The sequence below is a fragment of the Peromyscus leucopus genome, chromosome 2, assembly GCF_004664715.2.
Source record: "Peromyscus leucopus breed LL Stock chromosome 2, UCI_PerLeu_2.1, whole genome shotgun sequence".
NCBI lineage: Eukaryota > Metazoa > Chordata > Mammalia > Rodentia > Cricetidae > Peromyscus > Peromyscus leucopus.
Window position 1 is genome coordinate 10499326 of NC_051064.1, and position 108223 is coordinate 10607548.

Below are 108223 nucleotides of genomic sequence, written 5' to 3' on the forward strand. Positions count from 1 at the left end.
AACAAGTCACAGAGCTGGTCTTGCCCCATGGCTGCTGCACAGTCTCCATGCAGCAGCCAGCCTGACTCTTACCCATCAGGTCAGGATCATCACACTATGCTGTGACTTCCTACCCCAGGAAGTCTTGATCATGGCTTAGGGAATTCTTCCCAACTTGAGCGACTTGAGCAGAGCTGCCCTTGTATGCATCCCTGCCCCCAGTCCCACCCACTGTGTTTCCTCATCAACACTTCTTGCTTTTAGAACATTCCTTTTCATATTCCCTTGGAGCATTTTCCTCCAGATAATTCATCTAGATCATTTTCTCATTCTTTCTAATCCTACTTCCTCAAATGGGCTTTCCTCAAACCAGGACCCTGCTCCTGAAGACATATTCCTACCTGTTTCTTGAATGAAAATGAAAACATTTTCCTTACCCCCTTTCTTATTTTTCACAGTACAATAAAATTAACATCATAACTCAAGTATCTCTCCCTCCCTCCTCCCTTCTCTCCCAGTCTCCATGCTACGTCCTCCTTCTCTCTCTCACTCCCTTTTCTTCCTCTCTCTAAAAAAAAAGCCTGTTATTGATTCTTTGTGGATTTCATAGCATGCAACTTGACCCCATTCATCTCCCTGTCTCTTTATATCCACTCTCTACCCTTGCAACCTCCCCCCTAATAAAGTAAAATTTAAAAGAGAGCAAAAACAGTCAAGCAAACAAACAGTCTGGGTGTGGAAGCTGTAGTGTGACACAGTGAGTGACACGTACACTCTTTAGTTCATACATCTTGTAAGTGTTCATATCAGTCCATCATTGGTCTGGGAGGCCTCTGGCTCTTGTCACACCATCAATACTGGGCCCTCATTGGGACTTCTCTTGGATATCCTATTGTTGCCTTGTGTCATGAAGATCCTGCAGCTTTGGATCTGCAGGTCCAGCTCCTTCACATGCTCCAGCAGCTCACAGGGCAGGTGGATGTTGGGGTGGGCCAACTCATAGCCCTTGTTCTGGGCTTGGGTAGTAGCTGGGTCGGTCAGCCTATCAGGTTTCCCTCATTGTCACTACCAGGGCAAGCTCTCCTACACTGCCCTGGCTAGTTCACCAGCAGGCAGTAAGGGGTGGGGCCAGTTCTCCCTCTCGCTCTCATGCCCTCTGGGGTTGGCTCGCCTGCACCCACATCACCAAGGATAGCTCTACTGTTTTGCCCAGGTGAGATGCAGGGCCCTCTCTCCTGAGAGCTGCAGTTGGTGAGGGGTGGGACCAGCTCTCCCACTCTCATGCTCCTAAGGCCAGCTCTCCCACCTGCCACAGAAGGCAAGGGGGTGGGCATCTTTCCCTCACCCACGCCTCCACATGGCAGATGGGGGGGCAGCTCTCCTGCTCTCATACCTTCAGCACTGACTCACCTCTGCCCCGGCTAACATGGTCAGCTCCAGTCTGCTGCCCAGGTGAGATACAGGGCCTGCTCTCCTGTGTGGTACAGCAGGTGAGGGGCAGGGCCATCTCTTACGAACCTGAGGCCAGCTCTCCTGTTCTTTCTCTCTTTTAAGGACAGTGGTTTTTCTTTCTTTCTTTCTTTTTCTTTTTCTGTTTTGTTTTTTTGTTTGTTTGTTTGTTTTTGAGACAGGGTTTCTCTGTGTAATTTTGGTGCCTGGCCTTGAACTCACAGTGACCTGCCTGCCTCTGCCTCCTGCGTGCTGGGATTAAAGGCGTGAGCCACCACCACCGCCCCGCATGGTTTTATTTTCTTAGCTAGTGTTCTATCACCAAAGCACATGATAAATGCCAACAGATTCTTATTTCATGAACAAAGTTTTTCATAGTTATTTGAAATAGCATATAGATTGCAATATAATTAAATTTCTGTTAGTTCTGTGCTTCTATAGATGACTGGATATAGAAATATATATATATATATATATATATATATATATATATATATATATATATATATATATATATATATATATATCAGTTCCTTTTGTTTGTATGAAACTTGTTATGTAGACCAGGTTGGCCTTGAACTCTCCGGTATTGTTTCAATACTTTGAACTGCTGTCGATGGTTTTTGCAACATAACAAACTGCTACAAGCCGCAAAAATATACAAAGTAGGATTTCAGCTGATTATGACAAAGCTAATACCTGGAAGAAGCCAAGGGCCTTCCAGAGGTCAAGCTGAGGTTCAAGGAGCCTTGGTGATATTTGGCTTCTGATTATCAGCCATTTCCTGCTATGAGTTTCTTGTGTGCTATTGTAGCTTTTCTATCATTTATTGGGCATCATTTCCCCTCTACTAAAGGAATATTTAGATAACTTTCTGTGCTGACAGCTATGCACAGCCAGAACTCCACCAGCTCAAGTCTCCCTGTAATTATCGTCATTGGCAGCATCCGGCCAGGTCCATCCCCAGACAGAGGAAAGTACCTTATCAGAGACACCTCTGCACTCTCTTAAGCGTCCAGACTACCTGTTTGAGAAGGCCTGGTGGATGTACCAATTAAGCTTAACTTCCTCCTTTCCCAAATCTCACCTCTCATTCCAGATCTCCCTTTAACTATCACCAGAGGCATCTAGCTGTATTCAGGTTGCCTAGCTACTGAGCACACTTTCCCCAACCCTGCAGAAAAACAGCAGACAGCTTGGACAGATAGGCACCACAGGAAAAAAAGAAGGCAGTTTTATTTTCTCCCATTGACCTAGCTAGCAACTTACAGATTTTTTTTTTTTTCCCCGAGACAGGGTTTCTCTGTGTAGCTTTGCGCCTGTCCTGGAACTCACTTGGTAGCCCAGGCTGGCCTCAAACTCACAGAGATCTGCCTGGCTCTGCCTCCCAAGTACTATGATTAAAGGCGTGCACCACCACCACCTGGCTAGATTTCTATCATTTTCTACCAATCACGTTTAAGATTCAGTTGAGCACATAAGATGCCTCTTCTTAAATATTACCTGAATTTAGCCTTTAGTTAATTCATTAGTCACTTCCCTTTTGGGTTGCAAATGATAATTAACAATTACTGCTCCTCTGTGTGATCCTTATCACCCTCTGTTTGACCCTGGAAGCCTGGCTTTGCACTGCCGAGGGATTACTGTTTGTAAGTGTATGTATACCAGGACTCCCAGGGCACAGGAGGACAAAGAAGAAGATTTGGAAGAATAAATGACTAGACTGAGATTCTATTTCCCGAAAATAGTCCTTGCCATTTGTAGTTCTCTCTCCTGAGCCTCTGGGATATATAATATTAAGGCTGGTTCCTCTAATATTATACAAGAACAAACACATTATTTCCTGACACCATATCTATCAAAACAGCATCATAGTGAGAGACATATTTCGAGAAGGGATCACAGGAGAGGATGAGAAAGCAACTTGCAGAAAATGAGAATATGGAGTAAAAGAAAATGTAGCCTAGCGGCAATTAGGGTAACATTAATGGGAAAAGTACCAGCCAATTTCTTTAAAAAGGAAAAAGGATGGTCCGTGGACCTCCATGGTCCATCGTCATTGTGACCAGAAGGTGGCACTGCACGCTTATAAAGCTGATCCGCTCTGCCTCTGCCAACTCCGGACAGGAGGGGGGAGAAGGGAGAAAGGCTACTTCACCACCTGACTCAAGCTGGTCAGTGCAGATTCTAGCCCCTTCCAGACATCAGTTCCTCTCTATTGCTAATAAAATGAGACCCAGGGAGTGTCTCATTTTGTTCATTAGTAACTCAATCAGCTCACACTTAGTGTCACATAATTTCTTTGTCCTCATTTCTCTCCCTCCTCCTCCTGCCCCCAGGTGCATCTCCTCGCCACCGTCCTCCCTAGAGAGCAGCCTGCCACCTGTTCTGGTACTGCTCACTCCTCTGGGTGCCATGCGGATCCCTCTGGACCCTGCTTCTGCAGCTGCCAGGGAGGAGAATGTTGAGGAAGAATTCATCAACAGTAAACAGCCTTTGCAGCCTCCGTGGGGGTGGGGAGGCTTACTAGAGGAGTAGCCTCGGGTGATGTCAATGTTGGGCAACCCTTCACCTGTACCCCTGTAACTGCATAATCATTTTCCAAGTTTTCTGCAAATGGGAGAGAGACTTATCTGTGAGCCCTGGGTTGAGGGCCTGTAGCAGTTCTATTGGTGGATGCCAAAGGCTGACTTACCAAAGGTTTTTTTCTTACTGTCTCTCAGGGTTACTCTCACCACCCGGTCTACTGTCTGCCATACTATGCTCCTGCCCACGCAAGGTGGCAGCCCAGCTCGTGCTCTTCACTTCTCTCAGCTCCTGCCTTTCTGTTGTTCATGACAACAGCCTGGGTGTCAGAGTTCAGAGATTGTATTCTAAGCAGTTTGCTACCTTGCTCAGTCTCACTGTTCTCCCAGGGTCCCATTCACTCACCCATCTATCCATCCACACAGTTCCACTCCTTAAAAGACAGTTTTAGAATTAGAGAAAGCGAACATACACACTTTCTGGGAACCTGATTATGATTTTGTAGGAGCCTCAGGAACTCAGGTTTTTCAAATAAATGTTTTTCTCATGATTTGAGAGGCCTTTGGGTTTGCCTAACTCATCCTCAAATGAGACATTGGAGGCCAACTATGAGCACCACTGATGGAATTTTTGAAATTTTATTTATTTATTTACTTACTTAATAAGTAAATACTTTTTTTTTTATTCTGTAAGCCCATTTTACCTTCATGTATGTCTGTGCATCACTGTGTACCTGGTGCTCGTGGAAAGCAGAAGAAGGTGTTGTATTCCCTGTGGAAGGAGTTACAGATGATTGTGAGCCATCATATGGGTGCTGGGAATTGAACCAAAGTCCTCTGCAAGAGCAGTCAATGCTCTTAACCACAAAGCTCCACCTCAAGTTCCCTGATTGAATATTTTAAAAGGAGGTTAATAGTAGTGGCCATGACAGACATACTGATTCTAACCAGAAGGATGATGGGTAAAACACCATAGTTGGCAAACACCACCCCATTTCTTATCATCTCCAGGGCTTGCTTTCTAATCATAAAAGGAGGATGATAGTGACATCAGTGTGATTCATGCACTTCATCTTATAGAAGGGAAAGTTCTTAAAGGAACTACCACAGTGCTTGAGATGCTTAGTAAACATGCACTTGTGCATGCTGTCAATCAAGGAGTCCCAAGAACAGTCTGCTGCCAGATTCCTGTTAGGTGCTGGTACTGGATGACAGTGCTGACATTCAGTACATCTCAACAGATGGTAGAATTCTGAGAAGGTTGTGAGGGGGAGATTTATCTCTTAAGAATATAAGCATGGAGCATGCCTTGAATACTAAATTAAAGGCAAGTTAGTGCTATCAAATCTACGAGGCTTTGATCAAGATATGTAGACCTCAGTTGAGCATGCATGATTTGCTGATTTGACCCATTGAAGTTGATATTAAAGGAGTTACTGATACTGTAAACCTCTGCTTCTAAAGAAAAGAAACAAGGAACTCTACCTCAGATATTGGAGAAGGAAGGGGAGGTGGTAAGAGGTTATCAGCAAAATTAGGTGCTGAAGAAGCAAAAGACAGGTCAAAATGAAATGTCTTACTGTCCATACTATCTGCATGTCAGGTAACGTAGAAAATATGGATTTTCCCCTTCTTATTAAATTTTAAGTCAATTTATATATCTCTCAAATTTTCTTTTAAATTTCAAATCCAGTGTGACTAGAGTGTCCGGCTAGAGGAGAATAGATACCTTACAATAGAAATGCAGTGTGCATTCAGGAAAAGTGGTGCTTTTGTGAATCACATTAGGGGTGTGAGAGGGGAATGCTGCCTTTAGCAAGTATTAAAAGAGGATGGGGTATAGCTGAAGTTTTCCTGTGTCCCGGCCTGCCTGCTGTCCGGGCAAATCTCTCCCACTAGTGCCCCCCAAGTAAATACACAGAGACTTATATTACTTATAAACTGTATGGCCATGGCAGGCTTCTAGTTATCTGCTCTTATATCTTAAATAAACCCATTTCCATAAATCTATACCTTGCCACATGGCTCATGGCTTACCAGTGTCTTTTTTTTCTTTATTAAGAAATTTTCTACTCACTCTGCATACCACCCACAGATCCCACCTCCCATCTCCCAGCCCTCCCTCCCAAGCCACCCCACATCCCCACATCCCCCAAATCAAGGTCTCCCATGGGGAGTCAACAGAGCCCAGCACACTGAGCCTAGGCAGGTCCAAGCCCCTTCCCACTGTACCAAGGCTGCATAAAGTGTCACACCACAGGCACTGGGCTCCCAAAAGCCTGCCCATGCACCAGGGATGGATCCCAATCCCCCTGCCTGGGTGTTCTCTAAACGCTTTGAGCCAAACAACCATCTTCCATATCCAGAGGGTCTAGTCCAGTCCTCTGGGGTCTTCACAGTCACTAGTCTACAGTTCATGGGCTTCCACTAGTGTGGCCGGTCATCTTTGCACATCCTCCCATCATGATCTCGACATCCCTCGCCTGCAGTATCTCTCCTCTCTCTCATCAGTTGGATTCCCGGAGCTCAGCCTGGCACCTGACGGTGGATCTCTGATCTGCCTCCATCAGTCACTGGACAAAGGTTCTATGATGAAAGTTAGGGTATTTGCTAGACCAGTCACCAGAGTAGACCAGTCCAGGCACCCTCTGGACCACTACCAGCAGTCCAAGGTGGTGTAATCCTTGTGGGTTCCTGAGAGCCTCCCCAGCACCCTGCCTCTTCCTTTTCCCATGATGTCCTCATCTATCATGGCTTACTGGTGTCTTACATCATGCTTCTCCTCATGGTGGATGGCCGAGTCTCCTACTTCACCTTCCTGTTCCCCCAATTCTCCTCTCTGCTAGTCCTGCCTATACTTCCTGCCTGGCTACTGGCCAACCAGTGTTTTATTTATCAATCAGTCAAAGCAATACATTTATACAATGCTGAATTGTGGCCGCTGTATCTGACCTGGAGGGCTGTTCTTGGAAATAGCACCGTTTGTGTATTTTTTGCTTTTAGCAGTGTTGGGGCCAAATTGTGTTGAGAAAAAAAACAAGGAGATGGGCAGTTAGCTATATCTCATCCTGTCCCTTTGGTTTCCTACAATATCTCAAGAGTTTTTACAACTAAGCATGGATGACAGAATTATAAATGGAAGCTCAAATCCCTGAGGCACTGTTCAAAGCACAGTAACCAGAAACATGGGTACCACAAGGAACTCATTTTACAGATGGTAATGTCAAGGAAGGCCAGGCTAACTGCACAAAGCAGCCATCCTGTTTAAAACTCATTTCTGTTAAGTAGAAGTACATATTTATAAAATGGTATTGTAAGACTGGTGATGTTCTTTTTATCTACCATCTTTCTGATCTTCTGAATTAGACATTCTTTATCAGGTTGTGTTTATTCATAGTATGGGTGTACTCTTAACTAACATGGAGGACAGGATGGCAGAGCAGTTCTCGAACTCTGTTCTTCTGTGTCCTGAGTACCTCAGAAGTATTCAGGACTTCCTTGCAGAGCAGAGATGTGTAAAGAGCACAGCCAGACTCGGCTTCCTCACTACCTTACTCTTCGTCTACAGCATTTTCTCTGTAAAACTTGAATATTTAAAACCTATTTCTGTGTTTAGTGTATGCATACCATTTTGTTGATGAGAGGAGCTCATGGCAAAATCTTTCAGATCTCACTAACTATATTGTTAGGTCTTATCCTGGGATAAATGGCTGAGGTGTCTATTTAGCATATTAAAGCAGAACCAATGGCTGAGGGGCCCCCAACTGGATCAGGCCCTCTGAATGGGTGAGACAGTTGATTGGCTTGATCTGTTTGGGAGGCACCCAGGCAGTGGGACCAGGTCCTGTGCCCATTGCATGAGTTGGCTGTTTGAAACCTGGGGCTTATGCAGGGTCTCTAGGCTCGGCCTGGGAGGAGGGGACTGGACCTGCCTGGACTGAGTCTACCAGGTTGATCTCAGTCCTTTGGGGAGGCTTTGCCCTGGAGGAGGTGAGAATGGGGGGTTGGTTGGGAGGAAGGGGAGGGGGGAGAACAAGGGAACCCATGGCTGATATGTAGAACTGAATTGTATTGTAAAATAAAATAAAATAAATAAAAAACAAAAACAAAAATAATTAAAAAAAAGAAAAATTAAAAAAGGAAAAAAAAATGAACTGTAATATATGCATAAACCCCCCAAAGCATTAAAAAAAACTAACAACATATTAGTATGTTTTGATCAACCTAATTTTAAAGGAAGATTAAACCAGGAATGATAGTGCACATCTATAATCTTCGTACTTGAGAGCAGAGAAAAGAAAATTAGAAGTCCAAGGCTATCCTCAGCTACATAGCTATTTAAGGCTAGTTTGAGATACTTGAATTCCTGTCTCAAAAAGCCTAAATCAATACATTAATTAAAGTAAAATAAGTAATTAAAGTAAATGGTTAAATAAAATAAGATAAAATATAAGGAAGGTTGAATATCTTATTTCAAAGGGGAGCTTGACTGTGGCTAATTTTTTTTTTCTTGTTGTTGTTTGTTTTTTGAGACAGGGTTTCTCTGTGTAGTTTTGGTGCCTATCCTGGATCTCACTCTGTAGACCAGGCTGGCCTCGACTCACAGAGATCTGCCTGGCTCTGCCTCCCGAATGCGCCACCACTGCCCGCCTGACTGTGGCTAAATTTAACGACACTGAATTTCCATTCACTCAAGGTCTTCAGTGGGTGAGAAAAACCTATCTCTCAATAGGAAGTCTACTGAAGTAGAACAAGTGCCGCTTATGAAGGGTGTTTAGGGACCACATAGAAGATAAGAGACCCCTAGGCTGGAATTTCAGGAGCTGCCACAAACCTCAGAACTAGTCTTCCTATTGGCAGCTTGACTCTGAAATATAAATAGGAAAGAATTCAACTGGTCTTGCTCATTCATTGGAGAAATGTTAATGTATTTAACTCTTACAGGTAACAGTTTCAAAGTTATTAAATACAAGGAAAAAATGAAATAAGGAACACTCTTTTGTATGTCCACTTTTATACCAACAATTCTTACTATTTTGAAGTGATGAAACTCTGTTATGTCTTGCTCTAACAAAGTTTGAATAATTTATTTCAGTTTTTGTCAGTTGGACAAGACAAAGGGAGATCCAGGAAAGGACAAGCTAGGTGTACTTGTGTGCTTACATAGCCTAGCTGGAGTAACTTACACATACTTTGTACTGTGAAGGGTAAAGTTGGCCTTCCTCAGCTGTCATTTCTACCTTGAAGCTCAGCAGAGAGGACAAGCAATTGTTTATTTCCTCGCCTTTAAGTGACATCACCCAGGCAGGGTGGTGGCAAATGGTTGAGGAATGTCACACAGTGTCTGAAGGTGCTAATCTGTCTTCTCACAGAGCAGAGACATTCAGTCTGTGGTGACACATAGATGTCAACCTTCAGGTTGGAGCAAGCAAGGACAGATTAAATAGCAGTTCTAGAAGACACTGGGATTCTAATGAAAGCATCCCATTTGCCTTTTTTTTTTTTTTTCAGAGAAACATTGCCTTAACCATGAGTCTGTCTGGGATGCAGAAGGGATTGCATTACTGAGCTACCCATCCTCAACCAGAATCTTTGGAAATGACTCTAGAAACCGTGTCTGCAGTCAGCCCTCACCATTGTAGGAATCTCCAGAACACAGTGGTGGTGGCTACCTCCTCTGCCACACACATTTGCTCAGGATTATTCTAAGAGAACAGCCTGAACACCTTCCTCCATCACTGGAGGGTCTGGGCTTGTAGGCTGGAAGCCCTCCTGGTCACAATTCTCCACTCTCCTTGGACAGCTAGCCCTGGTGTGCGCCTCTGCCATCAGCCAGGCAACCTTCCCGTCTCTAATCCTTGCTTCTGCCACATTTACTGACTCGCTCTTCTCTGTTCTTCCCTTCTATCCGCTTCCTTCACTTGCCTCTCCTTGTTTTGCAGTACTGAGGATTGACCCAGGGCCTTGCACATGCGGAGTTGCATACCAAGTCCTTTTTGTCTGTATTCTGAGAGGTCTTGCTAAGTTGTCTAGGCTGCAGCCCAGGATGGCCTTCACCTTACTGTATACTCCAGGTAGGCTTTGAACTTTAAACTCATCTTTCTCAGCCCCCTGAGTAGTTGGAGTTCAGGCATGTGTAACTATAACCAGCTTTATTCTCTCATTATTTCCTTTTAAGAACCACCACCAGTGTAGCCTGTTTTAGAACCCAAATTTGACGCTTTGCCTCCACTGAGCATTCTTTGTCTCTGCTTTGATGGGCTTGGCTTATAATCATGCCTGCTGTTCTTGTTTTTACAGCTTCCACTCCTGGTGGGCTCAGGTCTTTGAAGACAGAGGTCTGTGAATTTCATGCCTATAGCTTCACAAGTACCGTGGCACCCAGATGTATCATCACTGGATAAATACTTGAGGATGAATGCATTCGCCTAAATAGATTGTTGGTTAACGAAAAGCAAACAATGGCTGTTTCACAATATTTGTTATCTATTTACTCATCTGCCCCTTCCTCAGTCCTGGCTGTGTGCCTGGTGCTGTGATGGGCACTGGGTTAAAAACAGTAGCACAGTGTTTCTGACCTGACAGGGCTCAGAAACTCCTTTGAGGAAGAATTACAAATAGTGAAAATCATATTTATTCTTAAATTTAGTCTTTTGCATGCAACTACAGTGTATAAGTACATTTTAAAAGTTTAAGAAGTAAAAATGAAGAAAGTAGATCTAATTTATTCTTTGTGATGTTCCAAGGTGTATTTAAACAACAAAATCTTTACTTTACCAGCAGGAACACAAAACCTGGGTGCTCTTGCTGGGTGTGGGGCCTTCAGCTTCTCCCTGTTGTGCCATGGGCAGCTGTCCCATAGTGCACTACACTGCTATGGGAAGAAGCACACATACACATGCATATGCACACACAAATACATACACACATACACAGCAGCACACATGAACACATACACAGATACAAATTTACAGAGATTTGTGGACAAGCACAGATGCACACATACAAACTCATATTTGCATACACATATGCAGAGATACATACACATGCATCATTAGAGCATACACCTGTGTATACATGCACATGTACACATTTACACATGTGTAAGCATTTATGTTTACACACACATACTATCACACACAAACACATACACATGTACATACTTAAACATGTACACACATACCTACACATACATATGGAGTAGTGTACTTCGTTACTGTCAGCCCTCCTCTCAAGAATTCCAGAGTAGCAGTCAAGCAATGGTGTCTCTGCAGCCACCACAGTCATCTTCTCATAAAATGAGAAGATCCAGCAAAGCTCAACAGGAGAAGCAGAAGAATGGTGAATGGAGAGCTTTGATTTCAGTATTTGCCTATCTCTTGGTCTTGGGGTCAATGTTTGCTAGAATTTCCTCAGGTTTCTCCATGTGATGCAGAGTCCCAGCTATTAATGACCTGAAATAGTCATCTGGCATTTTGTAAAGAACTCAGCATTTTGTAAAGGTCAGATGTCACCACAAAAGGATTTGTGCAGAGACAACGGTTATTCTACTCCATAAGGAGAAACTCAGAGGCACATGGCCAGAAGACCAGAGAGATGTTCAGAGGGCCATTGCTCAGTGTATGCCTATAACCTAGAGGACACTAGTTATCCAGAAACACAGAGTAAGTGGAGTTAGCACAATAAACTCAACACTCTTAAGAAAGCTGGATACTTACCCTGCATTGAGTAGCAGTTAATACTCTAGAATGGCATGGGACCCGTAAGGTATTTTAGAATTTTCTTACTTGAAGACTTCTTTCACATCTTCAGAATGATAATTTTTAAGATGATGAAAGACTGTCCAGGGGGTCTGTGTTTCCATGATGCTCCTGGCAAGGATGCTGGCCTTGAAGATTCCACAGAAACAAGTCGGCCCTCTTGTAGATGGTGTGCTGTTTCTTCCCTTTGGGGACATGGGAGCAGTTGTTGGCTCCACTTAAAAGGTGCATAACTAGCAGATACAGGATGCAAAGGAGAGAGTCAGAAGAGGGTGGTGAGAAAACTCTGCATGAGCTTAAACAGTGCATGCAATAGCACAAGCCAATCCCCAGTCCTTCTAAGATGTTACCTTCACTTATTCCAATGTGTCAGCTTTCTTCCTTTAGTACAACCCGAAATCATCTGATGCTTCTGGATACCATTTTCCAAAGATGTGGAGTAAACACATTGGAAACTTGGTCTACTCATCTGAGATATAGGAGTCTACAAAAACTGACTTGTGAAATGATAGAAAAGGTCAGTTTGGCCTTGATAATTAAAGACCATGGATTGTCCAGTGGTTCTGCAGACCAGGTATTATATTTGAGAGCAGAAGAAATCTTTTTGGAAGAAACGTCCAGAGAAGGCCTCAGAATGTACACGGCATAGGCTGTACCCTCATTTTTATGAAAGCTTTTAAAACTGCCTGGTGTTCTTCTGTGAAGAATAACTGGTCCTAAAAGATGCCTCTATTCTAATCCTCAGAATATGGGAACACTTTATCCATCAGGTTTTGACAGGCTTTACAGAAGATACAGTGGTTATTACTGATGAACAATTTGATGGGGTATAGAATCAGTATGGAAGCAAACCTCTGGGAATTTCTGTGAAAGAGTTTCTAGATTAGGTTAACTTAGGCAGAAGACCTACCTACTCTAAATGTGGGCAGCACCATTCCATGGACTGGGGAAGTGATCTGAACACAAAAGAAAAAGTGAGCCGAACAACAGCACTCATTGCTATCTGCTTCCTGACTGTGGATGCAGTGTGACCAGCTGCCTCATGCTCTTGGTACCATGCTTTTCCCACCATGATGAGTTGTACCCCTTCAAACCATGAGCCAAAATTAACTTTCCCTTCCTTGATTGCTTTTACAGATGTAAATAAAGATGTATACTTTGAGATTCTAGAATACCTCAGAATATACAGATAGGCTAGTCAATACAACCACAGGAATCTTAAAAGCCAAGAGACATTCCTGGCTATGGTTAGAGAAAGGAAGGTGAAGTCAGAAACAGGTTCAGCAAGATGCTGTATCATGTGCCTTGAAGATGAAAAAAGCTAGCCATGAGCCAAGGAATGCCAGTGGCTTCTGGATCTGGAGAAGCCAAAGAGAGAAATGCAATGCCAGAGCCAGCCAAGAAAACTGCACTGCTGATGACTGATTTCAGCACAGGGAGAGCCCTGTGTGACTTCTGACCTACAGAGCTGTAAGACAATGAGTGTGGATTGTTTTATGGCACCAAGCTTGTTGCAAGTTGTTATGAAAGCAATAGGAAATTTATAGAGGAATGCATTATAAGCCTCTAACTGACTTGAGTCTGGCTTATAGCACCAGGGTGGTTCTCATTCAAAGGTATAGCTCACTTGACAGGAAGTAACCCTTGACAAGTTTAACCTACTGCCCACCTCTGGTTTTGATATTTTATACAACTGTAGTCAGAGAAAAATATTTTTCCTTTTGTGTTTGGTTTGCTTATCTGGCACGGTGTTTTTTGCGTTTGTTTATGTTGTAACATACATGAGAACTCTATTCCTTTTATAGCTGAATAATATTCTGCCAGGTGTGTATTTAGCATTTTGTGTGTCTATTTCTCTGTTGACAGAAATTTAGGTTGCTTATACCTTTCAACTATTGTGGATAATGCTGCTGTCAGTATGTATCTAGAAGAAGAACTTTTATGTCATATGGTAGTTTCCTGTTCAGCCTTTTGAGGGTCCATCAAACCGTGATCTCTAGTTGACTGAACCATTTTGCACTCCCACCAGCAATGTATGAGGGCTTTGAGATTTTTTTCCATGTCTTTGTCAATGCCACCTTATTAGTCGCTGATACTTAAGTCATTTCTTGTTATGTTTCACATAAGTGAACTTGGAGCTTATAACAGTTTGGAAACTTTGACTGCAGTGAGTGGGAACCATTCACCTTGTCTTTCTCTTATACTGAATCTGGGTTCCTGCTATCCTTCAATTTCCCCAAGTCCTGTGCATATTAAACTACTGTTAGAGTCTTAATACTGCTTGCAATTACTCCTGATCACTAGTGTTCCAACTCTTGGCAGCTTTTTGGAAGAGCCATGTCATCTAGGAGCAACTTGACAGGGAAGACAGTATAGACAGAGGAAAGGTATGGTTTATAACAGAGAACAAGGAAGGAATGTGTGCAAGGAGTTATAGGCTTATAAAGAGTGTCAAAGGTCATTGCAGAGAAGACAACACAGGAACATTCATAGAAAGGAGCAGAGGAAGTGAGTTCTATATGAAAATAAGCTGGCCCAGAAGAGCCAAGCTACCATGCCTATGACTTGTGGCTGCAGGATAGTACAGAGGACATAGGTTTGGAGTCTATCCATGCTACTGGAAGAGAAATGACCTTAGGGTGCTAGTTCCCAAAAGCCTGCTGCATCATGAAGCCCACCTCCCACCAACCTCACCTGCACAGTTAGTCAGACAGAAGTACTCAGTACATGGGCCCATGGATATGCTTGTTTGTGAGGGTTAGGAAAGCTAAAGAAAGCCATTCTATCAGTGTTATTTTTTTCCTAAGCAGATGCTCTTCATTAAAATGTTATATCCCATGTTTGGTTGACTGTTCCTGAGCAGAAAAGATTATTACATTATAACAGGAAAGATGATTATTATGCAAGAGCATTCCTTATCATCCTCAGGCTTGGCTTTCAAAGGAAAGTATATGGCAATAGCTTAAAAATATGCATATTCTCTCTCTCTCTCTCTCTCTCTCTCTCTCTCTTTCTGTGTGTGTGTGTGTGTGTGTGTGTGTGTGTGTGTGTGTGTGTACATACAGGTGAGAGCACAACCTTGAGTTAGTCTACAGGAGCCATCCACATTACTTTTTGTGACAGTGTCTCTCATCCATTTAGGACTTGCTATTATGCTAGCTTAGCTGGCCATCAAACCCCAAGGACCCACAGTGCTGTGATTATATGCATGAGCCACAGCTGGCTTTTTACTTTTTTAAAATCATACATTCTGGGGAATTTAACTTGAGTCCTCATCCTTGTAAGGCATGTACTTTATCTGCTCAACTATCTCCCCAGCCCTCAAATGTGCATATCCTCAGATCACTCCATATCATCAAGAAAACAAAGTCAATCATGTCTCTTTTTTTAAGCGCTTTTTGTACAAGATGATCACCATGAAGCTGCCCATCAAATATATATATATATATGTATATATATATACATATTTATATATATACACATAACAATGAGAGTATCTAAATGTCCTAAAACACATCTCACCTACAGATAGAATATTAGTGTGTGTATGTATGTGTTCCTGTGTGTATGTGTCTGTGTGTGCGTGTGTCTTCCTTAATCATTCTCTGTCTTGTTTTTTTGAGACAGGGTCTCTCATTGACCCTGAAGCTCAGCAACTGGGCCAGGCTGGCTGGCCAGTTAGCTCCAGGAACCTACCTTTTTCTGCTTCTGCAGAACTGGAGTTAGAGATGACGCTAAGCACAGGTACTGGGTATTTTGTCTCAGGTCCCCGTGGTTGCATCGGAAACACTTCACCTACTGAACCATCTTCCCAGCCCCCAGAAAATAGATTTGGCATTAAATATTAACTTGTAGAAGTGCATTAACTGATGTGGGAGATTGTTCATAAATCACTGACAAATAAAACAAGTGAATTACAGAAGAATAAGGTATCAATTATAATATATATCTATATAGTCTTATCGACCTATATGATATAGCTGCACATTTAGCTCTCTGTATCTCTCTTCACTCATATATTTGTCTATATCTTTTTTGTTGTGGGTTTTTGATGTTGTTCTATTTTATGCATATGTGTGAATGTCTGTGTACCACATGTGTGCAGTACCCAGAGAAGAATGTTGGATCTCATGGGACTAAAGTTACAGATGGTGTGAGCTACCATATGGGTTCTGAGAATAGAACATGGGTCCTCTGGAAGAGCAGCCCATGCTCTTCCATTACCTCTGAGCCATCTATCTGGCTTCCCCTGTCTATATCATTAACCCCCTATCCATATGTATGTGTGTATTCTTTTGCAATACAGTAAAGGGGAAACCTTAATACTGATTTTTGGTCAGTATTATTTGGGCAAATTTTATGATATTATTATATTTTAAAGTTAAAATTGCATATTTTAACTGATAAACATTTTTTTATTTATGGGGTACAGTGAGGTGTTTTGATGTATTCATGCATTGTAAGATAGGATTTGGTTGTTTAAAAAATCATCTTTTAGGCTTGTGTTTTATAATTTTTACATAGTGAACCTGTGTTACAACCTTCATTCTCCACCACACATTCTGTAAACTTCCTTACACATGGCAGCAACTTCACAAGTCTGATCACAAAGAAGAATGAGTTTCTTGCACGTACGTAGCATAGAACTCACATTGCCACACACCTAGAATGTTATCTGTAAAATCTATTCTAAATTCTTTGATACTGGAAATGTATAACTCCACAGTGGCTCAACAATGACAAATATTACTATTAGGCCAGAGACATGGAGTGTTGTTGATTCTCAAACAAGATGCTTTTTGTTTCCAATCTCCTTTTTAGCCCAGAGGATTATCCGGGTATGATTCCCATGTTGCGGTGTTCAAGGAGGTACCACCACCCATAATCAGAGACTAGAGCAATTACCATGAGCTTTTAAAATCATCTCTAAGAGCATAGCTCTTGCCAAAAAGAATCTGTTCTTACAGATGTCAGTCACTCAGAGAGCATTCAAAAAAGCTATGGCTGGTGACATTAGTGAGCTGAGGCATTATTAGCTCAGGGGCAATTTCTGAAGGCACTAATCTTTTGGTTCCTTTGTCTTTCCCACATTGGCATTTTACATGCTTGGGGATGGTCTATGCCATAGCATCATGGTGCTCACAGATGACATGATTTAATGAGTGCTCTTATGCCACAAGTCATGAACTTGTGTATGGTTTAAGATCACCATTCCCAAGGTCACATGTACGTGCATTTTTAAGATCTAAATAGAAACACAAAGATCACATTTTCATAATGCCATGGCACAGAGTCAAATGTGAACATTTGTAAAGTTAACATTTTGTTTGACTCAGGGTCTCACTGTGCAGTCCAGGTGGAATTCTCATTTATGATCCTCCTGCCTCAGCAATTGTCGTCACTCCTAGCTTTAAAAGTAATGTTTGAAGTCAGTTTTGTCACATCCTCCAAGGAAGCTGTATGGTGGTATTTTATTTGTACTGAAATGTGATTTTCATTGTATGTTAATAAATAAAGTTGCCCGGGGGTCAGAGCTATTAGTGCCATAGCAAGAGCGTGGTGGTGGTGGTGGCGGCGGCGGCGGTGGCAGCTCACGTCTTTAATCCCAGCACTTGGTAAAAGAGCTAGGTAGATCTCTGTGTGTTCAGGGATACAGCCAGCATTGGAAACATATGCCTTTAAGACCTGGATGGCAGTACTTACAGGCAGTGATGAGGCAGTCATGTGTTTGGGTTTACAACCAATGAGAAGGCAGAACAGAAAGACTATTTAAAGACAGACACAGGAAGTAGCTCTCTCTTTCGGGGAAGCTAGGAGCACTGCAGGAGGTAAGATTTTAGCTAGGAGCTCTGACCTCTCGGCTTTCTCTTTTACATTGGTTCTGTGTTTCTTATTTTAATAAGACGGTTGGTTACATCTACAAGGCTGAGTTGAATGGGTATTCTGTCTCCATCTGTTTCCCTGCATGTTCCCACTGAAGGGGCTAAAAGGGAACCAGAACAGATCTGATACCAGGCTGTAGATTGAAAAAGGTGTTGAAATTGGAAGTTCACACAAGTGAGTTTGGACCCTTACCACATCAGATTAGAAGGATGTAAGAAATGAATATTTTTTAAAAAGATCCCAGAAGTTTTATGGTTGGGGAAAGACTTAGCAAGCTCTCCTGAGGGGGGTTGTCGAAGTGTCCCACACCCCAAGTCTCATCTAAACTTAGAGCAAGTTTTCTCAGTGTCTTCAGTTAATAAACTCACCAAACAATCATGGATGTCAACCCTAATATGGTTCTTTTAAGTTTGTCACCTCAGCATAACCCCCCTGACCCCAGAAACAGAGTCTTACCATGTAGTCTATGTTAACCCTGAACTCATGATCCTCCTACCTCGGCATCTTGAGTGCTGGGAAAACAAAGTGTCCCACCATGCCCAACCAATGCAGTACTCCTCTTTAAAAAAATTATTGTCTCAAAATAATTTTTAAAAACTCTCTTACTGATTTATACGTAAGACAGTAAAGGCAGTGGTCTGCACTAGTCTGAAAGCTGTTTTTCTCTCCTCTCATTTTCTCAAGTATAATCTGATGTCTTATTTCAGGACTGTATTACTTTAGTAGGACTTGTTCCATCCATGAAGATCATGAAATGAAACAGTTTGGAAAATAATAAAGAACACCAGTGCCTAGTCTATACAAGCTTTGCCTCCTCCTGTAACTCTGCTGAACTCTGTGTATACTTCCACAAATCACCTCTTTTCTCTCCCTAAGAACAATAAAATAGCCAACAATGAAAACAAAGATGAATTTTCTTATTGCCAAATGTACCGTCTGCACCAGTAAACAAATATTTATTGACAACCTACCTGAATAAAGCATCAAGAACATGATAATGACATGAAGAACAAGTTCATTAGTTTCATGGGAATCTCAAACATGGGAGCTGGATGAATGCCAAGGAGGACATAGCATGGGGGCATTGGCTGTTTTCTTTCTCTTCCTGGAGTGGTGCTCCTTAAAAGCTGAAGATTTCACTTGAGCCTGTGTGGTTTAGGGTCTATAACTGTTATGTGCAGCAAATGTATTCTTAAAGTACATACAGTGAATATATAGGGAGAGGATAAATGTGGATGGAGTACACAGACAACTTAGTGCAGGAAGCATGCATTGTACTTTGGGTTTTAGGACAGTGCTCTTGATTTTCTCTTATCTTTCTTTCAGTCCTAGCAGCTCATCTCAATTTTCTGTTGGTAAATGATTATCCCACATATTTGGTACAGATCTGTGACATTTCTAATGTACCATTGCCATCCTAGCCAAACCCCTACACAAATCACATGCTGTTCTTGCTTCCATGGCAAGATCTCATTGACCTGTCTCTTGTGAGGATTCTGCTTTCACATATCTGTTTCCTCATGTGTTTTTCTAACTACACCATGTAGTTGAGCCTGGTTGAGTAGAACATTCAAGATCTCATGACTTAAAGCTTAGGATCCTCATATTTCAATGTGAATAAACATTTGTGTTGACCACCTTTTTTTTCTTATTTGAGTGTAAAGCCCATAGGGTAAAGGATACTTCAAAAGTGTATAAATTTGACAACATAAAAACACAATGTCAACATCCTCAAGGTCCATGAGGTTACTTAATAATATTTTGCTATGGGAGTAGGATATTTTTAATTTGTTCTTAGAACAAAGGAGCATTAACTTGATTTTTTTTCTGTTCTAAAAATGACTCACAGAAGTACTTCATTTTCCCTTACACCAATGTCTGTAATTCTCATGTAATTTTTTTTTGTGTCACCAAGTAAGCATGATAGTCCCTATAATATACTTCAGTATTCATGGTCACTCAGGAGCTTATTACATTCTGAATGCCAAGGGCATACATAGTCATGCTCACCAGTTTTTATTTGTGTTAAGCAATAAATATTGCCTTTTGGGATATGCTGCATTCTAAATGTCTATTGCTTTACTGTTTAGCTTTCAAATACATTTTTTTCTTGAAATTTTTAGAACATTGTGTTAATTTAAGATAAATTAAATAAACTATAATAAAAAGCGCAACTGTATTTTCATTATATATAGTGAATGTATTGAAAACAGTGACTGCATCTCAAAGAAAGTTGGAAGTTAAGGATTCAGATGTAACTGTTAAAAACTGGAACTCTCATTTTGTTTTTAGGACCTGTCTATCTGTCCTGACACAAGCTCAAGAGCTCTCTAGACCACAACTTCCTCATGGTGAAATCAAGATAATAATTATGTATAATTCATAGGACATCTGTGATGATCGAAGGGGTCATGGTTGGTGTAAAACTCAACAGAGTGTTAACTAACTTTACTTGGGTTTTTACTTATCAAGCACTTGAAGTGCAGCCACAGTTCTGTTTATGAATATTAAGCTATCTATTCCTTTATTGAATGCCTTAATGCAAACATCTTTGTAGGGTAGGTGATTTTATAAGCTCTAATTTAAAGATGTACAGATCAAGGTGCTAAAATGTAAACTGTTCAAAGTTAATAGACACCATTATAGAAGGAAATGGTGCTCACGTAATCACAGTACTCTGGAGGCTGAGGCAGGATTGCTACTTCAAGGCTATTTTGGCCCATGAGTAATGAGATCCATTTTTAGAAACAAATAAAAATGAAGTCAAGAGACACTATCAGAGCCTAGGTTTCAACGAGGGACTAGTAGTACTAGTAGAATTCATGTTCTCAAACAAGATTTGTCTATGTATCTATTAGTTAAAGTAATTTATTTCACTCTTACCATATGCCAGGGATTGTCATAGGCATTTGGGTGACAGAGATGATGAAATCTCTACTCTTCAGAAGATGTTGATTTTTTGTGGTGAAAATATTTGCAAACAAAAAAATCCTAATGCCATGCATCAGTGGTTAACTTATACTGGCATCTCAGAGGCAGTTCATAGCAAGCTGAAAGTCTTCCTCCCATCTCTGAACAACCCAATGGCTGTGGAGCAGGTACAAAAGGAGATCTAGGTCCCATATTTCCAAAGCCTTAAAAATTATAAATCAATTTTCACAAAGCTATTCTTGTAGTGATTAAGTGTAAACTATGAATTTTATATCACTAAAAATTAGGCCATATAAAAACAGCTGATTTAAAAATTAGTAGGCATTTCTGTGTGTTGTTTTGAAGATCTGGAAATATTTGGGTAAAAGATAAAAGAAAAATTAAACATTATTCATAAGTAAAATTAATTTACTCCATAAATATTTTTATGCTTAATTTTAATAAAATGATTAATTGTGATATTTTTCACATAATTTGTTAACTATTGACAAGAATATCTCAGCTACCCAAAAGTACACTTGTGTCTAAAGTATTGTAAAATTTTGTTGAACTTAATGGCTCACACAATCTCAGGAAGGGGCATCTAGAAGTCCAGAAATTCAAATCTTCCTTGGGTACATAGCTCAAGGCCAGCCTGCACATGAGGCCCTGTCTCAAAACAGACAAACACCAAAGTGTATAGAATTTTAAGAAATTTTGATAAATTACCAGTGAAACCAGTATACAAAATTTAAAATTCTAATTTAAAAAAATTTTTTTTTTTGTGGCAAGTTCTCATGTATCCCAGACTGGCTTTGAACTTTGTGTAGCCAAGGATAACCTTGAACTGCTGATACTCTTGCTCCTACTTTCCCAGGGCTTTGGCATATTTGGTGCTGGAGATTAAACCCTGGGCTTCATGCATGCTGGATAAGCAATCTACCCATGGGGCTACTCTTCAACACCCAAATTTACTTTTCATATACAGTAGTGTATTTTGAAAGGTAGAATATAAGATGAACAATTAAAAAGTTAAAAGTATTATCTAATATTGAAATTTTTGACTCAATTACAAAATTGAATCATTACATTAAATATTTTTGTAAAAGAAAACTATTCCCAAATCTAGCTGAGCCATGTTCATTTAGGGGCAGTTGCATCAGTAAGCCACTTGTTGCTTCTAACCCACCTAATATTCAAGTGTAAGGGTTAGGGTGGGTTGTTTAAAATTGTACAATATTCCTCAGCTGCCATGTGTAGTTGCTGTGAATATTCACAGATTTGTGAGAAGCCATGGAACCATAAGTTGGAGCACACAAGCAAACGAGAAAGCACATACTTGGCTCTCTACTGGGAATAGCAGTTTGTTTTGCAAGAATCTGTTTGCAAATTTCAGCTTGCATATATGCCAGCAAGCAAGAGTGATGACTGTGGGCTTGCTTTTGCTCAAGCACTCTTACTACAGATCGTCCCCCTTTCCCCAGTTAGTCTCCAGCATCCGTGTTGGTGTAACCCGGTAGCCTTTGTGTCACTTAGTCACAGTTGCCTTTGTTCCTAGAACACAGGTGTAGAGAAGTGGAGGGGCATTTTATTAGGATCTGGTCATGTTAGTCACGACAACTGATATTCAGGTCTGTTGTGCTGGTCTGAGAGTCAGATGCTGAGAGACAGAGGAAGCATCACAGGTGATTCAGTGACCTTGGTTTTGTTTTCTTGTGCTTTTTTAAGGACTCAAAATGTAGGACATAGCCTGGAACTCTCATTGCTTAGGCGTGAGGATCTATGTAGATACTACCTGCAGGAAAATGGGCTTTTCTTAATTGAAGTAGGTTGTAGATGTAACCAACCATCTTATTAAATAAGAAACACAGAACCAATGCTAAGAAGAAAGCCAAGAGGTCAGAGCTAAGAGCTAAAACCTTACCCTTCCTCCTGCGGTGGTCCTACCTCTCTGAACCAGAGCTGGAGGTCTATACAGACAGGCCATGACGAGGCGGTCATGTGGTTGGGTTTACAACCAATGAGAAGGCAGAACAGAAACACTATAAAAAGATAGACATACAGGAATTAGCTCTGGTTTGGAGAGGCAAGATCCAATCAGCTCTCTTTATAAGATCAATTCTATCGCTTTTGGGATATTTGCTGTTAATTTCTTCTGTCTGAATTTGAATTTCTCTATAATTCATTTTTACAGGTTTAACAAGTTTTTCTAAGACTGTTATCCTGGCACTTAAATTGACTATCTTTTTAAATAGTAAAATGAGGATAAGAAAAGTAATAAACTGAATAATTTGATCAATATTAATCTTCTCATATAGTTGTTCCATTGTCAGAGTGCCTAAAATTTCAAACAGCAGGTATTTGTTTAGTCTTGAAGGAAATAGGCACCATGAAGCCTGTTGCTGGGAGTGTGAAAGGCACCACAGTATGTGATAGTATAGCTTATTCAGGGACTCCAGGACACGGCTCAGTGGCTGGAGTACAATTCACTTGAGGAAAGTGGTAAGAGACGAGTCTGGAGTGTTAGGTTGAAACACATGACAGATCTTCAGGGCAAATTTTAAGGAACTTTTAATTTGCTTCACTGCAAGAAGGAAATGAGAGGTTTTATACAAAGTGGTTATTTAAAATGGACTTTGAATGCAGGGCATAGTTAAAAGTCTGGTGACATTAGAAGCAGTTGAATTGAGTTGGTATGGATAATGGCCTCGGGGGAAGCAGTGACTTCTTTCTCCAATGATGAGGTAGATGCCAGAAAATTAGAGAGAGATGTTGAGCAGTATATGAGGTGATGGAGAAGTCTGAGTACATAGGTGAACAGGGGTTTTGTAATTGTTTAAATGTGTGGTATAGTGAGATGTGATTATGATTTTTTTTGTCTGTTTAAAGCCTAAGGCATTTTAACCTCACCATAGCTATCTTTGTTTAACTGAGTTCATTTGTATATATTGTTTTTTAAAACATGGAGTTACAGAATAGTTATATTCTTACAATGGAAAGATTGATTCCTCCAAAGAGTGCCTGTAAAATCAAGTTCTCAGTGACAATAGTTTGATGGGATAGTGTTCTTTGCAGTATGAACTGCTCCTTGGCTGCTCTCTCCTTGAGTCAAAGTTCATCTCACATGAGTTATGTCATAAGCATCTGGTTTATCATGCATACTACCCATTTGCTTTTTTGTGCATAAAGTCAGATATTGGCCTTCAGTTACTTCTACTAAAATTCTTGTCTATTTTGCTCAAGGGGAACATTGGAATTCTTTTCAAATGCTTTAGATGGATTGTGATATTACAGAATGATGCCTTTGTCCTTCAGAGTGCTGAATTTGATTTAACTTAAAATCACTACCGTACTGTTTTTCTTTGCTTCATTTGACCCTGTGTAACCTTTAAAAACTGATTGAGAACAGGTTTACAGAAAACATAGCTTGTACTTGACTTAGGAATTTTGCAGGGGATTGTGTTTTCTTGCCTCTTTGAAAGCAGTTCTTATTCATGCTTATTATATCTGTGTTCTCTTCACAGCTGGTCCAAATGGACTGCATCATGCAAATTCAATTATGATGGTTTCTAAAAATGGTGCCTTAAATGAAGGGTATGAGAAGACACACTGTGACTCCATGTCTGGTCAACCCAGCCAGATATTATGCTCTGGCTCCAGTATCTACTTCTCTGAATAGAGATGTACTGATTTTCTTTTTTCCTTTTGCCTGTTTATGTGTGTAGTGTGTGTGCATTCATGCATGTGTATATGAATGTTTGGATTGTGTAGGAGCATATAAGTGTATACACACATGTATAGGTGGAGGCTGAAAGCTGAGGTCAGTTGTATTCATGATTGTCTTCCACTATATTTATTGAGGAGAACATTTGACTCTCTCATTTGACTAAGTTTGGTAGCCAGCTAGCTTGCTCAAGGGATACCTGATGGTCACCACACCTGCTATGCTTTTAATGTGGTTTCTGGGGATCCAGACTCTGATCCTCAGACTTACACAGCAAGTGCTCTGTGCACTGAGCCATTCCCTCAGCCCTGGAAATATTTCATTTTATATTGAAAGATGGTTTTTCTTCACCTCACTCTATTAGATCTATTCTCCTAGTACACTGGCTCATCTCAGAAAAAAAAAAAAAGATATCAGTAGATCATCTAGATTAGCCATTCCCAACCTGTGTGTCAGGACCCTTTTGGGGATCAAATGATTCTTTCACAGGGGTCACCTAAGAGCATTTGAAAACACAGATATTTCTGTTATGGTTCATAACTGTAGCAAAATTACATTCATGAAGTAGCAACGAAAATAAGTTTATGATTGGGGGTCACCACAACATGAGGAACTGTATTAAAGTGTTGAAGCATAGGAAGGTTGAGAACCACTGATCTAGATTCTTCCATTGTGGTGAAGGCACACTTGTTGAGCAGCTGACTTTATCCCAAAAGGCAGAGTGATCTGAAGTTCATACCCTGGTTGGATACACAGCAGAGGAAATTGAAATTGAATAAAACCATTCTCCTAGGCCTTTCCGAAAGTCCCAGGGAATTTGGCATAAAAGTCAGCTGCCAAACTTCTTAAAAATAACATAGAATTCTTGCAGGCTGTTCAATATTCCACCCAAAGTCAGCAAGCAGAGAGGGCACAGAATAGAAGGGAAGTGAGTGAAATCCTCAGATGGTCCAAAAGCTCCTCCATGTCTGGGCATGACCTCTTTATCTGTAGCTTTAAAAAAGCATGGAAATCCCATGAAGGAGCAAGAAGGAAGCCAACTTCCTGAGGGTATTCGGCATAGGGGGACCAGATTGGTGACCTTCATGTGTCTCCTGTCACACTTTTATCCTTCCCATTATGAGACTCACATAACATAAATATATCCTGGAATCCATTTTAGCCTTAAACAAAAAACAAAACTCAGGTCATAGAATAAAGTAATTTCTAGGTCCTTCCTCTGAGACTTATTTTGAAATTACTTGTTTTCCAGAAAATGTTTAAAATATAGATCCTGAGCATCCTTTCATCATGAATGTCTCAAATTAAGTTAATTTTCCTTTCTCTGTAGCTCTCAGGATGGCTTTAGAATCAAAGTGTAATTATTGGGATTGGAGAGATATCTGCTTGTGAAATGCTTACAACACAAGATGAGGGCTAAATTCAGATCCCCATCACTCACACAAGAACTGGATATGGGAGCTTTTGTTTGTAACACCAGCACTGGGGAGACAGACAGGAGGACCCTGGAGCTCACTGGTCAGCCAATCTAGCCAAATCAGTGAACACCAGAGTCAGAAAAAGACCTTGTCTCAAAAAAAAAAATAGAGGTAAACTGAAGAACACATCTGATATTAGTCTCTGACCTCCACATACACCTAAACATACATGTACACAACCACACCCCCCCACACACACAGTGTACACATAAAAGCAATCAATATGATTCACTGTCTGCAGCTAGCCAGAAAGCCCCCGAGATATGCCTGCCTCCACCTCCTCAGTACTGGCATTACAATTATGCCGCCATAACTATATTTTTCATATGGGTTCTTGGGATTGAACTCAGGTCCTTGTGCTTGAGTGGCAAGCACTTTACTGCCTGCCCTATCTTCTCAGCCCCTTTCAGTTTTAAAATACAGAATGCCCTTACAAACTCGTCAGTTATAATGATGGCAGAAAAGCACTGGCCTTGCCAATGGAGAAAGAATGGAAACAATACCAGACGTACCATCTTCCTGTACAGAAGGCACTTTTTTTTCTTCTAATCCTAGAGCATACAGATGAAGACAGTGTTGTACTAACAAAAAAGCACTAAATCCAGAGGCCATCTTAAGTCAAATAGATGAGTCAGTGTTTCATTCCTGGATACTCTTAGCTTACATTTGAGATGAAAGACTGGAGTAAGTTATTTAAGATTTATGACTGTAAATGGAGGAGAAAACTCATGGTTTTTAAAAAAAAATTTATTTTATTTTATTAGCATTTTTCTATTTATTTTACATACTGACCAGTTTCCCCTCTGTCCTCTCTTCCCATTTCTTCCTCAACTCCCATCTTTCCACCTTCCCACCCACTCTTCCATCTCCACTCAGAAAGGGACAGGACTCCCAAATACACAATAGACAAGAAGAGGAGATAAAGCCATTTTATTGGTTCAATTAAAATGGAGAGATTGGCAAGGGAACGAATCTCTTAATGTAATTATACTATGAAGCATTCCACAAAAAGAAGGTGGATTTAAGCACAGGTACATACTCAAAGATTGCAAATGGCAAGCTTATGAATTAATTTGCATTAAGCATAAAGAATCAAAGCAAATGGATTTTAGTTCTATGGATTAAACTTGCAGGTATGCTGTGTTGCTAGCACTGAAATAATCTTGTTTCTTGAAAGCGATTACTTTACTGGGTCATAGCTGAAGAGGGGCCCGATCTTGATCTTGAACTCACTCCTTGCTGGGTCTCAAAATGAAGCTGTCACTGTTCTGCCCTTCAGGGGCTGGGTTGGACGGTGGTTGCTCAGAATAGGAACATCCGCCTCTCCATCTGCACTTGACAGGATACTGCGGAGTTGTTGCAGCTGTGGGGTGAGATGTTTGAAGGATGAAAAGCTGTTAAAGTCTCAGAAAGCACTTTGTTTTCAGAGAAGTTAGCACACCGCTGTTTAGAAAGCAGTTGAGGACAGCGGTGGTTGTCTTAGTGGACAGGAAGTGGCTGGACTCATTTTCCTGCCTCTCTACCAGGTATTTTGCCTAAATGAGGCATTGTTGGCTTTGTCAGAACACCAGCTTTCTCTTTGCTAGCTGGGGAGCTTGTGCAAGTAGTATGTCAGCTCAGCATCCCTTAATTTCATATAACTTCTTCTATTGGGGATCTGTTGTTAAGATTAAATGGGTTAATCCATGCACAGCGCTTGGTGGGCAATGACTCTTCTCAACAAACATCACTTAAAGACAGGGCACAAAGGTGTGAGAAACACAAGACAGCTCAGGAAAGTAGCTGTTCCATCAATAAGCAGCAGCATCTTTACAAATAATAAATAAAAAGGTACTTTGTTGGATATTTTAAAACTTTAGCTGGAAAAACGAAAACTGTTTAGTTAGGCCATCTGAGAGCCACAGTAGAAGTTCCGAGGAGAGTTCACTGTTTGTTCCTGACATTTGAGGAAGCCATCTAACAAGTTTGGTTTTTCTTTATGAAGAATAACAGCAACTTTGAACCTCATGCATCTATTTTCTGCATACAATTAAAACAGTTATTGCATGGGCTGTTGTTTTTATTTTATTTTTTGAAAACTCAGGGATTCTTCACTAGAAGCAAATTCATTTTAACTGATACCTGCTCAGGGCTGACAGTGATGCTCTCCTTAAGGATGAACCAGGTCACACTTTCATGAAGAGGAGGGTGAGTCAGAGAGCCAAAATAAGTCCAGTAATCCAGGGATGAAGGAAGGAGAGTGGATGGGTCAAAATTTGTGAATGGAGCTCGTTTTCCCTGGGAATAAAAGCAGTATATATCATGCTATAGAATGTATCAGTATATACCCCCCTTACATATTACCTAGAGATTTTAGGTGCAATAAATTGGCTTTTCTAAAACAATTATCATGACTGATAAAAATATCACGACTGTTCTTTTTCTTGACTGCAGTAGAACAATTTCAGTTGGAGAAGCTGGTATATGAATTTTCATATTTAATCTAATAATATAATGCATCTACTCAAAGATGTCCTAACACTAAGCCATCTACATCAAGAGTGAACTCTACTTGTTCAAAAATAAGACTTTATCAATATGCTGTTGTCACTGATTTGCTATAATTTCAGGGTTATTTCAGCCATACTACTAGGAAAGGTTGTGCTACAAATTTCTTTTTGTAATCTTCTTGACTCATTAGACTGATAGGAATTTTCTGTCTCTTCACCTGGGCAAATGTTTAGTTGACACTACATGATTTATCCTTTCTCCTTTTTTGTACTTCATTGGTATTTTGTATGTTTGTGTGTGTGTGTGTGTGTGTGTGTGTGTGTGTGTGTGTGTATGTGGTATGTGTGCACATGTGTATGTGGTATGTGTGCACATGTGTATGTGTGCTCACTCATGTTCACATGAAGGCATATGTGCAGGTGTGAGTATGGATGTGAAGGCCTGAGGTTGGTGGCTGGAGTCTTCTTTGACGGTTCTTTACATTATTTTATATCCAGGTCTCTCAGTAGAATCCAGAGTTCTCAGCTAAGTCTGGTCTAGCTAGGCAGCTGGCTCAAGCGATTCTGCCTCTCTCTTCCAAGCTCTAGAATTACAGTGGACACACCATGCACTCCTGGAATTTGAGTAGGTTCTGGAGATATAAATGTTGACACTCATGTCTGCATGGCAAGTTTTTTTTTTTTTTTTTTTTGCATGGAAAAATCTATTGAGCCATCTACCTACTTGATTGTTTCTTAAAGGTTAAGTAAATTTTTTATAAATTGGACTGGACATGGAATTTTTGTTTAACAGATACATTTTCACTACCTTTTCAACTTATTCTTAGAATTTTTGTCTATTTGGTTTTTCTTTTGTTTCATTTTTATAATTTTGTGTTGTCATAAATATCACTCATTTTATAACTTTTCAAATTTACTGGTATACTGTTATAAGCAGTTTTTGCTTCAAATTTTTTCTTCCACATCTATACTATTCTTTCTAAGCTTTGAATAGAATTTCTTACACTTATTAGTTAATTAATTCATGCATGTGTCTGTAGGCATATGCATGAGGATGCACATGTGGAGGTCAGAGGACAACCTGTGGGAGGTAGTTCTTCCCTTCCACTCTGGAGGTTCTCAGAACTCAAGCAACCAATTCACCTGCTGAGCCGTCCTGCCAGTCCCTCTAGAATAGCATTTGGTATTTGTGCCAGCTTTCCTTTGCCAAAGCTGCCCAAATCATTTTTTTGTTGCTGTGTTTATTCCATGGAATAAAGTTTTATTTATTTATAAGACAGTGTTTTGCACTTATCTGTCATTTTATTTCTTATTTTACTATTTTCTGCTTTTTTCTTCACTATTCCCTTCTGTTTTCATTTTCCATCTCTCACTTTACAATACACCCACTCAAAGTTTTTTCTGACCTCAGCATAAAACAAACTTATTTTACATAAAAACATAATGGTTCTCCTCATTATGAAAGAAAATGACGAATCACTTTGACCTACAGAATGAGGAGTTAAGGTTAAAACAGTGGAGCTAAGGATGGACATTTCAGACACTACATTAAGGGTTTTAAGTTTAGTTCAGAATCATGGTTCTCAAATAGGGCTTCAGGGCCATTTTTTTTTTTTTACATTACTAGAAATCAAGATATTCCTTTTCATGAAACATGATCTGCCAAAAACTAATCAAACTTGAGTATGATTGGTTTTTAGCAGATCAAAAAGTGACTGAGCAACATGCTTTACTAAGAACAAGCTCCATAAAAACAAGCAAGGTCTCCATGGCACCTTGTGGCTGCTTGGCTTCTACACCAGTTTTCCTGTTTCCCATTTCAAACAGGCAACTGGATGATTTCTGTACTTCTGTGTGCTCTTGTTTCCAGGATTGAATTAGCTTACTTAGCTTATTTACCTTAGTTTTAACTGAGTTTAGGGCATCGAGTACTTTCTGCAGGTTTGGGTTGGCTGGACCAACCTAGAGAATTAAAAGAAAAAGAAAATATAGGATGAAGATTGTAATTTATAAAACACTCTTTAGTCAAAATTTAATTTTTCGATTAACATCAATGACTGTTGAGAGAGAAATGGAATTTCTTTCTCTCCAAGAGAGGAAATTTTCTGAGGTATATACTTTTATGGATCTTGTACTCTGTCAGTTTCTCATGACAGACAAAGTAGTAAACAGCAAGTATGGCTTAAATTTGATAATGAATTAAATGGTCAGAAGTATGTAAGACAAACTAGATGTTTATCAAAGCAGTGACACAAAAATTACACCTTCATTTTTATCTGTTATGTTAGTTATACTCAGTGCATTTTTGTCATATTTTGAATAGTGTTTGATAAAAACCACCTCCAAATACTGTAATCTCAAAAGTCATTTAGTCATTCAGTCTTAGCCAACTTAATGATGGCTTTCTTCAGAGCATCTCTTCGATGATAATATAAATTTAAATGATAATAAGTTTCACTTCTACCATTTTAAAAATCAAGTGACAGCTATGCAACTACCTATGACTCACCTTCAGAAAAGCACCAATGATTGCCATCCCATCAGCCTTTGAGACTGCTTCGGCAACACTGGAGTACTTTGCAGCATTCCAGTGAACTATGTGAAGCTGGAAGTGGTGACATGTAATTCATTATTAATATGCAAATAAAAAGACAGAAGATGAATTACATGTTAATTTTTTTATATTTAAGATATATCACGGTACAGGTAGATAAAAGACATGTGAGCCCTCATCTTGTGGGCAACAAACTTTAGAATAAAAGGCGAAATCATTTTCTCTCACATGAGATAACTTTGTAAGAAGCTCCTTGACTGCTCAGAAGCTTGGGTATATCAGTGTCCTTCCCAGGATCCCCTCAGTCAAATTCTGCAGCCTAAACTCTTGGTGGAATTTTAGGCTTGTGCATCCACATGCACCTGGATGTGTTCCTGACACTGTCTTGATATCTTCATATAAGTGTCTACCAGATGTCTGAGGAATCACGTGGCCAAAGCAAAGATTGATTCCTCATACCACATTTGTCATTTTCTCCTCTTAGGAAAAGTAACACTATACACCTAATTGCTCAGTCAAAAAGTGCCACTGTTATTACAAATCTTAGACTTTACACATTTATCACCGTCTATGCCTAGCAGAGAACACCTCCTCACTTGGTCATAATTTGGGGATTTTTGTATTAGCTGCTGACTTCCTGGAATCTCCTTCCTTTTTCTCTACAATTAGGACTGAATTCAAATGCCACACTTCAATGAGTTGATTACCCAATATAGAGTTACCATCTTCAAGTCTATTATTTTCACACATTTATCTGATCTTTCTCTCTACTCCTCTCTTTCCTTCTTATCTTACTTCACTTCTTTTTTTTATTTTTTTATTTTTTATTTTTTATTTTTTGGTTTTTTCAAGACAGGGTTTCTCTGTGTAGCTTTGCGCCTTTCCTGGAGCTCACTTGGTAGCCCAGGCTGGCCTCGAACTCACAGAGATCCGCCTGGCTCTGCCTCCCGAGTGCTGGGATTAAAGGCGTGCGCCACCACCGCCCGGCACTTCACTTCTTTTAAAAGGTTTTCATTCCCCTACAAAATATAGGTTCTGACTCAGTTACTTTAAAAACAAAAATACAGTATATTACAAAGACTCAATAGTTGATATATAAGTAATTAGAACACTCTCTTTGAGGAAGATCAGTCCCCAGTCCTAATTCAAGCATTGTCTTATTGTCATTTATTCTTCCCACTCACTGACAATTCTTTGTAAGCACTTATACTGCCATTTACTTAATCTCCAACATTGATTCACATGTTATCTCCTCTGTAGAACTACAGGTAATGTTATTGAGTACTTATAATATGGAAGCTGGCTTAAGTGTATGAGAAGATTAATGCTGTATACCCGACTCTGTAGGCGAGAAGAGTCACACAGCCAATAAGAGGCTCAGCTTTGACTCCAAGAAGGTCAAGGGAGGAGCTTGCACTGGTCATCCATCACCTGTACTGCCTCTTGAAACTGATGCATACCCCATACAAGTTTTTGAGCTGAATATTAAATAACACATTGGACTTTGTGACTAAGTGTTTCTCATCATTGGATTAGATTTTTTTTTCTCAATTTAGCTGAGTGAATATAATCCCTGATTTAGATTCCATGAATATTTACAAGTATCCTTCCTAAACCATAATGCTTTAGGCTTCCTTTCCACTTTAGTCTACCTTTAGTTTTGCAGAGGGAAACTAGGAATGAGTTTTTATTGCCTTCTGCAACACTGATAGGTATTATCTAAACTTTACAAATTTAAGCAAAACAAGTTATAGCTGTATTCAATCACTTAGCATCTAATTCTATTGCAATAAACTGTATATATTTTATAACCTGTGAGAAACCTCTCTAGTTCAGAGACTTAAATAATGGTAGAACAATCATTGAAGGTGGTAAAATGTCAAAGTTTTTCATGAACTCTCACTTAAACTTCAGGTATCTCTTTCCATAGAAAAACATCCCTCTATTGCAACATATGGTGTGCCAGTGTTTGATTTTAATAGATTTACACATCTGTCATACAAAGACCAGCAAGCTGTCCTCATTGAGGCATTCTGATAATAGCTTCTCTAGTACCACAGCTGTTTCTGGAGCACTTTCATGAACTGTCTCTCATTAACACATCACATTACCTCTCCAGAATATTTGACTCCATCCACGGTGTGCTCGGACCCATGGTCGTTTGAGTTGCCCCAGTGAAAATGGAACTGGGTGAGCCGATAGTCACTAGAGAGAGGGCCGCCTTTCAGAACTTGAAGGAAAGAGAAGTACTGTCAGCCAGGCGATCTCTAGTCCACATTCAATAAAAATCAAGGCTGCACTGTGTTGTGTGAAATACAAACAAACACCAGTGGGTGTCAACTGTTTGTTTTCCTTGTGTTCCCCACTCCACAGCTCTGATAATGACTCATATATACAGTGCCTTCCTGATTATGGCAGCAATAATATAGCTCATGAAATGCACAAAAATTACAGCAAAGGAACCAAAAGTTTACCTGTTCATGTTACCAAAATTACATATTTCAAAGTGAATAAGTTATATCATCACAGTTTTCCTTGGATCTCCATTAATTTGCAAGTTTATTCCTTCATTTAACCTTATTGTGTGAATATTATGCACAATTTCTATTAGTGAAAAAAATTTCCCATCACCTGTTTTTAAAAATCATTGAAGATACAAGAATGTAGTTTGACAAATTTGTTGAGACCCTCTGAACAGGGACCAAGAGATACTGCCCATGGGGCAAAGCCACTTTAAAAACTTCTGCTCTGAATGACAGTCCAGCCTGGCAAGTATATCCAATCATACGGTTACTTAAGCAATAAAAATACTAGATCTAACCTAGGGCTAGCAATGGGCACACCCTTAAGGAACCTAACATTTACAATTAGAACTTTGTGGGAAAGTAGAGCAAGCATAGTGTTTCACATCACTGGAACTCTTACAGAACAGTGACTTACTAGCTTACTCAAATACTGATGAAAATCTGACCATGTGGTAAGCAACATGCCAGATTCTCAGTATGAGGGGAACTCGTGCTTCTCCTGTCTTCTCCTTAATCACCCACTTTCATCCTGTTTAGAATATTTCCTTTTTGTTTTCATGCCCATAATGATTTAATCACTAGACTCTTATGGAGAAAAGTTGCTTTTTCAGAGAAATAAGCATATAGAGCCTGGAATGGCTAGAATAGGTAAGATGGCTCATTAAGAAGAAGGATTGAGAGAAAGCAGAGCTGGGAGCTTGGCAAATCATCTTCCAAGAGGCCACAATGCCTCCAAGCCATTGCAATTTTAAAATACACAAATACATGTGCAGAATACATAGGATGTTGTGGTATTTCTGAAGCTACTCTGACTCTTTTGCCTGCTCTTGGGACTCATCCTCATATTGGGTTGCCTTGTCTGGCCTCAATATGAGTACCTTTGCCTTGTCTTTTGTATCCTGTTTTGTTATGTTTGGTTGTTGTCTCTTTGAGGCCTTCTCTTTTTGAAAGGGAAGTGGAGGAGTACCTCTGGATGAGAGAGGAGGTGGGGAGGATCTGGGAGCAGTGAAGGGAAGGGAAACTGTAGTCGGGATGTATTATAAGAGAGAAGAATCTATTTTCAACAAAAAATTCACTTAGTAGATTCCAAGGAAACAAACATCATAATTTTCTTTGGGCTCACCAGATTGGTTACCACTGTCATCAAAAACTACATGGAAGGAATGTCCCACATTAACAATTTCTTTGGCAGTTGCAGGATTATAGGAGACACTGATAGGTTTCAGAGAGTTGTCATGTTTAGCCTCACTGGTTTTAATATCAATAGGAGACTGGTTGTTTCCATTGGCAATGGGATACAGCTTGCTCCATTGGTCAGGACCTATGAGAACAAACATATCCATGTAACCACAATTTTACAGAATGCTTCATTCCAAATATAAGGACTTTAACCATTTGCTTATTAGATTATGGTTTATTCAGGCCTCTTAAATGACATTCAGTGCTTGAAAATGTATATTTTGTTGCTATACTAGTAAACAGTATATTTGGCAACATCAACAATACAGGCCTAATTATGCTGTCTATACAATTATAGTGTAGAAACAGTATGTACATATCAAATATATTTTGTAGATCTTCATGCCCCAAAACAAACTACTAAAAATACATACAAGAATATTGTAATTATTCAAAAGTGACTCAAACCATTAACCTGTGACTATACAGTTAAGTTAGATGGTTAATAAATTCAATATTAGAAACAGGAATAAGCTGCTATTTTGATATATGTAAAAGAAGTACTCTTACCATTTTTGCCATCATATCCCCAGTCTGCACTTGCCATGATCTCCTATTTAGTTTTGGTTCCTGAAAAAAGGAATGATATGTGGAATAACCAATCGCACCTGTGCCTGCAGCAGAGATCTTAAGTGACACCATGGGTTTTTATAGAAACTTGTCTCCCTGTAATAGTCCACTGTTTCATCATCTCTGCTTACCAGGAAGTATACATATAAAAATAAGTGGTATTGTAAAAAATGTCTATCAGGGTAATGTCAGCTCTAATTGTTTTATTTTATTGTAATATAAAAATAAAATATCAAAATCATAGATGTTGTTAAACTAGTCTTGTTCTTCTATGCTTGTGGAAGACATGACTGAATGTTGACTGAAGCTTATCACATTTCCTAGAATAAAAAGTACTTCATGCACTTAGGATTTCTAGTGAGGCCATAATTGGATACTAAACAATGTTAGCAATGGTAATTTAATAAGGAAATGAATTAGCATGGTTATGGGCTGAACTGAATGAATATCATAATGATAATTTACAATTAGGTTAATAGATCCAGTAATTAATTCTCAGTAACGTAACAGTATTCATAATGATACATTTTATAGAAACACAAATATATTTTATAGATGAATTCCAAAAAACTTGTGAATGTGAGATATTCTTCCAATATAAACTTTTAGGACAATACAGTCCTAAACAACCAGTCAGGTTAGAAAAAGGCCCTTTATTCTGGAGAAATGCTGGAATTCATAAATGAGGAAGACTGTATTAATATTAAAGCTGAATGTGGTTTGACATCTCCCACCTAGAATAAAATATGTCTTCTTTATAGTTCTCTGCAATTTATGCATAATTTTCATACTGTTTTATTATGCTATCACACATACAAATCTTTTAAAGTGAGAATTATCCTTTTGTAACTGAAGGATGATGAAGGAATTCATCACAACTAGCAAGGTGTCAGGACACCAGCCTCTAGTGCAGTTGCTTCCTTCACCCTACCACTGTGTATGTCACCCGGGTTGAAGCATGGGTTCATGCCCCCTAATTCTGCTTCTGGGTCCACAGTGCTCAGAAGCTCAGTCTGAGTATGCATCAGTGTGAGAACTCACCTTGCTCACTCACTCACGCACTGTTGAGCAGTGAGAAGCTGCACAACACTCTCCAGAGAGGCAACCGAAGCTGACTGGGATGTATCAGAATTGGCTAAGACCTTCTTTCAAAGCCTCCAAATCATGTTCTTTGGAAATAAAAGCAGAACCATAAGCTTCTGAAATAATGAGTGCCTTTCTTCCTTTCACTGCAGACTGTCTGAGCTGCCATGACCCATGAAGAAAAATGGGCAGACAGACATGTTTAGGCAGGCCCACCTATCATGCTGTTGTTGTTTAGTGCTGATGACTGTGTCCTGCCTCAGGAGTAAAGTGACCCGTGGCTCATGAGTATCCAGAACATGAGGAGGCCACAGTTCCTACCTTATGATCTTAGTAAGTATCAGGAGACACAGCTTGAAAGGGAACTTATGTTTCTTTAAATTTTAATTTTTTTTAATCTGATGGATAGCACCATGAATTTTTTTTATATACATCATGTTTTAGAGCACATGTGCATTATAAAACAATTAAACCCAGTTAATGGTCATATTACCTAGAGTTAATTTTGTGACAATAGTGCTTAATGTCCACTCTCTTCATTATTAAGAATACAACTCATCACCATCAACTATAGTCACCTTGCTCTACAATATATGTCTAACTGTAAGTATCTTTTAGTCATCTCTTTAAACCTAAATTGAACTACTATATCAATCAATGCATTTGGAAGGAACAACACTCTTGCATTATTACATGATGATTCAGTATAGGAATGACTTAACATTTATACTGTATGGTAATTCATTTAAAGATTTAGGGACAAAACTGCCTTGACTCCTGCCTTCATGACCCTTTATTTTATTATGTACTCAGGGCATGTGCAAGTATTCCCACAAGGAAAGAATTAGAGAAAAAAAGAGAGAGAGTTGTAAAATTTAATGAGGGTTCAACCCTAACACTACTTTCACTTACTTTTATTCATTATTTTCTTCTCATAAACTGACTCTTTCATTTTTATGTCTAAGCTAAAGGAAGGTGTTTAATTCTTCATCCATTGAACTTCGATTCATAGGCCTCTTCCATTATACTTCCCAAGGATTATAACCTTGACGCTGCTTTTGCATTCTAAGAAGATGCTCAATCTATATAGCTTTTGCTTTTCAAAACAGCTTATTTCTTGAAACCATCAAATGTACATATGGAAAAAAGCTTTTTGGCTTTTTCTAATAGACTGTTCTGAAGGAAGCCATATGCTCTTGAAACTTAATCATAAATCACCTAGATTGATGTAACAAAACTTTCACTTTTTAGAAAAGCAAAGCAGAATTACATAAGTAATTTTTCCAAGAGATTGTCTAATTGAGAATATTAAGAATATTCAAGAGTGCTAAAAGTTTTCCATTAATAAGAACTAGTTCCCAGTATATTCATGCTGCAGGTGAGCAGTAGAGGCTAGAAAAGAATACTTTATTGAATGGTATCAATCTTTTGGGGACTTTAAAATAATGATCTCATTCAATTTTCATAGCAGACCTTAGAAGTTAGTATCAACTCTTGTTTTTATTTATTCTGTAAGTGCTGGTGATTGAACCTACGACCTTATGTGCACTAAGTAAGCTCATGTGCCAACTTGCAACCTTCAGCCTTCTTTTCCTTCTCTTGTTTTTAGTTTTCAGATAAGGTCTCACTAAATTGCCCAGGATGCTTTGAACTCATTGTGTAACCAACTCAGGCCTTGAACTTGCTGCTTTCTCCTCAGCCACCTGAGTAGCTGTGCCATCAGGTCTGGCTATCAATTGAGAATTGAAGAAGAACGTTCAGAAAGGAGGACCAGCATTTGAATTAGTTTTTGGTTATGCCTACAGCCCAGGTATGTTCTGTCTTTTTGATTATGTTACAGCACCATCCTTATCAGATGCATCTAAGACATTTGCTTTAAGGTAAGTTCATAGGTCATCACATTATTTACTAAGTGAGTTCACTTTGTTGAGTCCTTTAAAATAATCATTAAATTCAGCCTTCACAGCTGACTCTGGGGAGTTAGGTTACACAAACTAACTTAAGGAAAACACTTTTTTTTTAAATATCTGAAAACATATTTTTCAAAAAAAGTAGCATCACTTAATGTTTTACCAGATATTAGACTTGTGTATTACCTACTTTAAAATGATATTAAAGTGCTTTTTAGAATTTTTTATTCTAATTCTTTTCTAGCTCCTTAGATGAATATTTTCCTCTGGTTTTTACTTTGATGTTTTAAAAGTAAACCACAGACTGTATAGTAAAATAAACTGTAATGAGAATTAAATTAAATTTGTAATTAAAAATAGTTTATTGGTATTTAAGGAATAAAAAGACTATAAAAAGAATCAAGCCAAGCTATGGCAGTGACCCGTCAAATGCCACTGGAAAGAAAATTGCATGTATCAATAGGCCCTAAGTCCAGAAGCGACCACCTTTCTAAAGTGTGTAGAATTCCACAAGACTGGGTGACTTTCTTGGGATACAAATTATGCTGGCCCATTATTTGCAACTATGTCAAAAGAATTAGAAAAGTTAAGTTACAAAACAAAGTTTATTTGGGTTCACGGTTCTGGAGGTTCCAGTCCAAGGTAGACTGTCCCATTGTATTTGATCTGATGAAACGTGTCGTAGGTAAAGCATGTGGTAAACAGATATCTCACTTTCACAGTGCTCCCCAAATACTATATCCTTGCAGAAATTATATTTTTGGTGCTGTTGTGATAAGATCAGCCTTAACTTGAGTGAATAATTGAGCCACATAACATGGCAATACTAGCCAGGACATTTTTGTATTAAGAGAGACAAAATTATGATAAATCAATAAATGGTTGATCTGAATTTTACACATACCAGTTACATTGAAGACATGCTGCTAACTTTATTCTTCTAGTGTCCATCTCTTTGATGGACTTTGCTCTTCTGGGCCTGCCTCCTGGAGTCAGGGCTTTCTAAAAGCTCAGTGTTACCCTCTCACAAATCCAAATCCTCCACTGTGTCTCTGCCCCACCAGCCACTCTGCTATACCATTCTATGTTATTTAGTTTGTAGCCTTTGTTGTATTAGAAATTTTTTTCAGTCACATTCTGAAATTATCAGATTCATTACAGTTTCAGATTAATGATATTCAGCTCATATCTGAGCAAATGCTCCAAAGTTTTGAAAAACTCCAAAACTGTAAATCCTTCTGCTCTGTCCTTCAATTACTTGCTTAGTGTCCGCAACAGTCTCCAAAAGATCACCTCTGTAAGGACAGGACTTTGGCCAGGTAGCTTTCCACCACCACATTCTCTTCTTTTAACTTCTGGAAAATAATGCTGTTCAGTATTGGCAGACAGAACAGCTGAATGATCCCTGTAAAGCTCAGTTATTTTATTTTCATGAAGAATGCAATGGGCAAGCTGCTCAGCAGGGCTGTTTGATCTAAACTCTGGGTGTGTGGAGAGCGGATGTGTGAGCATGTGAATGAGCTTTGCTGAAGGTGAACTCATGTCCACATTTGGACTAAGCAGAAAGAACCTTCCCCTCACACTTCTATTAATGGGAGGGTGAAGTGACCAACTGCTTCTGTCATTCATTTCTGAGAGTGTGAGAACTTTGGTTCTTAGAAGTGTCAAATACTTTGACACTTTATGTGTCAAAATTTAACTCTTCAATTATAATTTGAATTTTAACATGTTAAATTGAAGAAAAATCCACGATTCTTAAGGCTCCCATTGCTATGATTAAAGACAATTTTTAACACTCACAACACAGACACACACACACACACACACACACACACACACACACACACACACAGATTATGTCTTACAGCATAGTACTTTTGAAGGCAATTTTTAGATCTGGCAATAAATTTTTAAAAATTTTTAAAACCAACTCAGCTCTACACAAATAACTATTTTAATCAACAGCTTTAAGGAATTTATAGTATCTTATAATCTGGTATGCATAAAAACTTTAAAATTTAAATATATTTAGTTACTGGCATGTTCACTAAAATAGCCCAGCTGGAAAGCCCCTCTGAGAACAAGATTTATAAACATTTTAGATAATAACCAGCAATCCCTTCTTTGCTGACTGGAACATCCTCATATTTATGTTTAAAGCTGAGAAAAATCCTTTGTATATTACCTTCTATAACTGATTAAGAAATTAATGTGCCCCCCCAACCAAATGACACAAGCAAGCAACATTTTCACAGCAAAACAAGGTATGTGCAATGCTTTATAAGCCATAAAACATATTTAAACCACCAAATGAAGCCCTGAGAAGAGAGTTTGATTTTTAACTCTCAGGCAAACAGACAATTACATAAAGCAAGAGAGTTGAAGTGATTGCATGTGGCCTCAAATCCAAACAATTGCATAACAGATCTGCTTACCACAGCTTAAACTAAATACCACAAGTTAATTTAAAACTTAATATCATAAGTTTTCAAGTGTAAATATCAAGGAAGGTGAAGGACATTTTTATCAGTGATTTTGTCACTGTACTTCATGTACCTCTTTGGAGTGTCTATCTGAAATCATCTTGAGATTGAAAGAAAAAGTTCTACCATCCCCCATTACCTTTTTTAGCTCCTAAACTCTTTTATCCTATCATTGTAGATTTCTAAAATAGTTTTGCAATTAAATGTGTCCTTTCTTAAATCTCATGTTTCTTAATGTGTAGTTTACAGAAGACATACCTAGGATTCACCAGGTGGTGATAAAAAAGTGCTCATGTGTGAATCGTATTCTTCCATTACTTTTATGAGATGATGGTAGCTAGATTGGATGGTCAACAAATATCAAGTGTGCTTCATAAGCATTGGTAGTCTCATTAGCTATACCTGGGAGCCATGTGAATGCTCCTCCCATCTATTTTCCAAGAGGTATATTTAAGTGAAAACAAGTTTCTGATCAAATGCCTGACTGTACATATATTATTAACAAGAATACACAAGAATGGATTATTATGAATATATGTAGTATATATTTATTTATTAAGAATATATTATTAACATGGAATACACACCAGTCTTTGTACTCATATACATATGTGGTTTAAATGAAGTTTTCCCACATGGCAAGAGCCACAGACTATCTAACAGAAAACCCCGACACCAGGCATTAGAAGACTTCCTTTGAGTTGTTGGTCATAGTTGTCCAAGAGACTCTGAAAACATTCTAGGCAATTGATATTGCCCTTATTTGATATTGTCCTTGTTTGCCTCCCAGAGGTGAAAGGCTAAGTCCCTATTGCTGAAGACACTAAATGCGTTGGACATAGGACCCAGAGGACCCTGCACTGGATCTGACCTGAAAGCTCCTCACTGAGGACTAACTTTAATGGTACCAGAAAGCTCCATGCAAGCTTCCAAATTCTGCCTGGCTATGATGCTTATTAACCACAGCCACAATCAGCATGGTACAAAAACCCTGAGGGTGCAGTCGTGGCACATGTACCTTGATGTTAACAGCAGCTCTCTAATTGAATGTAAGGTCAGCTCAAAGAAAGGGAGGTTGGGCCTGATATTGGAAACCTGGCGAACTCCCTAGGGTTAGTGAAGTCATGGATCTTGGAAGAGAACCTATAACCTCCACTTTAATAAAGCAGCAAAATCCCTAACTAGATTCTAAATATTTATCCTTATACCCACAGAAATGTACGGCTATCATCCTCCACCAAGAAAACTTCTATTTGCAACAGATGGAGGCCATTATAAAAGACTCCAGTGGATAGGATCACAGAGTTGTGAAGCCCAGGCTGTTCTATCTACAACACAACTGCACCTAAGGCTCATGGGTCATTTCAGAAGAGGGAGCAGAAAGACTGTAAGAGCCAGACGATCAGAAAGTTTGCTGTGAGATTGTGTCTCCTAGAGAAGTCAGAGAAGCTGCACCTATGAAGTCTCACTAAAGTGGCTGCCTAAGCCAGACCTGAACAAGAACAACACCAGTAGACATACTAATTGTAGAAGGGGGAAAGCTAAAGAGGCCTCCACCATAGACAAAACTCCAGGTGACTAAGGGATGTTGAGAGCTGGGGAAATAGTCTTCCTCGGAGAAAAGCCCAGCAATCAGTAATCCAATACAAAATGGTCAGCCCTGAGAACATACATAAAACAACATAATTCAGACCAAGCAAGGTATATTTATATATTGAGGAATACACACACACACACACACACACGCACGCACGCACGCACGCACGCACGCACGCGCGCGCGCACGCGCGCACGCACGCGCGCACGCACACAAGTAACAAAACCTAAAGAAAAAATGCCGTGAGTTTGAAAGAGAGTAAGGGAGGATGCATGGAAGGGCTTGGTTGGAGGAAAGGAAAGGGGAGGGATAACACAATTATAATCCTTAAAAACATCTTAAGCCGGGTGGTGGTGGCGCACGCCTTTAATCCCAGCACTCGGGAGGCAGAGCCAGACGGATCTCTGTGAGTTCGAGGCCAGCCTGGTCTCCAAAGCGAGTTCCAGGAAAGGCGCAAAGCTACACAGAGAAACCCTGTCTCGAAAAAAACAAAAAAAACAAACAAACAAAAAAAAATCTTAAAGTGAGTGCAACGTGACAAATTGCTTAAAGCTACTGCTGCCTCAATGACCTTGCTGTGATAGAATTTATCCTTGAGATGTGATCCAGAAAAAAACATTCCTCCCTTTAAAAAGAAAATGAGTGGAATGATTACAGGTGCTTTTCAGGAAAGAAATATTTTCTTTTATGCAATCCCATGAAAGGAAGCTTTGAGTCACTGTAGCTTCACTTTTAAGACCTTATGTGCAATTTTTAAGTATTCTGTGTGGTGAAAGAAAGAATATTAGTATTTTCACTTCAAAATGAACATAGAACCTTTTATAGTTGAGGGGGTTGTCCTATTTGTTCAAAGTGGGCTATACACATCAAACTTAGAATCTCATCTTCAAACTGTGTCAAGAATTCTTTTCACTATAGTGAGTTACTGAAAAAATCACCCAACCACAGTCTTTCTCCCATTACACTGATTTCGTTATCAACAAAGAGTTCATTTAAACAAGGAGCTGCTACCTCCGAATGGTCGTTGTACTTCCCTGGAGCATAGGTCACAGAGTTGACACAGACTCTTTTCTCCTCTTTGGAGCCTGGTGTCCTTCCTGATGTTGTCTGTGAGTGTGAGTCACGCTCTCCCCCAAAAGAACATAGACTGTATGTTTGCACACGTCCGCAGCCAGTGTACCCAGACCCAGAGCTGAGCTTTTGTGTAGAAACGAGGTTATACGTGACTTACACCACCAGATCCCAGTGTAGCTGGTGATGTTTTTCTACAGCTCCACAAACATTTTCTTTATTTCTTCTAAGTCTAGAGGTGAAGGACAGATATTTTCCCTTCTGTTTCTTGGGCAGGTAGGTAAAAAAAATTACATTTATATTTGAGTCACTACAGAAGACCAGGAAAGATTTCTGTTCTCTTAGCTGAGGGCAAAGTAAACAAGTTTGAATGAACACCCTTTCTGAGCTTGTCTTCCTTAGGTAAAAGTTTACTTGAAGGAATTAATTTAGTTGATAATGCATATCTCTTGTTTTGAACTTGCTGTTTTTCTAATTTTTTGCTAGCTGTTGCAGACAAAGTAACATGTATAAACACACACACACACACACACACACACACACAACTTCAAAACAGATTTAAACACTGGTTTAAGTAAGGAATGCCATAACCCTTGGAGCTTTCTTATATGTGTGAATCCTCTGTGCAGACAACAAACTGCTTCCTTCTTATTTTTTTTTAATTTGGAGTCACGTGTTCTGATTAGCTCATGTAGGCAAGAGTTCTCAAACATGACTTGGAGTCACTGGCTTTCTGAACTCCAGGGTTCTGGGAAAGGTATCAAAGGACAAGATCCCTGCTGCATCCCATGGGAACGGTGTTTGGCCTGTCCCAAGAGTTCCTTAATGTGCAGTTACTTTGAAATTGCAGTAATATCTTTAAGACCGTTCCCAACTTTGCCTCTAATGAGTTGGTAAAGTTCCACAGAACCTTTGTGCAACCTCCCAAAGGTTGCAAAAGCAGGGACTGATGCTGGCCAGTGCCTGCATTTTCCATCATCACCCAGGAGGCAGCCGGAACAAGTTTGGTGAGAAAGAACTCAAGGAAAAACAGCTCTCAGGTTCATGTCAATGTTTTTAAATGGACACCCATGGAACCCAAAGAATCCCAAAGGCCCAAATCGCTAAGAGCCATGTTCCTGTTAAGGTGAACCTTATAACTATGGATCTCCTGGGACACAAATGGCTGGTTTTATATAGTGGAGTGACTTGATCTGGGAAGATAAATTCCTGGCTATGTTCTCGATGCCTCCAGTTGGTAATCCCCAGGGAAGCTAGCTAGCCAGGGCTCACATGAACATTCTTACAATGAGGTCTTTTGTTACTCCTGTGCAGGGCTCTGAGAATTCTTATAAATTCCTCTGCAGAGCAGGGTAAGATTTGACTCTGTGGTTGCTCACAGATGGCATCAGCTCTGTAGCTGCTCTTTTCTGTCTTAGTTTTGTTTCCAGAATTTTCTTTGTAGTCCTCATTCACCTTCTGACTGCTGATACACATGGTATTATTAGCAGGGGCCAGTGGTTTCTTCCAAGGCAGCACCAACTGGTTATATGAAGCCACCCCTAAGTATAGGCTGGCTGAATCATTTATTTTAGTTAATAAAATGTTTTTGAAAGAATCTCTGTAACTTTAAAGACAGAGCCAAACAACACAATTTTGATGAATTAATCCAGGGCTTAAAATGTAAGGGTAAAATAGCAAGGGAAAAAAGTGATCATTATTTAATAGATGTGATTGAATTTGAATGAAAGGGGGATAGTGTGTCTTTTATTAGATCAAATACTGACAGCAACATTCTGGCATGATGGACGTGCCTTCTGCATGAGATGACTATGACATCCTCTCAAAGTACAGCCCTGGGGGCTACATGCCAACCATAATAGATGTGACCTTTCAGTACTGTGGCTGCTGGCATGGCCCTGGTGTAATCCTAGATCACCCATTTTTCCATTGGGATGTAGCTGAGACTGACAGGGCAGGTGTGCAGCCCAAAGTAACTGATTTATAGTCAGCTTTCAGTCTCTTTCCTGCTTGTCTCTTCCAAAATAAGCTTGAAAATCTACTTCTTTTCACCGCTTCTGTGGATAACCTGGAGGCAAGAGTCATGATATTCCTGATGCCTCTGCTAAACTGGTGCAACTTGGATCATTTACAGCACTGCTGTCAAATGCTCCAAGACTACACTGCTGCTTCTTCCTACAGAGGATGTGGACTGCAGTGTATAGACAAGCAAAGTCCGGGTGCTACAAACGGTCTCAGGGCTGTGGGGCACTGCCTCCAGCACTGCAGCTCTTAGGGGTTGATTTTGTAATTCAGTGACATATTGTCATTGATGCTATCAGGATACCTATCTGCAGAGATGTGCCCAAATCACTCAACACAGTGCCTAGCACTGGATGGAGAAAGCTTGTTTGGAACTCAATGGCTCATGGCTTACTTGGGTAAAACTTGGGCCAGATACTAGTGAAAATGGAGAGGGAGATATTCATACTTGAACCACATGTTGTAAGCAGGAAAAATGCTTAAATGCCAGTGCAGAGACACACTTCAGGTGTAGGCCTGTCTTTTCTTGAAGCTGGCTTCAAGTTACCTTGATCACTGAACCCACACACTTATGCTTGGTCCCAGTTTTGTCTTGGCCCACCAGAGCTTTCTGGACCTCAGCTCTGGTCCTTCAGCCATGACTCTGACCTTTCCTCTGGTTGGCTATGTCACAACTCCTACTGCTGTATGTCTCAGGATTCAGGCTCCTGCCCTGCCTGTCTCCTGCCTGCCAGGTCAACCCAGCTCTGAGGCCAGGACCCCTTATTCTTTGTGTCCCAGGACCTATTGCAGGCTGTAGTTGAATTCAGGCAGGCGAGGCAACTGTTTGGACTAGAGGCTGAGTTTATGCCAAGGAAGAAATCTGTGCACAGGGATCTAAGCCACAGGGGGGAAAGAGAGCAAGCCAACTTGTGCTAGGAACAGAGGGCATATTGAGCTCTCCAGTGGTTAAAAAAAAAAAAAAAAAAAAAAAAAAAAAAAAAAAAAAACCCACAAAAAAACCCTCAAGGGCTCTCTGGCTCTTAAAAGGCATGCTCCAGAGAAGAGGAAAGAGTCTGGTGATACAAATGGCTTACAGGGGCAGCTTTGCTTTGTGCTCGATCACCTACACTTGCTCAAAATACACTAATAGCAGAGAGCTAACAGCAACATGGTTTTTGTACTTGGGAAAACCATATCCAAGAGGAAGTGATACAGACAGCTTTTTCTAGCGACAAGGCTGGACAGAAACCATTCTTCTGTAGTCACCCCAAATATCACGTTTTAGTGGATAAATCCATTCTATTTTCCAGAAAAGGTGCTAACATGGAAACATTGTTGAGACAATGTTTCCATTCTTTAAAAATGCCTGCTTCCTTCCTCATGCAAAGTATAAAAGAAAGCAAATTGCAACAGAAGCAGAGAGAGGCAGTTTCATTTCATTGAGGATAGATTCAAGCTACCTTTTACAGAGACGACAGAGAGAACTGACTGGAGAAACAGAGATTTTGTTTGTTTCCAGTCTCTGACTCGGTGACGGAGGGAAGCCGGAAGAAGCAGGAGACAGGAGCACGGCTGGTGCATTGCTGAGGAGCACCCTACAACTGCTTCTCTGATCAGCATGAAGGGAGAGGATGAGTGTTCCGAGTAGAAGGCAAGCAGTGCATCACGGCACACTGAGCTTCAGATCTGGAGCCATGAACAACAGGTTGGGATACACATGGACACTGAGGACCACTCCAGAGAGGCTTCCTGTCTGACTTAAGGACCAGATAAGTCATCAGAAAAAAAAAAAAAAACCTTCAAAGGTCAGTTTGCAGACGACCAAACACATTTTGTGTGCCTACTTCTTTATAGAGGTTTACATTTCTGTACTTTAAAAAATACACGTGAGGCTGGAGAGATGGCTCAGCAGTTAAGAGCTCTTACTGCTCTAGCAGCAGACCCAAATTCACTTTCCTGCCCCATGTCTAGTGGTCTGTAATCTCCTGTAACTCTTCTTCCATGGAATCTGATGGTTTCTTCTAGCCGCTAAGGGCAGGCGCATTCATGTCCGCATACCCACGCACCCCAAACATACATACACATAATTAAAAATAAAACAAATATTTAAAAATAACAAAAAAATACATAATCTGGGCTGGTCAGGCGTAGTGACACTGGCTGCTAAACCTGGTGATCCTAGTTCAATCCCCAAGGCTCCACATGGTGGAAGAAGATAAAGTTGTCCTCTGACCTTCACTTTTGTGCCATGGTGAGCATGCATGCACATGAGAACACACACACACACATGCACACGTGCATACATACCCACATAAATTCAATTTTAAAAGGAAAATTAAAAGTACACATTTTCAATTTTAAGCAATAATAGAACACACCTTATTTTCTTATTGTAGCTTGAAACTAAACATATAGTTCGAATCTAGGCATTTTTATTGATGGTACATTACGATAAATTTCCTCTTCTGGTAGAAAGATCAGAGTGTCTGCATGCAGTGGCTTCTTGGCTTCCTGTAGCACATGCTGCTTTCAGGATTTGACAAAATTCCCACGACAACATGTGAACCCACTATAGTGACTGTCACTTCTGAGGGTGGACATGGAATACCTGATGTCACACTTCAGGGCTGGAGAGGTAAGATTTGATCCCACAAAAAGAGACTAAGTCCAACTGTGTTTTTCACCACAACTGGGAACTTTAAGACCACATTGAACTTTGCCATACTATACTAGTAAGAATAAAATACTCATGGGAATAGGGAGAAACAGAGTGCTGCGGGAGGGGGGGGTGCCCCAGGAATCCACAGGGATGACTCCACCATAGACTACTGGCAATGGTCCCATAGACTACTGGCAATGGTCGAGAGGGTGGCTGAGCTGGCATACTCTGGTAATTGGATGACTGAATACCCTAACTGACATCATAGAACCCTCATCCAGTGACTGATGGAAGCAGATGCAGAGATCCACGGCGGGGTCTCAGGTGGAGCTCCAGGAGTCCAGTCGATGGGGGAGAGGAGGGATTCTGTGAGCAAGGGATATCGAGACCATGACTGGAAAAAGTACAGAGACAACTAGCCAAACTAGTGGAAATGCATGGACTGTGGACCAATGGCTGAGGAGCCCCCATGGTACTGGACTAGGCCCTCTGGATAGGCGAGACAGTTGTTTTGCTTGAACTGTATAGGGGGCCCCCAGGCAGTGGGGTTGGGACCTGTCCCTATGCATGAGCCAGCTTTTTGGGGCCTAGTGCCTATGGTGGGACACTTTGCACAGCCTTAGTGCATGAAGGAGGGGCTTGGAACTGCCTCAACTGAATGTACCAGGCTCTGCTGACTCCCCATGGGAGACCTTGCCTTGGAGGAGGTGAAAAAGGGGGGGGTGGGTTGGAGGGGGAAGGCTGAGGGTGGGAGAAGGGAGGACAGGGGAATCTGTGGTTGGTATGTAAAATGAGTAGACAATCTCTTAATAAAAAATTATTAAAAAAATAAATTAAATAAAATGCTCGACTCTTCCAGAGTTAATCCACAGGATGTGTTGGCCTATGGAAAAGCTCCCTAACACCTTAATGGTGTAAGTAGAAACAAATATTTTAGCCTGACTGGACCTAAATTTCTTTACTTATGAGGATTAGTAATGGTATATAAAGGGCCGGCCTGGTGAGCATTTTTTTGAGTGCTGACCAACTAGTTTTCTGGAGATGTTCAAGAAGTGTATAGACACGACCCTGTCTTCATGGGTATTACACTTTATTGTGTACTTATTCAAGAAAACAAGAGTAGCTTGCTACACACTGTGGCAGCTTCTCTGAAGGGAATAACAAGTCTGAAGAAGGCTGACAACTGTAAGGGCAGAACAAACAGGCAGTTCCCAGAACAGAACCTGGGAAGAGGTGGGGCTAGAGGCAGTGACCTGGCAAAGGAGAGGTTTCTCCAGCCTGGGACTGTCCTCTTTTACAACACCACATGGCTAGCTCCTTTTCATCTTTCATATTTTAGGTCTAGTGTCATCCCTCCACAAAAACTTATTGACATCATTATCTCTCCATCTCTGACAGATATTCTCTACCAATTACTTCAGTTTGTTTCTTCAGACCATCTTATGATTGCTAAAATAATCTTAATTTTTTTGCAACTCGTTTATTACATGCTTTTCCTCTTTGGAAAAGAAGATTAAAGTTTTATGTATTTTATTCATCTATTTGTCTTAAAAAAAATCCAGGATGAGACCACACAAGAGTTGTAGGGAGAAAAGACCACAGAGCACCAAGCACGATGAGGTGGTGTGGGCTTGCAGTGGCTCTTCCTGAATCCTGTCTCTTGGGCTTTCCTATCCTTACTACTTCTAATGTTGGCCCTGGGGTTGGCTATTGGGACATCGGCAAACAATACAAGTACAGGCTTGGTAAGTGCTTGCTTAGAACAAAGGAGTCATGTGAGGAAAGCTGCCCTGCTTCCATCTCTTCTCAGTATGAAATATGGCTGGGAGATCAAGGACCAAGCATCCTATATATGTAAGTAAAACTTAGAACCCTCCCTTCCTCCAAGACCTTCTATTTAAATGTAGCTACATGAGTAAGTCCAGTTAAAAGTAGTGGAGTGATTTCCTCACCCCACAGAACTATGATCAATAAAAAAAATTAGTTGCCACTTAAGGTGATGAGGTTTCAGGTGATGTAGTACTTACAGAAGAACTGGAAAGGGGCTGAGGCAGAGAAGAGGGGAAAGTAGGGAGTTCAGAATTCAGAGAAGTCAATAGGAACCTTGCCCATGCAGTCATTTCATATTACAAGTGATGGGAAGTTATTAACAGATTTAAAGGGAGAGTGTTTTGGATCAAAGAAGCCGGCTAGGAGACTATTTCAGTCATCTGTTGTTGCTGAACTAATGGAATATGGGAGAAGATCCCAGCACCATGATCCAGAATCAGAACTCTAATGATTTCAGAGAAGCTCTGATGCCTTTTCTAGGAACATTCTCTCAGGAGTCCAAGCCTCCATTAGAATTTTTAATGGATTCTTGTGAATGAACCCATGTCTGTACATGTTAGACAAGTGCTCCACCACTGAGATATATCTCCAGCCATCGAGCCTTCATTTAGAAAGCTAGTAACTATGCTTGGGAGATGATAAAAAGGGGTAGAATAACAGATCCAATCAAATCCAGAAAAGGAGGCACATGCATCCCACTATGGGAAGTGACCAAATTGTCACCTAGAGCCACTAGGTGACATAATCTCTGAATAAATAATATAGTACAATCGTGCATATCATCTCTGTTCTTTACTGATCAGAAAAATGAAGGCAAGATTGACCTTTATTCAGAGATTTGCAAAGGAAAGGGTAGTAAATTAATTTAGGCTGCTTAATGATGGAACAGGTTATGGCCAATGTAGGAGATCGGATGGCTCTGGACTGGAAATATAAAAGAATGTTGATGCTATGGAACAGACATGGCATGAAACCGGATAGTAGACGTAGAAAGAAAAGCAAACGAGAAGAAAGGAATGGCTATTACTGGAAAGCACCCCTCACCTTAGCCACTCCCCCTATGCTGTATCACACCCAAATGTGACTTTCTGTGACAATCATGACCAAATATATCTTTGAAGAATACTTCTCTAGTTTGTTTTCCATACTTACTGTTTCTTGAATTTACTTTCAAGAAAATTTTTAAAAATGTATTTTTTATTGTAATTTATGGCCCAAACCAAGAAATGCTTTAAGCATCAACCAGTGGAAAAATGGAGAAATATATTGTGGCATTGTTGTATTGCAGAGTTTAAATAGAAACATGTGCATCAACATAGAAAAATCTACAAAATGTATTAAGCAAAGAAAATTACATTGGAGAAATGCATATTCTATAATACTAGTTACAAGAAGCTTAAACACTTGTAGCAATAAACAGACAGCTCAGAGGTCCTTATTGTGCAGCAATCACACAAACGAGAAAATAATCAAGAAGTAAAGGCAGCAATAACTGCTTCTATATAGGGAAAATGGAAGGTTCTCACAGATTTTACTCTAGCTAGGAATGATACTTTCCCACTATGGTAATTATCTGCCACAACTGAGAGAAAGCCCACATCAAAAAGAAAGATTTCAAAGGCTTAACAAGAACATCAGTGGAGGGAACATGTCCAGAGTTCTTTCTGAGCACATGAACATTCTGAAGGATCCAGAGCCGTCTGGGTGAAGATCTGTGGGGTGGGGTATGAGGAGAATCTGGTTTGCAGGCTGATGCAATCAATCAGTGACTTCATTTGGTAGACAAGGCCTAGAGAATTCAAGGAACATTTAAAAATAGAACAGTCTAGGTCAGCTAACTCATAAATAAACATAAGATTCCATGAGATGAAATTATCATACCAGGACCTTTCTTATCTTACATGGCAGAGAAGATCTGAGAAAAAGAAGATGCCAAGCCTAAGCTTAAAAGAGAGAGGTTGTCATGGAGCTAGAAGAGGAGTATGAAGGGAAGCTAGAGAAAAAGACTGGTCATCTTTTTTCTTTATGTGTTTAAGAATCTGATAGAAGCAACTGCAATAGGGTGCAGACAGCCTGGTGGACAACAGGGTCTTTTCAGAGGCACACAGTCTGTCCCTCACCTGAACTCCTTGGGATAGTCTGGGATACACATATACCTTGAAAACTGAGTTCTCCAAAGCTATCTGTTGGGATTGTATGTGATGCACTAAAGACTAGACCAAATTCCTTGGAAGAACATGGAGAACGAGTGCTGATGTTCTATGCAGATTGTGTTTCCTGATCATATCACTTGATGGGAAGGAACTAAATAAACAAAAAAAAAAAAAAATGCGAAGGTACACGAAGAACACTTGAGTCCTAATAAATCCTTGTCAGTCTTCTACAGTTCTCTAAATCCTTCCAGAAAGATAAATCCTATGAGAGTTTTATCCTTTTAATTCATTCAGCCGTACTTATTTGACATATTCACTAACATTTCCTATTTAACAGGAAATCAAGCTCAGCTAGACCTTATTCATAGGATGATAAAATGATAAACATGTTAATATGAAATAAAGACACTACTGACCTTTATTTATCAGTCTACAAAGTAATGGAAATTGCTCTGGTCACTCAGCCTTAAAACTTCAAAGGAATAAAAGTAGAAGATAGGTAAGCTGGCAAAATCAAGTGTAAAATGCAAGGCTTGGTTCCCATCCCCCCACTTTTCCTCTCAATTTTACTTTTATAAATGACATTCACAGCGTTCTTCTTTCTTGAAAAAGAAATCTCATAATCCTTCTTGAATATTTCCTTTTACAAAACCTACATATCTAAGAGCCAGCAAGGTTAGTGGCTTAAAGCCATCTCCATTACCTGCAACCTCTGCCATGTTCTTTCTGCAGATACACTAGACTCTAGGAAGATGTTCAGGAAGACTGTGCCACGCAAAACATTATGTAAGCTTCAGAAGAGGCATTTGTCTGTCTAAAAACAAAATCAAACCTCCAACAGAGGGCTTGTGTACAAGGGAAGTGTGGTTTCAAGATGAGGTGGGTGCTCATAACCACTGTGATTTTGGTCCAAGAGGAGGAGCCTCTGAACTTGTCAGCCTTGTCCATGGAGAACAGGTTATGACAGGAACTGGTTCTGGCTCATGATTGGGGATGTCCAATAGTAATGACCTCTTTGAATGAAAGATGGAAAATCTGGGGATTCAGAGCAACCAAAGATTGTCAAGCAAGGGAGAAACAGGTAAAGAGACAGCATGTAAAACACTTTGCAGGGTCAGTGAAACTCAGTGGGGCTTTCTGTGTGAAGGTATTTTTTTCTAAAGACCCTAAACAAGAATGTTTCTTTCAGCTTCTAGAAGCTGTCTGTGTTCCTCTGCTCCAGCTTCAAATCCAGCAGCATAGAGGCTTCTCTCATTCTACTCTTTACCTTCTTATATAGAATTTTCTTACCTCAGGGTCCTTAATTTAACCACATTGTGAAGTCCCCTTCCTCATGTGAGCTATCATATTCAAAGGTTCTGGGGACTCTCTTGTGGAAATCTTTGGGGCCACTAGGGAGCAAAGGGTACTTTCTGAAGGATTCATAAAACTATGATAGAGATTGGAGTTGAGAGTAAATAGGGTACCCTATTGAAATAGGCCAACAAGGGGACAAGAGTTGAGAATGCTTGGATGGTATATTTAGGGTATGGTATTCAAAGGAATTAGCTGAATTTTGAATGAAAAGGACCTAGATATTTTACTCTGAAATGTGGAGATAAAACCAAGGGCTTGATTCAGCAGCAGCATGTTCTTAGAATGTGAAGGGGTTATACCCTGGCAACCAACCACTTGATTAACTAAATGGTTAAATGAAATATGAGTGTGATTGTGAAAAGGGCAATAGGAAGAATTAAGTGAAAACTGAGATAAAATGATGACCTAACAATTTCATCACCACCATAAACAGTATTCTCAGTATCTTTTTTAATTTATTGTAGTTGGTGTAACATGTCTACCCATTATTATATCAGATATTTTAGGAAGCTAGTATGTCATACTATTTGAGGAAAATACCATGCTAATGTCAGCAACTGATACATGAGAAATGACTAAGAAGAACTGAAAATGTTTGTTTTGCCAAAATGATTGCCAATAAAACCATTTGTGTGGACTATCCATCCACCTTAATCCCCCTGTGATACATTAGCACAGAGGTGAGTCAGTTAGATTTTAATACGAGTTTTATTTTATAGGGGCTATTACAGCTGCAGAGATTTGCTTAGTCACCAGGATCACTAGTTTGTCACAAATCCATCATTACAATTTGAGGGCACAACAAAGGGAATGCTTCTCCCCCAATACTTGTTTCAGGCATGGCTGAGATTCACTACTAATGAGAAAAACTCCAGTTTTCAAAGTTAATTTCAGCATAAGCCTTTGTCTATCATTCTAAGCTCTGGGCCACCATGAACTGGAGAGCAGCAGAGTAAACACCTCTGTTCACACAGCTGAAGAGTGATGCCAAGAACATCACCAGCCAATCATTGTAAAACATGCAGAATCACATCCAAAGGGCATCTGTAAAAATGTCCTTAACATCTACTCAGTCCTTCTGTGTAAAGGTCAGCATGATGGGAGTGACTTGTCTGTACTCAGCCCTCTTATCTCCAAGGGAACATGTGATTCTTTCCTTCTGCCTTTGGTGCCTTTATGAACAGGGTCACCATGATGGAGAGCTAGATCCAGACCCACAGTCTTGGAGTTCCTGCTGTCTTCTTTCGCTTCATTCGGCTCCAAAGTATGAGACAGCCAATTTCATCTTCACAGGCCCTCTAGTACTCTTTCTTCCTCCCTCATTTTCCCTTGTCGACATTGCTACTTAACTGCTGACATAAATTCATAACCTAACTGGCCATGCTTCCTGAGCCTTTCTTCTTTCTGAACCAGCTCAAGTCCTACTGAGAATAGTCATCCTGAAACCCAATTCTAATTACCTCATTAGCAGTTGCTTTGCAAAAATGGTGAACAGCAGCCCTGGCAAGCACCTCTAATCCATTCTTTTAGAATACATGGGGAGTTCCTTTCTATGCTTAAGTTTTCAGTAAAACAGGACTTCCTGTTATCTCTAAATCTAGTCTGCATTCATCTCTCCACCTTCAGGATTTGATACTCATTTTACTCTTGTGCAAACTTCCATCTTAAATGCATATTTACTTAGAAAAATCTAAGAACTTCTTACATGGCAGGTACACTAGTGTCCTATTATTTAATGTAGTAGTTCCAAGACCCTCTGAAAACATGTGAATGGCACAAAAACCTATAAATAGTGTTTCCTCTCTCTATGTTCATTTATGATATATTCATAGGTTATTTGCTAGGCATGAAGTTAGCAAAAGCTAATAGTAAACTAAAATTCCAGGTTGTCAAAAAATTATGTGGATACTTATTGTACTGTCCTCATTATCTTTCTTCCTTGAGGTGATATATATGATACAATATCCACATGATGTCCTGCTCTGTAAGCTTGGGTCACTATGCTAGAGTCACTTGAGGACAAGCCTTGCAATTCCAAGTAGCCAACTTGATGCCAAGAGGCCTACTAAGTGACTAATTGGTGGATTGTGTGCACAGCATGGATACACAGACCACAGGGTGAGTCCCATTCCAGGAAAAAAGAAGTGGGAAGGAACAAGAGATTTTTGTTTGTTTTGTTTTGTTTGCTTTTTTCAACACTGAAAATAGTGTGCAATTTAAAACTTATGATTATTCATTTCTGTAAATTTCTATTTAATATTTGGGGACTGTAATTGGCCACAGGTAACTGAAACAGTTCTATGAGGGGAACTGTTGATGGGGGAACCATACAGTATTTGCTTAGTGAAGGTATTCATGAAGTGTATACTGTCTCAAATTGAATGATATCTCCACATTGCCACTGAATTTGTTTTGCCTCTTTTTGACACTTTTCACACTGAAGCCATAATTACACTCATGGGTGCCTTTCTCTCTCCTCCACATGGCAAGGTTTTTGAGATTAGAAACTGAATCTTATTACTCTTAGGTGTTTTGCATTATTCTTCATTTATACTTTGCGTTAGCATGAATGAATGATTTTATTGTGTTCATTTGTTCCATGGGAAATTAGTGAAAACATGAACAAACCATTTGAGCCCACTCAAGAATAAGAGTCATGTGGATCTATACTAGTGGATTATTCAGGTGAAGAAGATGGTACTTGGATACACTAAGCCAAGAGAAATCTCATTTCTGGAAACCGGCTTCTTCGTACACCATTTTCAAGAAAGAGATACCATCTCACGACCTCAGACTCTGTCTAATCTTAGTACCAGAAAGCTGAAACCTCCCTGCTGGAGAATAAATAAGTTTCAACTTTTAAAAGATGACAAACTGTCACAGAGCTTGAGGGTATCAAATTAGCCCAAGCATTAGCCACTCTTGCGAGCCAGCAAAGGGGCATGTGGAGAGAAATGCTATGATTGGGGCTAGAGCTTGGCCTCTAGTCATGATATTGGCAGCAACAACTGCTCACATCTCTGAAGGCGGCCCTTGCCTTCCCTAGTCAGACAAGAGATGGATGTGACAAGCTTTAGCAACTAAGAGCTCTCAGATGAGCTGGGGAGGTGGGTAGTCACCCGGGCAGGGCATCAGAAAAGGACTCCACTCTCCTCCAGAGATGATGCTGAATGCTATAGAGCAAGGTGATGAGATGGGTCATTGTTCATCTATAAATGGACCAGGAAATTTCATATTGAATTACAGCATGGAATTGAGAGACTGCATTGTGTCTTTTATGACAAAAAATGGGGGTCTTCATAGGGGGTAAATTTAAAGGTGCTACATTTCAGAGCATTATGATCAAATTATAGGCACATCAATCTAGAAGGAGCTAGGTTGGACTCACATAAGAGATGATGAAAGGTGAGATAACATGATGCTGAAATTTTGCCTGACCTGATAAACCTCTGTGACTTAAGAAAGAGAACCTTGTCTTGCTGTGCTCAGCCTCACTAACATTATTATGGGAAAAGGAATTTCTCACGTTGCAGGCTGGGAAGCCAAGTATGGTCTTCACACAGCAGCATCCTGCACTTGATCTCACACAGGGCTTTGCTTCCAAAGAGTGTTTCAGAGAATTGGGAGATCACTTCGTGTATTTTGCTTGTGTTTCATTATAGATAAATTTGTAGAAAGTTGACATACTTTGAGTATTATTTTAAACTCATTGTTTCTTTCAGTATCATCTTATTAACTTTTTTCTAAGCAGAGGGTGAAGAACTGAAACCATACAGTTGAATAATAACTGAGATATTGGGAAAGATGGAAGTATGATTGTATACCCATGATCCCTCTCCTGGTCAGTATTCCACCCAAAAGATTCAGACAGTAGAATAACAAGGTCAGTGAGCCTCCAAGATACACTCTCAAAAACAGACAGGCGTGCATCTCATTGTTTGAGACTCAGGAAGAAAACAGGAGCTCCTGGATGAGTGGAGGGCCGATCTATTAGCTCTGGTAGCAACTCAGAGGCCCAGCTTCCTGAGTGGGTCCAAACACTTAAACCAAGGCTACCCTTCAGCCTGGAGAAAATCTACCTCTCGGTTTCTAGTGAGAACACCAGTAATGCTTGAGAGAAACTGGGACCCTGAGTCGAACTGCTGTTTGTCAACACTGCTGAGAGCGGGAGGCACCCACCACATCCTTCCTTACCAGTAACATCAGGGCATCAGTTTCCCTCCCACAGATTCTGAGAGGCCCTTTGACTCTAGGGTAAGATTTTCAATGATAAGAGGAGAAAAGATGACCTGGGGTACCAGTGTGGTCAGGAAATGCAAACTGAAACCATGGGAGACACCAGAGATGGGGGAAACACTTACTTTTCAGAATATTTCTAAATTATAAATTGACATGGTCTAGGACCCCCACACCTCATTTTTAGGAACCCACTAAAAATTTAAAAGGAGTAAATGGAAATAAATATGTCAGAATGCTAACTGAAGAGTAGGCATTCAAAAATCTAATTAGCGGTGGATGTAATAATCTGACTGTGCTTCTGCTATTTTTAGATGTAAAGGGTTAGTTTCTGAGTAGTAACATACAATGATCCTGATTTTGTGTATGAAGTTTTCTGCACATACAAGCTTATGCGCTCAGTGAAATGAGAGTCTACAGATAGACTTGGTCAGGTGCTGTGGCCCTGAAAGGCCCATGATTGTAAGGAAGGAAAGGCTATTAAATTTTACTTGATTCACATCTGAGTTATATGATGGTTACAATGAGCATATATCTAAAATATTTATGTACTTTTTTCAAAAGTTTTACATTTAAAAACATAAGAGAAAAATGGGTTTCTATATTTTTTTTAATCTACTGATGTTAGTCCAGATGCCATGAAATTTTTAAATACTACTTTGTTGTTTCATAAAATCAAAAACTCTCCTAACCAGATGAACACATGGAGAACAAATTTTATTTTATTTTTAGATTTTGATGATCCTTTTGGGAGATAAAGAAATACTTGTTTGGAGAAAAATACGAGGTTTGGAGAAAACAAGGGATCAATTTGACTGAACTCCATGGCATATGAAATTAAAACATTAAAGCTGAGTGACTGGGAAAGAAAATCTCAGGATAATCTCTGGGGCATGACACTCTTTGCCATGTGCCTTTAAGCCGCTGTCTCTGAAGTAGCAGTGTGCATTAGAACCATCTGGAAGGTTGGGAAAAGCTACTGCCCCACTTCACCGTGAAGGTAAATAGGTCTGGGTGAAAGCTAGGAAGATGTACTCATACCTGGTTCCCCAGTGACGCTGATGATGCTGGCCTAAGGGCCGTACTTACAGAACCATTGCTTTAAAAGATATTTTAAAATACTTTAATATTTAAATACTAAAAAAGCATCCCTTTGGTCAAAAGTGGCTGAAATTTCCAGAAGCAAGCCTCATTGATAGGCAGTCTTCTACTGTTAATATGCCCCAAAGCTAAGTGTTCAAGACACGGAGCTCCTGATTTGTCGTGTACCCACAGACCTTCTCTCTCAGAAACCGAATCTGGCCTTCTGTGTGACCCAGTACTATTCCCTTGGAGTAAGTTTCAAAGACAGGATCTTTAGGTCATAACATGTCTGCAGGAAGACTCAGCAAAGCTTCTCTTTCAGCTTGGGTTTGATACTGTTGCTTGATGCCATTTCCAGAGACCTAAGAATATTTCTAAGCAAAGTATCCTCCTCCCCTCTCATTGCCTCAAATCCTAGTCTTTGGGCTCTTCCCATCCCATTATATTGTACAGCATAATTGCATGGCCATTGCAGATATGCTTACAAATTGTATGTTTACTTTGTGAAAGTGATTGCTTTAGGGAAACCAGAGGTCAGAGTTGCAGTTGGTTGACAGATCTGAGAAAATGAGGCTTTGCTTTCCTTGCTCCTGGCTTGTATCAGTTCTTGCTTGCTATCCTCTATTCTCCAAGCTCACTGATTCTTGATGCTATCCCTTGGCTATTCTACTCTGGAGAGTACCCAGCTTGCCTGGAAACATCTTACTGATGTTTGTCCCCAAACTAAACCACCCTGAATTTGAATATTTAACCATCTTGATACAAATTCACAGCAGGTTGTAGAAGGGAACATAGCTTTAAAAGATAATTTCTTCCAACTTACTCTGTGTTTTACATGGAAATTTTAAACTCCAAATGCCTTTCTGTAAGGGAATACATTTCCAGCAGTGGACTGTCACACTCAATTACAGTTCAGGGACAGAGTATTAGAGCAGTTCCCCAGTGTCTCTCACCTTACGGTACATCAGTTTAAGATGTTGTGAGAATTGTGCTTATGAGGATGCAAGCAGTGTTCTCCTTCAAAGACTCCAGGAAATCCCTATCTAACAGAGAGGTGAATGTAACCCTACACAGTGAAAGACTCACCCTCACATTGTTGCCCCAAGAACTGGACCCATGCTAGCCTATTTCGTACAGACTAGAAGAAACATTTAATTATGGTTAAGAAACCCTTTGGTTCTAGCTCTGTAAGTAGAGAGCAGGATTACAGTTCAATAAATAGCCAAGTGTAATATGTAATAGGTTAGGTTCTGAGGCTTTGTGGCTAGATCAGGGGTAAGAGTCTAGTATACCAGTTCTTACAGGGAAATAACAGGGTATCACTCTTTTGTAATCAGTACTGGAAGTGACAGGGTGGGGGATGGATGATGAACTAGCTGCCTGAATTGGCTATATTGTTTTATAAAACTAGCTATCTTATATAAACAATCTGTAATTTATAAGCCAATCAGGTTTTGTTTTTCTTATATTTCTTATAAAAATATCTGTCATGTGGTGGTGTGGAAGGCTGAGAGATACCCCTCTTGCCCCTCACCCCGTACAACCTGTAACAAATGAGAGAGCTGATCCTCCTCCTTACCAGCTGCAGCACTCAAGAAACAGGTCCTGCCCCTCACCTAGGCAGCACTTCCTGGTGGTAGTCGGAGGTGAGGGTGACCCAGCCCCAATGTTATAAGCAAAAGAGAGCTGTCCCCATTTCTTCTCAGACATATAGTAGCATGAGCAGAGGAGAGATACCCTCCCTGACACCATCCATCAACACCCGAGACAGGTGGAGAAGTTGGCCCTGGGGTCATAAGAGCAGGAGGATTGTCTCTACCTCTCATCAGCTGCAGTACTTGGCACAGTGGCCCCTGTACCTCACCTGGGCAACACAATAGAGCTGGCTCTAAAGGTATAGGTATGGGAGAGGTGTCCCTGAGGGTGTGAAAGTAGAACCTGCCATACCCCTCACTCATTTCTGTAAGAGGTGAGTTAGCTGGGTCAATGCTGGAGAGCTCAGCCTGGTGGTGAGGAAAGGGGAGAACTGGTAGGTGGACCAGCCCTACAATTACCCAGACCCAGAACCAAGTTTACGACTTGGCCTACCCCAACACCCACCCTATCTATCTGCTGGAGCATATGAAGGGACCTGACCTGCAGACTCAAAGCTGCAGGATCTCCACAACACAATACAACAGGATATCCAAGAAGAGTCTTAGTGAGGATCCAGCATCGATAGTGTAGTAGGCACCATAGGCCTCGAACCAGATCAACGGCTCTGCAGTGAACACTGACTGGCAAGTAAAGATATATGGACAAATGAGGTTACTGAGTAACTCACTATGTCACACTACAGCTTCCATGATGATATTTTTAATTTTCCCTTTTTCTTTCATTTTTTTCTCTTAAATTTTGTTTTATTTGGGGTGGGGGTGTACAGGGGCAGAGGGTGGATATAAAAGGATGGAACATGAATGGAATCAAGATGCATGATGTAAAAGACAAATAGAATAAAATATATACATAAATATGTTTATTTATACTGATTCCTTTGCCTTTGAAAAATCCAAGACCATTTTAGCTTGGCAATGGGAATCATGGATATTAGCTTTGCTGAGACTGCATTAGATATCTGGGGACAAGAATGGTAGTGACCATGACCATGAGGGGATCCTAAATCAGGGGAAGTCACACCAAGCCTCTAGACTCAGAAATGTCTTCAATAGGACTGAAACTTTTCACATTCTTGAAAATATTTTTGGCAGTGTTCCATTTTAACTTTCTAAAAAGAAGGATCTGGAGCCCCTTCAGTCACCTTTGACAACTGCTTCAGACAGGAAGTAAAATATTCTGCCTCACTTTTAGAAGCACGGAACTCAGTAAGAACTGTCCAGTTTACCATGCAGGCTTAGTTACAGGAAAGGAGAGGAATTTTTTATTCATATAGACTAAAAAGAAAGTAACCTCAACTTCCAGAAAATGACAATTACTGTCAACATTGATGGGCTGGTAATTGGGCTGGTGAGAAGGCTCTGTGGGCAAAAGCAGTTGCCACCAAACCTTAACAACCTGAGTTTGACTCCGCAGGCCCACGTGGGGGAAGAAGGAGAGAACAAATTCTTTTTTTTTTTTTTTTTTTAAATTTTACAATACTATTCAGTTCTACATAATAGCCACAGATTCCCTTGTTCTCTCCCTTCCTGCCCCCCTCCCCTTCCCCCCAGCCCACCCCCCATTCCCACCTCCTCCAGATCAAGGTCTCCCCCCCGAGGACTGGGATCGACCTGATAGACTCAGTCCAGGCAGGTCCAGTCCCCTCCTCCCAGATTGAGTCAAGCGTCCCTGTATAAGTCCCAGGTTTCAAACAGCTAACTCATGCAATGAGCCCAGGACCTGGTACCACTGCCTAGATGCCTCCCAAACAGATCAAGCCAATCAACTGTCTCACCTATTCAGAGAGCCTAATCCAGTTGGGGGCCCCTCAGGCTTTGGCTCATAGTTCATGTGTTTCCATTCATTTGGTTATTTGTCCCTGTGCTTTATCCAACCTTGGTTTCAACAATTCTCGCTCATATAAACCCTCCTCTTTCTTACTAATTAGACTCCCAGCGCTCCACCAGGGGCCTAGCCGTGGATGTCTGCATCCAGATTCCTCAGTCCTTGAATGGGGTTTATGGCACAACTATTAGGGTGTTTGGACATCCCATCACCAGAGTAGGGAGAGACCAAATTCTTACAAGTTGTTCTTTGACCTCTGCTTATACTCTGTAGCATGAGTGCACCCCCCCCACATACACACACAAAATAAAGAAACAATACGAGTAAAAAAATTACAAAGGAATGACGCTTTGCACTACTATGCTTAAGGATGCATCGTCCTTATAATTTGCTTTCTTACTTTCCTCAGTTAATATTTGGCTTTGCTGATTTTTCATAAATTATTTTAACCAGACCTACACTGAAGATACATAATTTCAAACTTCTTTTCATCAGATAAAACATGAAGATTAGACTAAAGTACAAATGAAATATAAATAAAAACCTTTGCTGTGCTCATATAGATCTACAATTGTTAAATTGATGCTTTTCTGACTAGTCTAGGTAATTTAGGAACTTTTCATTTGAGGTCATAATCCTACCATCATTGCATGCCTGGATCTAGATCCAACTAGAATGAAAGGAGTTTCTAGACATTGAAGGCTTTAGTGACACATGTGCTACTTAGCATCCCAAGTCATCAGATTCTGTGGCACTGGTCAGGTAGGTTCCGCCCAGTGCAAATATTTGTCTAGAGCCATACCCATAGAGATATTGTAATTTATAACTTTATGAGAAAAATAAAATCATTTTCTGAGCACAAGTGAAGCTGCTTTAGGGAATGAGGACAATAAAGGTTTTACCATATCGATAAAGATTTCATTGCATTCAGTGGATTATGGAACAGCAAGGCTCTGATATTGACCTTCAGTTCCTCTTTAGAGAGGAATGCCTCAGGGATCACTATGTTCAAAAGAATGTGCCCTGGGTTTCACAGATTATTTTATGTACCACAGCAGTCAAAAAAATACTGACTGTGTGTTAGGCCATGAACTGTTGAAATTATGAGAGAGAGAGAGAGAGAGAGAGAGAGAGAGAGAGAGAGAGGGAGGGAGGGGGAGGGAGGGAGGGAGGGAGGGAGGGAGGGAGGGGGGAGGGAGGGAGGGAGGGAGGGAGGGGGAGGGAGGGAGGGGAGGGAGGGAGGGAGGGAGGGAGGGGGAGGGGGAGAGCTGTGAAAACAAGTAAAAATTAATGGTGTGCTTTTCTAAGAGTAGACTAACAGCTTTACAAGCATTCTTTCAAAAGGCCTTCAAGAGGGTCTTGTAGACATATCTGCCAGTCTCCTTGTTTTACAAGAGAGAAAAAGAATACAGGAAACAGAGCTGAGTGATCATTTTTTACCATAGTAGAACTTCAATGCACACCTGAATCCGTTTAATGCACAGGATTGTTTTGGGTGATTGTCTCTAAAAATACTTCTGCCAACAACTAGATAGTTATTAAACCAACCAACAAACAAAATAGCAGGCTCTGTCTAAGATATGGAAGAATAGAAAAACCTGTTCATTCTAGCAAGGATATAAAATAGTGTAGCAGCCTCCTCTGCCTCCCAGCATGGCTAATTCTGTGTGTGGTCCACCTGCCTACACTGACCGGTGCTCACACAAACCATTTATTTTTCCCTCCCTCCTTCCCTCCTTCCCTCCCTCCCTCCCTCCCTCCATCCCTCCCTCCTTCCCTTCCTCCCTCTTTCCTTTACTTTCTCTCTTCTTTTTTTCTTTTTCCTTCCCCCTTTCCTAACTTTTTTCTTCTGAAGAGAATAATTACAATAAATATTTTGAGCAAATAGAAAAATTAAAATAAGCATTGGCAACAATGGATCTGAAAACAAAACAAGGTGTTAGTGAGATGGCTCAATGGTTAATAGCACTTGTTTTTGCAGGGGACCGAAGTTTGATTCCCAGCACCCACAAGTTGGCTCACAGCTGTCCATAATTGAGTTCCAGATGATCTGAGGCCCTCCACAAGCATCAGGCAGACATCCAACATGTAGGCAAAACCCTCACATATATAAAATAAATAAATCTAAAACAAATTTTTAAAAAAGGTCAAGGCATTTCTGTGGAAATCTTACATGCTCTAAATGAGCCCCATGGTCTCTCTCTGGGAGAGCAGGAAGAATGCTCAGGCAAGATGAAGGACCTCAGACTGGTTCTGAGGCCCTGTGGAGACTTGGCAGGGCTATTCTGCAGGTACATGCCAAACCAAATTTCAAAACAGGATGGTAGCAGGCAATTAGCTGCAGAGCAGTGAACTTGATGTACATTTACATAACGCTGTAAAACAAAACATTCAAAAGATAGTGCTTATTATACAGGAAATGATCAATAAAATAATATGATTGTTATACCAGTTTGAAAGATATAAAAAGCTTACAGGGTCCAATAATAAAAAAGAAATCAGTTAAATTTAAAGAACATTAGGATGTAAACAGCTTCTCATCGATCACATAGGAGTGTGACTTAAAAATAGGGTAAAGGTCTACAAGATGTAGAAAGTCCTTACTTGAGGACAGTATGCCACATGCTACCCTTTGTCTCAGGCTAGCCACCCTGGATATCCATGGTCCTCATTAGGTCTCAATTCCCTCTAAGACGTTTTATTGATGCTTCACCCTTGGCCATGATTCTCAGTACAGTAACCTCAACTGTAGGGTCATAAGACCCTTCCCTTTGTTTGAGTAAGTGACTTTGCTATCCTAGAAGAAGGCCAGAGTGAGCTAGATGGGCCCTTTGCTCTCCAGCCTCCTCGGCACAGCTGCCTGTGTTCCTTTCTATCTAGTTACTGATTCTCCTTACCTTACCTCATGCTTCATGATTGCCTAAGGTGGAACAATAGAGTGCCAAAAAAAGCAACAGACTTGGGCAGAATGCTGAAGTTATTCCGAGACACAATGTTAAACCTATAGAGTTTGCGTTTGTGTTAAGTTCAAGAATTTAATGTTTAGAATCATTGAGGTAAGTCATTAAGGTTTCTAAAAGCCTGGAAATGCACAACAGAACCTAACATGTTAGAAAATTAGATGACTGACAGCCAGTGAGATGGCTCACCAAGCCCTACCACCTGAATTTGATCCATGGGAGGACCCTCATGGCAGAACACATGTAAGTTGTCCTCTGACCTCCACATGTGTGCCATGGCATGCTCCACTCCTCATATACATATTATACAAATAAAAGTAATTTGAAGCTGGGCAGCTGTGGCACATGCCTTTAATCTCAGCACTTGGAGGCAGAGCCAAGCAGATCTCTGTGAGTTTGAGGCCAGCCTGGTCTACAGAGCGAGATCCAGGACAGGCACCAAAACTCCACGGAGAAACCCTGTCTCGAAAAATCAAACCAAACCAAACCAACCAACCAAACAACCAACCAAACAACCAACCAAACAACCAAACAAAGTAATTTGAAAAGAAAATTAGATGCATGAACTATATGATTTTAGTTTTTAAGAAACAATATTTTTTTTTTTTTTTTGTCTCTACACAGTGTTAGATGGAATGAGAAACCAGGATAATGAACATATTGATCTTGTCTTCTTTTGACTTTTTGAGACAAGGCCTTGCTATGTATTCTAGACTAGCTTTGAACTTGAACTCCTGCCTCAGCCTGCTGAATGCTGGGATCATAGAAGTGCCACAGCATACTGAAATTAGTCTATTTTACCAACTTTGCCTTAATTATTACATTCTTTTGCCAACTTCAAGTTTGTGAAAGACTAACTTGAAAAATATTTGGGAGGCTTGAGAGATTATGGTAGATTAAGTTAGTAGTTTATGTAACTTATAGTATTTAAAGAAACTTAATCAAGTCTGTTAGTAACATAAGTTAGGGGAATGAATGTTGAATTAACCAAAGAATAGGTGTAACTAATCCATCATATCCCTCCCCCAAATTTCAAAATTTGTAAAGAATTACTTGTTAAACATAAAGCTTTGGAAAACTTGAGTTTAAACATTATAACTTTAGTACATTGAGAAATAGGTAGGACTCTGTTTATAAGATCTTTTTGATGGATAGGTTCATAAGAATATCTGTCTAGATAAAAGACAGAACCCTGTGTTACTTACAGCTCCAGAGAAGGCTGGTCAGGTCACACAATAGATCCCTCCTGAGGATGGGTACAGCAATGTGGAGGAGTAGGTGATATCTTATATACAGTATGCAGGGTGGTGTTAGCTAGGGGCCCATGTTGGCTGATTTGAATAATCCTGGTGGGCTGTGGGGCCCAGGTCCTGTCCCAAGCTGTCTGTTGTCTGACCTCACAATGATTAGTATAGATTCATAATGGGCCCCAGAACATGAGACACTGATAAGAGAAGCAGTTGGGGTGTGGACTTAATCAACTCTTCAAGAAAGGGAACGGGCCAGCCACAGCCAGGGTCTCAAAACCACTACAAGATAGTACAGGGAAAAAAAACATGCACAGCCTTATGTGATTATTATAGTCCTGGATATCTTGATATCAGTTTCAAATTCAATTACTTGGGAGATAGTTGAGAGGCTTGAGTGGAAGGGACTCCTAGAGAATTGGGAAATAGTTTCTAGCATGGAGGAAAAACAGCCACTTTTCTAAGGATTGGATAGATGAAGACAGAAAGCATTCTAAGATGGGAGTAAAAGAAATGACCAAGTAGGAACAGGAAGTGACTGAAGCTTGACTGGCAGTTGGATTTAGTATTTGCTTGGTATTGGGAAGGCAAGTAAGTCAAGTGAGACTTCACCATCATTTTGCCTAAATTGCAGGTTTCTGCTTAGAATTACAGAGTATGCTAAAGATGCTAGTTTGGTCCAAGCTTTGTTGGAATGGACCCTCAGTTGGTTGTGTTAATTCATAAACAAGAACAATTAATGTTCCATATACCAGCTGAACTAGCCAATAGAGATTTGATGACAAGTTTATTGTCAACTCTGTATTTGCTGAGTTCTCTGATCTTCACGAAGCAGGTCTAGTGTATGCTGTACTTCAGAAACATGAGATAGTGGGATTTGGGGAACTTGTGGGTTATCACTGATGGCTTTCAACCCTGGGTTTATAGCAATGGTTCCTGTGGCCATTTTGGCCACTCCCCAGGCAACAATGAGGAACACTGTCAGAGGTATAGGACAGTGGTGACATCTGGCCAGGCTGGGGAGGAATGATTGGTATTATATATGTGGGAAAGCAGGAGACACTAGAGTGCTTCCACATGGCTTTAGGGCACTGTAAGGACAAAGTAGGGTAATGTGCAGCTTTGCTGTGGTGCCACAGTATAGTGTGCTATCATCTTTAGGTTGGATGATTGTACCACATTTTATAAAAAATGGGCATGAAGGATGGAAATGGAGGAGCTCAAAGTTTCTGTGAGTCCTAAGAGAGCACAGACATGCCTGTTGGAGGAAACATGAGGACCACTTGTCATGAGGGGGCACCCCAGATACAGGGAGGTGGTGGTTTGAAAGAAGTTCTCATTTCTCCATATATTGTGTCTGTAGGGTAATTACCATCTTGGTTGCTGTGTGGTGTGTGATATACGGCCACAGGATGATAGCATATCTAACCACTTTATAGGAAATAACTTCAGTCAGATGTGTGTATATTTTGGATATCTGTTTAAATACCCCAGGTCTATGACAATAAGTTTGGATTTTACTATCTGTGTAGTTTTTTAGAATACAAGAGGTCAAGGTGCTTTTAAGAGAGAGTTGGGTAGGGGTAGGAGACATAACAGTGAGGGAGTCAGGGAAGGATAAAGGGGACTAAATGACTTGAATAGTTAAAAGCCAGTAGAATAGCTCAGTGGAACCAGGGGAGCACACAGTCTGCAGCCTTTGGTAGGCATATCCATTAGGTAGAAGCAGGAGGTGAGAGCAGCAGGAATCTGCATCTTAGAAGTGTTATGGAAACATTAGATGTGGTCCCATGGAGGCTTAACCTTACCATGGAATACAGCCAAATTGTGGTCACAGAGAAAAGAACTTAGAAGTACACGTGATCATAGGACAGAGTTAATTTGATGGGCACACAAACTGCAACATCTGGAAAGTTACCCTGTATTGTGAGTCCTACCTTTTAAATAAAACAGGACTCAGTGATCTAATGGGTCACTGACAGTTTAGGGTCTCCTGTGTGGTGAGGCTTCCCAAAGTCTGGAGTAGTTCATATTCCTGGTAGTTGGAGATAAGACAAATTCACCTCTAAAGGTAAATCTTTGGCCTGGATGGTTTGGTACTAGGGATGTCTTCCCACATATAAACCATGCATGATGTAATTTTGTGGCTTACATTGTTGCGTCAGCCATCATGTAGAGGTAGAGCCATTTGTAGAATCTAAATGTAGTATTGGGTTCTAGAAATCAGATTTATCCTTTCAGTTGTAGACTTGTGGGTTGTTACATCTGTAAGTGGACTAAATGCTGGAGTCTGACTGATACAATTTTAGTCTCCATCAAGAGTAGGTGAATCTAAATGTTCTCAACAATGCAAGGTCTTTTGTGGGTGAGTGATGGGAGGTTAGGCTTACTCAAGATTTTAGATCACACCGTGTGATTTATAATGTGTGTGTAGTGTGTGTGTGTGTGTGTGTGTGTGTGTGTGTGTGTGTGTGGTCAGTAGGATGTTAGGAAGTTTGCTTGTTAAAAAATCACTGGCTGAAGTTGGAACTCTTATACAAGCCTACAGGTGACTTCATTCCATCAGTCACTTGGGCCTTTATCTCAGGTCTTGGTTAGTAGTTATAGACAAGTCTTGAAGACATTTTGGTTTCAGGGCTTGCAAGAGGTAAATGAAGAGGCCACAGGATTTGCTATGTCTTGTTGAAACAAGGACATTTTGAAAAATTTGAGCCTTTTAAATCATATAACAATGAAAATAATCAAACTAATATTAGAATCAAGGTTTGCTTGGTGCCCTCTGTCTACCTCATGCAACATTTTATTGTTTGGTATTTCTTTCCTTCTGATAGGAATTGTCACCAAAGAAAGGTTGCCTAGTCTTACAGTAGGAAAGAATATTGATTGTTGTTTTGTTTTTGAAACTTGGTCTTTCTGTGTAGCCTAAGTGGACTCAAACCCACAAAAATCCTCTTTTTTAATTTTTTCATTGATGGTTCATGAGCCACCACACTATGTTTCTATCATTATTTTTCAATGGATTTGGTTTTTTTCCTCCTTGATAGTCTATGTTTTGTGGAAATTTCTGTGGAACAGTAATTTCAGTTTCTTAGATGGAATTAAGCAGGGAAGTCAGATTAAACATCCATCCCTTACAAGATGAATAGTAAGAAAATTGGGGGCTCAGAGGAGTCCATTAACAAGTGGGTGCAGTCTAGTTTATAGTTTATTATTGGATTAGCTTGATAATTGGTGTACCCTTGTGATGGTTAATCTTGAGTAGGTGTCAACTTGATTAGATATGGAATCAAATAACACATGTCTATGGGGGCTGTGTGTAAGAATATATCCTGGAGCTTCCTCACTGACAAATAATTTTTATAGTATTAGTAGGTCCTGTATAAGCTGCTATGAGAAAAGCCATCAACAGTTTTATGGAACCATAGACTCTGTGAACTACAATAGTGACTGGTGTAGCAAGATAGGCCCCTGGGTACAACAGTGGCATGAATGTTATGGGGTGTGTGTGTGTGTGTGTGTGTGTCTAAGTACTCTCTGATTGGTTTTAAGGTCCACTGCTCCACTGCACAGGAAGCATGCCTAGTACTGTAAATCTGGCCAAGAACCCATGTTTGAGATACTCATAGATCTCAAGTAGGCAGCCTGTAACTATTATTCTGATAATGAAAAAAAGTATCAAACAACACTCTAAATTCATACCTTTCCCAATAGATTAGTGCAGCTCTTAGACCTCATCATAGAAGTTTTGTTGTGCAGTGGCCAGTGGTTACTTCAGAAACTCACAACTGGTCAAGAGTATCAGTAGAGTGCCTAGCTACAAATGAGAATGAGACACCTATGCCACCCGCTCAAGGCTCAGGGGCCATCATAGAAGAGGGGGTGGAAAGACTGTAAGATCAGAAGTCAGGATCTCATAGCAAAACAGTGCCATCTGGAAATGGCAGGCCACTGCACCCATGAACTCACAGAACTGGGGCTGTCTGCAGAAGGGCTGCACAAGATCAAGCCAGTCAACATTTCAGCTTAGGGAGGAAAGGTATTCAGAAGCTTCAGCCCGTGATGAAAGACCTGTGGGCAGTTTATGGCTTCTGGTAGAGGGAGAGTCTGTTTAATTCAAGAGTTTGACCCCTGATTGGTTGACTGTGGTCCAGAAGATACCTCATACCCAAGAGTCTATGCATAGCACATATTGGTCTTAATGAGATTTAAAAAAAAGATTCGAAGTTGAGTGTGGGTAAGAAGGTAGGGATGGATCTGGGAGGAGCTAAGCAGGGAATGGGCAGTGAATATGATCAAATTACATTCTATGAAAATTTCAAAGAATTGATAAAACCACTAAATTAAAATATATTATGTCTCTCTGTGTCTCTCTGTCTCTGGGAGGATGAATTGAAAGGCAAGAACTTTTGCCTGTCTGGCCTTCCTTCTGTGGGTGAGTGCATCTACTCTGAGGCTACTGCTTTTGCCATCCTTTTTTTACTTTTTTACAAAGGAGCTAAGCTTCTTTGCCCTGTCACTGTAGACTGAAGACCAGTGGCTCTCCAGGAATCCTCCAGGCCTTCAGTGCCAGATTATGCCTGCTGAGACATCCAACCTTTGGGACTGAGCAGTGACTGGGTCCTCAGCCTCTAGGATATGAAGAAAGTCACTGTTGGGTTATCTAGCTTATATCCTTTAAGTCAAAACAATAAAATTCCTTTGTAATACATACTCATTCTATCCTAACATAGTGCCTTAGATGTACTGTCCCTAGTATGAATAGAAACATGGGTGACCCAGACTTTAAGGTATTTGCCAACTGCTGTCAAACTGATGCCCCTTGTTACTGTTTGTTCTGCACAAGGAAATTCTTTGTCTATCTGTCTCTGTCTTTGTCTCTCTGTGTTTATGTCTCTCTGTGTCTCTGTGTCTCTGTCTGTCTGTCTGTCTGTCTGTCTGTCTGTCTCTCTCTCTCTCTCTCTCTCTCTCTGTGTGTGTGTGTGTGTGTGTGTGTGTGTGTGTGTGTGTGTGCATTGACTGGACCAGAATCTAGACCATTGGCTATTGCCCTGGAATTTAGGAAACATTGCCAGACATTGAAGTAAATACAGTGTGACAGACCAATGTAGTTTGGAGTTGAGGCACTAAGGCCTATCTGCATAGATGGCCTTTGATGATTCAGATTTAGGAGAATATCATAGTACAATGTTTGCAACAAGGAGAAGCCAATCAGTATGTGATCTTGATCACAGTGGTTATTGGTCACAGCCAAGGTGTGTAAATATTTCACAGGAAAATGGGGACAAGTCCATTAATACTATGAAGAAGGCAAACTGGGACTGGCAAGCCCCACAATCAGAACACACTAAGGAATATTGGCCAGGTTGCTAACTGTATTTTGACTTTTGAGGAATATTGAGCACAGCTACTTTGATGGGAATATCTTCAGATGGCTGTAATCACTAGGAGCCTTCCTTTATTTGGATGGGTCTTAGATGCACTTGGACTATCAAAAGGAAAAAAATTTAGTTCTTATTATTTCTATTTTAATAAACCATGTAAGGAAGAACATTGTTCTTTTGTTTCCTGATTTAACGGGTGTTATGGAGTTTCAAGTATCTTAACTGGTATAGATAAATAAATGGGCTCTTCTGACAATATCCACTCATGATGCTATAGACATTCATTAATTCGGGATGGCTTTATGATAGTAGCCATTCTATTTATGAAAATTAAAGTTTTAAAAATTGGAAGTGCTGTTGTTTCAAGAATACATCAATTAGCAAAATAAAAACAGATATACAAATGACATACCTCATTCTGAAATGTCTATGATCCAAAGACCTGTGTAATCAAAACTGATACTTATACAGAGAGAGAACACAGGAGTTGGATGTGGAGTGTTGTGGAATATTTGTTTACAATGTAAAGATGCATCTCTGCCTAAGGTGCCTTCTGATTGGTTTAGTAAAGAGCTGAATGGCCAATAGCTAGACAGGAGAAGTTAGTAGGGACTCTGGACAGAAAGAGAGGAACTCAGAGTGTTAGAATGTAGGTCCACAGGACACCAGGAAGACACTGAAGAGGTCGAGCATATGGTGCAGAGTAGAGGTAACTGAGCCATGTGCCAGAATATAGATTAACAAAAGCAGGTTAATTTAAGTTATATGAGCTAGTGGGACAAGCTTAAGCTAATGGCCAAGCTTTCATAACTAATAAAATGCTGTGTCAGTATTTGTGAATTGCCAGTCCCGACAAGAAAATAGTACTATAGTGGAGATTTAAAATAAAAATAAATGTAACCTGGTGGTGGTGGTGCATTCCTTTAATCCCAGCACTCGGGAGGCAGAAGCAGGTGGCAGATCTCTATGAGTCTGAGGCCAGCCTGGGCTACAGAGTGTGTTCCAGGAAAGGCGCAAAGCTACACAGAGAAACCCTGTCTCAGAAAAAAATTAATAATGTAAGGAGGGGGGAGTTAAGGAAAATCTTTTGTGAGACTAATAATCATTTTTTCTAAACTGAGAGATGCAAGTAATATGAACTGTTGCGCCAAAGGAAAATACAAAGTATAAAGTATAAAGGGATAAAAAGGAAAAAATTATAAAGAAATAAAATATCCCTTCATCCTCAAGGAACTCATATGTGATAGATGGAAGCAGCACCTGCATGACATGGGTGTTGGAAAGCTCTTGTAAGGAAATTTGTCTGGACAGTTACTTGTTAACTAGATGAAAGGGTCAGAAAGAGTCAAGATGATCCTGGGCAGAGAAGACAGACACACCAACAGTGAGGGAAAGGGGATGGTTTGAAATCTTACAAGTATACCCAAAATACTGTTTCGCATGTGTTTGCTCATTTGGCTATTTCTCAGGCAACTGCTCTGAAGCCAGCACTTACAAGTGTAAACTGAATTTCAGGACATTTGCATTTTGCCTGAGATCACAGAATTAGAACTCTCTGGATATATATAGTATTCAAGCCCAGACTTCACTAAGGCCCTACTCTTTCCTTTTCTTTTCTCCTTCCCTGAGTACTACTGATGGGTTCTTAAGTTAGATAGAGAGCTGGACCAGATGACACACATGCTTGGAGATTGTGTTCCCTGAATGACATCACCAGAGTACTTTGAGCTTGCACATAATGCTTTGATGGGCTCTGTTACTCTTTGGCTGGTTCAGCCATGACACCTGTCCACAGACACTTTAAAGACAGAGCAGTTGCTCTAATAAGTTTCTGAAATAGCTGAGCACCGAGTATCAGCTTCAAACATGCACAGGGAACATTTTAATGGGCCCATTTGTGTAAATTCCAGAGCCAGGCTGACTGAAGGTCACTGGAGAAGATACGAGCAGGTTTGAAAGGGCTTGACCTGAGCAATGTGTAACACAGGGATTCTGTGTTCTAGTTGGGGGTAGTGGGGAAACATAGATTGAACACTAGGTAGACTCTACAGAAGCAGAAAAGTCTAATTCAAGGCACCAGGAGTAAAAACATGGTTCCAAACTGATATAAGTTGTATGCAGGTCAAATCCCCTGTGAGAGAAGCTAGATTATGGATCACTTTATCATCAAATGTGAAGAGGATTCTGATTTACTCCTATGATTTTTTTTTTCAGATTCTTAGTTATTTACACACTGATTTCTTCAGAGAAAAGTGTGTGGCCACTAAAATTTGTTTTTTTTTATATAAACTTACATTCTAAAATATAAATTTAGGTATATATTCAAAGAAGTATTTCCAAACCTTTCCTGTGGTTACAAGAACTAGGAATAAAAATTTTAATTCATTAACTTATACAATCATATTAATTCCAAATTTTCTCTTTTAAAAATTCTACCTGTGAAATAGTGTTTTCATTCTCTGTACAGCTTTTACGCACTGACCAGAGCCAGGTAGAATCATAGAAGATAAAATACAGAGACAACCTGTATGTAAACTCTGTGTTCACCTATTAGTTTAATTTAGAAATGATTAAAATCTTTGGGAGTTAATTTATCCTACATTAAGATCATAATCCTGTAGACATGCATTATTATGGAAAAGTACTAAGCTAGAGACTCTTTGATGTGATATCCTGAATTTATCCTGAAATTAGGTTATCATCAAAAGTAAGCTGATTCCAGAATAAGTAAAACCAAGCATTTAAAGATAAAAATATTCTTCCTATATCTAGAATTAAAGGAAAGGTGAAAGTTGATTGCCCTAAATCATGATTGCAAAGGCTGCCATGTCTGCAGATGTACAATCAATCTTGCTCTTGGCATCAGTGACCCTGCTCTAGAATCCAGATGAAGTGCTGATCTCAGATTTTAACCAACCATTTGGAACTTTTAGTCGGGACTAATGATGCCGTGGTCTAAAATCCCTTATCAGCAATGATGCCACAGATGAAGTCTAGTGTAACGCTACTTAATATCTAGTATCATGTCACCACCACTGGCAGTCTCTGGCCACCTTGCCTTTGGGGATGAGAGCATGTTTTTATATAACATCATGGTTGCTCCTGACAAAAGAGAAAAGGGGAAAGTGAATCATATCTATCAGCAGATAAGTAACAAATTAAAATAACCTCAAGTAAACAGTGTAGGAAAGGGGCCCATTTGTGTATGTATCTTCACATCATTAGCTAAGTCATCCACTGTTCATTGATAATGTGTTGACAAGTATTATTTGAAGGCAAGTCATCTGATAGAGTGACAGACTCCACATGAACCAGCTGTGGCTGTGGGCCATTGACAAAGATCTCAGATTCAGTTTCCTTATCTGTAAGGTAGTGGTTATAAAAAGCAACTGCCCAGAGTTGCTTCTGAGGTTTAAGTAAGGTAAAGAATTGACATAATTAGCATCAGGTTGGGATCTGAAAGTTTCTCAGTCAAGTATAGCTACACTTGCTTTTAAAGAGTTGGCATGTTTCTAGGTGTAACTATTGTCATGAAGTTGTTATTTTGTCTAAAATGTTTATTGAGAAATGGTATTTTTTTCCATAAATAATTGCAACTTTGAGGTCAGAGTTCATGTAAAGATTAAAAAACTATCATTTTCAATTTTGTTTGTGGTTTAGTAGTTTTCACACAATTCTTTCCTCACCTTCTACAAAAGTCTTCTGAAATCCAATATAACATATACTAACGAGATATTGTTCACTCTTAACTATATGAATTGTAATTCATGTATGCAAATAGCACTATACTACACTCACTCATATTTAATAATTTAATAAATTTTTTCTTTTTAAAAAAATTATCTAGAACTTGTGTGTGTGTGTGTGTGTATGTGAAAGAGAGAGAGAGAGAGAGAGAGAGAGAGAGAGAGAGAGAGAGAGAGAGAGAGAGAGAGAGACTGTATGCCACACTGTACATACAGAAGTCAGAGGCCAACTTTGTGGAGTGCACTTTTTTGTTCCTCTTTTACCTGTGTCTTGGGCATGAAACTCCGGCCCCCTGGCTTACCCAGCAAGCACCCTCTGAACCATGCCAACAGCTCTTCTTCAGTTTCTTTTTTGCTTGAAATAGGGTCTTGCTGTGCAGTCTAAGCTACTTAAAATCTGCTATGTAATACTGGTTGTTAAACTTCTGGTGGTGCTCCTGTTTTACCCTACTGAATGCCGGGACTACAGGAAACTGACTCCACACCATAGTTTGTTTGTATGCTGTGTTTAGCTTCTTTCAATTGAAAAATGACTGGGTATAGTTATGAAATATAACATGATGTTTTATCTATGTGTGCATTGTATAATTAATTAATTTAGATAACATGCCTATCATATAGCCAGTTTATGGGTTTTTTTGCAATGAGAAAGCTAAAGATATATTCTTAAGAGAAAATTTGAAATGCATTTTTTTTTTTGAGACAAGGTTTCTCTGTGTAGCTTTGTGCCTTTCCTGAATCTAGCTCTGTAGACCAGGCTGGCCTTGAACTCAGAGATCCGCCTGGCCCTGCCTCCCAAGTGCTGGGATTAACGGCGTGCACCACCACCGCCCGGCTTTGAAATGCGTATTATGGTATAGCTAGCTATACTGCTAGTGCTGTACAATGGAATCACAAACTTACTTCTCCAGTCCACTAGAGTATGTACACTCTTTAAGTGGCATCTCTCCTAGCTCCATGGCACTCTCAGCATGGTTCCTGAGACACTCATTGCATTGTCTGAGGTCAGCTCGGTTACACAATCATATGGATTTCCACTGGATGACTTTGCTTTTTGGAGGTGCATGAGGAGCTGTTAGAGTTCTCTGACAGGAAGCTGAGCGCTCACCTTGGGATTCCTTCTCATCTGTCAGCTTTCTTTCTGAGAAACCATTATTCTTTTCTTGAATATATTCTTCTCAAAGAATCTTTATGGAAAAGCAAGACACATGAATCTAGGAATACAATTAATAATATAAACAGGCATTTAGGCTATAAGATGTTATAACATATTGCAAAAACATCATAGCACTTTTAGACGCAAAATTAAATATAAATATGGATTTTCACTATGGTTAAGTGAGCACGTGTGAAAATGTACGTTCAAGCAGGCTCCATTTTGTGAATTTAAATTGAATTTATACTTCTTATATAATAGAAAAGTGGTATTTTCTTGGCTGAAGAGGACCTCAGGGGTAGAGCACTTGCCTCGCATGCATTATGTTCTCCAGCACTACAAAGCAAAAGTCGAAACAGGAGGCTGGGGAGATGAGACGGCTCATTAGGCGCTTGCTGCTTTTCCAGAGAATCTGCGTTCAGTTCCCGGCACCCATGTGAGGCGGCTCACAACTACCCGCACTCGGCATTTGTCAAATCCATGGCATTTGACACTACATTCTGGCTTCCATGGGAGCTTGCAAACACATGCATATACTTAGGCACATGTACGCACATGGGCACACACAGAGTCAAAATATAAAATGTAAAAAAATTGGAGGCAAAAAGCCTCAAACAATTCTATTTAACAGCAGAGAAAGCCACTTTTTCTTATTTAATTTACCGTAATCATGAACATAGAAATGTAGCAATGTAATATTTCCTTGGGTTGGTGAATAATAAAACTTGTATCTTTTGATTAGTTGAATTCCTCAGTCTCTCAGTTCCTTGAGGGATATTGAGATAAATTCCAGAAAGTAAAGTTGTAATTTTTTCACAATAAACTCAGCTTGACACTGCTATATTTATAAAGAACTAACTGTTGTAGAAACTTTAAAATCCTAAGAGAATTCATTTTCATATTTCTAATTTTTGATTGAAGAAAAACCTCACTGTGCTCATTTTGGGTAGTTGCTAAGAGGGTTTTTGTATTTTTCTTCTTTGTTTGCAGAATACTGGATTCCTGGTGAGTGTTTTGTTGATGAGCTACAGAACACAAACTGTGCTGGTTGTTCGCCTAGTTTTCTGTCATTATAGCAAATTACAGAGACTTTCTAAAGAGCAAAGGTTTGTTTGGGATTACAGTTTCAGAGGCTGAAGTCCATGCTCTTGGCCTCATTCCTTGGAGCATGTAATGAGGCAGTCCAGCATGGTGGGGGCTCCTGGTGAAATAAAGCCTCCCAATTTGTGGCCAAGGCATAAGAGAAGGTGAGACACCAGGAACCCATCAACCTCTCAGAGTACCCACAGTGGCCAAAAACCTCCAATTAAGCCCCATTTCTAAGGGCATTGCCATGTCCTAACAGTGCTACCCTGGGGACCAAGCATTTAATGGATGGAACTTTGGAAGACACTTAAGCGAAAGAGATGATCTATTTACTTCTCTTAAATGAGCTGCCTTTGAAACAGTGATTCTCCTCTCTAGATTTAAAAAGACTAGTGTGGATTTCAGAGCTGGGTATATGTTTAGCCCAGGAACTAGCACTTCAGACTGTGTTCTGGAATTCACAGTAGTATAGATTTGTTTACTTGTTTTGACATGATCTCATGTAGCCCAGATTGACCTCAAACTTACTATTATAACTAAAGATGACCTTGAACTCTCAATCCTCCTGCCTCTACCTCCCAAGTGCTAGAATCACAGGTATGCACCACCATGCACAGCATTATTACAACAGTATAGCTTTTCTACACTATGCCTTGACTTTTTTTAAAAAAAGTAAAACACTCTTGGTTGTCTCTTTCCTTCTCTCCCTCCCTCCTCCTTTTCATCCTTTTCTCTCTTCTCTTCCTATTTGGACACTAATGCATGGACTTAAATTGTGAACATAAGCATTTGCCTATATACGGCTGCATAGCAACTTATCTAAGTACATAATATTAGAAGGATTTCTTAAAAATGATAAAATGTGTACTCAAAGATCTGTTTAAAGCAATAAAATTTCTTGAGTCTCTCCATGACTGTCAACCTCCTCTTAAGCCCCTTCAGGAGCAGTAAGCTTAAACAGATTCCAAAACGGGAAGGGGCTAGTGTGAACACCACCACTCCCATCCAGACTTGGAGCCCTATCTGCTGCACTTTCAGGAACCAGAAACAGAATGCACCCCTTATCTCCACTGAATCAGTGTAGTAACATAGAAATGAATCCATTCAGGAGTATTAAATCAAATAGGCTGAAGGGACAAAGTTCTGGGCCCCAGCTAATGTTTAGTAAACACATGGCCAGTGAATGCCTTTAAAGCTTTTATCCTCTAGTACTTGATCCATGGCTTAAAAAAAAAAAAGGCTATCCATCCTCCTAACCCACTTGTTAAGGAGGACCAGTATTCAGAGGGATGAGTTCTGCTCTGATGGAGCATGTACAACACACTCAGGTGATCTGGCACGTGTATCAGATTTGTACTTGAGGATGTCTCTGCTACCAGTATCCTAGAAATTAGAGAAACCAAACTTGCAAAGAAATGAAGAGGGAGAGGGAAAGGAAGGAGGAGAACAAGAAGAAAAAGAGGAGGAGGAGGAGGAGGAGGAGGAGGAGGAGGAGGAGAAGGAGTAGAAGAAGAAGAAGAAGAAGAAGAAGAAGAAGAAGAAGAAGAAGAAGAAGAAGAAGAAGAAGAAGAAGAAGAAGAAGAAGACAGCAGCAGCTTTCATCACCACAGCTGTCTGTGGGGGCCTATTTAGGGCATTTAACAATGACACTGAAGAGGACAAGGAAGGATGAGTAAGAGCGTGTCCACATATAAGGCTGTCCATAAATGACCAGCAGAGCATGCTCTTCTCTCTACTCTGGATTATAGAAGCTTAGTATAAGGAAAGGTCACTTCAGATCCCTCTGTTATTAGCTGTTGAAGGAGCATGAGAATAAATGCCTTGTATAAGCCTCATATTAACAGATAAATTATACTACATAGAGTACTGTGTAAAGAAGTACTTTTATGCATGATGATATTTTGAATTTTATATTTTGGCTAGTAAATGTAACTTCCATGGAATATGTGGATATATTAGCTTAATTTGTATACTAGAAGTTATATAAACATAAATATGACCCAATAGAAATGCTTGCAGTAGATCTAAATGTTATACATTGAAATTAATGAATACTTTGGCCCCAAAGGGACCTAACCCCTTGACACAGTTCCTTATGTTGTGGAGACCCCCAACCACAAAATTATTTTCGTTGCTATTTCATAACTATAATTTTGCTACTGTTAGGAATTGTAATGTAAATAGTTTTGAAGATTGGGGTTTGCCAAAGAAGTTGCAACCCACAGTTTGAGAACCACTGGTTTGTGTAGATACAGAAGCTTTAGCTGCAGGAGCCCAGAAAGGCAGTTACACCACACCTCCCACCTTTCATAGTGAGAAGCAGGGCTCCTTATTTCTCATATAGGGAGATTTTTTGATAGATATTCAGGAGTCTCTAAAGGCAGATTGAAAGCCAGGAGAGAAAGAAGGGACTTGTTCCTTTTTTTGTGTCCCCTCCAGCTACAGACACTCCAGTAATGGTTGTTTATCCTCAGAGCAAAATCAATACCACTCATGAGTTATTCTCCTTGCACTAAATTAGTCACAGTCGCAAAGCTAGTATGGTCCTTGTTTTGTTTCATTTGTTTGACTCCTAAATTACATAGCATCTAAAACTCTAAATATCTTAAAGTTTCTGGGTCGTGAATATGAGCGTGAGCTAGCTTTATAAGAAACGAAGCTGAGGTCTGGGAGAAGAGTCTGGTAATAGGGACTCAGGGCTTCTACATGACGCCTACTCCAAAGAAATCAAGAGGTCTGCTGAAGCTTTCTGAATAGGAAGGTGACTTTCAAGTTGTTTGTTAGCATGTAGTGCTGGTAGTACATTATGGGATGAACTGTGAGGGGTTTAAGTTTAAAGAAAACAGTGTAAGACGGTTGCAATAATGCTCAGTTTATTGAAGCAAAACAAATGTGGTTTAAATGACCAGAAATTCATTTACTCAGAAAGGGAGTATTGAAGAAAGAACAGAAAAGAGAGGATGAGGTGAGGTAAACATTTCAGATGTCCTTAGGGGTGCTTCTGACATATATATATATATATATATATATATATATATATATGCCTGTGCAATGAAGATGGAGTTGAAGAGAGGCAATCAAGAGTTTAGATGTTATACTAGCCAAGGGGTGGTTCAGATGTGTAATCTAAAAATGTCAAGATAGGTCCAAATAACTTCCCTGGGGTTTTGAAGGAAAAAAATGCTAACAGAGACTTGAGTGAGCCAGCAGAGTGAGTCAGTGGATGAAACCAAAGGGTCAGAGTAGTAGAAAAAAGTAGGAAAAAAGTCAAGATTGTAGAGAAAGCAGCTGGAAGCCAGCCATATGGAGGCTGGGAAGCCCTAACTGGGTTATGCAATGTGTAGATGACTTTTGACCTTTGAGAAAACAGATCCAAAGGAGGAGTGGTACAAAAGTCAATGTGTAAAAGAGAGAACCACAAGGGAGCAAGTTAAGTAGGTGGGGCTGACCCATTGTTTCTGGGGGAGAAGTTACAGAGAAAGATGAAATCTCATGGTTTCAATTTACATCTCTTTGGTGACTAGGGATGTTGAGCACTTTCAAAAGCATTTATTGACTTTTTTGTTTATCTTGAGACCTGTCTGTTCAGTTTATTAGCCCATTTATTAATTGAAAGGTTCTATGATTTGATGAATATATGGATAATTATAAATGAATCATTATTGGTAAGGATATAGAGAGACATGAGACACCATGATAGAAATCAGTATGGAGAGTCCTCAAAAAAATTAAAAATAGAAGTACCATCTGACCCTGATTTACCATTCCTGGCTATATACCCAATGACCTCTAAGTCCTTCCATGGAAATACTTGAATACCCATACTCATTGCTGCCTTCCTTGCAAAAATTATGAAATAATCTGCCTAGATGTTAACTCAGAAATAAATACTTCTTGTTTTCACTCATACGTGAGTCCTAGATATGTTTTTGTGTCTGTATGTATATGGTAATATATGTATAGGACATGAAACTAGAAAGAGGATCATGAAAAGGCCAAAATAGATCTTAAGGAAAGGGTTGGAAGAGAGAACAAAAGAATACATATGACATGAGAGTTGAATGGTCGCTACTGAGGGGAGGAAGGGAACCAGAAAGAGTGGACAGAGGAGGCAGAAGAGTAAACCAAAAAAGTGTGTATGAAAAGCTATAAGAAGACCCATTACTTAGTATGGGGATTGATAGTTAAGAAACAAATAAAAATATTGAGGGAGGAAAAGGAGAGAGAGAAGACAGGAGTTAGGACAGTGTAACTGGAGGATTTTTGTGTTGGGTTTATGTTTGTTTATTTGTTTACCTGCTGAGAAAAAACAGGTGAAGAGGAATTGTTAAGGATATTAAAGGACATCTGTAGGTTATTTTTTTCTCCTCCATTCAGAATCAAAGAAAACAAGAAAAGAAGAAAGTAACTTCATAGACATGTCAGATAATAGAAATGGGTTGATATTATCATCCACTTTTCTTTTGAATCATAACTTGGGGCAATAGATGGGGGTAGGAAAGGAAAAGATTGTGACAAACAGGGAAAGAGGTAAGAAAGGCAGTAGTAGAACATTTTCATAGACTAACAAGAATGGAATCTTATCTTTTACAGAAAAAGCAGGAATATTTGGAAATATAAAATTTTGAAGTCAACCAACCAGAAGACAGTTTGACCATTTCTTTGAACATTAAAGATATTACGATCATATGATCCAGATAATTGTCTGTGGTATTTAACAAAATGATCTGAAAACTGATACCACCACAAAAATGATGCACTTGGGAGTTTATATCATAATTGCCCAAACTTTGAGGCAGCTCTTTGCCCAACCTCTTCAGGGCTTTTCATAAGATTTCAGTCTTCTTAGAAGAGAGGTGAACAGTTTTGTCACCTTTCCATATTTTACAATGCAGAAACTATTGTAGTGTTTTCTGAGATGATTGTGACCATGAATATTCTCTGTGAACTCATCCTACTTAGATAGTCTAAGATATGTCTTTACTTGGCTGCCTGGGGCTGGATGCTTGTGTGTTTATGGTAGTATATTCTGGGATGGCTATCTCTGCTCTATGTGGACATTATCCTCCACCAAGCTAGCCTAGGTTGTCTGTCATGACAGCAAGTTCTCAGAGAAGTTAACACCACACAAAATCCCCAAAAGACCCATGGAGCAATCATTATCACACTACCTTTTTTGTTTGTATGTTTGGTTTGTTTTGTTTTTAGAGAAAGGGTTTCTCTGTGTAGTTTTGGTGCCTTTCCTGGGACTCACTCTGTAGCCCAGGCTGGCCTGGAACTCACAGAGATCCACCTGCCTCTGCCTCCCCCAGGCTGGGATTAAAGGCGTGTGCCACCACCGCCTGGCTCATACCACCTTCTGTAGGCAAAGCAAATCACTACCCTGAGCAGAGTTACAGAGCAGGAAAAAGGACATCGTCACATGGCAGGGTATGGACGGGGCAGGAGCAGAGACATGCCAGCTATGGATCCAGTTGCTATGTGATAAGAAAAGAGTATGTGTCAGAGGGATGAGTGGTGGTCTGGAAAATTAAACCATAAGCCTTATAAATCGGAATGAAAACTGTGCGCTGGTAAATAATGCGAGGCATGGAAGGTGGAGGCAAAAAGGCAGTAGACTGGCATCTCACTTCAGGAAAATAACCCTGCTAGCAATAAAGTATGTGAACTTAAGGCAGCCAACCCTTTCCTTGTAAACAAATACCTGAGATGGAAACCTGCATAGTTATCTACGTATTTATATCCTATCCCATTCCAGAGAAGATATGACTCTTACATCTCTCCCATAGTTACTTTCAAAATTATATTTATTTATCCCCTCTTTGCTGCTAAAAAGAATTTGAAGCAGCTCTTTTGAATTCTGCCCAAAGGCCATCTTGGAAGCATGTCATGGCCTGCCTTAACTGAGCTACCCATAAATGAAGCTCCAGAGCTCCCAGCCAGAAATATTCCTGGAGGCAAAGTAAACAGAGGTGAATTCGGCTGTTTAAAAACACATGTAAGCACTTTATTTAGAACTCTGATTCCATTATGGCTGAAGCGAAGGGAAGGGAGGGCAAGTTCAAAAAGAATATCCTCTATCCTGGCTGTCTTAGAAAATGTTACAATGACTTCTGCTTTGCCAGCTCCAAAACAGCTGGTAAAACTGTTTGGGGAGCAAAGCATAGATGGCCAGAAAGACCCTTTAGAGAACAGACAGGGGCTGGCGGGCAAGGCTGTTTTCCATCTAGTGTTAGAATAAAGCAAACTTGAACAGGCCAGTTTGCTTTCTGTCTTCCATCTGCAAATGCTCAACTATGCTCATAGCAACATTATTTATAATAACCAGAGCCTGGAAACAATATAGATGCCCCTCAACGGAAGAATGGATTAAGAAAGTGAGGTACATATACACAATGGAGTATTACTCGGCAGTAAAAAACAGTGACATCATGAAATGGTGAATGGAACTAGAAAATATCCTGAGTGAAGTAACCCAGGCTCAGAAGGACAAACATGGTATGTACTCACTCATAAGAAGATACTAGATGTAAAACAAACTATAACCAGACTACAAACCCACAGCTCCAGAGAAGCTAGGAAACAAGGAAGACCCTAAGAGGGACACATGGATTGCCCTGGAAAGGAGAAATAGATGAAATCTTCATGAGTAAACTGGGGATGAGGGAGCAATGGTGGATAGGGGATGGGGGATGAGAACATAAGGGAATAGGATGGTCGAGCTGGAACAGAGATGGAGTGGGAGAGCAAGGAATGAGATACCATGATAGAGGGAGACATCATGGGGATAGGGAGAAACTGGGTGCTAGGGAAGTTCCCAGGAATCCACAAGGACAAACCCAGCTTAGACTACTAGCAGTAGTGGAGAGGGTGCCTGAACTGGCTTACCCTAGTAATCAGATCGGTGAATACCCTAACTGTCATCCTAGAGCCTTCATCGAGTAACTGATGGAAGCAGATGCAGAGATCCACAGCCAAGCACCAGGCTGAGCTCCAGGAGTCCAGTCAAGGAGACATAAGAGGGATTCTATGAGCAAGGGGCATCAAGATCATGATGGGGAAACCTACAGAGACAACCAAAACAAACTAGCGGGAACTCATGAAATTTAGACCAACAGCTGTGGAGCCTCCATGGGACTGGACTAGGCCCTCTGTATAAGTGAGACAGTTGTGTAGTTTGATCTGCTTAAGGGGCCCCTGGAAGTAGGATCAGGATCCATCCCTGGTGCATGAGCAAGTTTTTTGGAGCCCACTACCTATGGTGGAACATTTTACACAGCTTGGACCTGCCTCTACTGAATATACCAGGTTCTGATGATTCCCCATGGGAGGCCATACATTTTTGGAGAAGGAAGTGGGGGGTGAATTAGAGGCAGAAGGATGGTTGGGAGGGAGGAAGGAAGAGAGGGGGATCTGTGGTTGGTATGCAAAATGAATAAAAAATTCCTTAACAAAAAAAATCAGGTGATTGCCATAAAATAAATGAATTAATCAAAAGTAATGTGCAAATATGCCTCAATAATTAGAATGAAATATTTTTAATTATGAATTTAATTTTCTATTGCTCCTCATTTTCTTTACCTTTTGTTTTTCTACAATAGAGGAGGGGAAAAAAGCCTCCACTTGCTGCTCTGCTGTATCATATGCTCAGCATGTTAGAGTATTTTTTTTTTTAACAACGTATCCCTCACTAGCCCTGGCTCTGAAGACACACTATACAGCCATGTTACTAATACCAGCTATGAGCTGGTGTTTTTCCAGTGTGATTTTTTTTTCTATGAGTGACAAGTTATCTAGTCTGGTCTTTCTTCTCTTTGATGAGGGATGTGAACTTTCAAGATGTCTGGTCTAGGTTAGGGCTGGTGAGTGCAGTTTAGCAACAGTTCTCAGAACAGAATTGAATATTCTGTGCAGAGATCATGGTGGTGGGGACCCATCAGTGTCTGGCAGCCATTAGAATGAAGCTGCCTCTCAGAACAGCTTCTTAATTGTAACTTGGTAGGAGACCTGCTCCTTGGGAAACATTGCACTAGAAAAGAGATTCACATTCCAGTCTTCAGTTTTCACTACTGTGTGAAACTCAATACTTGGTGTACTTTTGCTTTCAAAATACACTGAAGGCACTTGCCATGTTCCCTAAAAACTGCTGGGGAAAACAAAAAAACAACAAAACTTCAAAATGATTTCATAACGTAGTATGGAGCAAGATTTTCCATCTTTCGTGCTTAGGGAGACTTTGTTTTTGCAACTAACTGGACTCAATTACTTTAAAAATCTCCTATAACTCAGTGTTCTTTGGTTAGCAAGATTTAGTAGTTTGGATTTCTATAATAACTAATATTTGGGATGAGCTCAGTTTGAGTACCATTATGATATGAACTGCTAGAAAGATAGCCAATGGGCATTAGAGCCACACAGGCCAGATTTGAGCCCAGCTTCTCCAGTCTATACGTTTGTGGTCTGGAACAGCTCACTTTCTCAGTCTCAGCTGCATCACTTGCCAAGAGGGTCTGAGGACTTACCCTCTGCTGTTGTGAGGGTCACAGCCAGCTTGAGATGCTGACCAAATGTCCATGTCTTTCTTTCAGCATCTCCCTGGAGATGGTGCCACTCCCAACCTTTGAAACATGCCCATTCTATAATTTAAGGGATAATTCTAAAATTAAAGGGATCTTATCTTCACATTCATAAAATTATCCAGGATAAAAATAATCTTTGTCCACAAATAACCTCAGGTAATAAAGAAGTCCATAAGGAATGACATGAGTAGTTCTCTAGCTTTTAGATTTTGGAGACATTCTTTTTATTTCTAATAAAAAATATCCTCTGAGGGAACTAAAACAATTTTGGTAGGTTATTTTCTATTAACATACAAAGTGTTGAATTTAACAACTGTCAATTAAATACAGTTTTTTTTTTAAAATCTAGGTGTAGTTACTTTAAAAAATGTGAAAAAACAAGTCACTCTAGTAGTATTAAATCACAGACCACAGAGTAATAACAGAAACTGGTACCTTGTTCTAGAATGAGTTGTGCCACATTAGGGGGAAATTAGAGGGCCTGTCCAACGGGGAAATTCTCCAGAGGACAGGTATCTATTAGAGTATGCTCATGATAGAAGTCAAAGGCCTTTTTTAAAATGTCATGTCTCTCGGTTGGAGAACACATCTTCCATGGTAGCACATGGAAAGATATTTGATGAGGACTGGAAAGGAAACAAGAATGTGCGGAGGTGTTAGAGGTGGAAGAATGGTACACAAGAGACAGCAGGCCATTTGACCAGGCAGAAGAGCAGGTGCTGTGTATCACAGGAGACTTTGAAGTAGAAACCCATGATGGTATGATTTCCATGGGTGAACTGCATAAGGAAAATACCTCGAGTTGTTTGTGCAAATAACTCTTACTCAAAAACAACTGACACATTGCAAAGTTGTGGCCTCACATCTGTCTTCTTTATTACTTTTTCTTTATTCTTCAAAGCACTAACCACATTTATTGTGCTTTATAATTTGTTTATCAAAATTTTAATTGTCCTTATATCTCCTTACTAGAATATAAGCTTCCTGAGGTCAGGGATGTATTTTGGTATCCTTGCCTGGAATGCTTTAAATTGCTTTTTGGATAATTTTTGTTTGTCTTGGTTTCTTCACCTCTCCCCCAGTGTAAATATTATTGTTATAGAATATCTGTCTCCATTTGGCAAAATGAAAATGATGATGAGCCTGCTCAACTGTATGAGTTTAATCTCTGAGAGGGAATCTTATAGAGAAGAACAAGCATTCGGAACAAGGTCAGGTAGAGAAGGAAACATAAGTAGAGTTGAGGGGTCCTTGGATTCTGGAAGGCATTTCCCATCTGACTCCCACCCTATTCTCTCTAAAAGAACAGAACAATAAAAAGGAACTGGCTACAGACTTACAAAAATTTTGAAGCCTTTATTATACAATAAATATTAGCAAAACATCATATTTTAATATATTACTTCTAGTTAAAGAAAAAAGGCTTAGATTGTTGATTAAAGACAACCCTAATGTGCAAAGACATATAGATATAGGAATTAAGTAGAAGTATGTAGAAATAAGAATTATGTAGGAATACTAGCATTCAGAGTAACCCAATAATTATACAAAAATCAAGGACAAAATTAGTTCTGACTTGGGTGAAATATAACTGTGGCAAGCAACATATTTATGGCTTTTACTAATCTAATATTTTGAAAGACTTTCCCTGCTTCTTGGAGCAGATGTTAACGTTTAAAGTGGGTGAAAGGAGAGCAACCAGCTCCTGTTTACTGTCATGGAGAGCAATTTTTACACTGAAAACTGAAGATGAAAGAATTAATAGGAAATGCAATGGAAAATTTTATGCCAGCAAGTTAAATAGACAATTAAGAAAAGCATTGGTCCCTAGCTGTTGAATTGTACAAAACATAAAGAGCAGCTAATATCTCTCATTTAAAACTCTTACACGGCCACTTATATCATAATATCAAATTCAGAAAAGCAGACAATAAAAAAAGATATAATAAGCCGGGCGTTGGTGGTGCATGCCTTTAAACCCAGCACTCGGGAGGCAGAGCCAGGCGGATCTCTGTGAGTTCGAGGCCAGCCTGGGCTACCAAGTGAGCTCCAGGAAAGGCGCAAAGCTACACAGAGAAACCCTGTCTCGAAAAAGCAAAAAAAAAAAAAAGATTTAATAAATGCATATGAAGATCAAAACCACAATGATTTACAATTTCTCACTGAATAGGAGAGCTACAATACAAACAGAGAGAAAACAACAACAACAACAAAAACCCCAAAACAAACAAACCTGTGTAGCTCTTTACCCCAAAATTTCAGCATAGACTTCCCAATGATTCAGCAAGCCTCCTCTTAGGTACACCCAGGAGAAAATAGTGAAGAGAGATTTATGAAGACATCAGCATTCTATGAAGTATTAGTAACAACAACAACAATAATAATAAATACCCACTACTTACTTGCTTCAGGCTGCATTGGGTGAGCTAGTCAAGGCAGTACTGGAGAGTTTGCCCAGGTAGTGATGATGAGGGAATGTTGGAGGGCTGACCAACCCAGCTACAATCCAGGCCCAGAAAACAGGGCTATAAGTTGACCCACCCCAACATCCACTGTATCTATGAACTTTTTGGAGCATATGAAGGGGACGAACCTACAGATCCAAAACATCAGAATCTCCATGACATAGGATAACAAGAGGATATCCAAGGGGAACCCCAGTGAGAGCCCATTATTGGTGGTATAGCAGAAACCAGAGACCTCAAAGCAGGCCAATGACTCAAGACAATGAACACTTGCAAGTAAAGATGGATGGACTAAAGGGTAAACTGTGTGACTTAACGGGCCACACTACACCTTCCATGGTGAAATTCTTCTTCTTTTGTTTGCTTGTTTTGTTTAATTGGTTTCTGGTTTTTCTTTTAAATTTAGTTTTGATTTGGGGAAAGGTTGCAAGGGCAGAGAGTGGATAAGAGGGAGATAAATGGGATCAGAATGCATGATGTAAAATCCATGAAGAATCAATAAGTTAAAAAATGTAGAAATAAGCCAAATGTTCATAAACTAATAGTATAATAAACACTGAGTATTATCTCAGCAGAAGCAAAATAAAACAAATTCCCATAAAGTTCTTACACCTATGAATCAAGTAGAAGCTAGGCAGAAGAAGTCATGTTTGTACAATGAAACTTATTTTAAAGATACGGAATTGGTCAGTGTATGGAGGGCACAGTGAGAGCCAGCAGTGCTGGGAGTGGTCAGAGCAGAAGCAGGAAGTGACTCCCTAATGGACTTGGGTTTCTGTTTACAGTTATGGGAATTCTTTGCAGTTAGATACTGGTGATGATTTACATATTTGGAATGTACTAGAAGACACTGGCAGGGCTATATATTTTAAAACGGTTTGAGCAATGAGTTTTATCTCAATAAAAATACCTCAATTCATATAGGAAAAGAGGGCTATGAAGACAGTTCCCAAAAGGTTTTCAGTGACAAACAAAAATCATGTGGAAATTAATTTGAAAAACAAACAAGGATCTACTGAAACTATGGTATCATAGTTTTATATTCCTAAGAAATGAACAGTTGCCATATAATCAATGAAAACTGAAGAAGATTTGAACCTAAAAGCAAAAACTATATCCTTGGAAGAAAACATGAATATAAATCTTGTTGGCCTTGGATCAGGCAGTGGTTTCTTAAGTATGATGTCACCTCCTAAGAAACAACAATAATTAATAAACTAGAATTCACAAAACTTAAATATTGTAGCACTTTAAGAGATGCCATTGAGAAAGCATTGACAAATCATTGAGAAAGTACTAATAAATCATACATTTGGTAAGGCATTAATATTCAAGATATAAAGTATTCAGAAAGACCTCTTGTAATGCCACAATAAAGACAACACAATTGAAAAACGGTCAAATACTTTGAATAGACACTTTCCCCCTAGAACTAACCAATATGTGGGAGAGTAGTAGAAAGATATTCATTAGTGTTAGACTTCATGAAAATGCACCTCAGATCCTCCATGAGACACTGCCACACATTCACTAAGACAGCTACAATCAAAAAATCAAACCATAACAAGTGTTGTCTAGGATGTGGAGGAATGTGAGCCCACTTAGACTGCTAATAGCACAAGATGGTGCCATTACTTCAGACACAGGGAGGACCCGCTCATTTTACCACACCCACCATAGTGAAAAGTATGTGAGTGCTTATGGTGCCATTATTCACAAAAACCAAAGTTGGGGAACAGCTCAAATATTTGCCACATAAAGAATAGGTAAAGCAGGGTGTTTCTGAACAATAAAATATTATTTGACCCTAAAATTGAATGAAGTACTGATGAATTTTCAGTTCTCAGTAAACCTTGAAAGAATGACACTAACTGAAAGAACATAGTCACAGAAGACCGCATATCAAATAACCTCATTTATAAACATGACCAGTAACTAAATTCAAGGCAAGAGAAAAAATATGAATGTCTATGTTAGGCTGGAAAAAAAGGAAGTTCAAATGATCAATTTCAGAGAATGTTCTGATTTTAAATTATGATAACATTTTCACAAGTTTGTGAGGATACTCAAAGTAACTGAGTTACAAAGCTGAAAAGGGCAATTTTTCTATAAAGTAAAACAACAACAAATCAATGAAGAATAAATGATAATTGTGTAACACCATGTCTGAAGGTTTTCCATAATTGGACTAAACAAACAAATGCAGGAATAGACATGAACAATTTTTTCTTGGTCCAATCATTGCTTTATTTACTTATTTATTTAGATAAATAATTATCTGTTAAATGCTCTAGTTGTCAGCATGAACCTAGGAGAGTGGGGCCTAAAAATGAGGCAGACTGAAGTATCATGCAGTAGCCAACTTTATTCAGAGAATCAGACAAATTATACTCTGAGAGTTAAGAAGAGTCACCTGAGTAAAATATACAATTCCAAGGACAAGCCATATGTGGCAAAAACATGTTTTTCCATAGAGGCCTATGAATAACAACAGCTGAAGTCAGCTCAGTCCTATCTGCTACACCTGGAAGGAGCATGACAGCACATTCCCAGGACAATTTTGTGTTTTTGAAGAAATTGAGGTCACAAGACTCTTGTCTTGTTTCCTTGGAGTTTCTTCACAAGTGCTCAGAATTCTCTTTGCACAACTCTCTTCTTAAACTGTGTTCCAACAATTATCTGCTGCTACTTCATTGAAAGTGCCTGCTTTGTTCTGGGTCTTGGAGATACAGAGGTCAGAATGAGATAGGTCTCCATGGCATTAGCCTACTGACTAAAACAAACAAACAAAAACATTATTTTAATTACAAAAGAAAGGTTCCCAGAAGTTAAATAAACTAATAAGTGACAGTAAAAATTTTAACTATTATATGTGACAATAAAGCCCAGGCTGTTTCCGTAGGTCATGCTTCCAAATGCAGCATGCTTATGTCTAAGAGAGTCATAGTATAACTAAGGAGAGTTACAGAGTCAAATCACTGTGTGCCTGAAACCCAAGAGCTTATACTGATCTCCATCTCCAGCATCTTCACAGAGTTCTGATCCTGGTTGGATGCTAGTCAATATTCTTATCGGCAACATAAATGAAGACCCAACCACATTTGCTATTGACACAAAGCTGGAAGAGACAGTTAATGCACTCACAGAAAAGAATGGGGATTCACAGAGATCCATCAGACTGGAACTATGACTTGAAATTAATACAAGGCTCAAGGAGAACTGGATTAACAGGAATTCACATGAAAAAGACTTGGATATTTTAATTGACAGGCAGCTCAGTGTGATCCAAAGGTGCAAGCCAAAAGAGCTAAAGCACTCTTATCCTGTATTAAGAGAAATACAGCATCCAGGAAAAGGAATGCAAGTGCATTTCTGGTCTCTGCTGTTGTCAGATTCAGTAGAGTTTGGCTGTGAGGGCAGTCATTTATAAGAGGAGCATCAACACACTGGAGCAAGTGCAGAGAAGAGGAGCCAGAAGTGTAGCATTGTCATATGAAGAGCAGGGGGACTTAGCTTGGAAGAGAGAGCACACAATGGGAGGTGTGACTGGGGACGAAAACCAGAAGTGGTGTTTTAGGGTTGATAGTTATTCAGGGAACCAGGACCCATGAGACAGTGATGCAGATTTCTCCTCTTTCACATACCTGGGCTGTTGGGACATAGACACAACATGGACAGGTGGGACAGGTACACTATTATGGGAACTACTGAAAAAGAGTCTGGGTGACCACTTAAAGCTGTTTGATTGAACTTCCTTGAGGATTGGTTTAATGACCTCAAAGATCTTCATGAGCTTTTAAAAAGCAAGAACAATAATAAATAACTTTCATGATATCAACTAATATTGTTGTAGTTAGCCTCACAAGAGTTTATAAAGAGATTTCAACTCTCATTTCCCCATTTATGAGTAAGGATATTGAGGCTAAGTAACTTTTCTCAAGACACATGACACAAGCACAGGCTGTGGAATTCCGACTGTACATAACAAGTTATCTTCTAAAACTCTCAGTCTTGTTGGGTTGTGGTGGCATTCACCTTTAAGCTCAGGACTTGGAAGATAGAGGCAGGAGGATCTCTGTGAGTTCAAGGCCAGCTTGGTCTACAGAGTTAGTTCTAGGACAGCCAAAGCTACACAAAGAGACGCTGTCTTAAAACACACACACACACACACACACACACACACACACACACAAAACCAACAACAACAGAACAAAACAAAACAAAATCCAAAACAAACAAACAAAAAACTCCCAGTCTTCATGTCTTCTAGTGTGGTTGATGGTTTGACTATACGAGAAAATTTTACTTGAATTCTATGTGCTTAGAGTGACTATAAGTAAAGATGTGTTGTGTTTTGGACATCTAAATAATTCAAGGTCAACTAGAATTCTTATCTCTGTGGACAGAAAGGCTCTTTCAGCAGAATTTCAGGATTCTCAGGTCCAGCATTTAAAAAAGCAGATAGCTTAGCTCATGTCTTATTCCTGGATCATTTTAAGAAGGAGAGTGCCAGAGTACACAAAAGCAGATAGCTTGGTTTCAGATTTTCATTCCTGAATTGGGATTTCAATATGCATGCCATGTTAGCAGAAGCCTTGCAGAGAATGGAATGAAGAGAGGATGGAAATTACCGTATTTACTGGTATGTCAGGCAATTAACTTTCTGCAGTGTGTGTGGTTTTATTTTCTTGTTCCTAGCAGTTGAGTAACTGACCAATGTTTCCTGATAGACTTGAAAATATGTGTTTAGTTTAAATTTCTAGGCTCCAACACAAAGTGTAGGCCATTGTTAGAGGAGAAAAGTGGCAGCATCTTCAGTACATTCCTTTCTCCTTAATTAGTGTACACTCACTGGGTTTCATGAGAATGTTTTCATACAATATTTAATGTAATTTTTTTTTTACCATATTCTTCCCCTATGCTCCCTTCATCTCCCCTTTTTCTCACATCCCCCTCATGTTAGTTCCCTTGCTTTTCTAGGCAATTTTGTGTCTACATTCTTGTCACACATACATGCAGGACTTTGTGTAACTCTATAAAATAAAGATTTCACAAGTGAGAGAGAACATGCTATATTTGCTCATTCTAACTTCATTTGATCTGATCATTTCTGCTTGCCTCAATTTTCCTCCAAGTGACATAATTTCATTCTTTCTGACTGAAAGAAATTATATTATATACATACAACATGTTTTCTTTATTAATTTTTCTGTTGATGGGCACTAAAGTTGACTTTATAACTTATCTCATTGTGAATAATGTTGCAATAAGCACTGTGTGCAAATATCTCTGTGATATGTTCACATACAGTACTTCAGGTACATACACAGGAGCGGTAGCTAGGTGATATAGTAAATTTTTTTTAAGCTTTTTAAGGAATCCCCATTCTGATTTTCATAGTGACTAGAAATTTACATTTCCATCAACACCACAAGATTTTCCTTTTTCTCCACATCTTCACAAGCATTTGTTACTTGTTTTTATTAATGAATGTCATTCTGATTTTGATGAGATAAATCTCAGTATAGTTTTAATTTACATGTCCCTACTACTAGTGATGTTAAAGATTTTTTATTTTTATTGGCCATATTTTGATAATAATCTGTTCATTTTATTAGTCCACATGGTGGCTGGACTGTTTGATTTCTTGGCATTTAGATTTTTGAGTTCTTTATATATTCTAGATGTTAGTCTTCTTTTAGTTACAAAAGATTTTCTTACATTCTGTAGGCTACTTCTTCATTGGATTGTTTCCTTTACTGTATAGAAGCTTTCTTATTTCATCTAATCTCATTCATCAATTTCTAACATTGTTTCCTGAACAATTAAAAAAGTACAGAAAGTCCTTGTCCAAGTCTTGAAATTTTTTTTCTCCTTTTTTTCTCTAATAGTTTCAGGGTTTTGGTCTTATATTCAGATCTTCACTTCATTTGGAATTACTTTCTAATCAGGGTTAGAGATGGAGACTTCATTTACTCTTCTACATGTAAATATCCAGTTTTTCATTATCACTTGTTGATCTGTCTTTTTTCCATGTATGATTTTGGCATTTCAGGAGACTATAGCTGTGTAGGGTAAATTATGAATCCTCTACTCTATTTCACCGACCTATGTCTGTTTCTATGCCAAGACCCTGCTGTTTTTGTTACTATTACTCTCTAGAGTAATTTGAAATCAAGTATGGTGATATGTGTAGCACTGTTCTTTTTGCTCATGATTGGATATTGGGGGTCTATTGTTTTTGTATTGCTTTGAATTTTAGGATTTTGTTTTCTCTCTCTGTGAAGAATGTCATTGGAATTTTGATGGGGCTTGCATTGGACCTATAGACTGTTTTGATTACTATTTCCTTTTTCATAGTATTGATCTTTCTAGTCCATGAGCATTGGCTGTATTTCCATCTTCTAGTGTGTTCTTCAGTTAATTTCATTAGTGTTTTCCAATTTTCAGTGTAGAGGTGTCTTTTTCTTCTTTAAAAAAGTATGTTCCACAGTACTTTTTAAGCTATTGTAAATGGCATTTTTTTAAATTTTTTTTCTCAACTGGTATATAGGAAGGCTACTGATTTGGGGGTGATGATTTGTATACTGCCACTTTGCTGGAAGTGTTTATCAGTTCTAATCACTTTATGATGGAGTCTTTAAGGGGCCTCTTATGTATAGGATCATATCATCTGCAAATAAGAATCTTTGACTTATTTTCGATTCTATTCCTTTTATTTTCTCATTTTGTCTTATTGGTCAAAGACTTGAAGCACTATAATGAGTAAGTGTAGAAAGAGTTGGCTCTCTTGTCTTATTCCTGAAGTACTTTGAGCCCCCCTTTTAGTATAACATTGGGTATAGGTTTCTTACATATAGCCTTTCATATTTTGAAGTATGATTCCTCTAGTCCTACTTTCTTCAGGGATTTTGTTTAATGAAAGGTTATTAGACCTTATATTGAACACAATAACTTCAGAAGCATAAAACTAGAAATAAATTCATTCCTTCATTCATTCAGGGAGGTGGACAAATGCACTAACTCTAGATTTTAAGAAATGAAGTAAGTAACATACATAGGAAGCTCTTGAGAAATAAGAGGTAGGTCTACATTTGATCCAGCTATCCTACCTCTGGGCCTATCCAAAGGAAAGAGTATCTTCATAGCAGAGCCAACCACACCCCTCTCATATGTGCTGCTTTAGTTGCCACAATAGCTGACAACATAACAAACCTGAAAGTCCATCAGCACATGAATAGGTAATGAATATGCAGTGTATGCAAATGAAATATTGTTTAACTATAGAACTATAGTATTCTGTCATTTGCTCCAAAACAGAAGGAAAATAAATTCTGGATAATCTACATATGGGTTTTTTCTAAGAACCCCATCTATGTTTAGAGTAGTAATTACTAGAAGCTGGGAGATATGGGAAGAAATGAAGAAAGCAGGATATTGACTAAGAACACAGTTACAGAATAAGTTGTACTGTGATAAAGCATAATGTGCTGGCTGTAGTTCACATCAACCTATTACATGTTTATGAATGACTAGAGCAGATAGGTTTAAAGACTTTATTTGAAACATAATGATGAAAAGATGGAAGTGATAATTATGTGATTTACCAGTACATATTATGAAGTGTATTAATACATCATACTCTATTTACAAATATGCACAATTATTACATGCTAGTCAAAAATTGAGACATTGAAACAGATGAAAAATGTAAGGACAGCAAGTTGATTTTTATACTATATTCACATATTGAATTATCACACTGCATGCTATAAATATGAACAATTATAATAACTAGAAATATAAATCATAAATATAATACAAATGCATCCATTTAGAAGGCAAGGTCAGGAAGGCCATTCTGAGCTTACTAGGTTTAAGCTGAAGCTAAATGTTGATGAAGAATGTCTGATGAAAAACCAGACAGCTTTGGGGGAAAACAATTCTACATGAATTCAGAAAATTCAAAGATCCTGCAACGGAGAGACATTATGGCCACACTGAGCAGATTGCAATAACCTGCACTACTAGGCTTGTGCTATGATGTCAGCAATGGAAAAGATCATTGGAGGTTGCATTTAGATACCAGGATTGACTTTATACATGTAGCTGATGTTATAGGTGCTTCACCTATACATGAGGAGTTTGGGAGACACTATTCTAGCTCTACATACTCTCCAGAGATTTTTAGCATATTTCAATCTTTCATCAAAGTCTGGGACAGAGCAGTTTCTTTTCTCAAGTTTGAGAGACCAGGCCAGCTCCTCGGGCCACTTATCTGTGCTCAGGTTCTCAGTCCACCCTCCTCTTCCTTCTTTCCTTCCTTTTCCTGTTTGTATGTTATGTAACTGTCTGACATCAAACAACATATGGGGTACGAGGTTCTGAACAAAATCAGGCCTAGATTTATCTCCACGAAGTTTTCATTTAATTAAATGAATGTTGTTTATTGTAAAGAGAGCCATGAACTCTTTTTTTTAACTAAGAATTTTTTATTCATTTTACATACCCACCACAGATCCCCCTCTCTTCCCTCCTCCCACCCCCCCAGCCTTGCCCCCAACAACCCCTCCCCATTCCCTCCTCCAAAAAGGTAAGGCTTCCCATGGGGAGTCAGCAAAGCCTGGTGCATTCAGTTGAGGCAGGTCCAAGCCCCTCCCCCTGCATCAAAGCTGTGCAAAATGTCCCACCATAGGTAATGGGCTCCAAAGAGCTAGCTCATGCACCAGGGATGGATCCTGATCCTACTGCCAGGGAGTCCCTTAAGCAGATCAAGCTACACAACTGTCTTGCTTATGCAGAGGGCCTAGTCCAGTCCCATGGAGGCTCCACAGCTGTTGGTCTAAATTTCATGAATTCCCACTAGTTTGGTTTGGCTGTCGCTGTAGGTTTCCCCATCATGATATTAATGCCCCTTGTTCATAGAATCTCTCTTCTCTCTCTTCGACTAGACTCCTGGAGCTCATCCTGGTGCTTGGCTGCATCTGCTTCCATCAGTTACTGGGTGAAGGATGACAGTTAGGTTATTCACCAATCTGATTACTGGGGTAAACCAGCTCAGACACCCTCTCTACTACTGCTAGTAATCTAATCTGGGGTCATCTTTGTGGATTCCTGGGAACTTCCCTAGTACCAGGTTTCTCTCTATCCCCATGATGTCTCCTCTATCAAGATATTTCTCTCATTGCTCTCCCACTCCATCCCTGTTCCAGCTTGACGAACTCTTATAAAGGAAAGCATTTAATTGAATTTTGCTTACAGTTTCAGAAGTTTAGTCCACTGTCACCATGGCAGGAAGCATGGTGGCATGCAGGCAAACATGGTGCTGGAGACGTAGCTTAAGAATTTTACATGTGGAATCTTCAGGCAGGAGGGAGAGAGAGACACTGGGACCTGGTTCCAGCTTTTGAAACCCTCCAAAGCCTGCCTCCAGTGACACATTTCTTTCAGCAAGGCCACACCTACTCCTACTCCAAGACCACACCTCCTAATCCCTGTCAAATACCACCACTCCCTAGTGACCAAGCATTCCAATATATGAGCCTAGGGAGTGTTCTTATTCAAACAACTACAGATGTAATTATTTTTGTGTGTATTATGGGGCCCTCTTTTCATTTTAATGTGTAGTGTTAATCTTAAGTATATTTAGTGGATTGGTCTTTCTTGAATCTATACTGTTCTTTATCTACATTCTCATGATGAACACTTAAGTGATTCATAGTTGTTTATAAAGGCTCTTTTAAGTTCATTATACATGTTTATAAATAGCCCTAGGGCTTAACTCTGTCCGGAGGACAAAAGGAACACACACCACCCAGAATTCAAAGGGAAAATATTATCTTTAGTCTTGAAAGCAGCTCAGACTAATCCACTTTTAAGAGATTAATTACAACATTTTAAACCAATTCTTGAATAAGAGATTAATTACAACATTTTAAACCAATTCTTGAATTTATTTTTAAAAGATTTTATCTTGTCTCTTAAATTCTCTAGTTTATGATAATTTAATCTACTTGACATATAACAGTTGTGTATATTATAAGAATACAACTTTGCATATTGTACACCATCCTAGTTTACTATCTATTTCTGTGACAAAACGTTCTGATCAAAAGTAATTTGGGATAAAAGGGGTTTATTTACCTTATGCATCCCAATCATAGCCCCTCATTCAGGGAAGCCAGGGATCATGAAGCACTGATTATGGGGAATGTGCTTTGTGGGTTTGTTCCCCATGATTTGCTCATCCTGCTTTCTTATACAACCCAGGACTACCTGCCCAGGGGTGACACTGCCCTCAGTGAGTAGAAGCCTCCCATATGAATCATTAATCAAAAAAGTCCCCACAAACTTGCCTACAGGCCTGTCTTATGAAGGCATTTTCTCAAATGAGGTTCCCTCCTCCTGGATAACCCTAGATTGAATCAAGTTGACAAAATTAAAATTAGCCAGCATATTCACACACACACACACACACACACACACACACACACACACACACTCAGAGAGAGAGAGAGAGAGAGAGAGAGAGAGAGAGAGAGAGAGAGAGAGAGAGAACCAATCACCTTATTATAGACAATTAGCATAGCATTTAACAGTTACTTCTTTTGGTGCCTTTAACCAACATCATCCCATACCTCCTCCATTCAGCATTTATCTGTTTCTGTTGGTTTAAATATTGGGGCTTCTTTAAATAAGTGAAATCATGTGGTATCTCTTTTTTTATGTCTTGCTTATTTGGCTTAGCACAGTTATAATCTGACTTAATTCAGTGTGGCTGCAGGTGGTAAGATTTTCTTCCTTTGTAAAGGCTACATAATTTGAGTTTCTCTCTCTCTCTCTCTCTCTCTCTCTCTGTGTGTGTGTGTGTGTGTGTGTGTGTGTGCGCGCGTGCGTGCGCGCATGCGCGTAATTGTGTGCTTATACATATACATATATACATAACATTTCTTTTCCATTCATCTAGTAAAGAATAATTATGTTAATTCTTATTTTGAATATTGCTGAAATGAGCATGTGAGTACAAGTATTTCTTTACAATATTATTTTTATTTCATTTAGACTTATATCCAGCAATCAGATCACTGGATCACATAATGATTCTATTTTTAACTTTTAAAATTAATTTGTTTTTAATTTAAATTTTTTTAAATTCTGTTTTTAATTTTTCTTAATTGTAAGGTTTTGATGTCTTCCTGATTACATTTTCAAAGTAACCAATTAAATACATAAATAAAATCAAACACAGGAACAAATAAACACTTATTCTAGCATCTCCATGTCTAGTTAGAGCTGAAGTTATGATCTGGGTAGGCTCTGGGGAGGTTTGTGACCATCTATCACTGGGTGCTCTGATCTATATCTTAGGGATATATTTTAGTCTAAGTCATAAGATGAAGATGACTAAGGAAACTCTCAGTGGTTTCCTAGTTAACTATCTCAGACAGATACCCACTCCCCATCTCCCAATGTGGAGGGAACCAAGACAGCATTCAACATTTCCATTATCTTATTTTACAGTTATCCATATTGAAATCTTGAACTAAGTTTTGCTTCTTGTATTCTTCTTGTTAGTGTAGTCATATCAACCTTCTTAATGGTCTATGAAATTGCTAACTTAGTCATAGAAAGGAAATATTTTGCTAAAACCTTTGTAATGCAAATTGTATGCTTTTTCTGCTTTCTGCTTTCTGCCTCCACTTCTACTCATTCCCTTCTTCTGCAACAGTGAGTAACAAGTGATGTGAATCAGGTTGTGTCTCTCTTCCCTGCTACATCATCTAGCTCACCAGTGCATCAAAGTTCACTCTTTGGTGTGACCTGTAGGGTCTCCATGGCCTGTGCTTACCCTGCTCCCTAAACTTGCCTTACACCACTCTCTCTCTGAATCATCAACCTCCAGCCATAGCATTCTTGGAGTTTATGCCCCTGTGGATTCCTTTCCTTGAACTCTTCAAATGATTAATGCCTTTCCAAGCATTAGTTCTTTGACTTTATCTCTTCTGGAAGCCTTCCACAACTGTATTCTAAGGGGATCTCTTCTTTCTGGTCTCCCCAATAAATCCTTTCCTTGCTTAGCCTTTTATTCTCTCATGAATCACAAACCACAGGTTATCAGTCTGCTTGGTTTTTGTCAGTGCATGACCAGAATAGAAGCCGTAAGCTAAGTGAGAGAAACTTTCTCTTGTTCCTTGTTAGATCGCTGGTGCCTAGGACAGAGACTTATACATAGGAGTACTGAGTAAATATGCTGAATACATAAGAAAATAAATGTAATTCCTTAAACTGTATTCTTTAAATATATCTTTTGAATGTATTGGATTTTGTTAAAATATTGTTGCAATTGGAATCCATCGAATCAGATATGACTGGATAACCATAGAATCTTCAGCAATGACAAGTGAACTCTAAGTCAGCTATGTCACAGGGTTTGTTGGTTGATGGAGTGATTTTAGAGAGATTATGGATTTATGATAAGATTTGTGATATCTGTGTCTACCAAAAAATCTAAATTAAAGGTATTTATTCTAGTCAAAGTATATTGAATTTATAAAACAAATTTGTATTTTGTGTTTTTAGTATAATCAAGTGATTACATTTTCAGATTTTTTTTCTTAATTTTTCACTGTCAAAGACAGATATTCTTTCATTTCCTTTGATAAGAGATTTTGAAAAATCCACCAGGGCTTAAGTAACATAGCATTTCAGCAATGAGAAAACATGGGGATTACACTTGAATCAGAACTACTGGGCTTCAAAAAATTCTGTTTTGATATTATGCCAATTCTTCCTTGTGCTTGGGGAAAATGGCCAGGCAGCCATTTCTTTCTCTCATCACCCTGGTAGAGGAAGCAGTGTTACTGATTGCAGAGTCCTCGTCAACAATGACCATCACTCATTCTCTCAGTCAGATATCGAGGTGGGAAGTCTTTGACTTAAGCCAAAGATGAAAGATTGGGCCAGTTGTGCCTCTCGGTTTCACGTCTGATCCTTGTTTGAAAGAAAGACTATCCCAGGACAGTACTGTGAGTCTCAACACAATGCTGCCAAACAGGGAGCCTAGCTCTGTTTATCTTGGAAATGCCTTGTGCATCAGTCTGGCTGTGAGTAAGGAATCTTTTGTGAACTTCTGCCAACAGGGCCAGCCAGGTTAATTTTGCTCTTCTGAGTGCAAATTTGTTTGTGGATTGTTTGGTTTTTGTACCTGGCACTTTCTGAAAAGAAGGATGTCTTTAAGATCAATAATAAATGGTTATGTATGTGAAGCTAAAAAACCTTGATTTGATCAGAATTACCTCTCTTGAGGACTGAGGCTCTGAGAGAGTCCAGTGGGATAAACTGACCTTGAGGTTTGTATCAGCAGAACCCCAGAGTTTAATGAGGGACTAATGGGGAGAGGTATCAGGACAGAGCTGCTTCCAGCTAGCACAGGACACTCTAGTCTTCAGAGCCCTCCTCCCCCTGGTCCATCCACGGTATCCTACACGTTCTATTTGTCTGATCGATACTGTCTTAGCTCTGCAGTGTGGACATGCTTTCCAACTGTCCCATCTGTTGACATTTGTAAATATTACCTAACAGTAATTATGTGCTCTGTCACATTCCATAGAATGTGACATAGTGTGTTTGTTGTCCCGAGTCTCTTTGGGCCTGGCTGTCCCCAGGACTGCAATTCACTTTTGCACGCCCCAAAAATACTTCTCACTCAGTTCTGCTCCTTTATCAATGGAGCATTCTGGTAAGTCAACATTATAAAAATATAAACCAACTTCTGTTTCCATCAACTCATAGTGTATTTCAAGGTTGAAATGCATTAATATAAGGAAAAATTATTTATTGTCTTTTGTAAATTCCCCAAAGTCATCATAATTCACCAGGCACTTCTGATACATAAAAACAAAACAAATAAACAAAAAAGTTCTAGTGTAGGTAATTCAGATATGGAACTATAACTCCAAAAATCACAAATTCTAGTCCCATGCTGTGTTGGCTTCAAGAAAATATTTATTCCAGCATGTAACAAAACACATACTGTAGATATTGGCATTTATAGAGACTTCTTTGGAAACTTTTAGTTTTACAGGAATTCATATCAGTAACTATTCATATTTATAGTGTCTTTCAAGGTCACAAGAAAATGACACTGTATCAATCAGAGGTGGTGAACTGGATGAACAGTTAAAGGCCAGAGATGCTGTTTGCTCTCATAGCAGATCCTCTTGGTCCCAATTATGTGTCCTATACATTTAAGTTTATGCTACAGTTGCCTTGGTGACTACATAGCTTAATCCCGTTGTGCTCCACAGTTGCATGTTTCTCTCTCTCTCTCTCTCTCTCTCTCTCTCTCTCTCTCTCTCTCTCTCTCATTCTCTCTCTTCCTTCCTTTCTTTCTTTCTTTTTAATTTTTTGAGGCAGGGTTTCTCTGTGTAGTTTTGGTGTCTGTCCTGGATCTCGCTCTGTAGACCAGGCTGGCCTCGAACTCACAGAGATCTGCTTGGCTCTGCCTCCCGAGTGCTGGGATTGAAGGCGTGTGCCACCGCCCAGTTTGCATTTTTCTTATAGTGGTATTTTTCAATAGACATGTCTCTGGCTTGTGGAAATTCACTTAAAGATTTCATATGAATTTAGTTATTTAAGTATCAAATACAAAATCATATACTAATATGTAGTTAAGATTTCAATGTTTATAATTTGTAGCCAAGACTATTTTTAGTCTTACAATATTAAAGTGTTTCACATTGGTACTCCACATTTAAAACATTTAGGAGCAGACTTTAAATTTTATTATTTATTTGGAATAAACAGGATAAGAGAGTGGTATGATACATTTTCCAAATTGAAAGAGTCCTGTTGGTTATTAATAGGTATTGAACTTTAGAAAACAATGAATAATGGCATTTTAGAAAGGTTGATGAAGATGATTTTGTGCCCTATTACATAGAAGTTGAAGAAATACAGTCTTAAATGTTCTCACATTTCTAAGATGCTTCTATGTTTTGATGCAGTTTGCTTCCCAAAGCTTCCTTTGGGGTTGTGGTGATGTGTGGTGGAACTTTAAAGAGGTGTGACCTAAAAGAAGGTCATTTAGTCCTGGGGCTCTGTGCTTATGTATGGACTAATGCTGCCTCTTGAGAGTGGGTCAGGTTTCAAAGCACAGACCTAGTTCTCTGGAGGATGGCTCTTTGTGGTGAGTCTGGCACCTACCTAAACAACTGTTCTGTGTGCACGGCTCACCATTGCCACGAGTCCTCCTTTACCTAGATCTGTCCTCCCAAGGGCCCCTCCAGAGCCAAGTCTTTGCAGCAGCCTATTCTGAAACTTCTATATGGCCAGCTCTAGATTTGGGGGCAACCCAGGTATGTCTTGCAAAATGGTATTTACAATTTAAAAGCCAATCTTTTTTATTTGTTCCTTAATCATCTATTCAATTAAATTCATGAGAGTAAGAATTAACGAAACATGTTACTTTTTAAATGTAAAATGAATCACTCTGTTTGCTGTTGAGAAACCAGAGACTGGTAGATATTATTCTGAAAAGCTATCTAGTCACCCAAGGGTCACAATGCTTTATATGATGTGGTTTACAGAGGGTACCATCAGGAGACTCTTCTAGCTCCTGCAGAAATGAGGTTGCTGTATTTTTCTTCCCAGGGAAACAAAGCACATGACAGTGGATATAGTACTCTTTCTTTTCTCCAAAAATAAGTCATTACAACCTCAACAAGTGGCTTTGCCTTGAATTAGAATGGCAGTTGGAAACAAAATAAGGCAGGTTTAATACATCACTTATCTTATAGATGACAAGAGCATAGCATTTTAATGCACATGACACAGTCTATAGACTTGCGGATATAAACAGTTTTAAACTATAAGGTATAGAAAAAGGAAGAAGCAGCTAAACCAAAGAAAAGTGTGTAAAAAGAAGTCTACAGCAAGGAAAAATAAAAGTTTATGGAAAGAGTAAAGGAGGTTCTATGGATGCAGTGAAGGATGCGTGAAGAGTATGTGCACCGTGTGTCTGAAAGCCCCTGAATGTGGTGATATATTGTGTACCATAATAAAATGTACCTGAAGATCAGAGGACAGAATAAGCCACTAGATTAAACATAGAGGCCAGGCAATGGTGACACACACCTTTAATCCTAGCACCGGCGAGGCAGAGATCCATCTAGATCTCTGTGAGTTCAGAGCCACCCTGGACTACAGGAGATTGACTCAGTCTAGGAGAGAAACAGAGCCAGGCAGTGGAGGCACACACCTTTAATCCCAATACTTGGGGAAGCATACGCACCTATAATCCCAGGACGTGATGGCTGGGCAAAGAAAGGTATATAAGGCACAAGGAGATAGGAACTAAATAAAGGCTTTTTAGTTGAGGAACCCCTTTTGGCTAAAGACATTTCTGCTAGAAAGGCTTTTTCAGGCTAAGGAGTCCTAGAGGTAAGATGTGCTTGCTCCTTTGTCTCTCCTATCTTTCAGCATTTACATCAATATCTGGCTCTGGGTTTTTTTTTATTATTTATTAAAAGACTACTTAGTAATTCCTGTTACACCTGGAACTTCATTAAGCATGAGGAATTAAAGGGAAACAAAAATCCTGATCATCAAGTAACATAACTTTTCAGCCTTGTAAGAAGGTTTTTAGGTATTATCCTCGGAGTGTTGAGAGTTTCACTGATTCCTGTTAGATTAATGCATTATGTGTATAATTGGTTCTTGGCTTGCCATGACTCCTCTGCTGAAAAGGGCCAAAGCATGATTACTCCAAGCAGACAAGATAGTTCGTAGGAGAGGGTGAATGCTGTGGGTATCCATTTTTATTTCATTCACCCAAGATATCTCTTTCCTGTAATGATATCTTCAGGTTAGCACCTACACTTGGCAACATACAAGGAAGGCACTGTTTATGGTCAACAAGGAACAGGGATTATTCAGGGTAGATGACTTGAGAGAGAGAGAGAGAGAGAGAGAGAGAGAGAGAGAGAGAGAGAGAGAGAGAGAGATGTTATATGTAGAGAATAAGGAAAGACACTAATTCTGCTGAGTGCTTGCTCCTCTATCTTATGTATGCTGTGTTAGCTGCCTTGTATATTGTCGTGTAAGCCTCACAAGAAACTCGTAAGGTGGGAATTATTTCCTCCACTTCCCATAGGAGGTACCTAAGACCAAAGAAAAATGTAGGCAAACAGGCACCTAAATGTTTCTGAGAAGTCAACAAACAAGCAAAACAACAAGAAGACTCTACTGTTAAATTCTATAAACAAACATCATGAAATTATTAGAAATACGTCTTAGTGGTCCATGTTTGATCCTAAGAAAACTTATTATAAAGTTCAACCATTTTCTCCACCTAATATTCTATTACTATATTTCAAAATAACAATTATGTTTGGAAGAAACTGGTTTGAATTGATGGACCTTGATGATCAGATCTTATTGGGTGGATCCGGGAGGACTTTACCCTGGAACCCCTGCTCCCACTTTCAGGTAAAGTGATCAGCCTGACATATCCCAGTTAGGCTGCTCTCCTCCAGCCTTGCCAAGAACAGAGGCCAAATATAAGATCTTATCCAAATGACCCAGCTGTCACTAGTGGCAAACTTGGGAGCCCAGCCTGCAATTATCTATAGCACACCCTAGCCAAGCTTCAGCCGACACTGATGAGGAAGGTCAAAGTTGGCCCACCCATCGTAGTCAGATAGTTTATTAAAATTTTCATTTGTGTTGTCTATTTTTGCTGACTATTTTTGCATTTCTGTCCTAGAGCTTATTCTATGAAAATCAAAAGCAGTAGAAAATCCATGCTCTTGATTACAATATTTAAGCTGAATTATTAAATTACTTCAAATCCTAATTGGTGATTTTCTTTCTTAGTATTGCAACACAAATGCCAAACTTGTGGATGGTTTGAGTTAATTGTATTACATGATATTTTTGCAAAATAGAATGGTTAAATCATGGATAAAATATATCTAAATGTTATTACTTCTAATATTTTAAATTTAATTTAATATCTTCTAGTTGACTCTGGCAAGAGCACCTCTTTGCCTACTTTTTCACCTTCTTTTCTCCTATTTTTTTCTCTGCATACATTCATTTTTGGAGGAAAATTACCCACTACATCAACTTTCCCATGATTTTGCTGGGAGAACTGGAAGAGATAGTCTGTAGTTACTTATTAATGGCTCTTTTATCTTTCTTCTAGTTTTGGTGTGTGCCTAACAGTTTTCCTTTCCAAGTCAACTCCAAAAGCTTAAAAGTCCTGAACCCAATTTAGAAGTATCTTTCTCTCTGTGGACAGATAATTTTGAAATTTATAGTTAAGTAAGCTGGAGTAATTTAGTTAAGATGCAGATGATAAATTTGCAGGAGAGGTTTTTTTAAAAAAAATATTTGCAGATGAATTCAGATGAGATATAATTACTTATTTCTTTCTTTATTTAGACAGGGTCTCATTATTGTAGCCTTAGTAGCCCTTGAACTCCCTAAATAGACCAAGCTGGCCTCAAACTTGCAGAGATATGTCTACTTTGTTAACTTCAGATGCTGGTACTAAAAGTGTGAGCCACCGCTCCTCACTTATAATTACACAATTTATTATAAATTATGTTAAATTACAGTTTTCACTAATTTCTTACAAGAAAATAAGATAAAAATCCCAAGTATTGTTTTCAAAATTATTGTATCTAATTCTGTTAGATATTTCACTTTGACAATTTTTTACAAGTGTTTTTTAAATGTCATTGGGTACATTGTTAAATTGTAAATGAAGCATTTAAAAAGAATCTCTCATCATAAACAGTAGTAGCATGATGAATTACTAGATTGCATTTATAATTCCTTGTATGTCTTAACTCAATACTCAGCATCAAATAACTATTGGTAACTATGAGATTTAATTATTAATCTCCTGATCACACAGGTCAGAGAAGAGTCAGCATCACAGCTGATGGCCTGGAGTGAGATTATGGCTTATTCACACCAATAATCATGTACTTATAACTTTAAATCACCTCTATTAATCCCAAACACAGCAGCAGATACCACAGTGAGCTAGAAACCCAGCCATGCATAGAGCTAAGGGCATTTGTTTCCCTGTGTTTGCTTGGATTTTCCGAACTAACTGAGGGTTCCTGATTCCACAGTGCTATTGTGTGGATCAAGTGATCCCTGGTCACAAAAATACCCTGGAGACTGACTCCCCTGGCGTCCAGGTTCTGAGTGTGGTCAGGCATTCCACATGCCTAGCCGATGAGCTGTCTTTGCCGTGATGAGAGACTTCCTTCTCAGGTTTTGTAACTCCCAAGGAAAAGTAAAATGGAAAAAGCTATTTAGAAAAGTAGAAGTTATAAGAAAATGCATGCATAAATCCTGTTCAATTAATTTCTAAGATTAGATGTATCTTTCTGGTCTTTTAAAAAGATATTCTTGCCCAAACAAGAATTTTTATAATATATGCATAGAATTGCAAACATCTGCTATACTGATTTCTTTAGTGTGAACGGCAACCAGATATTGCTAACTATATCTTTGCCGTGCATACATGGGATACTCCAGTTTTAGTCTCCTTTTA

General features: G+C 39.5%; 1 protein-coding gene across 3 annotated transcripts; it reads right to left on the reverse strand.

The window, feature by feature from the left end:
* Positions 1–26621: 26621 nt before the first annotated feature.
* LOC114704125 (carbonic anhydrase 1) lies at positions 26622–66377 on the reverse strand. Of its 3 annotated transcripts, none has more exons than XM_028885179.2 (8): positions 66196–66377; positions 35026–35085; positions 34400–34597; positions 32863–32981; positions 30707–30802; positions 30097–30159; positions 27830–27985; positions 26622–27071 (listed from the first exon to the last, which is right to left on the reverse strand). In XM_028885179.2, the coding sequence occupies exons 2-8, from the start codon at positions 35060–35062 to the stop codon at positions 26955–26957; spliced, it is 786 nt and encodes a 261-aa protein (XP_028741012.1). In that variant the 5' UTR covers positions 35063–35085; positions 66196–66377; the 3' UTR covers positions 26622–26954. The 3 variants fall into 3 exon arrangements, with proteins under 3 accessions (XP_028741012.1, XP_037058261.1, XP_037058262.1); XM_037202366.1 differs by lacking the exon at positions 66196–66377 and adding an exon at positions 43170–43248; XM_037202367.1 differs by lacking the exon at positions 66196–66377 and adding an exon at positions 36127–36145.
* Between the last annotated feature and the right edge of the window lie 41846 nt (positions 66378–108223).

Bases quoted from the DNA above. Each gene is read 5' to 3' on its own strand.
- LOC114704125 (XM_028885179.2), bottom strand. From the start codon at position 35,062: ATGGCAAGTGCAGACTGGGGATATGATGGCAAAAATG. The intron at 32,982-34,399 runs GTGAGCCCAAAG...CTTTCCTTCAAG, and splicing joins TGACAGTGGTAACCAATCTG to TTCTGAAAGGCGGCCCTCTC. The intron at 27,072-27,829 runs GTATCAGTTAAA...CTCACCCCACAG, and splicing joins TCACTGTCAGCCCTGAGCAG to CTGCAACAACTCCGCAGTAT.